The following is a 144,179-nucleotide window of genomic DNA, read 5'->3' as shown; positions in this document are numbered from 1 at the left end:
ACATTCTTGCCACCATTTGGTAGGTCATTTTCATTTTATTGCTTCTAATAGATGTGTAAGTGGTACTTTACTGTGTTTTGTTTTGTTTTGTTTTGTTTTGTTTTGTTTTGCTTATTTTGAGAGAGAGAATGAATGCCCGAGCAGGAGCAGAGAGAGAAAGAGAGGGATGGTAAATCCCAAGCAGGCTCCACACTGTCAGCACAGAGCCTGATGTGGGGCTGGAACCCACCAACCAGGAGATCATGACCGGAACTGAAATCAAGAGTAGGACACTTAACCGACTGAGCCACCCAGGCTCTCCTCTTACTGTGTTCTTAATTTTCATTTCTTTGATTACTACTGATGAACATCTTTTCATGTGTCTATTTGCCATTCATGTGCTTTCTTTGGTGAATTGTCTGTTCAAGTTCTGCCCATGTTCAAATTGGGTTGTTTTCTTAGTATTCAATTTTGAGAGTTCTTTACACATTCTACATTCAAGTCTTTATCATCTATAGTGCAAACATTTTCACCCAGTGACCTGTGTTCATGTTCTTTTAACAGTGTCTCTCAAAGTGCGGAACTTTCCAATTGTGATGAAGTCTATTTTATCAACTTTTTGCTTTTATGGATTGGACTTTTGGTATCATATCTAAGAAATCTTTGCCTAACCCAAGGACACAAAAATTTTCTCTTGTATTTTCTTCTAAGAGTTTTATATGTTTAGATTTTACATTTAGGTCTATGATCCATTTTGAGTCAATTATCACATATGATAAAGAGGCATGAACCCATGTTCATATTTTTTGCATATGGGTATCGAATTGTTCTAGCACAAGTTTGGGAAAAAAAGACTGTCCTTTCTCCACTGAATTGCATTTGGTCAATTGTTGGAAATCAATTGTCCATATATATGTGGACTCATTTCTGAACTCTCTATTCTGTTCCATTGATCTACATGTTTGTAAAAATAAACCAATGTCAAGATCCTAGTACCATGCAGTTTTGATTACTGTAGATTTATAATGAGTCTTGAAAACAGATTCTCTTACTCCTCCAAACTTGTACTGTTTTCCCAAGTGCTTTTAGCTCTTTAGTTCTTTTTCCAAGTTCTTTGAGCTATTCTAGATCCTTCGCATTCCCACATGACTTTGAATATATATGATCTATGTATCAATTTGGAGAAAACTGGCAAAATGACAAGTCTTCCGATCTATGGATACCATATATCTCTCTATGTATTCGCGATTTATTTTTTCTCAGTAGTGTTTTATAGTTTTCGGTGTACTGGTCTTGAACGTCTTTTATCAGATTTACACCTACGTATTCATGGAGTTTTTTCTGCTATTGTCAATGGTATTATGTTTAAATACAATTTTCAATTGTTAGTTGCTAGCAAAGAACATTGATGACTATTTTTTTAATTTTTTTAATGTTTATTTATTTTGAGAGAGAGAGAGAGCAAGGGGGAGGGAGTGAGGGAATTGCAAGCAGACTCCGCACTGTCAAGATCAAGAGTCAGACGCTTCACCGACTGAGCCATCCAGACGTCCCTTTGATGACTCTATTTTTACCTTGTATCCTTCAACCTTGTTAAACTCACTTATTGTATCTAATATATTTTTTTGTAGATTCCATAATATATTTTATATGGATCATCACGTTGCACGTGAAGAAAGACCGTCATGGGGCACCTGAGTGGCTCAGTTGGTTGATCATCTGACTTCGGCTCAGGTCACCATCTCACAGTCTGTGAGTTCGGGCACCGCGTCAGGCTCTGTGCTGACAGCTTGGAGCCTGGAGCCTGTTTCACATTCTGTGTCTCCCTCTCTCTCTGCCACTCCCCCATTCATGCTCGCGCACGCTCTCTCTCTCTCTCAGAAATAAATAAACATTTTAAAAAAGACAATCTTACTTCTTCCTCTGCAATCTGAATGCCTTATTTCTTGCCTGATTACACTTGCTAGAATATCCAGTACGACACTGAAGAGAAGTGGAAGGAGTCGACCTCCGCAAATCATGTAGTTTTTATTTTACCGTTGAGGGTGATATTATCCACAGAGTTTGTAGGTGCCTTTTGTCAAATTGAGAAAGTTTCTTCTTATTTCTAGTATTCTGAGTGTTTTACAAGGAATGAACCTCTTTGTTGTGAAGTGGTAAGCTTTTCTTTTTTTTTTTTTTAATTTCTGATTACTGGACCCTTATCAGAAATGTGATTTGCAAATATGGCTTCCCATTCTGTGGCTCATCTTTTCAAACACTTGATAGTGTCCTTTGATGCACAAAAGATTTTAGTTTTGATGAAATCCAATTTATATGCTTTTTATTTTGTTGCTTGTGCATTTGGCAGGGGGGAGAGCATGAGCAGGGGAGGGGCAGAGGGAGAAGGAGACACAGAATCCCAAGCAGGCTCCAACTGGGCCACCCAGGTGCCCCTGGAGAGAGTCTTTTTTTACATTTATTTATTTTTGAGAAACAGAGACAGAGCACAAGTGGGAGAGGGGCACAGAGAGAGGGAGACACGGAATCCAAAGCAGGCTCCAGGCTGTCAGCACAGAGCCTGACGCAGGGCTCGAACCCACAATTGTGAGATCATGACCTGAGCCGAAGTCGGACACTTAATCGGCTGAGCCACCCAGGCGCCCCTGGATAGAGACAGTCTTAAGCAGGCTCCATGCCCATCGAGGAGCCCAATGTGGGGCTCGATCCCACGGCCATGAGATCACGATCTGAGCCAAAATCAATAGTCGAAGGCTTAACCATACATAGGAGGCTTAACTGACGGAGCCACCCAGTTGCCTCAGTTGCTTGTGCTTTTGGCATCATATTAAAGAAACCATTGCCAAATCCAAAGTCATGAAGATTTCATTTGGTTTCTTCTACAAGTTTTATACTTTTAATTTTTACATGTAGGTCTTTGATCCATTCGGGGGTAATTTTTTAATATAATGTGAGACAAGGATCCAATTTTCTGCCTTTACGTGTGGGTATCCAGTTGCCCCAACACCATTTGTTCCAGACTGTTCTTTCCCCTTTGAGTAGTATTTTTGGCAACCCTTGTGGAAAAGAAATTGACCATGCACGAGAGGGTTTATTTCTGAACTCTTCTCGTTTGAATTTTTTTGTTGTTGTTTTTATTTTATTTTTGAGAGAGAGAGAGACAGAGAGACAGAGCATGAGCAGAGGAAGGACAGAGAGAGAGGGAGACACAGAATCCGAAGCAGGCCCCAGGCTCCAAACTATCAGCACAGAGCCCGACGCGGGGCTAGAACTCAGGAACCATGAGGTCTCGACCTGAGCCCAAGTCGGACGCTTAACCGACTAAGCCACCCAGGCACCCCATTTCTGAACTAGTTATTCTCCTTCTGGATCTATACATCTGTCTTTATGTCAGTACAGCACTGTTTTGATTAATGTAGCTTTGTAGTAAGTTTTAAAATCTGAAGTGTGAGTCTTCCAACATTGTTCCTCTTCAAGATTGTTTTGGCTAGTTGGGACCCCTTGCAAATCCATATGAATTTGAAGATTGGTTTTCACATTTCTGCAAAAAAAAATTTTGACATTTTAATAGAGATTGCATGGCATCTGTAGATTTTTTTGAGGAAAATTGCCCTCTTAACAATATTAAGTTTTTCAAGCCATTAATATAGGTTGTCTTTTCATTTATTTAGGGCTTCTTTAATGTCTTTCAGAAGTGTTTTGTGGTTTTCTGTGTGCAGTCCTTACCTTCTTGGTTAAATGTATTCTTAAGAATTTTGCCTATTTTGGGGCACCTGGATGGCTCAGTACATAGAGCATGTGACTCTTGATCTTGGGGAGCCCCATGTTAGTACAGAGATTGCTTAAAAAATTGTTTTAATCTTAAAAAGAATAAAAAATAAAATAAGTACAAATTTTAGAAAATAATTTTATCCAGTTTGGTGATTTTGCAGGGGGAATTGTTTCTTAACTTCCTGTCTGGATTGTTCATTGCTAGTGTATAGAAATACAATTAATTTTGATACGTTGACCTTGCATCCTGTAAATATGCTGAATTCTCTTACTTTTTTAATGTTTATTCATTTTTTTTTGAAGGACGGAGAGAGACAGAGCATGAGCGGGGAAGGGGCAGAGAGAGAGAGGGAGACACAGAATCCGAAGCAGGCTCCAGACTCTGAGAGGTCAGTGCAGAGCCCGACGCGGGACTCGAACTCGTAAACTGCAAGATCATGACCTGAGCCAAAGTCGGACGCTCAACCGACTGAGCCACACAGGCTCCCCTGAATTCACTTATGAACTTTAACTTTTTTTGGTAGATTCTTCAGGATTTCCCGAATATATGGTCCTGTAATCTGCAAATGCTGATAACTTTACGTCTACTTTTCCAATTTGGATGCATTTTATTTCGTTTTGGTGCCTAATTGTTCTGACTAGAATTTCCAGTTTGTTAAAATATGTGTTTTTTATGTTTGAGGATGTGCATTCAGTTAAACCAAGCTAATGAATTTTTTGTGCAAAGCTGTGTCAAGATTTTTCTATTGAAAAGAATAGTCTATAATCAGCATAGTAATATATAATGTGTGTGTTTAATAGATTTAAAACCTTGATAAGCTGGGGGCACCTGGGTGGCTCAGTCGGTTGAGGGTCTGACTCTTGACTTTGTCTCAGGTCATGATCTCAGGGTCGTGGGGTCCAGCCCCAAATCATGCTCCATGTTGAACGTGGAGCCTGCTTGAGATTCTCTCTCTCTCTCCCTCTGCCCCTTTCCTCTGCTGTCTCTAAAATGAGAAGAAAAAGGAAGAAAACGAAGGAAGATTCTGTCTTTCCCTCTGCCCCTCTCCCTCACTCATGCTTGCTTTCTAAAATAAAAAATCGAAAACCTTGAGAAGCTGTTTCAAGTTTCACAAAAAGGTTTCCTTATGATAGAATCAAGCAACTACTGAAAATGTATAATCTTTCTTACAGTTTCTGTTTCATAGTTTGATATCCCTCCCCAAACTATTATAAATTTAAAGAGCCTGTGTAATTCATATTCATTCAGACTGCTTGTCTGCTTAGAATCTGTCTTCAGGGATAGCCTGAGGTGCAGGGAATCAATCTCCTTTTTTTTTTTTTTTCTTTTTTAAGTAAACTCTACGCCCAACCTGGGACTTGACCTCAGGACCCCAAGATCCAGAGTCATGTGCGCTACCGACCGGGCCAGCCAGGAGCCCTCCGATCCCCCTTTGAGGTAAGGAGTAATGGAATTATCCTAGAAGCTGACGTCAAGGTCTTCACGTGTGAAGAATATGCATTTTTACTTGTAAAACGAGTAAGAAATAAATGCAGAATCACCTATTTTGGGGGCGACTGGGCGGCTCAGTCGGTCAGGCGTCCCACTTCGGCTCGGGTCGTGATCTCGCCGTCCGTGAGTTCGAGCCCCGCGTCGGGCTCTGCGCTGACAGCTCGGAGCCTGGAGCCTGCTTCGGATTCTGGGTCTCCCTCTCTCTTTGCCCCTCCCCCATTCATGCTCTGTCTCTCTCTGTCTCAAAAATAAATAAACATTATAAATAAATAAATAAATAAATAAATAAATAAATAAATAAGAATCATCTATTTTGCATCCTTTTTTTGAGAGAGAGAGAGACAGAGTCAGGGGAGGGGTACAGGGATAGAATCCCAGCATGAAGCCCAACTCGGGGCTCGATCTTATGACCCCGAGATCACGACCTAAAGCAAAATCAAGAGTTGGACGCTTACCAACGGACCCACCCAGGCACTCCAATTTTTCATACCTTTTTGAACCCTCTGGTGGAAACGTGAATTGAATGCTCACTGGAGTAATCAGGCAAGAACAAGCATCTGAGTTATATTTGTGAAGGTGAGATCCTTTAGTTAAAGGAAAATCCCATGTCATCTACATTCTGGCTCACTACGCGTTCATTTTGGATGTTCTCCAAATTGTCCCTCAAACTAGTTCTACTTTGGGGCACCTGCCTGGCTCAGCCAGAGGAGCCAGTGACCCTTGATCTCAGGGTTGTGAGCGCGAGCCCCACTGGGTGTAGTGATTACTTAAAAATAGAATCTTCAATAAAATAAAATAGTTCTACTCCTTTGACTCCGTTCCTAGATCCTCCCCCACCCCTGCCTCAGCCCCACGTCCTTCTGGCTGAGCCTTCATACCAAGAACAGTAGGAAGCTGAGAGACTTATAACTGAGGCACTGCTCTAAATGATGCAATCCAGATCAACAAACGAAGAGCAATCAGGATAGCACAAAAGGGGACGAAAAAGAAGCTTTTTGGTCGCTTTTTTTTTTTTTTCAGAGCAGTGGAAGGCTTTAAAATAATTCCTTTATGAAATGAATGGTTTTCTTCACAGAAGATATTTCCATTCATTCAAAGAAATCTTGCAGGCTGACGAGACCCGAAGGAATGGGGAAAGATGAAAACCGGCGATTAACAGCAAACCTGTCCCCTAAAATTTAACCAGCCCACCGGAATATGATATAATCAAGCAATGCCCCCTAAGGCGAGGGTTGTGAGATACTACCTGGGTCATACTTCTAGTAAAAAATTATTTGCCATGGGGCGCCCGGGTGGCTCAGTTCGGTTAAGCATCCGACTTGGGCTCAGGTCATGATCTGGAGGTTCATGAGTTCGAGCCCCGCGTGAGGCTCCACACTGACAGTACAGAACCTACTCGAGATTCTCTCTCCTTCTCCCCGTCCCTCCCCTGCTTGTTCTGTCTCTCAAAAATAAATAAATAGGCTTTTTAAAAAATTATTTGTTGTGTATCTCAAATGTGAATTTAACTGGATGTCCTGTAATGTATTTATTTTGATTGATTGATTGATTGCCACTCCATCGCGTCTGTGGCATTTAACATTTAAAGTCGGGTTTCGTCATTTAACATTCTCTAAAGAACAAAGGGTTTTTACTCAGCTTCGTGAAGGAAAAAAATAACATTTTCTTTTCTCTTGACTGCGAACACAATTTGAACCCTATTCTATTACTTTTCTAAAGGTTCAGACGGTAAATATAACTTCACTTATAGAACACGGAGTCTCAGTTCCTACACAGTAGCAATAACAGTGTAACCATAAGTCCTAGGTTTCTAAGTTTCCTGGTTATCTGTGGATTCACCGTCTTCTCAGCCGAGGCCTTATACCTTTGGATACCAAATTTTCTTTCTTTTTTTTTTTATTTTATTTTATTTTATTTATTTATTTATTTATTTATTTTTTTGGATACCAAATTTTCTATTTCAGTGAACTTGGGGGACGGGGGATGGGGTGCAGGGAGTGGAACTTCAGGAACGTTCCTTTGCTTTGGGCTGTGTCTGCCTCATGCTTGCTGAGCAACAGAGAGTTAAAATCTTTTTTTCAATATCGCCACTCAAATTGCTGTTTACCATCTAAAGTACAGGGTACAGAGTGAGGAGAAAGGCCACAAGGGTCATTATGCTCTGGTGGCAAAAGACCTATCATTATTTTCATTCTGTTCGATGCCAACAGACCGTTTATTAAAGGACAAAATTGGAAATTCTCCACTTTGCTCTTTTTGGGGACTGTTGTATTTGATGTCCCCAACCTGAGGAAAAGACGAGCGAAATTCCATTTTGTTTCCTCACGTGGACTTGAACTATTTTAAAATCCTGTTCCCGAAGCGAATCTGGCTTCCCGAGACTGAGATCAGTTGGTCAGTCATGGAGGGAAACGGTAGTTTGCCTTCTTCTCTCAACTCAATTCAGGCCTGAATGTAATGAATTTAACTCATTTCATCCTGTCACCCAGAACTTTGCATTGCATAGCCTAAGTTCTTGACAACTGTTTGTTAAATGAATGAACGTAGGAACTGCTTTTATTTGGCACTAACTAAACCGTCATACCCAGACGTGTGGGGCCTCCGAGCACCTATCTCCAAAAGGAATTTCTTCCCTTTTCGTTAACTCAAAATAAGAGACTTTACAGCTCTGTTATCAAGAACTACTTGGACGTAGGGGCACCTGGGTGGCTTGGTCGGTGAATCGTCCGACTTCGGCTCAGGTCATGATCTCACGGTTCGTGGGTTTGAGCCCCGCGTTGGGCTCTGTGCTGACAGCTTGGAGCCTGGAGCCTGCTTCGGATTCTGTGTCTCCCTCTCTCTCTCTCTCTCTCTCTCTGCCCCTCCCCCACTCATGCTCTGTCTCTCAAAAATAAATAAACATTAAAAATTTAAAAAAAAAAAAAGAATTACTTGGATGAAGAGAGAAAGAGGAGAGAGGTTTGGGGATTTTCCCTACTGACAAAGTCAAACAAGTAAGTCTATCAACAGAGAGTTTTAGCTGAAGTGAATATTGACTGTAGTGCAGTATATTCTAGAGTCTTAAAACAGGTCTCTTGTCATCTGCTCAAACTCAAGTGGTGAAAGCTCCAGGCTGGTTGGGATATTGTTCATCATGAGTTGCATTTTAGCTCAGCGTGTTTTTGCGTATCTGTAGGAAGTCTTGAATGTAGCCAGAAGAGAAGGACAAACCCTGGAGAGAGAAAAAAAAAAAAAAAAAGTTAGTCTGTAACAAGGGGAGGGGTGCTTTTCAAAAACCTGAGGTACGAAAGCAGATGGTGCAAAATAAGCAAGTTGGAGAAGGGGCCACGAAAACAATGTGGGAGGCTAGTTTTAAAGAGATTCCTCTGAGCCGAAGACCAGGGGAATATATTCAGTATTCAGGAGGCTAACAGCAGAATTTTCTATCCAGGGAGAAGTGGTGCTAGATTCCAGAACAGAAGAACCTCACTTCCTTAGATGCAAAGGTGGGAAAGAGGGAGAAAACCTGAAAGAGAAAGAGAAGGAAGAGCTGGACGATAGCAAAAAAGCTAAAACCACAAAGGAAGAACTCTGGATCCCATAGCGTGAGGGCTAAAGTAAGGAGTTGAGGCACTATATTAAAAAATCGGGGAGGGGAGCCACCCGGGTGGCTCGGTCAGTTCAGCGTCCAACTCTCGATTGCGGCTCAAGTCATGGTCTTACAGGTTCGTGAGATCGAGCCCTGCGTCGGCAGGGGAGGCTCTCACTCTCTCTCTCTCAAAATAAATAAACACACTTTAAAATTAATTAATTAAGTAAGTAAAAAGCAAAATCAGACAAAAATTACTGAAATTGAGGGGTGCCTGGGTGGCTCCCTCGGATCTCACAGTGGGTGGGATCTCACAGCGGGTGAGTTTGAGCCCCGAGTACTGTTCCGTGCTGAAATCACAGAGCCTGCTTTGGATTGTCTCTCTCTCTCTCTCTCTCTCTCTCTCTCTCTCTCTCTGTCCCTCCCCTCCTTGTGCTCTTGCTCTCTCTGAAAATAAATAAATAAACTTAAAACCAAAAGAATTATTGACATGGAAAGAAAATTCTTGAAATTCGATGAACCAACTAAAAAAGGACACTGTGTACTTACTCTGTACCAGTCAGTACCCCAGGTTCTTTTACTATGATTTTGGTCCTCAAATCACTATTCGAGTAGAAATTTTTATCTTTATTTTGTGGATGTAAAAGATGGTGGCTCCCCTTCATCTTGTTCAAGATCCAACAGTGAGAAATTGAGAGGGAATCCCAGCTCAGGAATAATTCAGGTGCTCCTGACAGACTGAAGCCCACGCTCTTAATGAATGGAGTTTGCATCGGGCTGGTTCAAGTAACTATGTATATCTCTATTTACTGCTGTAGAGTTTATTACCCGCTGAGGTTTAATAACTTCGGAATTTATTAATTTTGCAATAAAGGCAACTGAAGCCCTATAGGGAAAAGAAGTCAGAAGGGAAATTAGACTCGTCAGAGGGCATATTTCCCACTTCCTGAGGTTGTGACAGCAAAAAAAAAAAAAAAAAAAAAAAAAAAGTACAGTGACAGCAAAAACCAAAACGTACTTCTTGTGACCCCCTCCATCTTCCTTCCACACCTATAGCTTCCACTCCTCTAATTCTACAAACCAGTTTAACTTTGTCACCTCACATACGTGTCCCCTCACCTCATGCCCTGACCCGATCCTGGATCTAAATGGGGAGGGGCAAGCGGTGGAGTCCAATAAAGGAACCTGGTGGCTTTTCCATCACTCAGGAGGACTGAGACTCCTGAAAGAGCCTCGCGGCTTTGTTCCTCCCAATGTAACTCGGCCAATAACCCACGCGCCTTCTACCCATAGCCCTTTAGGTGAGGTCCTGCCTTCTCCCTCCCTCACCACCCCCACCCCCACTTCAAGTCCTTCCAGGGACAGGATGCTCTTGACCCTGAACTCTGCTCTTGTCAACACTGAGTTGCTCTTCCTTCGATTCTATTATTAACGATAAAACCTATGAACTTTACAAAGCACTGTTAAATTCATATCTCGCCTGGTCTTGACCGCCTTGTATACTTGGGTACGAGTATTTCTTATCCCCGTGTTAACGATAAGAAGCCTAGGGGCGCCTGGGTGGCTCAGTCGGTTGAACATCAGACTCTTGATTTCAGCTCAGGTCATGATTTCACGGTCTGTGAGTTTGAGCCCCGCATAGGGCTCTGCGCTGTCAGCGTGGAGCCTGCTTGGAATTCTCTCTCTACTTCTCTCTCTTCCCCGCTTGCACACTCGCTCACTCGCTCTCTCAAAAGATGAATAAATAAAATAAAGTGAAGAAGCCTGAAGAGTTGTGACTTGCCTTAGGACACAGGATATTAAGTGATTTTTCTGGTGAACAGACCAGTCCTCGGTCACCAACACCCTGTTACATTCTGACTGCCCCTTCTGCCTATTGGCTCACATACTGGTTTGAGATCTATCTTTGACCCTAAGTTCTCACATGCTTGCACTTTGCTCTTTGCCTCCACGGATCCACTTCTTAAACTAAACGTTCCTTCCTTGCCCAGAGATTCTCAGACTTTAGAATGCACAAGGTCACACGGGATGCTTGTTAAAATGCGGATTCTGAGCCCTCGACCCCAGTGGATCTGATTTATTATGTTTGGAGGGAGGACGCAGGAGTCCCCGTTTTGGAAAGGAATCTAAGTGATTATGATGCAGGGAGTCCAGGGATCACCCTTTGAGAAATGCTGGGGGATTCTTCAGTTTGAGGGTTGTGTTGCCTCGAGTTACAGAGCTCTCACACAATGTGAAGTGAATAATGTGGAACATTCTATCAACACAGTTGTTCACTGCAATAAAATGTCAACATTTCAAGTCTTTTTTTTTTTTTTCAAAAGACTTCTTAAGACTCACTCTCTCTGCACATGGTCCCGTTCAAAAGGAATTACAGCTGTTCCTACTTTTGTAAGTAACACTTCCCGATCTGTGCATAAAATATTGAAAAAGAACAAAGCGCAGCTATAGCTATATTTTCAGTTGTGTAGAATAAATCCATTGCCTTCAAAATTATAAATCTGACTAATGAAAACTAACCAAAAAATCTACTGAATAAGAATGGAATTTTTAAGCATATAAGCAATGGAAGAAACCACAAATGGAAAAATCAATAGATTGAGACTACAGAGAAATGGGAAACACTGAAGCTCAGAAGCCACTACTAAATAAGAAAACCTAAGAGACAAGCCACAAGCTGGGAAAAATATTTGCAACAGACACTAAAAAGGGATGATAGATTTGAAATATTAAAAAGCTCACAAAAATCAAAATAGAAAATGGCTAAAGAACAGGAACAGAGATAAATACACGTGACCCAAGTTCAAGAACCTAATGAATATATTTTTTAAGATGTTCAGTATTTTAAAATGCCAGTGGTAGGGGTGCCTGACTGGCTCCGTCGGTAGAACATGGGACTCTTGATCTCGGGGTCATGAGTTCAAGCCCCATGTTGGGCATAGAGCTTATTTTAAAAAATAAAATAAAATAAAATAAAATAAAATAAAATAAAATAAAATAAAATACCAGTAATATATATCATTTCTATCCATCAAATAAAGAACTTTTAAATGATTATTTGGGGGCGCCTGGGTGGCTCAGTTGGTTAAGCATCTGACTTTGGCTCAGGTCATGATCTCACCGTTCATGAGTTCGAGCCCCAAGTCAGTCTCTGTGCTAACAGCTCAGAGCCCGGAGCCTGCTTCAGATTCTGTGTCTCCTTCTCTCTCTGCCCCTCCCCCGCTTGTGCTCTGTCTCCCTCTCAAAAGTAAATAAACGTTAAAAAAATTTTAAAAATGATTATTTGGAAGAGATTTCAGTGAAATGGACAGGCACACTCAAACACTGCTGATGGGTGGGTAAATTGATACGAACTTTCTTTAAAAAATTTAAAAATTCTTATGGTGAGTGTGTGTGTGTGTGTGTGTGTGTGTGTGTGTGTGTGTGTGTTTTAAGTAAACTCTACCCCCAATGTGGGTCTCAAAGTGATGACCCCAAGATCAAGAGTTTCACACTCTACCAACTGAGGCAGCCAGGCACCCCTCATGAGTGTTTTTTGGAGAAACACACACACGCACGCACATACTTAGACCCAGGAAGTTCCTTTGTAGGATTCTAGTCTAATAAAACAATCAGAAATTCAGACAGAGATTAAGTACAGACTTCTTTTTACGATGGAAAAATTGGAATCATACTGTATGTCCAACAGTAAAAGGATGCTGTTTTTAATAAACAATGCATGGTAGAGTCACGTGACAAAATGTTATATAGCAATTTAAAAGGTTTGCAAATACTTAACGGTTCTTGAAAACGTTTCAAATGTAAGGAGACTTTGAAAGCCCAAGATGTAGCATTTTATGTATAACACAATCCCAATAAAAATATTTTATATGCGCATTAGAAAGCTGTAAATAAATACATCAAAATGCTAACAGCTCTTATCTCTAGGTGGTGAGATTTTTATTTTCCTCTTAGTACTTTTCTGTACTATGAATTCTCTACAATAACCATATGTTAGTCTTATAATCAGAAACTGCAACAAATGGTATTTCAGAAGTCCCTCAGAAAGCATAACATAGAGAAGGAAAAGTTGTCAACTTAATTAATTTATAGTTTGCAAGTGACAGAGAACACTCACCACTTGTTTCTGTAACAGGCACTGGAATCCACTTATGGAATGCCAGTGACCTTATATTCTCAAGACAACTGCTTATCTGTATCCCTAATTGAAAGACGGGGCTATGGAGTAAAGACAACAGTCTCTGGGAACAGATGTCTGAAGGGAGATAAAACAAGTATCAGGATAACGTAGAAGGAAAATTTTACTAACACTCCTTAGTCGAACTGCATTCTTATTGAGGCCTCTTAATAGGGTAAAATGCTTCTCCTGGTACAATCTGATACATCAATGGATCAACATAACGCCATTAATAGTTAGGAGGTTTCTTTTTTTTTTTTTTTTAACAGAAAAGGCTTTCCTTCAAGAATTTAAAATTGCAATCACAAGAGAAATGTCTTATTGTTTCCTTGATGATTGGATGGTGGGGTAGGGGTTAATTTTGGTAATTGATAGACAGAAAAGGAAGATGACACGTGCTAGCGTCACCCAATCAGAGACGAGCTTTGCATGAGCCGGTACTGAAGAATCTTAGGCATCCATATTAATTTTGTATTGGTCACGCTCCACAGACTGCTAAAACAGATAATTCTGGTACACTACGTGCTCCGTGAATACCCATCTAGAACACAAATTTCTTCAAATTAAAGTCACCGTGGAAAACCATCCCTTCTTGGCTGCTGGGCAAACAATAGCAAAGTGGGGGTCACTTTAGATCATCTGGAAGGTGGAACCAAGATTTGTCTCCTTGCTCCATAGGACATCGTTACGTGAACATTCCCAAACTCAAAGCAGGCCATTGGACTTGATGAGGTTAATGCTCTATATTTAAGAGGACAGCTTCAAAAATCGAGGGATTTCCTAGGCCAATGTGCTATCTTCTAACTTATCACACCTCTACCCAGGGCTAGACATGCCAACTAACACCCTGGAGAGCCACCATATACAATTTCGTTTGAAAGATATTTTAAGGATCATGGATCCAAATCTGCCCACCTCCCAAACAGGTTGCCATGAAGTCAGGTATCCCCTCATTTGCCAGGACATTTACATTATAGCTGAATTGAGGCACTGATTAGGGGAGAGAGAAGGAGTTAGCTAAGGAAGCACTAGCAGAGATGAATTTATCTGATTCAAACCTATCCTTTGGTGCTTAGCAAAAGAAAGCAGAGACTGAGAACAAGCACGGAAAGACAGATATTGTAAGGATCCTGTGAAACGGGGGGCAGGAGTATTACTCAAATAAAGAACAGGTCAAAGGGCCTGAAAGACAGATTTTGCCTACATTAATTCAACAGGCATTTATTGAGCTTGGCACTGTGTCAGTGCTGCAAACACAAGGAAAGAGGCCTTCCTTTAGATTTCGTGGTCCAATGGGGAAAATATGTGAATTACAAAGTATATAGTCAAGGGGCACCTGGCTGGCTCAGTCGGTAGAGCATGGGACTCCTGATCTTGGGGTCGTGATTTCGAGCCCCACGTCGGGTGTAGAGATTACTTTAAAAAAAAAAAAAAGTATAATCAAAAGTCCTACATTCTAGGAAAGCTCTGGCAGACAACTCAGTCTCTTCATCTTTCAACAAACATTTAGTCGCTCTATTATGTACCTGGAACTTGGTTAGAAAATAGAGACACAAAGCCCAATAAGGTGGAATCATTGCCCTAAAGGAGCTTCCTAAACCTAGTTGGGGAAATAGACAAATCAACAATGGCAACACAATGGTCTGAGAGGCTATGGAGACGCCGAGATAGAACCATTTAGGTTTGCCTGGAGGGGCTAGAGAAATCATCTCCAAAGATACGCCATTTGATGTGGGACTTGAAGACTGGGTCGGAATTTGCTAGATTACAAAGGAACATGAGAGCAAACCTCACAAGGGGGCAGAGGATAGATGATAAGAGGTAACCATTTACTCATACTATTATATATGCTACATTTGATCCTTCATTCAATAATAATTGTTCCAGCACATGCTCTATACCTAGCACTGTGCTGAAGTACTAATTCCCTGAATTTTCACGAGAGGACACAAAGGCATACAGAGACTAAGTGACTTTTCCGAAGCCACACAGATAGGAAGAGGCAGATTCAAACCAAGTTCTGACTCTCTCCAAAACACACATGTTTTCCATTCCACCCCCAAAACGGGATTGTATAGGTATACAGGCATATTTGGGAAATGATGAAATTTCTGGTTTGGCTAGAATATAAGGGAATGTGGGGAGGGGGTGGGAAGTGGCAGCAGAAAATCTGTGGAACGTTTCACTAATTTGCATGTTAAGGTTTACATATCTGATCATTTGCATTTGATTTTACAAGAGGAGAAATAATTCCTTTTTTATGCCTTTCCAAGAAGGCCCTGGAACAGGTACAATAATAACTTTTTCAAGTTTTTAGAAACTTATGACCCCACCATGTTGAGAGGGGAAGAAAAAACAAGAAGGAATTAAAATCGATTCTCAAGGCAACCATTTTTTACTTGCAATTACTTTAAAATATCATGAATATTTATCACTCGGCTTTCCAGACAATACGCCAGAATCCAACCAACGATGAGGGAACAGCTATATGAGGCCAATGTGGAGAAAAGTACCAAATGAAAATGATGCGAACGGCGACCTTCACAATGCATCCTAACTGTATCGTGTCTATGGAGTTTCATGTTTTCATACCCATTACCCAGGTAATTTCATACCCATTACCCAGGTCTGCATATACTTTGAAAACTCGTTTCTTACCAAATCCAATTTCGTTAAAAGATCTAAAAATATGTTAAGTAGTATAACAAAATAAAAGAAGAACGTTTGGCAGTAAAGACTGAGTTGCTGAGTAGTGCAAACCTATAGTCATTTCATGAGATTTCTGTTTAGCCCTCAGGGCAAAACTTGAAATGACCGATCTTAGTGATCATGGAAAAGAATTTTACCCTGCACTGATGTTTAAGATGTTGGCTTTCAGTTTATAGATATCAATGTTTAAGCAAATATTTCACTTCTGTGGAGCACCAAAGCACTATAATTAATTTAATGGCTTTTAATAGGAATATCTGAAAACATAGAAATCAGCTCCAAGCATTGTACTTTCATTTGAAATAAAGTAATTGAAAAACCTAACACTGGTTATGCATTTCTTGAATTTATGTAATATTTCATGCTTTCATACACATCATACACATTATTATAAATTACGTATCAACTTCCTTTTTAGAAACTGAATGTGTATTTCTAACTATTTATAAAACGCTATGAGATGGCACAAAAACAGACACATAGACCAATGGAATAGAATAGAAACCCCAGAACTAGACCCACAAATGTATGGCCAACTCATCTTTGACAAAGCAGGAAAGAACATCCAATGGAAAAAAGACAGTCTCTTTAACAAATGGTGCTGGGAGAACTGGACAGCAACATGCAGAAGGTTGAAACTAGACCACTTTCTCACACCATTCACAAAAATAAACTCAAAATGGATAAAGGACCTGAATGTGAGACAGGAAACCATCAAAACCTTAGAGGAGAAAGCAGGAAAAGACCTCTCTGACCTCAGCCGTAGCAATCTCTTACTCGGCACATCCCCAAAGGCAAGGGAATTAAAAGCAAAAGTGAATTCCTGGGACCTTATGAAGATAAAAAGCTTCTGCACAGCAAAGGAAACAACCAACAAAACTAAAAGGCAACCAACGGAATGGGAAAAGATATTTGCAAATGACACATCGGACAAAGGGCTAGTATCCAAAATCTATAAAGAGCTCATCAAACTCCACACCCGAAAAACAAATAACCCAGTGAAGAAATGGGCAGAAAACATGAATAGACACTTCTCTAAAGAAGACATCCGGATGGCCAACAGGCACATGAAAAGATGTTCAACGTCGCTCCTTATCAGGGAAATACAAATCAAAACCACACTCAGATACCACCTCACGCCAGTCAGAGTGGCCAAAATGAAGAAATCAGGAGACTATAGATGCTGGAGAGGATGTGGAGAAACAGGAACCCTCTTGCACTGTTGGTGGGAATGCAAATTGGTGCAGCCGCTCTGGAAAGCAGTGTGGAGGTTCCTCAGAAAATTAAAAATAGACCTACCCTATGACCCAGCAATAGCACTGCTAGGAATTTATCCAAGGGATACAGGAGTACTGATGCATAGGGGCACCTGTACCCCAATGTTTATAGCGGCACTCTCAACAATAGCCAAATTATGGAAAGAGCCTAAATGTCCATCAACTGATGAATGGATAAAGAAATTGTGGTTTATATACACAATGGAATACTACGTGGCAATGAGAAAAAATGAAATATGGCCTTTTGTAGCAACGTGGATGGAACTGGAGAGTGTGATGCTAAGTGAGATAAGCCATACAGAGAAAGACAGATACCATATGGTTTCACTCTTATGTGGATCCTGAGAAACATAACAGAAACCCATGGGGGAGGGGAAGGAAAAAAAAAAAAAAAAAAAGAGGTTAGAGTGGGAGAGAGCCAAAGCATAAGAGACTGTTAAAAAATGAGAACAAACTGAGGGTTGATGGGGGGTGGGAGGGAGGGCAGGGTGGGTGATGGGTATTGAGGAGGGCACCTTTTGGGATGAGCACTGGGTGTTGTATGGAAACCAATTTGACAGTAAATTTCATATATTAAAAAAATAAATAAATAAAATAAAATAAAATAAAATAAAATAAAATAAAAAAAAACAAACGCTATGAGACATTTGGAAACAATGATACTCTTCCCAATAAGCATTCAATTAGCCTGATAATCTGACCTGATCTTTGGAGGCTGAGCCGTTCCGTCCTTCAGAGGATTTTTCTTTCCTACACACACACACATGCAAACACACACACACACACACACATGAAACTGGGTTGATATAAATATTAATTGAAGTATTGATCTGTTTTTTAAAAAATTATATTTAATTCAACATGGAAAAAAGGCATAGGAAAGACCTTAACGTTCTGAATCATTTCTGGTAAAGAAGAATGATCTATAGTACTATTTTAAATATTCCGAGACAAATTTTCAAGAAGAAAATCCTGAACAACCGGTTCTAGTCTTGCACATCCGTTCGGTGCATCTGGGGAGCTCTAACACATAATCATGTGTTGCTGGCAGGTAGGAGAGGCTGGTATTCATATTTGGGTTTTAAAGGAAGTCCTTCCAATGTCTTGCAATCTGTTACCTATGCCTCTCTCCTTGGGGTTTTCTGCTCTGCTAAAGTCGTCCCTCACCATGATCCAGAACGGTTATGCCATTTTAATGATCAGTACCTGCTTCAATCGAGGTCAAAAAAGAAACTGGAAAGGATAAAACTAGAATCTATTTCTCAGATTTAATGAAGACAAAGGGCTTCATTGTCCTTTTACAGAAGAGAAAGAATTTTGTAGAGTCGACAGTTGGGAAGAAAAGAAAATTAAGGAAGCAAACTGGATGAAGTCTTTCCATTGTGGGGCAGAATGACCTGACAAGTGACCTCTTTGCAGACACTGAATTGCTCCTAATGATGTAGATAATTTCCTCGAGCCTCCCAAGGAGTAATGTCGGTCCTTCCATGCCTCCTAAAATCAGAGTAATTAGTTAGAAGACTCCAAAAGCTGTCCAAATCATCTCTCTGCTTAGTTACTATTCAGGTTTCCTTTACCTTATGGGGACTTCCTTCCTCTCAAGCGCTCATCTTAGGTCCTTAAAGCTTGCGTTTTGCATTTCTTTTGGTTGACAGAGTTCCTGATCTTGGTCAGTCCTGGCCCTGCTTTTGCTCTGTAGGTGCAAGGCTTCGGAGACCCACTTCTGCCCTACATGCTATTTGACCTCAGCCAGTGCCCTATTGTTGACTTCCTTTTGTCAACCAACAGCTGCAAGGGACTCCACCCTGCTACATGGCAACGTCACTGGAAGGCATCTTTACCCAGCATATTTGCAAATCCACACTTAAAGTTGAATTACACAGAAAGAAAATTATAATCCTCAAAATGCCACCCTAGCTCTTTCGCCTGCGCTGCCGACGTGCCATCCAGACTGAGGAAGGCCCAGAAAGTTCGGGGCCACGTGAGACACACCCACTGCCCCCCAGTTAACGTTTATTTATTTTTGAGAGACAGAGAGAAATGGAGTGCAAGCAAGGGAGGGGCAGAGAGAGAGACACGCACAGAATCCGAAGCAGGCTCCAGGCTCTGAGCTGTCAGCACAGAACCCAACACAGGGTAAAAATACCTACTTCTAAAGCAAATGGCTCATAAAGTACTCTGAGTGACGGAAGCTTCCAGTCTTCATAATTCTAAAACATCTTTGTTATTAATTCTAGACATCGCCTACAAATCTTACTAAAGAAAAAGATAGAATCATAGTCGTCCTGTTGCCATTGGCCTAAATTGCTATTACGTGGATCCATTCCTTACTCTTTAAACCTGACATTGCCCTTTGCTGGAAGGAAAACACCAAGGGTAGATTTATGAAAACAGTATGTAACATTAGATTAGGCATTCATGTAATAAACATGACGGCTCATCTATGATATTTACTCCTAATGGGTAACCAATTTTCCATGGAAGAGAGAAGAAAGGTGCTTTATTTCTTGGGAAAAGTAGTGAACATTTCCTGTAAGGTCCCATGGTTCTTTTTTCTCCCAAGTTTTTATTTATTTATTTTGAGAGGGGGAGGGGCAAAGAGAGAGGGAGTTAGAGAGAATCCCAAGCAGGCTCTGCGCTGTCAGCGTGGAGCCCGACGTGAGTCTCGATCTCACGAACCGTGAGATCATGACCTGAGCTGAAACCAAGAGTCAGAAGCTTAACTGACTGAGCCACCCAGGTGCCCCAGGATCCTATGGTTCTACTCACAGGCTGTCGGGATGGAGTATTTGCCTCCCCACTCCCGCATACACCCAGCTCCTGCATTACCGGCCCAATGACCTTGGGCAAAAAGTTGAATTACACTGTAAGCTTTAGCTTTCTCATCTGAAGATGGGGATAATAATATTTCCATTCACCGACTACCTATTAGCACTAAATGAGGCAATATACACCAAGTTCCTAGTACAAGTCCTACCACATTGAAGAACTCAGTAAGGGGCAATTGTAAATGTTGTCATTTTTTTCCCTCGGTGACATTGTGTCATTGTGATTACATTCAACTTTGGAAGGTGAGAAAGAAATGAGAGTGGAATGTAACCATCTGTCTATTGCTTGGTAGTAAAGATTGTAAAGACCTAAGATGGTAATGAAGGAAGGGAGCCAATTTCTACCTTGCTCTGTTTCGTATCGCCAGTGGTGAACCAACTCCTACTTAAACACTCCTCTAAGAACACAAACGTATCCGGGTGCCAAATCCATATTGGAGCAAACACAGGAGCCTAGACAGGGGTCCACTGGCAAACTGCAGCAGCAAACCCAATCTGCTGCTGCTTGTTCTTATAAATAAAGTTTTATTGGCACACCACCATGCCCATTTGTTTACTTGCTGTCTATGGGTCCTTTTGTACTAGAGCAGCAGAGTTGAGCAGTTACAACAAAGACCGTATGACCTGTGTGCCAAAAATATTGGCTCTCTGGCCCTTCATACACAATGAATGTCTGCTGACTCCTGAGCTAGAATATTCCTGGAGTCTGATCTCACTTCAGATGATGTCCTTTCCAGGGGACTCCCAAATATTTAAAAATTTTTCAAAAGCTTAGTCAACTTGAATTAGTTATAGGCCTAGACCATTCCATCCATTGAATGAAATGTATCTTCCTGTAATGTTACCCGATGGGTGAAAAGAAATCCTTCCCTGATTGGACAGCTTTACGTTCCATTTACACCCTGGTTCTGGTGACCCTATGAAACTGATAAAGAAACAGACACGTGAAAGCGTCTGGTTCTGAATGATCAAAGATGTGTGTTGATTCAAAATGAAACTTCTGTGAGGTGCCTGGGTGGCTCAGGTCATGATCTAGCGGTTTGTGGGATGGAACCCCACATCAGGTTCTGTGCCTGGAGCTCGCTTCCGATTCTGTCTCCCTCTCTCTCTGCCCCTCCCCCGCTCACGTTCTGTCTGTCTCCCTCTCTCAACAATAATTAATAAACATTAAACAAAAATTTTAAACAGGGGCGCCTGGGTGGGTCAGTCGGTTAAAGCATCTACTTCAGCTCAGGTCATGATCTCACAGTTCGTGGGTTCGAGCCCCGCGTCGGGCTCTGTGCTGACAGCTCAGAGCCTGGAGCCGGCTTCAGATTCTGTGTCTCCCTCTCTCTCTGCCCCAACCCACTCGCGTTCTGTCTCTGTCTCTCTCAAAAATAAATGTTAAAAAATTTTCTTAACAAACCAAAAAATGAAACTTCTGTGACACTTTCTAAGATTATTTAGACAAGATCTTCTAACTGCATTGAGTTATTAAAACCTTGGCACGATTTAAATCTTTAAACCAATATAGCCGCATGTTTAATTCTAAAAGTGCCAAAAAAAGGAAATATATCATCTTTTGCTACCTGGATTCTGTTTCTGGCTTAAAATGTTTTTGCAACATTTAAGTCTCTTTTGTATATCAAAGCATTTTGCCCTCTTTTGTATATCAAAGCATTTTGCCCTTCTTTCAAAGACACTGGCAAATAAGGGCTCACACTTGACCAGGACATAGACTCCTTTATCTTCCGAAACCCTCTGGATTTCTTTTTTTTTTTTTTTTTTAATATATGAAATTTACTGTCAAATTGGTTTCCATACAACACCCAGTGCTCATCCCAAAAGGTGCCCTCCTCAATACCCATCACCCACCCTGCCCTCCCTCCCACCCCCCATCAACCCTCAGTTTGTTCTCAGTTTTTAACAGTCTCTAATGCTTTGGCTCTCTCCCACTCTAACCTCTTTTTTTTTTTTTTTTTTTTTTTCCTTCCCCTCCCCCATGGGTTTCTGTTATGTTTCTCAGGATCCACATAAGAGTGAAACCATATGGTATCTGTCTTTCTCTGTATGGCTTATTTCACTTAGCATCACACTCTCCAGTTCCATCCATGTTGCTACAAAAGGCCATATTTCATTTTTTCTCATTGCCACGTAGTATTCCATTGTGTATATAAACCACAATTTCTTTATCCATTCATCAGTTGATGGACATTTAGGCTCTTTCCATAATTTGGCTATTGTTGAGAGTGCCGCTATAAACATTGGGGTACAGGTGCCCCTATGCATCAGTACTCCTGTATCCCTTGGATAAATTCCTAGCAGTGCTATTGCTGGGTCATAGGGTAGGTCTATTTTTAATTTTCTGAGGAACCTCCACACTGCTTTCCAGAGCGGCTGCACCAATTTGCATTCCCACCAACAGTGCAAGAGGGGCAAAACCCTCTGGATTTCTGAGTGTAGTTTGTCTCTTGGAGTGCAGATCCTTAGAATACTTGTTTTCTGCCATCACATGTCATACCCTCATTAGTATGGGTTTCCTGTGTTTAAGCAGACTAATTGTGTCATTCTCCCTTTTTTAATACCACCTTTATTGAGATCTAATTCACGGTACCATTCAATTCACCGGCTTAAATGGTACAGCTCAGTGATTTTTAGTTGTACAAACATTATTGCAATCTATTTATTTTTTAATAAAGCTTATTTATTTATTTTGAGAGAAAGAGAGCATGCACGCGCACACACACACGCACACACACGTGAGCAGGGGAAGGGCAGAGAGAGAAGGAGTGAGAGAGAACCCCAAGCAGACTCCACACTGTCAGAGCAGAGCCTTACACGGGGCTCAATCCTACAAACCGTGAGTTCGTGACTTGGACTGAAATCAAGAGGCAGACGCTGAACTGCCTGAGCCACCCAGGTGCCCCTATCACAATCTATTTCAGAACATTTTCAGGACCCTGAGAAGGAACCTCATTAGCAGTAATTCCCCATTTTCCTCCATAGATGTCTCTATGGATGTTCCCTTTTTGTGTATTTTATATAAATGGAATCACATAATATGTGGTCTTTTGTAACGGAATTATTTCATTTAGCATGTTTTCAAAGTTCATCCATTTGGCAACATGGTCAATCTCTTTTTAGAATCACATTTTGCATATTTAGTGGACATGGACCCCAAAATTTGGGGGCATTTAAAAATCTGATTACATTTTCCCTCTCACACACACAAACACATGCACACATGCACACACGCACACACACATTCACACACACGGAAAGAGAACCTAACAATCATACACAATAGGCTAGACATGACTGTTTCTTTAGAAGCCTGATTAGTGGTGTGGAAAATTATGCATAATCCTTATGAATTTTGGAATATGCTGTACAATTTATTCTGAAAGTTCTCCAGGATATCTTTAACAGACCCTTCTTACAGGAAACCCTCAGGGTTTGAAATTACATTCGGACGTAGGTTTAGGTTGACTATTTCATCGAAAAGGATGCTCTTATAACCCAGATGCACAAAACAGCGAAGTCAAGATATGTGTGCGAGCTAGTGCGCTCACCTACCTTGCCCTGTAATTTACAGGCATGGGCATTTTTCCTCCCAAATCAAAATGTGACATGTGCCAGTTGGTTATGTAAACCTCATGGGGGGGGGCACTCACATGGCTATATCTAAAGCAACTATCAAAATTGCTGTAAACAAAAGGAAGACCTGTAATTTGCAAGCTCCCAGTGACACAAAAGATGCCTTCTCTGACTGCTTCAGCTTAATCATTCCCATTCTTCACAGAATACACACAACACCCCTTATATATTCTATCTGGTTTCCTCAGTATTTCTTGTATGTTGGTTTTGCCATCGAGTTATCATTAGCCTTTTAATTCTATGTGCATTAAGACTATATTTTTTCTATGTTGCTTATAGTATTTAATTCAATGCCAAGAACATAATAGGCACTTAAAAGAATATTGTCAATTGGGGTGCCTGGGTGGTTCATTGGGTTAAGCGTCTGATTCTTGATTCGGCTCAGGTCGTGATCTCATGGTTTGTGGGTTCGAGCCCTGTGCCAGGATCCAAGCAGACAGTGTGGGCCCTACTTGAGATTCTTTCTGTTTCTGTCTGTCTCTCTCTCTCTGACCCTCCCCCACTTGGACTCTCTCTCTCTCTCTCTCTCTCAAAATAAATAAACTTTAAAAAAAGGATATTATCAATTAATATTTGACAGGAAACCTGAGGGTAACATTTTAATTTTGAGCATTTCCAGTGATGATAGCGAACTTCATTGGATCTACATAATAGAAGGTTAATGTTAATCAAATATGTCCTAAACCTAGTAAAGTCATTTTACTTGAGGTTTTTGATCTTTTGTTCTTCTTCTTAGCAAGTGAAAATATGAAAATACTCTTGGACACATCATAATAATTTCTTTATGAGAATGTGCTTAAAATTGGCAGGTTTTTTTTATCAGACATTCAGGTTGATAGTAATCGCTGAGACTTGAAAAATATTTGAAAGTGTTTATACATGGAATTAACATTCATGTGTTATACACGCATACATTTTGAGTTGGAAACATGAAAACAACCTTCACTTAGTAAACAATGGAAATAACTTGCAATTATTATATTGTGGGTCAAAAATTTTTAAGAAATTTCCGGGGTCTACTAAGATCACCTCCATGTCTAATATTTTGAGGATAAGAGAAATCTTTAATATCAAACTTAATTTAAAATTTTTCATGTCAGTATTTGCTATGGATATTATCATAGAGGCTGTATTTGTAACCAGAAATAACACGGTGAATAAAAAGTAGAATCAAGAATCAATCCAAGAACCTAAGATATCATGATATGGAATAGAATTATCATATTAAAACATAAGATGAAAGCAAAATATATTAGTTCCTGGAAATGAACTGATAAATTGAGAAGCAATTAATTAGAACAGATTGGTACAGGGGCACCTGGGTGGCTCAGTCGGTTAAGCGTCCAACTTTGGCTCAGGTCATGATCTCCGTGCTCATGAGTTCAAGCCCCACGTCTGGCTCTGTGCTCACAGCTGGGAGCCTGGAGCCCGCTTCAGATTCTGTGTCTCCCTCTCTCTGTGTCCCTCCCCCGCTAGTGCTCTGTCTCTCTGTCTCTCTCTCTCTCTCTCTCAAAAATAAATAAACATTAAAAAACTTTAAATTAGATTGGTACACAATTACACATTTAGACAGTAAGAAAACAATTAGGTGAATTAGAAGAAATTATTTGCATTGAACTGATCAGGATTGTTTATTTCTTCTATTATATAATGGTTGTGTAGCAAAATCACATTTTTTAAAAAAATTTATTTATTTAAAAAAATTTTTTTAACATTTATTCATTTTTGAGAGACAGAGCATGAGCACAAGAGGGACAGACAGAGCCTGACACGGGGCTCAAACTCACTGACTGAGAGATCATGACCTGAGCTGAAGTCAGATGCTTAACCGACTGAGCCACCCAGGTGCCCCTAAAATTTATTTATTTATTTTGAGAGAGCTTGAGTGCAAGTGGGGGAGGGACAGAGAGAGAGGGAGAGAGAGAATCCCAAGCAGGCTCTGCTCAGTCAGCCCAGGGCCTGACTTGGGGCTCAACCTCACAAGATCATTACCTGAGCCGAAATCAAGAGTCAGACGATTAACCGACTGAGCCATCCAGGCGCCCTGCAAAATCACCTTTTAACAGACTATAGAAAAGAGGTTTTAAAAAAATGGGTAAATGGGAAACATAATTTACCCTAAGAAATTTTCAGGAAAAAAGTCAGAATATGTGCACATAATAAATTGTGCACTGGACTGGGGAGAGCTCTGTAGAAAACACAGCAAAGAAAAGGAGGATATGCTTATGGAGAGGAAGAAAGAAAGGTATGTTGGACAGAGAGAAAACCTAAGGGTGAGACCCAAGCCTTCTATGACATCAAACAAATACAGGAAGAAGAAGTGGTTTTCAAAATTGTGTGATATTGATTTTAAGCTATTTATTACAAAGGTCCGTGGGATTGAAAATTGGAGATGGAAGGAAAGGGTGAAAACTTTCAGGCTGTTGATTCACAGGGTCTGTGAGAAATCTACATACATAATAGACTTTTTGTTTTGTTTTCATTTTTACAAGAATAGAACGATAAAATAACCATTAGTTCAACAATCATTTACTGAACTGCAACATGCAAGGTGCTGTAGGCTGAATTAGAGTCTCCAGTCAGTTAAGTGTCTGACTTTGATTTAAGCTCAGGTCACGGTCTAACGGTTTGTGGGATCAGCCCGTGCAGCTGGCTCTGTGCTGACAGCTAGGAGTCCGTCTCTCACTCTCTCTGCCACTCCCTGCCTCCTGCTCTCTCTCCCTCTCAAAATAGACATTTTTAAAAAGATGAATTATTGCCTCTATCTTGACTATAAGCATCTATGAGGCACACTGGAGGCCTCCTGTGCAAGCCTTTTCTACATAGATAGGAAAATGACCAATTTGGGGTTAGTTTGTGAATGATCCCATAAGAGTTCAACCAAAACGAAGTGCAGTTTGAGTAAAGCTTTGAATCTGAAGCTCCTTTCTTAGGGAGAACGCTTGGCTTTGAAGAGACTTTTAAATTTGGGGCAACACAAAGGTAGCTTAGTTACATCAAAATGCCTATTTTAATAATATTGATTAAAATGCACTTCTACTCGGATTATACTATTGAGTTAGGGATCTTAATTAGCATCCAAATAGGTGCTTCCGTGTTTAAGGCATCTTTTTTCTGGGGGAGACTTCTGAGACCCTGACTAGTGCCACTGCGTGGGCAACCTTGAGGCTTTGAAACTATAGACCACTACACTTCTATTAAAGTGACATTTCTCAGGGGTGCCTGGGTGGCTCAGTCGGTTGGGCTTCCGACTTCCTCCACTCAGGTCATGATCCCACAGCAGTTTGGTTCAAGCCCCAGGCGGGGAGGGGGGGGCTCTGTGCTGACAGCTTAGAGCCTGGAGCCTAGCCTCAGTGTTAATTAGTGAACAAAGACCTTTATTAAAGTTTCCGATGTAAGGTTTTCTGATTAAGAAACAGGAAAGCAAAAATAGCATATGCATAGGGTTCTTAATATTTTCCCTTACTCCAAATTCTAAAACTTGAGAAGTAAACGGAAGTAGAAAATTAAGTGAAGTAATTGAGACAAATATATCCATACTGGAAAACTTAGCTTGCAGAGTCCCCTCAAGCTATGGCTAAGTCTGTACGTTGAAGTCTAAAAGCACGTGGGGGGGGGGGGGAGAACACCTGGGTGGCTCAGTCCGCTAAGCGGCCAACTTGGCTCAGGTCATGATCTCACAGTTCGTGAGTTCAAGCCCCGCGACGGGCTCTGTGCTGACAAGCTCAGAGCCTGGAGCCTGCCTCGGATTCTGTGTCTCCCTCTCTCTCTCTGCCCCTCCCCCACTCACACTCTGTCCTCTCTCTCTCTCTCTCTCTCTCTCTCTCTCTCGAAAATAAATAAACATTAAAAGTAAATAAATAAAAGCAGGTGGAAGCTTTTCCGTGGTGACTGACGCAAGGTGGACAACTGAAGTACCATATTCAGTGTGTCTAGAGATTTTGTGCAAAGAATTATAGAAACCATACCAAACTTTGGGCCAATTATTGGAAGCCAGGATTCTCGTTCTGGAGCCTGTTGTAAATGTGTGTGGCATGGTCAATGTAACAGCAACATGCTGAAATCAGTATTTTCGTGCTGACCCAAACCTGACCCAGTAAGAAATCTCTCATAACAGAAGCTCAATGTTTCTGAAGGCATGATTGCCCTCTCGTTTCTTTTTCACCTTCCCGTGCCTTTCATAAGTCCTTCTAGTTGGTTAATCATTAATCCCCTTCCAGGTTCCCTCCTCCCCCCTCTCCGTGTCAAGTCCTTCTCTGGTTATGTAGCTTTTAGGCAGTCTATGGACCCCCGTACCTCTTCCCATTTAACAAGTCCGGGCACTCACTACGGGTTAATTTCTCTAAGCAAATTCATAACGGCAGATCAAGCGGGGGCTTCTTTACAGGAGCATTCAATTTTTGAGGCCACTCCTAATTTAGCATTTTCCCTAAAATGCGTGTAAAATGGGATGCAATTGAACCCATTTTAAATTCGCAAAAAAAAAAAAAAAAAAAAAATTCCAAGCACACATTTCCGGAACAAAATGGTTACGACTGGAACGGGAAAGGGCTTAGACTTTCTCCTCCGCAGCTGTCCCACAAGCCAATCCCTTGACCTGACCCTGGAGAATCCCTCCAACTCTGGCCCTCGGAGCTGATTTTGGACCTGCAGCGAGCCAAAGGATTGGAATGCAGATCCGGAGGGGAAACCTCCGCGTCTGTTCTTGCAAGAAGCCAGCTGTGGTAACCTGGAGGCAATCTGCTGGGCAAAGAAGAAAGGGTGCTCTGGGTAACAGAGAAGGTAATCCGGGAAGCGCGTCTCCCAAGTTTTCTCTGGTGGAAAGAGACGGATGAGAGTTGACATCCATTTCCAGCCAACCGAGCGGAACGAGGTTACTTGCACCATGCCTTCCCACCTCGACTTCTCACCCCTTGCCGCTTGGACAAAGCGGCCACACAAGGTGACTGGGGTCAACGATGTACTTGGCACGAAACCAAAGACCCGAGAGCCGGTCCCGTCCATATTCTGCCCCTTGGACCTCGGAAGGTTAAAGGGAAGATTGCTGAGGCTTCCCCTCTGCGTTGTTTCGCACCTGGGCTGATCCGAACAGTCGAAACTACTAGAAATGTCCCTTTCCGCGCCCAGGCTCTCTTCGCCATTCAGGGGAAAAAACTGTACCCTCAGACTTAAGTAGGGGCTTAGTGACTTTCAAACTCCCATTCCCAACATTCACATCTTTACATTGTTTCCACTTTTTTTTTTTTTTTTCCTTTTTGCACATTACGCTGAGCCAGGCACTGTGGACTTCTAATCTCTTTTTAGCTGGGGAGGGGGAGAAGCCGGCGCGAGGGACCGGTCTCCGCTCCCCGCCGTAGGGTTAGAGTCCCCATCCCACCGGGGTGTCCACCCTGGCGACTCTTCTCCCAGTTCCCCACCCAGTTGATGTGACAGGCTCGTGGCCCAATCCCCTTCCAGGTTCCCAGGCCGAGGGCTAGCACCACCCGAGCCAATGGCGGCGGCCGAGGGGCGGAGGGAGCGCTGGCTTTAGAACCACTGCCGCAAAGATTCCGAGAGGCAGAAGTTGTCCGGGCGCGTCGGTCGGAGGCTGTCGGGCCAGATCCGGGACTCTGCGACTTTATGTAAGTGCTTTGTGGGCAGGGGAGGGCACGACGGGAGCGAGTACCCGGGGCGTGGGCAGGCGTGGGTCCCGGGGAGAGCATCTCCGGGCACCTCTGCCGGAACGTGCCCCGCGCGCGGGGACGCGGGGCGGAGCGGGGGCTGCAAAAATTCCAGTCCCAGCCCTCGGGCGCCAAAGCGATCGTTGGCAACCGCGATGGGTGGGAGTGACAGCGGGCCCCACGACCACCCGCCGCAAACACGTTTTCTGCTCTGAACCGCAGGGATGGTGCTTTCTCGCTAGTTGCTCTTAACTTGTTGCCTACCTGCGGCTGCAGTCCTGGACGCCAACCCTTGCCCTTCTCCCCTTCCGTGGCGGCCGCCCCGAAGTGGAAACCGAGCGCCTAACTTCCCTCCGTCGTCCTTCCCCGGCTACTGCCATCCCCCGCCCCCCGCCCCCTCCCGCCCCGGACTCAGGAAATCCCGGAGCCGGCCGCCTGCGACGCCTCCAGCCCCGGCTCGCCCGCCTCGGCTGACCTCGCGGGCTCACGCCAGTTCCGGGGCGCTGAGCGGCTGCCTTGGCCCAGGGAAGGAGCGGGGCTCCGACTGCCGGCCTCCCGCTCGTTTCCCTGGCCATTCGCGAGAGCGCCGCGATCGCACCGCATCTCCCTATGAGTAAGCACTTTTTTCCTTTCAGTAGCACAACATCTCCGGGCCAGTAGGGCAGAACCTTTCGGCTCTCGTCTCCCCCGACTCCGCGCCCTCGGGCTGCTCCCTGCTCGGCTCCTCGGGCTCTGTAGCCCCGAGCGCGCGGTCGGGGCAGCGGCAGCCCGGGACCTCCCGGGGCTCCCTGAGAGGCTGAGCGGCGGGGGCAGTGGGAGGGGGTGATGTGCCCTCCCCGTCTCCCCGCCCCCCCCCCCCCCCCCGCCACAGCTGCACTTGCCGCTGTTTACTTTTTTCCACCCGCGGTACTTAAGCGCTCTAATGAGAGGCCGGGGGACGCTGACCACCCCCTCCCTGGCTTCTTGCCAGTCCCAAAGTTGCCGCCGCCGCTGCTACCGCTCTAGCGTGCTGGCGGCTCCGACGGCCCGGCTCCAGCACCGGAGACGATCCCAGGCTGGGAGGTGGAATGAGGTTAATGCTTTCTGACACTTGCCCGACGCGCTGCCTCTTGCTCCTCACCAGTTCTGCACACCATCCCTAGTGGTGCAGGTTGGGCTTAGAACTAACTGCGTTGGAGAGCCTCACCGTATAGGATCATCCCGACGGGATGCTGGGGGTGCCTGGCCTGTTTCGAGGGAGGGGGTGGAGTGGGGGCACAGAGCCTGGCTGGCCGCACTGTAGGTAGAAAAAGTAAAGCGAAATGACAGACTCCTGAGAGGTAAGCACTTAAACTCGACTTTACCGATGTCACACTGTGTTTGGGAGCCTCAACGTGATCCTGGAGATGCAATTTACAGTGAATTCCACCGAAGCGACCGATGTCCCACACTTGCTGATTGGCATCACGTGCCGCAAATCTCTGATGCCCCTAGGGTAATGGTCACATGACTTCTTTTGCCTTTAAAACTGGAATGTAATGGCTGAAGCCCATTTTCCAAAAACAACCGCGACAAAAAAGCAGAGGGGGAGTGTGAGCTAGCCCGTACTCCAGGGAATTCTGCTTGGATTTGGACGAGGGGAACAGAAAGGGAATTTGGTGCTCAGATTTTACCCAAAATAAAGACAGGAGCTGTTTTTGAAATAAGGGCTTGAACTGTGTTTGTGCTGGGACGTATACCTCCCCAGGGGCCTTTCAATCTACTTAAGGCTTTCCTGAATTCAAAGCATATCTTACTGATTATTTTCTAGGAAAATCATCCTTCTAATTTACACCCACCTCATGCCTAAATGATACTTTTGAAGCTGTATTCTGTAAGATGGTGTTAAAAAAAATTAGGATTTACCCATATTCCTGGTTCTGGCCTATATTCTAATTGAACTGTTCTCTTTATTAGGCATCTACTTGAAGGTGATGGATCATTTCTTGACTAAAATTAACCACCAGTTATTTGTGGTTTGGAATTAATTGGATCAGAAATCAGGCACAAAAACTGTGGATTCTAAATTTGATAAGTTGAGCTGGTTGCGACTTTGCCTGTCAGAATCTGTTTTTTAAAAAAGTGTCTCTTTTTTTAAATAATTATTTATTTATTTTGAGAGACAGGGCGCAGGCTCCTACAAGCAGGGAGGGGCAGAGAGAGAGGGAGAAAATCCCAAGCAGGCTCTGCACGGTCAGACCAGAGCCCAAGGCTGAGGCTCAATGTCACCACCAGGAGATCATGACCTGAGCCAAAATCAAGAGTGGGAGGCTTGGGGCGCCCGGGTGGCTCAGTTGGTTGAGCTTCAGACTTTGGCTCAGGTCATGATCTCCGGGTTCGTGAGTGGGAGGGACCTCCTCGTCAGCTCGCTGCTGTCAGCCAAGAGCCCCCTTCGGATCCTCTGTCCCCCTTTTTCTGCCCCTCCCCCGCTTGTGCTCTCTCAAAAATAAAACATTAAAAAAAAAGAGTGGGAGGCTCAACCAGCTGAGCCACTCAGTATCTTTAGCCGTCAGATTCTTGATGCAGTAATGAGAGGACCCTGAAACGACTCCCATAATGACCATTACCTGCCCAGGTGGCCCAAGATAAGGTTGCTGTTGGAAAAACGTGGCAGGGCTGATAGAGAATATACCCCAGAGTACTGAAATGGGCAGAGGAAAAAAAAATAATAAAAGTGGGCAGTGGGCAGAGGAATCTCTGAGGTCAGGAGTTTAAAAGCTTTCCTTATTTACAAAAATGGATCCAGTTGATACATATTCAGCCTTGAAACTAGGGCAGCTATAAATGAAACTGGGAACAGTTAAGACATTTTGGCTTTGTATGCATTAGCCAAAATAACCCTTCGTCCACCGCAGCAACCTCGGAACGACTTGAGCACTCTTTTTTTTTGTGCTGTGCTTGGGTTCCTGAGCCTAAAAACAAGAACTCCTCTAAAGCATGTAGTTCTGACCCCAAGGCTAGCCTTGTGGCACAGATTAGCTCAAAGTGGATTTAAGCTACACCTGGGTTATTGAAGTTAACTATGCTGGTTGATAGAACCCCCTAGTGGAGGTGAGGTGATAATAACATTTTAGATTGAACTCCTAATAAATATTTAACCTCAAAAAGAGAGTACAACTATCCAATGAGGTTGAAGTGGAAGGGAGATGAGCCCTTTTCGAAATATTATTAAACCCAAGGCTCCTGGGGGGCTCAGTCAGTTAAGTGTTCGACCCTTGATTTCAGCTCATGATCTCGCGGTGGGATCCACCTGCTGACAGCTGGGTTGGGGGCGGTGCGCACACAGTCTCTCAAAATAAATAAATGAACGTAAAAAAACTCATAAAAAATATTATTAACTCATGTCAAAACGGGATCATCTCTAGGCTCTCAGCCTACACGGCATTTCATTTGTCTTCAGATGTGCACTCATTTAAAACCACTGACTTTGTTACTGACTTCATTTGGGGGGTATCGTTTAGTGAACTCAGGTTTTACCATCAGGGGGTTGTGAGTCTAATTCTGAATCTCTGTTTGATCTAGCAAGTTATCAACCTCTTTCTTTATTTGGGGTAGGGAGCCAAATTATGCTCTGCCTTGACTTAGTACAGACACTCCACACTGAAGTCCAGGGTCTCTAGTCTGATACCATCATTTAGATACCATTGCTAAAAATGTCTTGGCTTACGGCATTTTGGGTGGAAGGATTAATTATAATTGGTAAGTAATATTTTGGTTGAGATTACATCTCTTCTACAAATGGTTACATGCACATTAGACCCAACTGTTTATACTGGCAGAACGTCAGTATCCAGAGCACTATCTGAACCAAATGAAATTTTGCTCCTTGGCAAACCACATGAGTGTTACTGAAAAGAAGGGGTAGCTTGGCCATGGTGCTGGAGAACGAAAGTGATTTCTTTTTGGTGAAACTGACCGGGAAATAGGAAGAAAGACCACTTTCCATGATTCCATATTCTGTTTTAGGCATTACTTCCACTTGCCTTTCCAAGAAATTTACTGACATGATATTCTTACCACATATGATAAAGTCATGAATTTCTTACTGTATTTCATGTAGCCCAATCTAGGTGAAACATGACTGCTAAACTCTTTCTTGCTGTTTAGGACAGATTCCAAAAGATGCTGGTATAAAATTGAAAATGAACATCTATCAGTACATGACAACTTGGGTATCTGGTTTTAGAATCATTTCATGTTTGCTCATATAATAAGTTTTCTTTTGGTTAAAAGTAATCCAGAGCGGGAAAAATTTGATCTGTGAAACTAATAAAACACAGTTTAGAAGAAAACAGCCAGATCATGTTTTGAGTCTGTGTGATTATTCTAGAGAATGATATACCCTATAATGTACCTTCACTGTGTTGGAGGTTTCAAAAGCTTTTCGGATACATTACACTGTTGGAAGCTATTTTAGATACGAATGGTCAGCCCTAGCTGTTTTTAGTTATGATACAGCTTTGGTTATAGTTATGGCTTAAAAATATAAACTGTCTACTCCTGAAATGTCAGTCTTAGAAGGTCATAAAAATTCAATATGCTTAATAATATGTAATTTACCTTCATCTTAGCACTCAAAAGGCAACTGTCAGTATGAAATGTTTTAGGGAGGAAAAAACAATGCCTTTAAGTGAAAATTAAAATACTAGAGGAAAAGTATGTTGGACTTAGCTTCAGAAGAACTCGATTCTAGACATGGCTCTGCTATTGACTCCTACTTTGACCTTGAGAAAGTCACTTAAGCTTATGTTGCTAACTAACATTGAATACATTTTGCATTTTCTCATTTATACGGCTGAGAGCATGACTCCAGGTTTTTGTTTTGCTTCGATTTTTTTTTTTTCAAATAGTTATAGTCTTATTTCAGTTACATTAGTTGATTTAAAAATTTTTAATGCACCTGTATGGAACCAAGCTAAATACCTTGTTGGCAGACTGGTAGCTTCAGGAAAGCTTCGTTTTTCTTAAAGGTCTGGAAATGTGTTTGATGGTAAGGAGGTAGTGTCGTTTATTGGAAAAGGCACTGAGCATGGAAGGCAGCGGCTTTTCGCTCTCTACGGTTGGGACACACAGGCCATTGTAGGTAAATCACACAAGTTCTCGATGTTCATGTTTGGATCTTACTTTATTAAGCCATCTGTTTCCAATCTATGTATTTCCCAGGCATGCTGAAAGGATAAGTGAGATATGGATAAGTGAGCCTTGGTTCTTCAGCAGACAGGTGCTATATAAAATCAAAGTACTGTAACAGTATATCACTGAAACGCTAAAACGTCAACAAGGTTTTACGGAAATGGTAGAAATCTCATCACTGAAGTCTCGCCCCATTTTAACTTGTCTGTAAATATTCTCCAGCCCTCCAGTTTTACAAGCAAAGGAGAAATAAAGGCAGACATAATAAAATGAAAAATAAGAGAAATGGTTAATGACAAGAGAATAAAAACCTATATGTAATACTTTCTTATATGTTTTTTTTTTCCTCTCAAATATTATGCCAGGCAGCCTGGTAAAGCCATTAATGTGATGGGGTTTTTCCCCCCCTCCTTCTCAAGTAACTACTGAGCAGTATTTTAGTGTTTGTTGGTAATCATTACAGAATCCTTTGGCTTATCCTACTTCATTCTTAGTTTTGTGACTGCCCACAATGGGAGGTCTTGTGTAAAACTGCCCACGGAGAAAGCCAAGTGCTTCTCCTTAAGCAAGTACCCTTTAAAGGAGTGCAGGTTTGGAAAAGCTCCTAATGGAGGAGATAATCTGTATATTTAAGTGCAGTGCCATCATTAACACTGAAAAGATGAGAAGTTAGGTAGATCTGTGTTTGAAAAGCAAGTTGGATAGCTGGCTTCTGAGGTGTCCTTTTTACCTCCCACCCTTAAAACGGTTAACACGGAATTAATTTTCAGTGTTTATTGTCACCTTGCCATTTATATGCTGGTGCATTAACCATTGTCATTCCTTGCATTATCATGCATTTTTATTTTGTTGGTGAAAATTATGTTTTTATCTATTAAATGCCAGTATAAGCAAAATACGGTGTTTATATTAGTTTCGGCTGTACGATAATAGCGATTCAACAGTTCTGTACATTTCTCAGTGCTCAGCACCAGAAATGAACTCTTAATCCCTTTTGCCTATTTCACCCATCCCCCATCTACCACCCCTCTAGCAATCACCAGTCTCTACTTTTAAGAGACTTTTTTCTTTTTTTTTTCTTTGTTCATTTGTTTTGTTTCTTACATTGCACACATGAGTGGAATCATACGGTATTCGATAGCATTTGTCAAAATATCATTTGTAAAGTGATAGTACTTAATTAAAATGAAATAAGCAGTTGTAAAGTGATAGTACTTAATTAAAATGAAATAAGCAAAAGGCCAGGAGTTAAAGGACTTTTGAAATAACCTGGTACCATGTGACTACTTCTGAAGAGTGGGCTCTTTTTGCTAATAGAAGTCAATTTCTTTTATAAAATCTCATCTCTTATTTCTACTGTCTCTGCTTTAAAAGACTGAATAGTGGGGTGCCTGGGTGGCTCAGTCGGTTAAGCGTCGGACTTCAGCTCAGGTCGTGATCTCATTGTTTGTGGGTTCGAGCCCCACGGGGGCCTCTGTGCTGACAGCTCAGAGCCTGGAACCTGTTTCGGATTCTGTGTCTCCCTCTCTATGTACCCCTCCCCTGCTCACACTCTGTCTCTCTCTCAAAAATAAATAAACATTAAAAAGTTTTTTTAAGATTCAATAGCAAATTATTTTTTGTAATCTTGTAACCCATTTATTGAAAATCCAACTCTGATTCTTTTAAGCTGTGTATATATGTGTATATATATATATGTGTGTGTATATATATATATATACACACACACACACACACACGTATTATATATATACGTTATATATACATTATAGATATAATTTACATGTAGCATATATAAAGTTTTTATCTTCTATGAAATAAATTTGTAAAATCAGTGTAATAGCTTTGAATATTTATTATTACATTCTTCATTATATGCTGATTACATAGTATTGCATGCAGATTAACATTCTGTAATTGACACTATCTTTCACAGACTAGTGTAATTTTTCAGCATTTTTTTTCTGTATTTCATAACTAGTTTGTGTATTCCCATTTTTGTCATTTCTTTTTATTCTTTTGGGCATTTGGGGGCTTGTATTTCAGGTGAGAGAGAATTACTATTATAGACTGCAAAGTGTTTTCTAGAACTGCGAATGATAGGAAATGCTATAATAATCCACATGTATGATTTAATTTACTGAAAAAGTATCTTAAGTAGTGCAGACTTAAAATTTTTTTAATCACTTTGGGTTAAAAAATACAGTCACTGTAAAAATGTTAGAAGAAACTATAAAAGGATTTATAAAAAAGAAAATGAAACTTACTCATAATCAAACCACCTGTTCATATTTTTTACCTTTTTCCAGTGTAGAAAGAAAGTTAGGTATTTTTTTTTCTTTTTAAATTTTTTATTTAAATTCTAGTTAGTTAACATACAGTGCAACGTTGGTTTCGGGAGTAGGATTCGGTGATTCATCACGTACATGCAACACCCGGTGCTCATCACAAGTGCCCTCAGTACCCATCAGCCAGCTAGCCCATCCCTCACCGAGAAAGTTAGATATTTTAAAAATTGGGATCATACTGTGTATACAGTTTGTACTCCATTCTTTCCACTCACTACGTTATGAACATGTTTTCACGTAATCAAATATTTTTGAAAAATTTTTAAATCACTGTGATCTTCCGCATAATGAGCGTCTCCTCATTTCTTTTCACTAATTCCAGGTTGCTGCAAGTTTATGTTGCTTCCATTTCTTATAGATAGCGCTTCAGTGGACATCCTTGGGCCAAAACCATTTTTGCAACTCAGATTGGTTCTTTGAGATAAGTGTTTAGAAGAGAAATTGCAAAGATTTTTGTTTTTAAAGATGAAGTCCTTTGACAATCTCTGAAATTTAAACATTGGCTTAAGCAGAAAAGAGCTTTGATTGCAAACAGTGTATTCCAAAAACAAAAACATAAAAAAGGCTGTTCTTTATATAGTATATGGTATTTGACTCTAAACTGAAGCTGGTTTAGGTAAAGTATATGTCTCGGAAATATTTTGGTTTCCTCTGATCTACTTCGCAGGTGCGAAGCAGGATGAAGGAGAATCGTGTGGGGTATATACAATCATAGGAAGTTCTATTTTTTAAAACGGAACTGTTAATGGGGGAGGGGAGACAGGTTTATTTTTAAGTTGCCTTTAGATTTCAGGTTGTTCTAAAACTCAGTTCAAGTATACAGAGCTTATTTGTGACCGTGTACCTTCCATATCCTAAAGGAACTTTTAATCTTGGAGTTGGTAACATGACTGTTTGTCGATAGGCTTTTTTTTTTTTTTTTTTGTCTCAGGCTGTTGGTCCCTTAAATTACCATGATGTCACTCAACAAATTCAAAGTTTTATATTTCATTCATAAGCAGAGCTCCAACCGTGGTAGGAATTCTGATGCTGCCACTTAATTTGTGCCTAGTTTCAGTGTGCGGTGACTCCCCAGATTACAAACACTAGATCTGACAAATATTTTGTATATTTGCTCTCTCAAAAATAAACAAACATTGGGGCGCCTGGGTGGCTCAGTTGGTTAAGCGTCCGACTTCAGCTCAGGTCATGATCTCACAGTTCGTGAGTTTGAGCCCCGCGTCCGGCTCTGTGCTGACAGCTCGGAGCCTGGAGCCTGCTTCGGATTCTGTGTCTCCCTCTCTCTCTGCCCCTCCCCCACTCACTGTTTGTCTCTCTCTGTCTCTCTCTCAAAAATAAATAAAACATGAAAAAAATTTTGTAAGTAAAATAAAATTAAAAAATAAATACTAAAAAAAAAAAAGTTTTGAAGGCTGTCGGGGGGCGGGGGGGGGGGGGGCGCCTGGGTGGCTCAGTTGGTTAAGTATCTGACTTCAGCTCAGGTCATGATCTCATGGCTCCTGAGTTTGAGCCCCGCATTGGGTTCTCTGCGCTTGGGATCCTCTGTTTCTCTCTCTGCCCCTACCCCACGTGTTCTCTTTCTCTCAAAAACAAATAAACATTAAAAAATGGAAAAAACCCCAAATATTTCGTATATTTGAATGGCTCATAGTACATACACTGCATGTCCCTCTCTAAATGTATCCCGTGCTGTTACACAGCCTCTCCCCTGCTGTTTCTCTCCGTCTCCCAGTTCAGCAGTCTCACTAAGTGCCATGCCGGCCTGGACATAGCACGATGACCCAGAAGTAACGTGGAAGATGGGTCTGACCTGACACCTCAGTCCTACCACCTCCTTGTGTTTTCTTTCCAGAGGGATCATCTCCAACTGTGTTTTATAGTCAGGATGTGTTTTAGCTTGAAATGTGAGTTCCAAGGGCTCTGCTAACTTATATCTCTGTGACACTGGGGAAGTTCTAGATTCACCACTTACAAAATGGGGCTAATACGACTTGTTTTCAGTGTTGTCCATAAAATCGAATGAGAACATTTATAAAGAAACTAGCAGATAGTAGGTGCTCCATAAATATTTCCCTTTTACAGGCCAATGAATGTTGCCTTAGATGATCTTGTCAGGTGTCTAGATATCTACCTGGTCAATTTTCCTCAAATTCAAACTGTTTTTCCTTACGTATCACCGTTCAGGATAAATCAGGGAGTTTATTTTTTCTGCTTTACTTAATGGCATTGTGAAAATATCGCTTTCCATTGCTTTTTATTGTACATAGGGAAGATTTTTAACAATGATGTAGGTTGAAGAAGCTTCTTGACTTAAGCTAGGAAAACTGTTTACCATTTAGTGTATCCTTTTGTGAAGTTATGCCATCCAACGGTTTAAAGAGCTTGCCCTCAAAGGACCATTGGAAACATGACTCTATTCATACATTAGAGAGACCATTATGAACTTATTACTACTAACAAATATAATTAGATCAGGAGAAAAGGTAATAATAGGTAATGTTGATGCTTGACTGGGGGAAGAGGGGAAAAAAAGCTTCAAAATCTTCAGTGTTACTACCGTAGGATAAATAGACACGCGAATGTTAAAAAGTTTACCTTGGTAAAAATACGAGAAAAGAGAAAATAAACTAGTAAAAAAATTCAAGTGCTGGGGAAGGCAGAGGGTTATAAACGAAATCAACTTCTTTCCAAGACGACAGACGTGTGGCCTTTAGAAATGGTTGAATCCAAAAGGTATTAATCTTAGATTTATGATGCCCGTTATTTCCTGTAATGGAAGTTTTCAAAAGCAAAAACCAGGAAATGATGAAGGACACTGACACATTCAACAAATATTTTGAGCAGTTTGTGGGTCTCCGGTTTAAAGCTACAGTTGAATCATTTTTACAAGTGGCTACGTAGAATGAAAAGTGTGTTATTTCGTCTTAGGATAATTAAAAAACAAATACAGCCAAATGGTCATGACCGTAGATAAGCAAAAAGTAATACTGACAGGTTTACATGTTTAAAAATATAGGCTGACCCATACGTTGGGTGTCTGACCCTGAATCAAAGTGTTCCGGGATTTGTTGGCCCGCTGACAAAAAAAAAAAAAAAAAAAAAAAAAAAAAAGCAAACTAGAGTATATTTATAGGTGCAAGCCAAAGATGGGAAACTTCCCTAACCAGAGATTTGTGTTAAGAGGAAGGGAAGGATGGGGCGCCTGGGTGGCTCAGTTGGTTAAGCATCTGACTCTTGGTTCAAGTCGTGATCTCATAGTTCATGGGCTGGAGCCCTGCGTCTCCCTCTCTCTCTCTCTCTCTCTCTCTCTCTCTCTCTCTCTCTCTCTCTTTCTGCCCCTCCCCCACTCGCTCTCTCTGTCTCTCAGATAAATAAATCTTTAGGAAAAAAAAAGGGGACACAGACAATTCCTCAATTAGTCTGTGGGGTGGTTTCATCATTCAACTAAAATGTTTAATGAAGACTGTTAGGTGCCACGGCCACCAAGGTGGATAAGATACACCTGCAGTCTCGTAGACGAGAAAAACACAAAATACTGCATTTCATGAAGCCTAAAAATATTCTGACATGTAGAAAATGGGGGCACCGGGGTGGCTCAGTCAGTGGAGTGTCCAACTCTCGGTTTCGGCTCAGGTCAGGATCTCACCGTTCACGGCATCGAGCCCCGCGGCTGGCTCTGTGCTGACCGTTCGGAGCCTGCTTGGGATTCCCTCTCTCCCCCTCTTTCCCTGCCCCTCCCTCGCACTCACTCTGCCTCCAAATAAATAAATAAACATTAAAAAAAAAAAAAGGGAAAATGAACTTAAATATGGCCCTTATTCTCAACGTAAAATATTCCTAAATTTAAACCTTGTGTGAACAAAGACATGCGTTTATAACCCAATGTAATCAAATCTAAACTAAGAACAAATCAAATTTAAACATTGTTATTTCTTTGCAATAATTACTGCATCCTAAAAAAAGTGCCCACTATGAGTTAATTTGACTTAAATAGAACATTGCTCAGCCTATAAATGAAGGTCAGCAGACAGCAGTGTCTTGGAATAAAATAGCCCTTTGGCAAGAAAATGAGCCACACCCCATTTCGTTTTTGCAAAAATAAAATTCTTTCCAGCTTCACTAAATTGTAGATGTGTGCATGTAGTTCTGCAGTAGATGATCCGGCAGCTGTGGAAACAGCCATGTGTGCAGAAGCCCTAAGAAACATCGATAAGCCATTATTCATACGTGCAGTTCTCATACTTTCTGGGGCATAGCGTTCTGGTCAGTCTTCTCTGACTCCAGGAAGGTAGCAGGTAACTACTCCTTCATTTCCTGCCTTAAACTTCTTGATTGCCACAGGCTTTAAATTGAGCAGGAGAAGCCAGGATTCAAAGTCTCATCGTTGTTTCATTTTGGTGGGAGAGCATCGAATGCTCTCTGTACTGTGGACGCACCATGAAAAGAACCGTACTTCTAGGGAGAAAGGAAAAGAAACCCCGAGGGGCAAGCCCCATTCTCCTGGTTCTTTCACCGTGCCTGGTACAAGGCAGGTCTCCATATATACATTTGAAAGAGTGAAAAAAATAAACGGCTGTGAGTGGCCTTTGCTGATAACGATAAAATTATGAAAACCTAATCAGCAAATTAGTAACTTATGAAGCACACTTAATAAACTACATAATGATGTAAATCTATAAGAAGACTAAGCAAATGGGTTCCTTGGTTTTCTTTCTCTTTCAGTTGTTTTAAACAAATGGTCAGGAGTGAATGTTATGGATGGCACCTGCATTGTGATAACTGATTAATTTTAGAACCAAAGAGGAAATACATATATATATGTATATACACATATATATGTATATACACTTTTTTATTAAATGTTTTTATTTATTTTTGAGACAGAGAGAGACAGAGCATGAGCGGGAGAGGAGCAGAGAGAGAGGGAGACCTAGAATTTGTAGCAGGCTCCAGGCTCTAAGCTGTCAGCACAGAGCCCGATGCGGGGCTCGAACTCACAAACTGTGAGATCATGACCTGAGCCAAAGACGGACGCTTAACCGACTGAGCCATCCAGGTGCCCCTATATATATATGTATATATATATACTTTTTGAAGCAGTTTTATTGAGTAAAGTATACAGTTTCAGTGGATTTTAATGTATTGAGATACATATAACCATCACCACAGTTAATTTTCAAACATTTTCATTACCTCAGAAAGAAACCTCATACTCTTTTTTTTTTTTAAGAGAGAGAGAGAGAGAGAACAGAGAGAGAATCTTAAGCAGGCTCCATGCTCAACGCAGGGCCTGACTCTGGGTCTCAATCTCACGAACCATGAGATCATGACTTGGGCCAAAATCAAGAGTCAGACCTTTAACCAACACACCCAGATGCCCCTAAAGATTTCATTTTTGTTTTTTTTGTTTTTTAATGTTTATTTATTTATTTTGAGAGAGAGAGAATCCCAAGCAGGTTCTGCGCTGTCAGCCCTATTTGGGGCTCGAACCGACAAACCATGAGATCGCGACCTGAGCCAAAATCGAGAATCGGACTTGTGACCAACTGAGCCACCCAGGTGCCCCATTTTTCTTTTTCTTTTTTTAAAATCAGTTATTTCTTCTTCTTTTTTTTTTTTTATTTTAGAGAGAAAGAGGGAGAGCGGGGGAGAGGGACAGAGGGAGAGAGGATCTTAAACAGGCTCCATGCTGAGCGTGGGGCTCGATCCTACAACCCTGGGATCATGACCTGAGCCAAAATCAAGCTCAACTGACTAAGCCACCCAGGCATCCCAGAAACCTCATACACTTAAGCTCTCATTCTCCCCAACTGCCTACCTCCTCAACCTCCCACCTCTCCAACCTTAAGTAACTGTCTTTATAAGTTTCCTCATTCTGGACTTTCATATAAATGGAACATATAGCCATGTGGTCTTCTGTGACTGGCTTCTTTCACTTAGGATAGTATTTTCAAGGTTCAAGATACATGATAGCATGTACTTCATTCCTTTTTATGGCTGAATAATATTCCATTGTACCACGTTTTATTTGTCCATTTATCTGTTGAGAGACATGTGGATTGTTCCCGCTTTTTGGCTATTAGGAATAATGGGCAATGTTAATATTAAATGTCAGGGCACCTGGGTGGCTCAGTCGGTTAAGCGTCCGACTTCAGCTCAGGTCATGATCTCGCGGTCTGTGGGTTCGAGCCCCACGTCGGACTCTGTGCTGACAGCTCAGAGCCTGGAGCCTGCTTCAGATTCTGTCTCCCTCCCTCTCAGCCCCTCACCTGTTCCTGTTCTGTCTCTCTCTCACTCAAAATTAAATAAACATTACAAAATATTTTTTTAATTTTTTTTAACGTTTATTTATTTTTGAGACAGAGAGAGACAGAGCGTGAACAGGGGAGGGTCAGAGAGAGAGGGAGACACAGAATCGGAAGCAGGCCCCAGGCTCTGAGCCATCAGCCCAGAGCCCGATGCAGGGCTCGAACTCACGGACCGCGAGATCGTGACCTGAGTTGAAGTCGAACGCTTAACCGACTGAGCCACCCAGGCGCCCCACAAAATTTTTTTTTAATATTAAATGTCTAACCACAGGTCAGCTAATGAGGTTGAGGTGGTATTGACAAGATGACATTTCATTTATTCCAATTCTGCTGTTATTGTAAATCTTTGCTTTGATTGACTCTGAGCAATACTGATTTCTGTGTCTAAATGTAGCTCATTTTTAGTTTCCTAATGTTTAGTAGCTTATTATCAACTTGTTCCTAATTCTTTTTTCCTTAGTAATATGTTTTAAGTTTATTTTGAGAAAGAGAGAGAGAGAGTGCGTGCATGAGTCGGGGGGGGGGGGTGCAGAGAAAGAGGGAGAGAAAGAGAATCCCAAGCAGGCTCCATGTTGTCAACCATGGAGACCAGCCCGGGACTGAACTCCACGAACCATGAGATCATGACCTGAGCCAAAACCAAGAGTGGGACACTTAATTGACTGAGCCACCCAGGTCCCCCTCCTTAGTAATATTTGTACTTGAATAATTGAAAGCCTACAAAAATTGTGTAATCACCTTTGCTAAAAGTTACTATAGTAATATAGCTGTATAAAATTTCTTATTCACATTTATTGAACACCTACTATTAAGTTTTAAATATTAAGTAGTGCACAACTAAATGTTAAATGCTTTGAAACATAATGGTTTCAGTTGACCTAGAGCATTATTGAGCACATCTAATATTTCTACTTTTTATTTATTTTGGAAGTTTATTTATTTTGAGAGAGAGAGAGAGAGAGAGAGAGAGAGCGCACAGCACAAGCAGAGGAAGGGCAGAGAGGGAAGAGAGAATCGCAAGCAGGCTCCCCGCTGTCAGTGCCCAACTTGGAGCTCGATCTCACAAACCGTGAGATCATGACCTGAGCCGAAATTAAGAGTACGATGCTTAACCGACTAAACCGCCTAGGTGCCCCTAATGTATTTGTTTTTTAATTTACTTCTCAAACATGAAACGTATTCACAGAATCAAATTCAAAAGCTGTAAAGGGACGTAAAGAAAAGAAAATGAGTCTCCTGCCCCTGACCCCAGTCTCCGATTTCCTTTTCCAGGAGGTGACCATTAGAACTAGTTTCTTGTGTATCCATCCAGAAATAATATGGAGTACATTTTATTTATTTACTTATGTATGTATTTATTTATATATTTATTTATTTTGAGAGAGAGAGAGAAAGAGGCAGAAGAGAGGAGAGAATCCCAAGCAGGCTTTGCATGGTCAGTGAAGAGCCCATCACAGGACTCAAACTCACGAACCGTGAGATCATGAGCTGAGCAGAAACCAAGGGTTGGAACACTTAACCTACCGAGCCACCCAGGCACCCCAATATCGAGTACATTTAACGCTTGACATGTTCAGAAGAGCTTGGTGTTTTACATTTAGGAAGTGTGATGTTACAGTTGAGGGATTCTTTACCTTTTGACTTAACTGTGAGAATGAGAGATTATCAAAGGAGAATGAAAAGAATCACCTTCAGTTTCAGATCAGAGATTTTCTTTCTAGCACCCTTGACCACCCCAGATTCACCTGCATGGCACCGGGTCAAAATAGCTAATGATACCTAGAAACCACCTCTGCCATTATGTCCTCAAGTCAACCCACAGAGAAGTTCTTGGACCCAGGCTCCTTACTCTTATGGGCACTGAGTAAGACTAGGCAGCCCTGAAGAGAAGGGTTGTAGTTCAGTCAAGAAAAGATATCATTTCCAGGCGAGCCATTTGGAACTTCCTGTATAATTACTTAATTCATTTAACAGGCCTTTATGAATCGTCAACAGTGTGCCAGGCAGTGGTATCACCAAGATAAATAAAGCAGGGGCGCCTGGGTGGCTCAGTCGGTTAAGCGTCCGACTTCAGCTCAGGTCACGATCTCGCGGTCCGTGGGTTCGAGCCCCGCGTCGGGCTCTGGGCTGATGGCCCGGAGCCTGGAGCCTGCTTCCGATTCTGTGTCTCCCTCTCTCCCTGCCCCTCCCCCGTTCATGCTCTGTCTCTCTCTGTCTCAAAAATAAATAAACGTTAAAAAAAAAAAAAGATAAATAAAGCAATGCGCCATCATTTGAAGAGCTCAGCGTCTAATCGGGCCACGGAGTTTTACAGATGAGGTGACCGAGGTCTAGTTGCTCTTCTCGCTTTAAATGTAAACACCACAGCCAGAAGCCAACTTTGTTTACTAGGAAAACCAATTCCTCTCTGAATTAGCTTATTTTAAATGGTGTTTTCTTTCAGATGTTAACAAAATGGCAGGTGTCAAGTCATTAGTGTTGACATGAACTCTCCGAGACGCGCTTCACCTGTAACTTCAGCAGCTTGGTTTAACTGGACCAGCTCTGCCGTCGCTAATGGGAATTCATTAGCAATAGCTTTCGAGTGGTAAATTATTTTTCTAGGCCATATATTCAGTCCGGGTGACTCTTACGCTACCAAAGCTGCAGGTTTAATTACCAGTCTTAAAGAGTTTCTTACACTGTGATGCATCCAGAAGACTTTGAAAACTCTAATGCCGATACATATTGGATATACGTTATAGGATTTATCACTCTTGATTTCTCTGAAACTGGATTTTATCAATCTTGGGGAGCCAGTATTTCCTCTTTGTTTTACTCCTCACACACACACACACACACACACACACACACACACACAAATCCATTTCATTTATTTACTCAAAGATTCACCAAGTGCCTTCTACAGATCAGGTACTACACTGAAACAGACAAAAATTACCACCCTTATGAGGTTTACATCCTACTCGGGAGAGATAAAAAGTAAGCAATGGTGTAGTGTATTCGATGGTAATGTGTTGTGAAGAAAATTACAGCAAGATTAAGGTTACAGGGACGGGGAAGAGGGCCCCACATTAGGCTCTGCACTTACAGCGCTATAAAATAAACGAACTTTCAAAAAAGACACGAAGGAGACCAACGAGTGAGCCACATGAATATCTGGGGAGAAGTGGCACTTAAGTAAAAAATTCCAATAACAGATACCTAACTTATCATGCATGGATGCGTTTTAGCCCTGAAATTCTCCTTTATTTCCGCTTTTTATTTTGGTATCGAAGAGGGAAAAAAAAGTATCTTTTACCCAGATCAGATACTCTAATGGAGTCATGGATTGACCATCTATGCTAAGACTACTATGTTAATGGTTATATCAATAATGTTTTGGAAAGATTAGTGGGAATAATGCTGAAAACAGAATATGGGGGGCGCCTGGGTGGCTCAGTCATTTAGCATCAGACTCTTTTTAAGAATTTTTTTTAGTGTTTCTTTATTTTTTTTTTTAACATTTATTTATTTTTGAGACAGAGGGAGACAGGGCATGAACGGGGGAGGGTCAGAGAGAGGGAGACACAGAATCGGAAACAGGCTCCAGGCTCCCAGCGGTCAGCACAGAGCCCGACGCGGGGCTCGAACTCACGGGCCGCGAGATCATGACCTGAGCCGAAGTCGGACGCTTAACCGACTGAGCCATCCAGGCTCCCCATTGGACTCTTGATTGCAGCTCAGGTCATGACCTCAGGGTCTTGAGATCGATGCCCAAGTCGGGTTACATGCTGACAGCACGGAGCCTGCTTGGGATTCTCGCTCTCCCTCTTTTTTCTGCCCCTCCCCCGCTCTCTCTCTTTCAAAACAAATAAATTTTTTTTTAATTAGAAAAACAGAATATGGAATTATTGAGAGTAGATTTTCTTCTCTTTTCCTTATCAGTTTAGTTGTACTATAGTCTGTGTTTAAGTCTTAATTAGATTTTTTAAATTTTACTTTGCCATGACCATAGTGCAGTTATCAAAGCCAAGGTGTTGATACTGATTCAGGCCAAGATGCAGAACAGTCCCATCACTGCTAGACTCCCTTTTGTTACCCTTCTATAACAACACATACCTCCTTCCCCCTCTGCCGTCTCTACCCCTGAGAACCATTAATCTGTTCTGCCTTTCTATGATTCTGTCATTTCAAAAATATGATATAAATGAAATCACAGAGTATATAACATCTTGGGTTTTTTTTTTTTTTTTTAATTTTTTTTTCAACGTTTTTGTTTTTTTTTTTGGGGGGGGGGACAGAGAGAGACATAGCGTGAACGGGGGAGGGGCAGAGAGAGAGGGAGACACAGAATCGGAAACAGGCTCCAGGCTCCGAGCCATCAGCCCAGAGCCTGACGCGGGGCTCGAACTCACGGACCGCGAGATCGTGACCTGGCTGAAGTCGGACGCTTAACCGACTGCGCCACCCAGGCGCCCCTTGGGTTTTTTTTTTTTTCAGTCTGCATAAATTCTCCAGAGACTCATCCAAGCTGTGTATATCAACACTCGCTTCCTTTTCCTTGCTGAGTCGTGTTCCATGGTGTAGATGTTTGGGCCATTTCCGTTTGGAGCTATTACAAATGAAGCCACTGTAAACATTGGTGTATAGGTTTTTGTGTGGATGTAAGTTTTTGTTTCTCTAGGATTAATGCCCAAAGAATGCAGTTTCTGGGTTGTAGGAGAGTTGCATGTTTAGTTTTGTAAGAAACTGCCAAGCTGTTTTTCCAGAATGACTGTGCCATGTATTCTCCCACCAGCAGTTTTTACGCATCCTTGCCAGCATTTGGTATGGTCCCTGTTTTTTTTTATTTTAGCTCTTCTGATAGGTGTGTAGGGATATCTCATTGTGTTTTCATTTTGCACTTCCCGGTGGTTAACGATGTTGAGCATCTTTTTATGTGTTTATTTCCTATCTGTATATCCCCTTTGGCATAATATTGGTTCGTGTCTTTAGCTTATTTTTCTGACTGTATATTTTAAATGTTGAGTTTTCAAAAGTCTTTATATATTCTGGATAATAGCCCTTTGTCTAATATGTGGTATACAACTATTTTCTCTTAATCCATCACTTCTCTTTCCATCCTCTGAACCAAGGTCTTTCACGGAACAAAGGTATTTATTTTGACGAGGCCAAATTCATCGCTATTTCTTTTTAGGGATTGTCTTTTTGATGTCCCATCTAACACCTCCTCACCAAACATGGTTCCTGAGGAGTTTTTCAAATTTGTGTTCTAAGGTTCTGTGATGTTATGTTTCACATTTAAGCATGTGTCCCATTTTGAGTTATTTTTTTTTTATTTGAGGGAGAGCGAGAGTGCCTGTGTGCTTGTGCTCCAGCCGTGGCGGGGGTGGGGGGAGCAGTGGAGGGGCAGAGAGAGAGAGAGGGAGGGAGGGAGAGAGAATCTTAAGCAGGCTCCATGCTCAGTATGGATGCCCGATGCAGGGCTAGATCCCACGACCCTGGGATTGTGACCTGAGCTGAAATCAAAAGTCGGACGCTTAATCAACCGAGCCACCCAGGCGCCCCTTGAGTTAATTTTTGTATAAAGGTGTGAGGCTCAGGGTAGAGTTCTGTTTTTTTGTGGTTGTCCACTTGCCCCAGCACCACTCGTTCACTGAAGTACTTCCTCACCCTTGTCACAGATGGGTTGAGCATATTCGCGTAAGTCTGGTTCTGGGTTCTGTTGACTGTTCCATTGTTCTGCATCTTCTGTCTTGGTTCCTGCAGCCACGAGGCAGGACTTAACACCAGGCAGAATGATCCCACCCACTTTACTTTTCAAGGTATTTTCCCTATGCTAAGACCTGTTTCTTTCCACACAAATTTTTAGAACAAGCCGGTCTGTGACTCCACAAAACCGTGCTAGGGTGTTGCTAGAAATTCTAATGCCTTAGAATTTTGTGATGGCGTATGTGATGTTAAAGAGGTTAAAAAAGGGTAATTCCAATAAGGAAGACAATTTATTTTCCTCTGTGGTCTCATGCTGGGTCTCATTTTCTACAGGGATCCCAATTTTTGTGGTTTTCATTTCTTATTTGTTCTGTTAAAGATTGATTGATTGATTGATTGATTTTTTTACTCAATCTCTACACCCAGAGTGGGACTCGAACTCATGGCCGGGAGGTCAAGAGCCACATGCTCCACCGACTGAGCCAGCCAGGCCCCCCAACTGCTATGATTTTTAAAACGCTGAATGACTATTAATTGGTCATTTCGCTTCAGATATAACTTGGGTGTCTTTTTTAATTGCGAAAATTACCTTTTTTTTCCCCCCAAGGATTGCCACATTCTTGATTTACATATATAACTTGTAGGTTCGAAATTACTGATCTATTTTTAAATTTAAAACTTTCTTGAAGGCTTACTTCCAGAATTTTTAAGACCCCCTCCCCCCGCATCAGATTTTTATGTACAAGATTCCTAAACCTATTGTTCTGCCTTAAGGAAGTTATGGTTTACCTCTCCTGTTGTTTTAAACAAATACATTTCCTCAGTGCAAAAGAGGATATGCCACTAAAGCATTGGGATTTAGGGTATTGCAGTTTGGGATGTGCTTATTATTCTCATGCTTTGATCTTTGATTCTGCAAAAGAAAAACTTAAACATTACAAAAAGAATCTGGTAAACCTCTTAGTTTAAGTAGGACACTTGGAAACTTACCCGTAGGTGTTAAAAAAAGGGGGAGGGGACTGTTAAATTGATTAGGGCTTAAGAAGAATGGAAGAGAAAATGTCACCTTGTTGCTTTTGGGTGAGGGAAAGTGAATGAGGTCATGCTTTCATTTCTGTCTTGCTTTCTCAAGATAAAACTTTTCCATGCTTCTTTCTGCTAAATGATTTAGGGTGGAGGCACCCCCCCAACAAAAAAAAAAAACCCAAACCTCTGGATACCTTTCCTGTCCTGTTTATATTCTAGATTGGCTTTTATTGCTTTAACAAAATATATCGCTGGTGGCCTATAACATTGTGAATGTGGTATTAAGTGGTTAGGCTTAGAAAGCAGGAATTTGAAAAACACAGTCCAATTCTACTACCTTAAATACGGTTAGCAGAATTACTTCTCAATAATGAAAACTTCCCTGGGTTGGAGCCAATGGCTCATAGTTTCAGTGCGATCATTACAGTGAGGGTTACTACCGCTAATATCAACCGTAGTTTCTTCCCGCAACAACACCTAACTTTGCCTTAGGTGATGGTCGCAGCTGCACCATAACCTTCCCCATAATTGGAAAAAAAAAAAGTGTGATTTAAGGAAGAATGCAGTGAAATGGTACTCATCGTAAACAGATATTCCAATTTCTTTTTTCACACATAGGTTATCTGCACTTTTTGGTATTTACTTGGTCTAATGAGGGACTTAATAGTTCATTCTTTAAGACAGTGAGTTCTCAGAATCAGTAAGCCTATGACAGTCTACCCCATCAAAAGAACACTGCTGATGGCTTTAGCCAGTTTTCAAGGTAGCATAGTACCAGGCATGGGGATAAACAGAGAGGAAAGAAGTTATCCTTGCGTGGATGACTTTTTGCTAACAATATGATTTTTAGCAAGTGAAGGCCACACAAGCCATTTGATTTGTGGCAGAATTATAATGAGACTTTTTAGCTGTACCAGGTTAACAGATTGCCAAATAAAATATTGAGCGAGCAACACTGGTCAGTTACAATTCAGTCTCTAAAAATGTGAGCCAGCTAAGTATAATGTTTATGGATCCAACTTCATTCTCAAGGAAATAAAACCGGGGCATCTCAGCAAAAATATAATTAATAACATTTATGGGGCATCTCCCATATGCTTGAAGAGTAAGGCCCTGTAACACTTTATGATGCCCCAGTATTTTTGTGGCCAATCAGAGGGATAACCCTACATTGTGCTCAGGATTCTGTGTTGGGCTAAATTTAACAAATGACCATTATGCGTGGAAAATAGCAGCCATTGTTGTTGAATTAAACTCTCTCTGGAGATCAAAAAAATCTTTTCATGAAGCTAATAAAAATTAATGGCAACATAACCAAAGAAATTAACATAATATAAGAGAATGGATAGGAGCTGAAAACCTAGTGCAATTGTGGAATTATACCCAGTAAAGGAACCCTAAGCTGTCTAAAGCTGGGGACTGTTTGTCTAAAGAATTCCAAACGTATACATGCACAAAAAATTAGATTTTTCAGCTAGACCTTTAAGTCAGCTGTTCATGACAAACTCCCAGTGAAATGGAATTAATTTGTGTTATGTTCTGAAAACGTATATATGTGCTTGCAAGAATTACAGGGAAGAATTAGGCTCCTATGGAGTACTTGGTGATTCTTAAAGTGAATATTGGCAATCTTAGAGACGTTTTATTAGACAACGAGGCAACAGTTTTTCTCTGGGAACATGTCTCCACAATAATAGGGGAAGTCAGAAACTATTTCATATGCAAATATATCTGAACCTCTTCATGAATGCATTTAACACTTTGAGGTGATGGCGACATCTGGTAACAAGTAGAAACCAGCATCTTATAAACTATGGTTTCATGTTACCACTTCATCTGAATTAGTCATTTAAAGGGGTTTTCTATGTCTTCCTAAGAACCGACAAGGTTAATCTTGGACTAGGGCAGGCAGGCAGGCAGGCAAGAAATGCAAAAGCCGCTCTTTCTTTTGAAGGTTTCAGTATTCCTTGTGAGGTCCAAAAGTGCTCGTTTTAAAGTTTAGAAAACTAAAGCAGTGGTGTCTTGACAGCTAAGTGAGATTTCTCTTTCTTTGTGTGGTAAGTTTGAGGGAAAACTTGATAGAATTCAGAGTTCTTTATACTTTCCACTCTCCTTCTTTTCTCTGAAGTGCCTTCATTTTCTCAAAGTGGAGAATTTTAAAAATCCTTTCCTACATATTTCATTCAGATACCATCATGGATTCGGGGCCACTGGAAAGACGTAACCTATCATTTGTTTTGCCACATTAGCTCTCAGGAATCATCTTGTTTTGTAGAGTTACCCAATGTGACAAGAGTAGATGCCTTTTACATTTGTATTTGTTTGGTTTGCATTAAAAGAGCTATGTTTGCTCTTCGTTATGTAATAAACCACGATAGCAGGTGACTTTCATTCCTTTGATACAATGTCATTAGCATATATTCATTTAACAGATACCGACTGAGTCCCTACTGTGTGCCAGGCAGTGTTCTAGATGCTTGAGATACATTGGCAAACAAAGCAGACAAATCATTGCCTTCATGGAGCTTAATAAATATTAAATATTAAGGCAGTAGAGCGATCTTAAATTATTTAATGCTCTCAACTTTTAAAGACTTCCAGGGCATGAGTTTCGAGAACAGTGTTCTACATTTTATCTGAAGTTTGAATAGGGAAAAATTGACAATTTGTTTGGAATATATGGCAATAAACTGGAAACTGATAAGTAAATAGTTGACTTTTGGGCTGTCACTTTCATTTTTCATTAACGAGTGTTCTCATTAGACCCCTTGGGTGACCGAGGAAGGGTACTAGTTTAACATGGGGATTTATTCTTTAGGATGGGCTTCGTTTGTGTGCAGGGAGGTGCTGAAAAGACTCACTAGCCCTAGAAATTAATGCTAACATATGGCATTTGTAAATGTTGCCTTCGGTCCTCTGAAGAATTCTAGCATACTTCGTGTTCCCCATGGAAAATGAATGTATTGCTCAGTTATTTTTGCAAGAGCTGACTCAAAGGAGATGACATGATGGTTCCTGTCCTGCAGTGAAATAAGATGATGGCTTGGGGTGGAAAACTGACGAGGTCATGCCCATATTTGCTCACATCCCTTGTTCGTTTCCTTTTATAGAGGAACACCAAAGAGACTTTCGTTTCCTAGTTTTTACGTTTCCTCTTCGCATTTTCTTTTCATGCCGGTTTTCCTCTCCCTTTTCTGAAAATTGCATTGATGATTTGGAATTCCATTGGCTCCCATTGTGCTTTGCAGTAGTGTGGGTGCCACTTATGGTGGCCACGGCAGAGGCATGATACCCATTTTAGGGAGTCCTTTACATATATGGGCACAGACGCTCTGACTGAGGGGTGTGGAAGGCATGTTTCATAACTTTTATATTTCCTGATGCCATCTAATACACTGCCTTTTACACTGTTTGTCTAAGTGAGTGAATACGAGCCAGGAATTTTGTTTTTGCTTGCCAGTATACTGAATACTTTCTTATAAGCACACGGAATTTTTTAAAACTTATTTTCATGGAAATTTTCAAACACACAAAGTAAAAATAACATCATGAACCCCCCCCCCCCCCCGCTTCAACAATGATCAATATTTACCGTTCTTATTTCATCTTTTCTCTCCCCTTCCTTTATATTTGTTGTTGGGGCTTGCTCTAAAATACCCCATATGTTACCCATGAATACTACAGCGCACCTGATTTTTAATGTTTCTTTTTCTTTTTCTTTTGTTAAGTAACCTCCAGGCCTAATGTGGGGCTTGAACTCATGACCCCAAGGTCAAGAGTCACATGGTCCACCGACCTAGCCAGCCAGGCACCCCTAGTTTTTAATATTTTAAAATAGTAATAATTTCTGCATTTCACACAGACTTTAGCTTTCAAACCCTTTCTGTTTTAGTTGATGTCAGAGCAACGCTTCCTGTTTATCAGAAGGAAAATGATTTGCCACCTAGGAGCCGGGTATTTTGAAACAACTTTGTAAGAAATACATCGCCATTCTTCATCTTTTAAAAAAATTTATTGGAAGTTTCTAAACTATACCGTCATGATAAATTCACGTCTTACGGGCATTAACCTGATTCTGCAAAATGTGCTATGTCATGGTCCCCTCAGAATTGATACTAATGCATTAATTTTTCTTTTCATAATTCAACAGCCACAGAACTCCCATTAAACCCTAGAAGAGCACTTTTGGCCATTATATTTTCAGTTTTGAAATTGCTTGTCAAGCCCTACACACCGTACGTGTTTTGTCTCTCTAAAATTTGATGACTCCGTGATACATGTTGCTAAATAAAGCACCAGTTCTCAAAAAAAGTGTTGGCATACAGGCCCTTGGGGATCAAAATTACTTGCATACCGACACTAAGATGTTACCTGCTTCTTCATCCATGTTAACATTTGCAAGGACGGTAAAACTACCGACGCTTTAGCGTTTCATTTATGAATGTCCTCAAGGAAGCAAGAAAAATTAATTTTATTAAATCTGAACTCTTGGGCATACATCTTTTTTTTCTTTTTTTCTTTTTTTTAAGTAAGCTGCATGCCCAGCATGGAGCCCGACATGGGGCTTGAACTCACGACCCTGAGATCAAGGCCTGAGCTGAGATCGGGAGTCAGTCGCTTAACCAACTGAGCCACCCAGGCACCCCTGGGCATACATCTTTCACTATTCTGTGTGATGAGACGGGAAGCACGCATAAAGCTTTCTCACCGGGGAGTGGACGTACACCGGCTGCCTTGAGGAAAAGTACCTGTGCGGTTGTTAGAGTTGCGAGCTAAATTAGCCGCATTTTTTTTTTAAAAATAGCAAACTTTTTACTTGAAAGATTGAATGGCACATTAACTGGTTATTCAGACCTGAGTATCTGGCAGATACTTTATCAAAAAGGAACCAAGTGAAGGGCGCCCGGCTGGCTCAATCGGAAGAGACTGTCACTCTTGATCTCGGGATCGTGATTTTGAGCCCCACGTTGGGTACAGCAATTACTTAAAAACTTTCAAAAATGAACCAGGTGTGCCTGTTACTGCAAGGAAAACAACTGAGCGTATCTGTTGCCGATGGTAAAATTAGAGCTTTCAAGCAAAAATTCAAATTTTTGAAAACTTGCATCAAGTATCAATACTTAGATTTTTCTGAGCTCGGTGGTATTTTTATTTTTTTTATTTATTTTTTTATTTTTTTTAATTTAACTTTCTTTTGTATTTTTTAAAATTTACATCCAAATTAGTTCGTATATAGTGAAGCGATGATTTCAGTAGATTCCTTAATGCCCCTGACCCATTTAGCCCATCCCCCCTCCCACAACCCCTCCAGCAACCCTCAGTATGTTCTCCATATTTATGAGTCTCTTCTGTTTTGTCCCCCTCCCTGTTTTTATATGATTTTTGTTTCCCTTCCCGTATGTTCGTCTGTTTTGTCTCTTCAAGTCCTCATGTGAGTGAAGTCATAGTGGTGGTATTTTTAATGAAAGTGGTTGATTGGGTATCGTAAAATGAAGTGAGACAACATTTGGAAGAGGTGCATCAGTCACACAATATTGTTCCAAATGACCGGTGCATGATGTTACAAAATCAAGCATGGGTAAAAGGTCCATTTAATGTGCAAGGTAGACCAATGGATTTTAATGTAACAGAGTATGAAAAATTCATAGGTTTGGTATCAGATTCCACACTGCAAGGAACATTCACAAAACTCCCACTTCTCAAGTTTTGCTGTAGCATTACAAGGAAGAATATCCATAATTATCTGAAAGGGCTCTTAAAACACTTCTTTCAACAATGTATCTTATATGAGGCTGTATTTTCTTCATTACACTTGAACCTAAAACAACATTGAAGGCAGAAGCATACATGGAAATCCAGCTGTTTTTGTATTTAGTTAAATGATAAAGCAGTTTGCAAAAATGTAAACAATACACTCTTCACTCATTTTGGGGGGGATATAGTGATTTGCGTTAAAAATGTTATTCGTGTTAACACATAATAGTTTATTGTTATTTTAAAATAAATATCTTAAGATTTCCCAGTTGTAGTTTCTTTTTTTTTTGTAATGTTTATTTATTTTTGAGAGAGAGAGAGAGAGACACAGAGAGAGAGAGAGAGACAGAGTGCGAGTGGGGGAAGGACAGAGAGAGGGGGAGACACAGAATCCGAAGCAGGCTCCAGACTGAGCTGTCAGCACAGAGCCCAATGCAGGGGCTCGAACTCACAGACTGCGAGATCGTGATCTGAGCCGAAGTCAGATGCTTAACCGACTGAGCCACTCAAGCACCCCCCAGTTGTAGTTTCTAATATGATAAATGCATTGATAGATCAAACCTACATATGAAAGACCTCTTTGGGGTCCTCAGGTCCTGAGGCCAAAAATTCAGGAAACTCTTGAGTTGAGTTTTTGTTGTTTCCAGTCTTTTCCTTTCTCCTCTCCCATTTCCTTCTTTTTTTTTGAATGAGAGACCCTCAGGATAGAAAAGTGTGGGACGTCTGAGTTGTTCCTTTATATGGTTTTATTAGCTATGAACAGAACACAGATGGCTTCTTTTCCAGTGTTACTGAGATGTAATTGACATTAACATAGCATTAGTTTCAGGCGTACCGCATAATGATTGCATATTTATATACATTGTGAAATGACGACCACAAAAAGGCTGGTTAACCTCCAGCTCCTCACATAGGTAGGCATTTTCTTAGGATGAGACGTTCCGGGTTTACTGTCTTAGCAAACTTCAAATATACAATTCGGTATTGTTAACTGTAGCCCCAACAGACGTCTTTTCAGTCGGCTCCTCGCCCCGTCTGTAGTTCCGCTGACTAGTTTTGGAGGACTCCTACTTACATCTACCTTCTATTTATTTCCATTTTTTGTTTCAGTGCATTAGGGCAAAGCGTATAATTTAACGTGTACCAAGACACCGCACTTGAAAACCTTGATTACTTTCTTACACAAATGCAGAGCTAATAAATACTACTGAGGAGACATCCCTTGGATTACTGGAATAATTAAGATATATTTGTGGCTTATTTCCCCCTCAGGTATGAAAAGAATGATAACACAAACCAGACACACTTGGTTGTTAAAACGGACACATCCGTGCCGCGGGAGGGTTGTGTGCCTAATACTCCTCCCGGTGTAAATTGCCTATACTTTGCCGTATAGTCCAAAATACGGTAGCAGTTCCCAGCATGGTAATTGACGTAAGATCCCTTGGCTTCAATGCTTCACTCACTGTGGGTGTTCTTATTTGTTTGTTTGCTTTGTAAGTCACGAAGATGGGTAAAATCCAATTTCATTAGAGGACAATAGGTCAGTGTTCCTGAGGTGCGTCACCGAGCACAGTGGGAGAGGCCTCCAGCGTGTATGTCACACATGGAAAGAATATACCTGGTACTGGGCGGGGTGGAAAGCATGACGTTTGAATGAAAGTTACCCTGATACGTCTGTGAAAGGCTCAGGCAACTTTGGGTGTGCCTCCTTCCTTCCTTTCCGCCCTTCGGGGTGTGTGTGTGCTCAGAGGTGCATGTGTGTGTGAACTTTTAACTTTATGGATTTGTTTGTACCATCTGAGAGAAAGAGAGAGAGAGAGAGAGAGAGAGAGAGAGAGAGAGAGAGAGCTTTACGCGTGCAGATAAAACAGGTTGGTTTCCATTGGCTTTCCTCAGCACTCATCGTGGTGAATTTGGAATGCAGTGTAAAAGTGGTTTTCATTCCGTGGCCTGCTTAGAAACACGTGAAGCGTCTTACACAACCCTTGCCACCGTCTTCTGTTCCCAAACCAGCTTTTGTTGCCCACCGTATAATCAGAGATTCTGTTCGCAGACGGAGTCTCAGACGTGCACACGCACAGACGCACTCCGCCTCCCCACCCCGACCCTGCACACCCACACATACCCCATGATGAGACATTTAGGTTACCAAATGGGCCACAGACTAAAACTGGCTGAACTACTGATGTGATAGAACAGTCTTTAAGAAAATGTCCTTGTACTGAGGCGCCTGGGTGGTTCAGGCAGTTAAGCGTCCGACTTTGGCTCAGGCCATGGTCTTGTGGTTTGTGAGCTCAAAGCCCCGCGTCAAGCCTGCCTGGGATTCTCTCTCTCTCTCTCTCTCTCTGCCCCTTCTCTACTTGTGTTCTCTCTCTCTCTCTCTCTCAAGATAAATAAATAAGCTTAAAAAAAAAAAAAGCCATAGCGTTCAGAAAGCTAGAAAGCATTTGCATTCAATCCAGATGGCCACGGAAGGGAAAGTCCAGGAAGCTGATTCCAGGTAGCGTTATTATTGAAGAGGTTAACAGTGCTTGAGACAGACCCATCTGAGTGGTCTGAAGGGACAAGTATGACAAAGCAAAGGTAACACTGGGAAAACCCAACATTTCTGATCCAGCACTGATACAGTCCTCTTACCTTAGGCAGTTGTCTGCGCCCCCGTTTTCTGTCGGTAAAACGCGTGATAATGCATGCGTGTGCCTCCTTCCTTCCAGTCAGCTCAAAGTGTTGGCGAGTTGCTTTTACACATGGAGGAATTGAGACTTCAGAAAGTGGAACAGGCTTCACCTAGTGAGTCAGCAACGGAGACAGATGGAAACACACAGCCTCTGGTTCCTTCTGTTCTGCATTTGTTGCCTTTTGATACTTCACGCAGTTTTTGTGACTGATGGAAGAAAGCGCTTCTGTGAAGGAGGCAAATTGTAATCGACTGGTGGCTCGTGGCGGTTCCTGATGAGGACAGGAGAGCACTCTGCCTCATAGCGTGGACCATCCTGAACCTTGTCACGAATGAGCGCAGGTTCGAGCTGCCTCCTTGTTTTCGAGAATTCAGGATGTCAGAAAATGCTTCGGGTTGCTTTACGTTATTTCAAAAAGACTGGAGTATCTGTTACGTCCCTTTGATTCATATTAGGTAGATAGGGCAGATGGTATTCTCTGGCTGTTGCATCTCATCGCATCTTTAGAGTAACCCTCTGAAGTATGTGGAATTAGCTCCATTGATACAGGTATGACCCTAGGGCTCAGAGAAGCTAAGGAATTGTTCAAGGTCACACGGAATTCAAGGCTGGCTCGCTCCTGAGACCCTGATGCTTGCACCGTGCTCCATTTCCTTCCAAACGATCCACTTGCCCCGTGTCAGTATTAGAAGTGGTCTCTTGAGCACAGTACCCCTATTGATTTTCTGTTCTCTCCCCTAATGGGCATCCTCAGATACCTGGTGGCTTAATTCAGCAGTTTACTGATCAGATACCGCTTGATTGGCTCTAAAGCAAATTTCAATCACAAGAATAGCAGGTGTCGCATAACCTAACGCCTACCATGCGCCAGGACGTGATCTAAATTTTGAACGTGTCTTAAGTGATTCTTAGGGGAAGTTGTTACTATGACCATCCCTGGAGGAGAAAATAGAGGCACAGTAGCTTAAGCAACTTGCCCAAGGACTCACATAGCCCTTAACTGCTGGGTGACACTGCCTCTGAATACAAAATTATTCCGTTCAGCCGAGTATTGGCTTTAGTTCCTTTGTGCTATGCTGGTAGAAGATATAATCCCTATACTTAACAGCTTACATTTTCGAAAGAAAACAAGACACAGATACTTGCAATCAATGCCTACAACGCCTATCATAAGGAGCATAAATGTTGTATGAAGGCATGATTAGGTATAGATTGAAACGAACAATGGAGAACATAAGTGGTCTGAGACGGTTCATTTGCCTTTCTGAGTATTGTACTTTCCTATGGACGAGTGACTGGGGCACTGGGGAGAAGCTGGTTCCATGTGTTCTAAAATAAGCAGGTTACTTGGCTAACGTTCAAGCTCTAAATAGGTATGTGGGTTGTAGCTATTTGACCTAAACCAACTTTTAAATTCCCCTATGCTCTTGCAAGATTTGAGTGAAGCTGGAATTTTAAAAATTAACCTTTCACTGGGGCGCCTGGCTGGCTCAATCGGTTAAGCATCCGACTTTGGCTCAGGTCGTGATCTCACGGTTCGTGAGTTCGAGCCCCACGTCGGGCTCTGTGCTGCCAGCTCAGAGCCCACTTTGGATCCTCTGCCCCTCCCCTACTTACACTGTCTCAAAACTCAATAAAACATTTTTTTAAAAATTAACTTTTTGCCTAATGTCGTAAAGTTAGAGTTTACTAATACTTGGCAAAATACCAGGAGGCTGTCAGGAAGGGGATTCGTAAGTATTGTATCACTCTTTTGTCAGGGTGTTCTCCTTTTCTAGCAGGAAGTGTTATGACTTGCTCTCTAAAGTTGCAATTGTAAGAAGAATGTTGGGTTTCCAGATTGGCGTTTCTGGGCGTGGGAGGTTCCTTCTATTAGTGCCGCCAGAGAGAAAGAAACAGGTTTGCTCTCGTCGTCGTGGAAGGGTAACTATTTTCATATTATTTTGTTAGGCTCTAACTTTTAGATGACTGGATATTTAAGCAGAAATTTCCTTTTAAAAAGTTCGAAATTCTTCCTCTGTGTTTGGGTAGTTCAACATTTGGAGATGCATTTGAAACCTTACTTATTCAAGTAGAATCAACTCGAAGAGAAACATGTTTGAAGTTTGAGAGTCTCCAAATGTCTCTTTATATTCTGCCTTTTCTTCATTTGGGGCAGAGTCTAGGGACGTTGTGCTTTTTTAAAAATTGGTCTTGAAATCTTCATTATATACCCGTATCTGTCAAGTTAGAGGCCCAAAGGCTTAAATGACAGAAACTATTACTTTGTATCTTGTGTGTGTGTGAAGGGGATGGAATTTCAAATGTCTTTGATGCCTTTGAGCCATAAATGGTGTTTCAGAATTCTGTGAAGGAGATGAGGTAGCTGTCATGATTAGACCAGTATTCTACTCTTATAAAATGACTCACGACAAACATTGTGAGAGTATTTGCTTATACTTTACAAGGTACCTGAAAATCGGTGGTGGTGGAATTTTGGTGCTGTTACTGTATCGTGGTAGTAATAGTGATTTCGGTGCCCACGTATTCGTCCCGGGTTTCCATCAGGTGGGGATCGTGTAAGTTTTATTTCTCCTTATTTCAACAAAGCTAAACCTCTGACTCCGATACCCAGCTGAAGTGAAAAGTGTTTTCTCGGTTAACAAGTGCTATATCTGAGAACGTATACGCAGGGTATGTAACAATGCAGGAGACACGTCCAGTGACGAATAGATAGGCTTTCAGTTTAGCTCAAAGTCAAAGCTAAAATTGTATCGCTAGTGATTTTTGAGTTGTAACATCATAATATTTTGCCTTGAATTGAAGCATGTTAGTTAACTAGTCTGATCTTGTGATGTGTGTGTACGTGTGTATATGTGTGTGTATACATATATATATATTGCCTCCATACACACACACACACATACACACACACACACACACACACACCTGAAGGTTGCCCTTGGCTTCAGTGTTAATTTTCACAGGAAAGGACAATGGGAATACCCCTCAGAGGTCAATAATTTCATCAGCAGCAGAGACATTTTGTCATGAATTATTCAGATATTTTGGGAGTGTTGATGTTTACTTAGGAAATATGGACGGGCTTAGACCTTTGAAAAGGAGAGAAGGCAGTTTCAATCCAAGGAGTTAATACAACCTTAGCTTTGTAAAGATGGGAGAAGGAGAGGTGTCACTGTGATGTTTTATCTTTGGCTTTGATAGTATTCTCCATCACAGGGAAAAGGGCTTTTCGACTATGATAAGGACATATATTAAATATCTGTGGGACCCTTGCCTGGTAAGAATTTAAAGAATGTCTTCAATCTGACTAAATTGAAGTGAATGTTTCCATTATTGGAAAGGTTACTAACCTATTTTTAAATAGCCATTACTTCAAGATCTTATCCTTTTTTTTTTTTTTATTATTAAGTACAAAAAGAAGACAGGCAACGTTTACTTTAAATGGAAGTATTTGATATGCCTCCAGGAAATGACACAGGATTAGCCACCCTTTGGGGTTTAAGTGACTCCTAGATATTGGTACTTGAAAAAAAAAGATCAATTCGAATCTAGCCAATGCTAGATTCTAGAATAGAATAGAGGTGTTTCCAGAAAATGAACTTGTTTCTTAAGAGAGCTATGTAGGGCAAAATCATGAGATGTCTGGAGTGATGGGTTCATGGGTGTTTATTGTACTGTTTCCTCTTTTGTGTATATTGAAACGTTTTCATAATAAAACATTTGAGCATAGCTTTAGTTTGGGGGCAATTGACATTTATTTCCAAACATTAGTTTTACCTAGAAATTGCAGATCTGTCGAAACATGATTTGCCACGTGATGTGTGTCATTGTAAAGGTGAACTGTGCTGCCTGATTGTCAAAATTGTAGCAAGTACAAACGTGTGTGTTGGGGGGGAGCAAAACTTTCTGTTTGACTTTCAGCTCAATTCAAAGGACAGGCTGCAAACATCTTGAGTAGTTTTGTAGTATCTTGAAGCATTAAACAAGAGGAGATAGTTAAAGCATGCTAATAAGGCAATTGCATGTGAAGAATGTGGGAACATTATTATGTCTTGACTACTTTGTTCACAGCTTTCTCTAACAGACTGCATTTTTTAAAACCACAGGAGGCAACTATGTAGGCTATTTAAGTATGTTCACTTTCCCTACTTGCCTCCATCAAAGTTTCTTCAACACACATTTAGTAGGTGCTTAATGTGGGCCAAGATACAAAGTCAAATAAGATACTAACCCTGCTTTCAAGGAGCTCACAGACTAGTGGAAGAAATAGAGAAGGAGATGTTCATACTGAAAGGGGAGAGGCTACGGGAATTGGGGAAGGGGAGTTAGTGGCTAGCAGCTAGAACTCCATGGTGTGCCTCCTTTAAAAATTTTTTTAACGTTTATTTATTATTGAGAGACAGACACAGAGTGTGAGTAGGGGAGGGGCAGAGAGAGAGGGAGACACAGAATCCGAAGCAGGCTCCAGGCCCCGAGCTGTCAGCACAGAGCCCAACGTGGGGCTCGAACTCACGAACCATGAGATCACGACCTGAGCCAAAGTCAGTCGCCTAACCAACTGAGCCACCCAGGCGCCCCAGTGCTGTGCCTCCTTTAAAACAATGCAAACAGGGGCACCTGGGTGGCTGAGTCCTTTGAGCGTCCGACTTTGGCTCAGGTCATGACCTCGCGGTTCGTGGGTTCGAGCCCCGCGTCGGGCTCTGTGCTGACCGCTCAGAGCCTGAAGCCTAGAGGCTGCTTGGGATTCTGTGTCTCCCTCTCTCTCGTCCCTTGCCCCACTCACGCTCTGTCTCTCTCTCTCAAAAATAAATAAACATTCATTTAAAAAGATCAGAGTTAGCCTTGAGTCACTGGTGAGCTTTCTACAGGCCATTTCTCAATTGACTTGGAATTTGAAACCTATTTTAGCATGGAGGCAGTAGTTAAGGTTTTTCAGGTCACTTCACAAATGTCCTTGAAACGATATACTGTGTTACCTGAAGTAATATAATTATTTTTTAGGTTTATTTATTTATTTTGAGAGGGAGAGAGAGAGAGAGAGAGCACAAGCGGGGGAGGAGTCAAGAGAGAGAGGGAGAGAGAGAGAATCCCAAGCAGGCTCCGCACTGGCTGCACAGAGCCCAGCGCGGGGCTTGAACCCACAAACCGGGAGATCGTGACCTGAGCGGAAACCGGACGCTCAGCCAACTGAACCACCCAGGCGCCACAGAAGCAATGTATTTTTGTGTTCATACTGTTTTAATCCAAGTGCGTTATAGTTCCGTCAGCCAGTTCCTTTATTCTCTGTAGTCCTCAGTACTGGATAACCTAACAGAATACACAACAGTGCCTCATGGGAAAATGCTGTCAGTTTCATTTGGGGTCACCTAGTCATGTCCTCTGTTAAGTTTTCCCAATTTGTGGCTGCAGTGTCAAGTAGAATTAGCAGAAGATCTAGGCTTGAAAAACAGCTTCACTGAATAAAGTACGCGGTACAAATGCATCGGCATCAGAAGCCGTTTGTAATAATGCTCAAGTGCTGGAGTAGTCGACAGTAAAATCCGTCACCACTTCTTCGTGCTTGAACCTTTCCTGAACTTTCAGATCTAGGAACCTGTGACGTCTGGGGGGCATTTAGAGTTTGGCTCAGTTGTTTTGACTTTCAGAGCAACAAATCCTTAAAGTTTTCTAAAAATAACGGCAGACAACTTGCTTGCTCCTTGAGAAAAATCAGCTGTTACGTTTAAGAACTAATCGCTAAAACAAAACAAAACAAAACAAGAACACCGGGGCTCCTGGGTGGCTCAGTCGGTTGAGCTTTTGACTCTTGGTTTTGGCTCAGGTCATGATCTCCCGGTTCGCAGTTCGAGCCCTGAATCGGGGAGCCCAGCTTGGGATTCTCTCTCTCCTCCTCTCCCTGCCCCTCCCTTGCTCTCTCAAAAATAAATAAACACTAAAAAAAAAACCCACAAAAAACTATGGGTGCCATAGTGATGGCTTACGTATGAAAAGAATCCTTAAAAAGTAAATCACACAGATACTTGAGTGTTTGGTTATGTTTGTACTAAGTTATTAGCACCCATCCAGTGGGAGTGGTTCTTCACTGTACTTAGCATTTAAGAGGCTGAAATTAATATTAAATACGGTGAGGCACAAGCCTGTCACATAGGGGAAATGAATGTGCCACAAGGCGTGGTAAGCAGTTGTGTCCTGATTTTTCAAAAGTACAGCCTGTTTGGGGTGCCTGGGTGGCTCAGTCGGTCGAGCGTCCGACTGTTGATCTCAGCTCGGGCCCTGATCTCAGGGTCGTGAGTTCGAGCCTTGCGTTGGAGCGTGGAGCCTACTTAAAAGAATTTACAGCCTGTTTTAACATTAATGTTTTGAAGAAAGAACTTTTAGAATTCTATAATATACAGTCTTTACTGAACCTGTTACCTGTGTTCTGTATATTTTACACAATCCTTTTTAGTGGTTTCAATACAAGAATTAGTGAATCCCTTATCCTTTAAGTAATGAGAACAAGTTAGTATTGGCTACAGGGGACACTATCTACATTTTCTGATAACTGTGCATACTTCTCAATGCCACAGTCACTTTTGTTAGGAGCTTTTCAATGATCTTCCATACTCTCTAATAGGCGTGGGCCTTCTTTCCACAAAGCAGTGTTTTTGCTTTTACAGTAAGAATACTTAATTACCTCCACTCACACACATGCTTTTTTTTTTTCTCCAGTTTATTTCTTTTTGAGAGAGAGAGAGAGAGAGCATGAGTGGGGGAGAGGCAGACAGAGAGAGGGAGAGAGAGAATCCCAGGTAGGCCCCACACTGTCAGTGCAGAACCCAGTGCAGGGCTCGAACCCACAAACTGAGATCATGACCCGAGCCGAAGTCGGAGGCTTCGCCGACTGAGCCACCCAGGTGCCCCCCACACGCTTTTAATTTTACATTTGCTGCACAGCTTTGTGTCTTGGGCGAAATCCTGTAACTACCCTAGGCTCTTGTTTCTTCCCTAATACAGCTTCCATAGTCATTGGATATTGGGCTTGCTGGGAATTAGCACTACCCTCAAAACATTGAGTCGTGCCTCCGCCCGGGACCCGACGACGTGAGAGGTGGATACAGAGAGGAGTCCTTAGTGGGAGAGAGGGAAGGAGGAACGGGGTCGGATAGAACAAACAGTAGTGATGTAAAGTTAACAGGACATGTTCAGAAGGATGGTTGTGATCCAAAAGCTAATTTTGGGGGTGCCTCAATGGCTCAGTCGGTTAAGTGTCCCACTCTTGATTTCAGCTCAGGTCACGATCTCCGGTTTGTGAGGTCGAGCCCCGCATCGGGCTCTGCGCTGACAGTCTAGAACCTGCCTGGGATTCTGTCTCTTCCCCCTCCCTTGCTCTCTCACTCTCTCTCTCAAAATAAAAATAAACTTTAAAAAAAGCCAAGTTTGAGTGTTTGGAAGTGGAAAACTGGTTAGTGTGCCTGGTAGGACCGCTCTAGAGGACATAAATATCAGGCAGAGATTTAGACAAGCCGTTTTAGGCATAAGCAATGATAGCTTCCTTAAAGGGCGACCAACGTGATCGAAATGGTCGTGGGCACTAGCTGTGGGCCACTTTTGACTCAGAAAATATGTATTGAAAATGCACTGTGTGCATTATTCTATGTGCTGTGGTGAATACAGAGATAAGTGAGCTGTACTTCCAGTCTGATAAAGGTTATGGTCTTGCTGGGGGGCAAGAAATTCACTCAATAAGCTGTCGTGGAGGAGTCTACAATAGCAAAATGGTTGAGAATCCTGACTGTAGTGGCAGGCAGACCTGGGTTTGAGACCTGGCTCTACCTCTCAATAGCTGTGTGACTTTGGGAAAGTTACACAACTTCTCTGAGCTTACTTGCTCTTCTGTAAAGTGGGAATAACAGTATCACCCAGTTTAGAGACTTTTTTTTCTAAAAACGTCTCTAGAGAGATGTAACTTCCATAATATATATATATATATATATATATATATATATACAGCATTTAGCAGAATGCACGTAAATAATAAGCCTTCTGTAAATGTCAGCTGTAATGTAAGCTTACAATGATATGTTATTATACTATCTTAATGATTATTATTACCTACTCTGTAGGCACTGCGATCGGGGCTGGGAATATGAAGATGAAAATGGGATATGGCCCTTTCCATCAAAGAGCTCTCTTATAAATGCTGTCCTTGTGGTGACAGTATTTTCCCATCCAGACATTGGTACATAGGCTGTGACAGTAAAACAAAAGATTTAAAATTGGAGCTGTCCGGGGGTGCCTGGGCAGGCTCAATGAGTTTAAGCATCCGACTTTGGCTCAGGTCACCATCTCGCGGTTCGCGAGTTCGAGCCCCGCGTCGGGCTCTGTGCTGACAGCTCGGAGCCTGGAGCCGGCTTCGGCTTCTGGGTCTCCCTTGCGCTCTGCCCCTCCCCCACTCGTGCGCTGTCTCTCAAAACTAAATAAACATTTAAAAAAATAATAATAAAATAAAATTGGAGCTGTCTGAAAGAAGAAAACACAGCCAGTACCGGGCAGAGGGGCTTGTTACTCTCAGGTGGGTTCAATCTGAAGAGACTCCCTTAAAGGTGCTTTTTGAAGGGCAGATGGGAGATGGGTGGAGAACATTCCACCGGAGAGAAGCACAGAGGAGAAGGAATGGGAACGGGAAGCTCCGTGGCCTGCTTGGGAAACGGTATCTTTCTCGAGTGAGTCGAGGGTGCCGGGCACGTGATGGGAAGTGACATCGCAAAGACACGCAGGGATCAGTACAGAAACGTGTGGGGCCTTGAGTGTCGTGCATAAACGGTGGGACTTTGTTTCGTGTAGAACAGGTCGTAGATCATCTCCCCAGGGCGCCGGCAGTGTTAAGATGGCATTGGAGGGACACGAGGGGCGATAGACCAGCTAAAAGGCTTTTGGAATGGGCCGGACCTGAGGTAATAAAGGGGGTATGCTGGGAGAACCCGGACCGCTTAATTATTTACTTCACCCTCCCTCTGTTTCTTGTGGCCCAACTTCGGCCTCAGATCTGGAACCCTGGAGACGGAGGAAAGTGGGCAACTTGAAAGGGAAAGCTGAGGCGGCAGGAGAGGCAGTTGAAAAGGCACTAAGGGGGCAGCGAATTCAACGTAGGCGCTTTGGCTTTCCTGACTGGGATCCTTCTCACTGACCTTCTGGTTTCCGCTCAGGTCATGATCCCGTGGTTCGTGGGTTCGAGCCCCACATCGGGCTCCTCGCTGACGGTGCGGAGCCTGCTTCGGATTCTCTCTCTCTCTCTGCCCCTCCCCTGTTCATGCTCGCTCGCTTGCTCTCAAAAATAAATAAAGAAACCTAGAAAACCAAAGGTCTTCTTTGGAAAACCTTTCCTGACCCTCCCCACTCAGGAAACACTAATAGCCAGGTAGCACCAATATCATGTGTCTGTTTTTCTATTTCTGCCACTAGATAGTAAGCCCTTCAAGAGAAGGGGACTTGGGGTCCTAATTCTCTCCATATGCAGCACCCAACCCAAGCCTGGTGCCTGCCAAGCCTTCCATGAAGGCTGGGATGTGAACGGAGGAGTGAGTGACTGCGGTGGACGGACAGTCAAGTTGAAATCTAGAAAGCCATTGGGAAATACAGGTTTGGAGCTTGAGTAATCCTAGTAAGAGCAGCGGGGCTTTTAGCTCAGGGTCGAGCACCCGCGTGACCTGGAGACCAGTGCTGTTGACTTGCCCAACTAGGGAGGAGGCAGGGCGGCGGTTTCTGTGGGCACAGGTATGTGAAGTGTGGGTGACCCAAAGCGCTGCCTGGTGTGGACAAAGGAAGGTGACCGCTCTCGAATTATTCATACATCGCAGAGGCTCTGGAGGTTTCTTCCCTTCACTTATTGTGAAATAGTGTCTTCTTCCATGTTTTCTGGCCACCCTTTGTTGCCTCGCCTTCCCAGTTGTGTTTCCCTGGCACGCTAGTGTGGCGGGGTCTAGGGTTGAATCGCCTCCCCCCACCCCCAGCCCCCACTTTTATCCCGTAGTTCCCTTTCGGCTTCGAGAAGAAGAAATCCAGAGTTCATCAGCAACTCCTGATTATCCACGGGTGAGTTTCCCAGTGCGGGGCGCCGGGCCTCCTGCCCCACGTGGTCCCGGATGACCAAGATTAGTAAATAGATTATTCCGTCAGCTGCATTCCTCAAGTGAATCGCTTTAGGGAATGAAAACAGGCACCCCTCCTCATCTCCGCCACATACCTTTCAGAATTTGAGTAATAGTTTCAGGTAGCTCCTGGTCGGTACGCCTTTCTCAGCAAAGATTTGTGTTCAGGGTTGAAGTGTAGTTAAACGAGCCAGTGGAGTGGTTTCATAATTGCCGCATTGTTAGTCAAACTCTGTAATTAGGGATGACTTCATAGGCCTAAGATTCCTCTATGGGTGACGCCCTGAATTCAGGCCCGGTTGTACACCATATCCTTTTATGAAAAACACAAACAAACAAGGTTTTGTTTGCTTTTTCTTTTATTCCCCTTTTTGAAAATCTGTTTTCCTTTGTCTCAGATGTTTAGGGAGAGAGAGGATTTGTTTTTGCTGTTGTTGTTTTGGGTTTGGTTTTTTTTTGTTTTTGTTTTGTTTTGTGTGGTTTTTTGGTCCTAGGGGAGGCAGGCATAGGAGCAAGGGAGGAGACAGAATTTGGGACAGTGAGAGAACTCAGAAAAATGCAGAGACCCTGGGAGCTTTTACTTTTGATTGGGATTTCATTTGGCTACATTTAAATGGAAGGAAAATATAGATCTTTTTTTTTCTTTTAAACGGCACACTTTCTCTCGCTCGCTCGCTCTCTCCCTCCCTTGTAAAATAAAGTTCAGTTCGTTGGTAAGATAGACTCGGGAGGAAGACCTTTTTCAAAAGTCACCCTTTTCTTTTGGCCTGGCAACCGCATACCGAGAACCTAAGGTTAAACTTCAGCAAGTAAATTTACTTTTTACCTCTTGACCTTTTATTTTTCAGTGCTGATGGGGGGGGGGGGGAATGGGCAGATTGGGAGGAAAATGACAATATTGACAAGCTGTTAGGTGTCTTTTAAAGTGGTCCTGAAATACTTAAAGTAAAATTTGCATTTTTTAAAAATGTCTTCTGGCCACTCTTCAAGTTGTATTTGGAAACTGGCCTTAATGAAGGAGTTAAATTGAGTCATGGGTGAAAAGTGGCTGACAGGTTTTCTTTAGGCCCCTCCTTCTGAAATGATATTGACTAAAGGCTTAGAATTTTTAGGTATGAAGGACATCTTTAGACGCTGTAGTCAATACTTATAGGGAAAATGGAATAACTTTTCATAGATCCCATTTAAAAGGTTCTTACTAGAACTTGGGCCTATTTTTATATAGCCTCTCACAATGATCTAGATATTTATTCCCTGTTTTCTTTCATCAAGGATCTGAAGTTACTGTAGAATAATTTATATATTACAGTGTGCCTTCACATATGCCCTCCTTTTTCATTTTTTTTTTTTTTGTATTTTTTAAGTTTATTTTGAGAGAGAGAACCCCAAGCAGGCTCTGCACTAACTGATGTAGGGCTTGAACTCACGAACCATGAGATTAACTGCCTGACCCACCCAGGCGCCCTACATATCCCATCCTTAATCTTCATGAGGACCTGAGGGAAGTAGGTATTATTATTGCTGTCTTCAAATGAGGAGACTGAGGGTCCGATTAAATAATCTTGCTCATGGACACACTGCTAGGAAACAGCAGAACTGGGACACTGACCTTTTCGGATCCCACATCCAAGTCTTCCCATATTTCAAGGAATGCCCCGTGAAGAGAAATAGAGCTGCTGTCATTTTAATTTGTAAGATTTTAATTTTTAAAACCTTAATGTTAAATACCTACCTGGCAGCACCCCCCCCCCCTCAGAATAAATAAATAAACTGGAAAGAAAGATACCATCAGGGGCACCTGGGTGGCTCAGTCGGTTAGGCAGCCGACTTCAGCTCAGGTCATGATCTCAGGGTTCATGAGTTTGAGCCTCGCGTCGGGCTCTGGGCTGACCGCTCGGAGCCTGGAACCTGCTTCAGATTGAGTGTCTCCCTTTCTCTCTGTCCCTCCCCTGCTCGCTCGCGCAGGCTCTCTCTCTCTCTCTCTCAAAAATAAATAAACATTTAAAAAAATAAAATAAAAATTGTGACTTTTATCGGGTGCCTGGGTGGCTCAGTTGGTTAAGCATCAGACTCTCGGTTTCATCTCAGGTCATGATCTCACGGTTTCGTGGGTTCGAGCCCTGCATCTGGCTCTGTGCTGGCAGTTCAGAGCCTGCTTGAGATTACCTTTCTCTCCCACTCCTTCTGCCCCTCCCCTGCTCACACTGTCTCTGTCTCTCACAAAAGTAAATAAATAAAAATTATTTTAAAAATTGTGACTTTTATCAACTAAAGCATATATGGCAAGGCTTTTAAATTTGACTTTGTATTTAGTAGTGGCTCAGGTGCCTCAGGGTAGCATTTATTTTATGTAATTACAAATAAACGAGATTGAGTTTATTTAAGCGAGAAACTCCTAAACTATTCTGTTTTCCTGGACCATCTTGCCTGGAAATGTTGTTTTGGGGACATATGCATGTTCCAATTCTTTTCATTCTTATTCAGATGTGCCTCCCGAAGTCTCCTGTGAGTTGTAGGTGTTGTTGGGGAGAAAAAAAAATGTCTTCTTCCGCCCTTCTAGGTTCTTTGGCTGGTCTGATTAAATTGACATGATAAAGATTAACAGGAGACATACAGAAGTTTAATAACATAGGGGCGCTGGGTGGCTCGGTCGCTTGAGCATCCAGCTTCAGCTCAGGTCATGATGTCACCGTTTGTGGGTTCGAGCCCCTTGTCGGGCTCTGCACTGACAGCTCAGAGCCTGGAGCCTGCTTTGGATTCTGTGTCTGCCTCTCGCCCTCTCATGCTCTGTCTCTCTCTCTCTCTCAAAAATAAATAAACATTAAAAAAATTTTTTTAAATAAAAAAAAGTTTAATAACATATATACCTCCTGCATCCATGGGAGAGACCCTGGAAAACTGAGCACCTCTCTGAAATGGCTGAAGCTACCACTTTAAATACCACTTCTAGGCTAAAAACAAAAGAAGCTGCTGGGGGTGGGGAGTCAGTCATGGGAGGTAACCAGGAAAAGCGCAGTAAACAACAATAAGCTTGTCATGCAGATTTAAGACTGTGCCTTCCTCCATTAATAAGAGTTTCTAGAGATTTCAATATTCTCTTCCTGTTATAGCCGGGAGATGCTAGGACAAATGGAGAGTTCCCTTAGGAATGTAAATATTTTGTACAAAAGGTTAACTTCTCAGTTTCCAGAGCCCCGCCAGTGTTCGCTATTAAAAATAACCAGCTGAAAATAATATGCCAAAGAGGCATATTTTGGGGTGGTATATTTGCTCCCTTATAGTGTAAAAGAAATCACTTTAGGCTTTCATTGAGATAATTAGACAAGAATAAGAAATTAGAAAACCTGAAAGGAGGGGTGCCTGGGTAGCTTAGTTGGTTAAGCACCTGACTTCAGCTCAGGTCATGATCTCACAGTTCGTGAGTTCAAGCCCCGAGTCGGGATCTGTGCTGAAAGCTCAGAGCCTGGAACCTGCTTCGGATTCTGTGTCTCCCTCTCTCTCTGTCCCTCCCCTGCTCACGCTCTGTCACTCTCTCTCAAAAATAATATTAAAAAAAATTAAAACCTGAAAGTATATTCTGGTGTCTTTTTTAATGCTGAGTCATATTGATTTTTTAAAATTTTTATTATTGAAGTGTAGTTGACATAATGATTCGTTTCAGGTAGATTGCTTAGTGATTCAACAATTCTATACATTGCTCAATGCTCACCACCGTAAGTGTAGTTTCCAACTGTATTAATATTTTAATAAAATTTACCCATTTTATTTCTGAGAGAGAGCAAGCACATGCAAGGGAGAAGCAGAGAAAGAGAGAGGAATCCCAAGCAGGCTTCATGCTATCACTGCAGAGCCTGCTGTGGGGCTCGAACCCAAGAACTGAGAGATCATGACCTGAACCAAAATCAAGAGTCAGGCGCTGAACTGAACTGAGCCACCCAGGCACCCCTCTGTTAATATTCTTTTGTAAGTAAATGGTTGCCTTGAAGTCATTTCTGTGAGATCTAAGTATTTCCTAATTTTGCAGGAAGAACAAAACTACCTCTTTCCTGGCCTATCTGAACAGAAATGAATATTCTTCCAAGTCTCCAGAGCCTTTTCCCTTCTATCTCTTTATTGCAGCCACTAATTCCCTTTGTGTCCAATTATAATTATTTATACGTTGCCTTCCCCAGACTGTAAATTCCTTGAGGGCAGGAACTAGACCTACAACTGATGCCTAAAATATTGGCAAAAGTGTGTGAGGATAGGTGTGTTGGCGTTGGGGAGGAGCGTGAAGAAGAGGGAAAGAGATTTCTGCCCTGTTCAGCCTTGCGGACCCGCAAAGGGGAGAAACCATGGGGGTGGGGGAGAAGGGTTTAGTCAACAGGGATGAAGCATGGGGCAGGAGGGGGAGCTATGTCTAGAACCCTCTTTATCTAATATTCCCTTTCGTAAGGGAGTGATAGGGTAGTATGAGAATAAATCACTTGTCTTTGTTTCTTTAACTCAAATACTTTAGATCATTACTGATGCCTAAACTGCCCAAACTGGAAAGGACCTTCAGAGATAAGGAGAAGCCGCATGTTTTGGATTTTCTGAGACAGTCTCACTTTCAAACTTTCTGTGCCCTTGTTGTACATGGTGAAGTTCATGGAGATGGTTAATGATTTCGTATTGAAAACTTGACTATGTAAAACTTGTGTAAAGAAACTTGGAGGGCGCCTGGGTCGTTCAGTTGGGTGAGCGCCATACTCTTGGTTTCAGCTCAGGTCACGATCTCACGGTTTGTGGGTTCCAGCCCCACATCGGGCTCTGTGCCGACAGCGCGGAACCTGCTTGGGATTCTCTCTCTCTCTCTCTCTCTCTCTCTCTCTCTCTCTCTCTCTCTCCCCCTTGTGCTCTCTCTCTCAAAATAAATAACCTTATTTTTAAACAGAAAAGAAAATTGGAGTAATTCCTATATAGTATTTTTGTAATCAGAAGTGTTAAACATCATAATAGTAAAATAAAGGATACTTTTTAAAAGTACCGTCCTCATTACGTTATAGCTTAACATGAAAAATCGCTTTTTACTCTTAACTTTTTAAAATGCCTACCTCATATCTAACTGAAGATCTTTCTTTACCTTCTAGAGCCTCAGACTACTCTGAAAGGTGTTTTTACCCAACTTATCTACTGAGACATTTGTCCCTCTTTCGTGACATTTTAACATCCTAGGTAAGAAAAGTTTATGAAGAAGCAAGTTCTGTTTTCTGTTTTTTAAAAGTCTGTTTTTCTAACCAAGGAGCCACCTCTGGTGGGGGATGTTGATAATGGTGTTGGCTGTGCATGTGACTGCTGAAGGATTGCACGAGGCCTGAAATCTCTGTGCTCCCTGTTCAGTTTTACTACGAACCTAAAAGTCTGCTATAAAAATAAAGTCCTTAAAAAAAAAAAGACTGAGAAAAAATAAATCCCCCTCCCCCCTCAAATAAACAAACCCAGAGCAAGACATAATTATTTTTATTCCTCTCTGTCCAAAAATTGTGGACAGGTTTGTATTTGGGGATTACCCATTGTGATACAGACCTCCTTCCTTTGTTGCAGAGCTCAGGAAGATTTTTCTATAAAGGTCCAGATCATAAGTGTTATGGGCCAAGAGGCAAAATCAAAAATATTATATTATTAATATCAAGGATGTAATAATATTATTTCCACGAATTTTTGCTGACAAAATTCAAACTATACTACTACTACTAATAATAGAGTACTTTTTTGTAATACACATCTACTGATGAGAAAAATAGAATTCGCTCTTGGAGGGGGATAACCTTTCCCTTAATTAGGGCTCAAAGTTAACGTGCCTTATCAAAACTGACTGCAAATGTTTTTCTTTCTTTACAAACCATATTTAGCTTGGGGGCCGTGCAGAAATAGGCAGTAGTTCAGATGTGGCCCACAGGCCACAGTTTGTCAACCCCAGCTCTGTTGGTTAAGTGGGTAAAATAGGGCCCGGTCAGAACGCAAATTATGTATTTGGAACCCAATTATGTGTTAAACCCAAATAATGTAAGTTATATGAACGCCCCTTTAATGGGAGTGATTGATAGGTGTTAGTATCCTATTTGAAAATCAATGTTTTCACAAGGACTGGTTTTATTTATTTATTTTAAATGCTTATTTATTTTTGAGAGCAAGAGAGAGACAGAGTGCAAGCGGGGTGGGGGGGGGGGCAGAGAGAGAGGGAGACACAGAATCCGAAGCAGGCCCCAGGTTCCCAGCTGTCAGCACAGAGCCCGATGCGGGGCTCGAACTCACAAACGGCGAGATCATGACCCGAGCAGAAGCTGGACTCTCAACGAACTGAGCCACCCAGGGCACCCTTAGTGATTTATTTATTTATTTTTAATGTTTATCTATTTTGAGAGAAAGAGCACGAGTGGGGGAGGGGCAGAGAGAGAGGGAGAGAGGGAGAATCCCAAGCAGGCTCCGTGCTGTCAGCTCAGAGCCCGACGCAGGGCTTCGTCCCGCAAACTGTGAGATTATGATCTTAGCTGAAACCAAGAGCCGGACGCTTAACCAGCTGAGCCACCCAGATGCCCCCGCAATGAATGATTTTAAAGTGACTTGATGGAAAAAATGGTAACTGTGTGAGGTGCTGGATGTGCTAACTAACCTTGTTGTGGTAATCATTTCACAGTATGTTAGTATATCCAGTCATCGTGGTATACACCTTAAACGTACACGATATTACATGTCAATTATATCTCAGTAAAGCCGGAAAAAAATGTAAAGAGCCAGTAAGAAAGAAAGAGAGATAAAGGCTTAATCGAACCGTTCCATTGTACGTGAGTCTTTGGTCAGGCGATTTTGACTTTTAGTTTTGGCATGAATAACCAAGAATTTCTAGGATGTATCTCTTTCCTGTCATTGCTGGGTACCTTGGCCCTTCCTTACACTTAGGAGCGTAAGATTTTGTTCTTGAAAGGAAGATTCAGAGACTTTTTTGGTCTGAATAACTTTTGGTAAATCATGACTTCTCATGTGTTTGTTTTCTTCATGATGGCTTTAGCTATAAATATGGGAACGTATTCAGATGCTTTTAGCAGTTTGCAATTCTGTTTAAATTCTAAGATGAGAATTTCACAGGAATGCTTATCGTATATTCATCACAAACATCGCTCAGTCGTAAACCTTTTTGGTTTTGTCTTTAGACCTTTAAATGGACGAGATGGCTACCACTCAGATTTCCAAAGATGAGCTTGATGAACTGAAAGAGGCCTTTGCAAAAGTTGGTGAGTATTTTTTACAGCGTTACCTATAGTAAAGCAATAATTATGTGGCCCTGATAAAAGTGATTTCTCTAAAAAATTATATGAATGGTTAATCGTGAACCGTAGGGCAAGGTAGTTAAAATCAACGGGATAAAGTTTTAGGAGCAACACGTTAAACTATTATTTCTAATTACGTCTATTATCTAATATGGTCAAGGGCTGGCTGAATGGCTCCATTAATAGAGCGTGTGACTCTTGATCTTGGGGTCATGAGTTCAAGCACCATGTTGTGCCCAGAGATTACTTAACAATAAATAAATAAATAACAAACAGGGTGATGTACTTCTTTGTAAAAAAAAAAAAAAAAAAAGTGGTCCTATGAAATAAATTCCACAGCATACCAATAAGAAAAATAAAAAAGGTAGATTATCTAATACGGTCAAAGGTTTTTAGTCCTGGGTACCAGTCCTTCACTGGGGGCCACTGTGGCTCCTGAAATTCTTAGACAAATCTTTGGTTGTTAACTGTATTATATAGCATATATTTCTTAGGAGAGTATTGGAGCCTTCACCATATTCTCAGAGGGACGTGTGACCCCTGAAAACATTAGGTGATTCCTTCAATTAGCTGATGCTTTGCCTTTCCCTGATTAGCTTGGCTTTGTGGCCTTTTTCATGGAGCTTCTGTGCCTTTGGATAACACAGTCTGTTCAACCTTCTCACGTTAAGCTGTAGTATCAGCATAAGATGGGAAGACGTAGCATGCCATTCGGTTTTTCCTTAAACATCACAGAACATGTCTTAGAATTTAGCAGCTATGGAAGCAGTTGATAGTATTTACATTCCAAATTTCAGTGCTCATGTCCTATCAATAGAAGATAGTGAGAAAACAGGGTAAGAACTGATGATTGATGTATGTACTCACGTGAGTCAACATGGGCCTAAAGAGGTAAGCTTCGGGGCACCTGGGTGGCTCAGTCGGTTAAGCGGCCGACTTCGGCTCAGGTCATGATCTCGCGGTCCGTGAGTTCGAGCCCCGCGTCGGGCTCTGTGCTGACCGCTCGGAGCCTGGAGCCTGTTTCAGATTCTGTGTCTCCCTCTCTCTGACCCTCCCCTGTTCATGCTCTGTCTCTCTCTGTCTCAAAAATAAATAAACATTAAAAAAAAATTAAAAAAAAAAGAGGTAAGCTTCTAGTATGTGGTATCTCCTTGATCAAAGGGTGTCAAGTTAGATCATAATGATCTGTTATTTAAATCAGAACTGACTCTCTGACCTATGTTACAAACCTCATTAATGAAAAGCCAGGACATGTACATCTCTATTTCCGTACATTTCGGAACAGCATTTTCTGCGAAGGCGTTTAAGGCTAACAGCAGGCCTTGGGAAGAATAATGATGCCTCACCAGGGTGACTATTCATAATCTCCTCAGAATTCTAAGCAGAGGTGCCCCTGGGTGGCTCAGTCTGTTAAGCTTCTGACTCTTGTTTTCTGCTCAGGTGATTTCAGCTCTCAAGCTCGTGGTTCGTGGGATCGAGCCCCACTTCGGGCTCTGCTCTGACAGTGTGGAGCCTGCTTGGGATTCTCTCTCTCCCTCTCTCTCTGTCCCTCCCCAACTCACGTGTGTGCACACTCTTTCTCTGTCTCAAAATAAACATTAAAAAAAATAACCCTAAGTGGAAAAAATTGGGTAGGCCTGAATCGAACATAATTTTCTGGGTGTCTATGAGAAAAAAAAAAAAAAAGGAGTCTGTTAACTGGCCATAGTTACTACTTACCATAAGGAGAGTATTATCTGGTACTCTCCTGATGTTCGATTGATTGCAAGAAAATGACAGGTGAATTCCTGGCTGCAAGATTTTTTAAATCTCATTATTCTATAGAAATATGCTTGTGATAATTGTTTTAGCATCGCATATCCTTTGAACCTTCTTTTTTTTCTTATGTTCGTCTTTCAGTATGAGGGACGGCCTAATTTCTGTCTTTATGAATAGAATCTTGGGGTAAGGACCGTGACTTATTATTGCCATTATTGAATCTTAAAGGCCTCGTTTCCTCAAATACATGTTTATTGTTTAATACAGGCCTTGTTCTCGTGTGCAGCACCTTGAAAACAATTGTGTGCAATTTCGTTTTAAAATTAAAGCTCTTCAGATATGTTTTACTTGAGGGCACTGAAATACTCTTATCCGTAAAAGAGCTTAACTGCTCCTCAAAAGCTTTAAAGACACAAAGAGGGTTGACCAGTTATCTCCACATAGGAACCAGGGTTAAGTACAAAACATGAGGGATCAGTTAGAGCTTGGACTGAAGGCAAGAGTCACTGTAGAACTACTGTCTATTTTAAATCCTGCACCTTGGGGCGCCTGGGTGGCTCAGTCGGTTGAGCGTCTGACTTCGGCTCAGGTCATGATCTCACAGCTTGTGAGTTCGAGCCCCGCGTCGGGCTCTGTGCTGACACGTCAGAACCTGGAGCCTGCTTTGGATTCTGTGTCTCACTCTCTCTCTGTCCCTAACCCACTCGCATTGTCTCTGTCTCTCTCAAAAATAAGTAAACATTTAAAATCAATCAATCAATCAATCAATCCTGCAGGGGTTAGGGTGGACGGGGAGTTTCCCAAAGACAGCAGATTGGATCATACGTCCTACTGATGTCCCTAATAGACATATATTTATTTCAAATAGGGGTGCCTGGGTGGCTCAGTCGGTTAAGCATCTGACTTTGGTTCGGGTCATGATCTCACGGTTCATAGGTTCGAGCCCCTTGTCGGGCTCTGCGCTGACAGCTCGGAGCCTGGAGCCTGCTTCGGATTCTGTATCTCCCTCTCTCTCTGCCCCTCCCCCACTCATGCTCTGTCTCTCAAAAACTTGTTTCTGCCCCTTAGTAGTTTGCTAGTAACACTTGACAGATGTCCCCCCGACCCCAGTATTCTAACTCTTTTTCTGGCACACTGTATAAAATGATGTTTGTGGGGGCGCCTGGGTGGCTCAATTGGTTAAGCATCCGACTTCCACTCAGGTCATGATCTCACAGATTGTAGGTTCGAGCCCTTCATCGGGCTCCGTGCTGACAGCTCGGAGCCTGGAGCCTGCTTTGATTCCTGTGTCTCCCTCTCTCCCTGCCCCTCCCCCACTCACACTCTGTCTCTCTCTGTCTCTTTCTCTCCCTCAAAAATAAACATCAAGGGGCACCTGGGTGGCTCAGTCGGTTGAGCGGCTGACTTCGGCTCACGTCATGATCTCACAGTCCGTGAGTTCGAGCCCCGCGTCGGGCTCTGTGCTGACAGCTCGGAGCCTGGAGCCTGTTTCAGATTCCGTGTCTCCCTCTTTCTGACCTTCCCCCGTTCATGCTCTGTCTCTCTCTGTCTCAAAAATAAATAAACGTTAAAAAAAAATTAAAAAAAAATAAATAAACATCAAAAAAAATTTTTTTTAATTCCTAAGATACGCAGACCCTTATTACTCTATATGCTGTAAATGGAAATTCCGGAGTCCACAATTCCTGCCTCTTCTGCATATTATTCTTTTGCATTCCCCACTCTGTATCTAGCTCAGTGTTGCATACACATCAGGTTCTCAATAAATATTTAATGACTGAATCCCAAGGAATTATACATAATCTTTTCTTGCTCTGAGATTTTGTCACTATCAACTGTAAACTAAAAGGGCCTTTGTTGCGAAGATTTTCATCATGGTGGAATTTATTACTAAAGGTTTTGGCCATCACATTGTAGCACATAAAATTTATATATATTTTTCAGCATAATAAAGGCTTGTAAGTAGTGTGTCTTTTAGAATAGTGTTTAAAGACCCAGCTGAATCTTTTGATTTTCCTTTAAAACATCTGTAGTTTTTAGTTATTAGTTACGGAGCCCTCAGGCAACTGTCAAAGGTGTTATGGAAATCTTTTTTTTTGTTTTTCATTCAGAGAAACGTGATTTGAAATTTTTTTTAATATTTATTTTTATTTTTGAGAGAGAGAGAGAGAGCGCGCGAGCAGAGCAGGGGCAGAGAGAGAGAGGGAGACACAGAATCCAAAGCAGGCTCCAGACTCTTGCCTGTCGGCACAGAGCCCGATGCGGGGCTTGAACTCACAAACCTCAAGATGACCTGGGCTGGAGTGGGACACTTAACCGACTGAGCCAACCAGGTGCCCCAGGGAAACATGATTTTAAAAACAAGCTCTAGAACTGATTTTCCTGTCAAGCACAATTTTTCTTATTGGTGGGGGGACGGCAGGGAGGGCTACTTTGTTCGGTTGTGACAAAATATGGAAATCATTATGTGATTTTTTTCCCCCATCTATTAACAATAATAGCCTTGATTATCTCTTTAGAAATTCAGCCAAATCATAGTGTGTGAAGAAACGCTCTGTAATTACTGCTAATCGTAGGTTTTGTCCAATCAATTAATAGTGCTTTGAAATTCTCTTTACTAGCAATACATTGCGTATTAAGATTTAAAGTCCCTCTTTCATTTTCTGCACCTGCTTAGTGTTACACTCCAAGCAGTACATTTTCATTTAATTATTTCAATTTTCTCAACGTTTGTTTCCAGGATTTCCCACTGGGATAGCAGAAGCCGTGGTGCTGGTTGTTTTTGTTTTGTTTTTTTCCTACTTCATAATGTTTCCGTTTTAATTTAAACGCCTAGAAGTTCTTTCTAAAAAAAAAAAAAAAAAACAAGAATAAATAAAACTTTCAGAGCTAGAAGTCCTTTGGGTGATTAGTTGTCATAAAGATAAATGTGCATAATGTGAATCTTTTCAGATTGGCTTTAGCCCTGCAAACACTGACATCTGACTTCTTTCCTAAGCACGCTACTGAGCTTTAAAAAAAACAAAAACACAAATTCAGCATTTTTGAAATAAAAGAATAACGGGGTTTTGTAAATGACTAGGAATACTGTGGGTATATTCCCTTGTGGCTGCCCACCACACTAAGTCAAAAAATTTTGGTTATGGTGATTTTCTCCTCCCAGGAAGCTGAGTTGTTTCAAGTTACTCGATATTCTGTAGTACATAAAAACCACATCAGGATGATGCCACAAAGAGGAGAGTGGTTTAGTTTAATTTACTTCCAGTATTCAATAAAACTACACCAGTGCATATTTGTTTAATTATGACTTAAAAAATAAAAACTATAGCCCAACCCCTCCCCCCCCCCCAGAAAAGAAACTTAACCTGGGCTGTTTCCCTGAGCCATCTGGTTAATTACCGGGGGAATATTAGAGATGGAGGTCTTGGGAGAGGCTGCAAACCCTGTTTCGATGGTGTGGAAGATAGACGCACAAATATGTGAACGTGCAAGGTGAGGAGCAAGAGCACATGTGCGTGAGAACGTGCTCTGGGAGCATGGGTGGAGGCGCATCTATGTTTTTAAAGTGGGAGAGTGGCGGCAGGTGGCAAATGATGGCCAAACCGCTGGAAATTTTGAGGTGGAAAAGGATCAATAGACAACATTTTTGATCGCTTGGTCTCAGCCTTCTAATCTTGCCCAGCCTTCAGCTATACTTGACCTCCACCTTTGAGGATCCACTATTAGGATGAACTCTTAGGTAGCGACCTCTCTTCTGCCCTTAGCTGGGACTCATTAAACTGCCTCTTCCATTGGCTGGACTGAGCTACCTCAATAGGTATAAGCTGTGAGAGGCAAAACTCACGTTTAGTTAAGCATCTGGAGATGTTTAGCAGCTGCCTTTTCTAAAGTTTTAATGCCTAATGAAAGCTCGACTTTACTGCTTAGATCTGAGGATGGAATATAATCTAAATTCTTCGGCACAAGCCTTTTGGCCAAGTCTTTTAAATCAACATTCCATGTGCTTCCATGGGCATTCAGGATCGCGCATGTGTGCGCGCACACGTGTGCAAATGCGTTACCGTTAGACTCACAGGTTCCTTTTATCGTTGTGTTAGTGCGAAAAATTTTGTGGAATATATTGGCTCAACTAAATGGAACTTTTAAACCCAGCTCTTCTGAAAGGATGTGCATCTGTACTTGATTGGTTTTTCTTCAAGTCCTAATGAGCACTGTCCGGGAAGGGTTAGTTAGTAAAGATGTTGAATACGTGTTGCACATGAGGACACACATATGCAACCTCTTTATAGAGAAAGACACTAGATTTAGACGGATTCAAGGATGGTTAAAGCAACACACACACACACACACACACACAACCTGGGGGTCAAAGGAAATCCCACTCTTTCTTACTGTCAGATTTATAAGACGACGTAGCACCGCAAAAGATGCGTTTGAAGTGATAAATTGCACCGCATAGCACCTGGACATGGGCAGTGTAAAACAGCAGCTAAAATCAAAACCACTTGAATTCTGGCTCAGCTTTCTCCAGACAAGTACTTAAAATAGCTTAAATAACAGGATGCAAGGGGAGGGAAAACATTTCCTTTTAAGGATATGCATTCTTGGTGTGATTCAAACTTCTGCAGGAACATGGCCGTATAATAAGTTTATTTACTTTAAGGTTGCTTGGGGGAGGGAGTTGAGTTAACGGGCCTTTAAAATAATACATGGTACGAGAGCATAAGGGGGTTTCTTTTAAAGCAGACTGCAGACGTGAACCTACATGTGTCATCAGAGAGAGAGAGAGAGACAGAGAGAGAGCGACAGACAGAATCTGTTGTTACAAACAGTTGGTTCCTGTCTGATGAACGCAGCAGCATTGGGAACCTGTTAGTGATTTCCTTTAAGTGTAGTGATTTTGCTTTAAAAATAGGAACACTTTGTCAATTTATTGAGATTTAGCTGCTCACTTTCTGCAAGAACTTTGTTCAGTGGGTAGATGCGTAGGTTTTTTTTCCCTGCCATTCATTAATGTCAGCTTGCACCGATCATATTTTCTGAACCCAAAAGTTGAGACTTGCTTGCAGAAACATTAAGAATGTTCTGGATAGGGGCGCCTTGGGCGGCTCAGTCGGTTAAGCGTCCAACTTCGGCTCAGGTCACGATCTCACGGTCCATGGGTTCAAGCCCCGTGTCAGACTCTATGCTGACAAGCTCAGAGCCTGGAGCCTGCTTCAGATTCTGTGTCTCCTTTTCCCTCTGCCCCGCCCCAACTCCCTCTCTGTCTCTGGCTCTCTCTCTCTTTCTCAAAAATAAATCAAAATAAATCTCTCTCAAAAATTAAATTTTAATTTAAAGAATTTAAAATTTAATTTAAAGAATTAAAGAGTTCAAGCCCCGTGTCAGGCTCTGTGCTGACAGCTCAGAGCCTGGAGCCTGCTTCGGATTCTGTGTGTCCCTCTCTCTCTGCCCGTCCCCTGCTCATGCTCTGTCTCTCTCTGTCTCAAAAACAAATAAAAACATTAACAAAAATTTAAAAAAAAAAAGAAAACAGGGTGCTAGAACAGAAGAGTCTTCTAAGTGCAGAACCTGGCCAACTCCATGCCAATGTGTAGGTAATTAAGTGACAAATGAGCCAGAAAGGGGTTCCAGAATATCGGCAGCTTTAATGAGAAAATAAAGGGCCACCATTATGCCAGCAGGTTGTGATGTTAGTTTCCAGTTGTTAAAACTGTTTTTGATCTAGATCCCTGTTTTTGGGGGTCAGCTTATTATTAAATTTTCATGTTTGTATCAAAATGCAGAATAGAAAAAGTTCGCTGTCAAACATAGTTTTGAGATCCTGGTTAATAATGTCACTAATGAGATAGAAGCTTTCTAAAATGCCATTGTGTGATCTCATTTTCTGGCTTTCTAAAGCACAGCATATTAGATCTCTGATAATCGTTCAAGGGTGTGTGTGTGTGTGTGTGTGTGTGTGCGCGCATGCATGTGCGTGGTGTGTGTGTGTGTGTGTGTGTGTGTGTTGGCAAGGGATTGGAAATAAAATTAGCATAAAACTCTTTAAAAATAATTGCACCCTATTTTGTCTTTCAAGTACTTTTCCAGCTGGGAGATTTTGTAAAATTAATTGCAAGCTGCCTTTTTAGGCTCCCTCTGCCTTTTTATTGAAATTGAAATTGTTGTCTTCAAAAGATATGATTTAGGACTTCTAAGAAAGGCTTGCGATAATTTACTAGTACTAACACTAAAATGTCTTTGATTACGGGAGGTAGTAAAAGCTAGATCTGCTGATAAAATATGGAAAGATAGCAGAGTAGGTTAAACTTTTAAAATATGTCAAACTAGATGCATATGTTCAATGATTCTTTTCCCCTCTCCAGAAAGATAAAGGATAGCTAGATATTCCAAGTACTTCGTATTTTCACGAGGATTTTATTTTTTTTTTAACTTTTTTAATGTTTATTTAGAGAGAGAGAGAGAGAGAGAGAGAGAGAGAGAGAATCCCAAGCAGGCACCACACTGTCAGTGCAGAGCCCGATGGGGGGGCTCAAACTCACGAACTGTGAGATCATGACCTGAGCGGAAATCAAGAGTCGGAGGCTTAACCGACTGAGCCACCCAGGCGCCCCTTCACAAGGATTTGAAAGGCACAGTTTCAAGTAAGAGCCAAAGAGATTCTGTCAGATTAATTTCTGTATCTTTGGTATCTAGCTCAGTGCCTGCCACAGAGTAGGTACTCAGCTTTCTCTGGAGGTCGACTTCTGCCCAAACAAGTTTACATGGTATTTCTTAATACAGCCAAAGCAGGTTTCTACATTTAGAACAGGAGAAGTCCCAACCTGACAACCATCACTGGTTGTCTACTTGGGTACTCGTTGGTGGGTGTGTTCACTTAGAAAACCAAATTACAGATCTGAAGGCTGCCGGGTGGGGACAGGATTAGAACAAAGGGAATGAGATTGAATGTTATTTAAGAGATATTTCTGTCGTTATGGTTTCCTGGTGAATTGCCATTCAGTCTTCTAGTGCTATTTCTGTATTTTTTGTTATTGTTTAATTCTGTTGTTAAAATGCTCATTAGATTAGAGCATTATTCTCCTAGTTAATACTTGAGAATCAGCAGTTCTACAAAAACTAGTTTTCACATCGCTTGTTATGTGCAAGGTACTGTGCTACATATTGGGGTGGAGATAAAAAGATTCAAAAGAATCTTTACCCAAGAGGTTTGCAACCTAATAAGGAAGATGGCTCTGTAATGACCAAGTCGTATTCCTCCAACCCCCTTTTCAAATGCTCCTGTCAGTTACTAACAGCATCTGTTATTACTACTGTTACTTCAAAATGGAGTTTCTGCATGTGGTTATTGTATGTTAGTTATATTTTAGGGTGAGTACGCTTCCTCGCATCTTTTAATCACATCAGCGAGCTGTCTTCTAATTAATGCCCAACAGAGGTTATTTCACAGAGGGCTCTCACGCAAATGCTCATTCTCCGCATTGCCTACACCTCTAGTCTACCTAAGGCCAATAAACTGCCAAGTAGATCAGACTCTCCGGGCTTTGGTCAGTTTCCTGTAGTTTTGCATTTACAGTTCTCTGATATTTATTTTAAAACCTCTCTACCTTCTGCTTCTATTGTACCACTGAGAACACAAAGGGAACAATGAAGCCCCTGTTGTATGCTAGGTCGAAACTGGAATCAATCACAGGTTAAATTATGCTCAGATATGTCCTTTCAGAAGTCAAGGTAAAGGAGAATACATTTAAAAATATTTTTCTCTCAGAAATTGCCAAGTGGACTTTTTGATAGTTGCAAGGAATAAGCTATCTCTTTCTAAAAGATCGAAAAACGAAGGAGTGTTGTATTTAGATAATGTGATATAGTAGTGGTCAGAATGTTGTTACTGTAGGGGCACTTGGGTGGCTCAGTGGGTTAAGCGTCTGGCTCTGGATTTCTGCTCAAGTCATGATCTTGCAGTTGATGAGATAGAGCCCCATGTCAGGCGCGCTGACACCACAGAGCCTGCTTGGGATTCCCCCCCCACCCCGCCCCTCCCCTGCCTCTCTCAAAATAATAAACATTTTAAATAAGAATGTTATTACTGTATATTTGTTTTTAAGATGCATTATGATTTTACCTCCAATATCTTTTTAAAGTGTGTGTGTGTGTGTGTGTGTGTGTGTGTGTGTGTGTGTGTGGTTTCTGAAGTCTTAGCTGCTCAAATTTAGAATCAGAGTGTTAGAGTCAGCAAGGGACCTTGGAGGTCATTTGATCCAAAGGACTCCTTTACACATGGGTAAACAAAGACCTACAGAGGTGACTTATGCAAATCCTATGTCACAATACTCCCACTTGTCCTTCAACTATGCTGTATATCTTTCACTATGCCACACTTACACCCTAGAACTGAGCTCTATTTGTTTTTAATTTTTCTATTTTAACATTTTTTAAAGTTTGTTTATTATGAGAGAGAGGGAGAGAGAGAGAGAGAGAGAGAGCAGGGGAGGGGCAGAGAAAGAGGGAGAAGGAGAGAGAATCCCAAGCAGGCTCTGCACTGTCAGCGCGGAGCCCGATGCGGGGCTCGAACCCACGAACCGTGAGATCATGACCTGAGCCGAAGCCAAGAGTCAGACATTTAACTGACTGAGCTACCCAAGTCTCCCTCTATTTTAACTTTTTAAAGAAAATGGGAGAAAGAGATTGATATATGCATGGGAGGAGGTCTATTTAAACTCAAGAATTTCATTCATCAAAAATTGCTAAAACCCTGCCACAGTACCATGTGGATTACTTTGTTCTTTTTAGCAACTGCAGATGTTGCTGCTGGACTGACTTCTGCATATAAACACTTTACTAATAAAGTGTTGGATCTATGGCCTTTCATTAATTCAAAGCAAAGAACGTAAAGATGTGCCCTAGGGACATTGAGTGCCCTTTGTGGAAGGAAATATTCACGATTTTCAGAAGTTTTGGGTAGTTTGAGGATGACGTTTCGGAAGTATACATACTCTCGGTGATGGATTTAAACGTACTAGTTATTAAAATGCTCAACTCACACTGGATCGTCACTGTTCTCAAAACATACCACTCTTCCGCATCACCGATGTCGCATGTGCTCTTTCCTCTGCCTGAGATCTCTTCCCCCAGATACCCACGTGATGCGCTCCCTTACCTCACAGAGGTCTTCATCCAGATATAACCTCAGCAAAGTGGCTGTCCTTGACCACTGGCCTTTTGAGCTGCATAATTCTGGATCGTGAGTGGGGGTCATGGGCCTTGTAGGATATTTGGCGGCTGTATACACTGCATGCCGGGAGCACCCTCATACTACCCCTCCCCCTGCCCCCCCCCCCCCCGTAGCAACCAAAAATGTCTCCAGACATTTCTGAAGTTTCCCCGAGGGGCAAAATAGCCCCCAGTCTGCGACCCCTTACCCTGCTTTATTTTCCATCATAGCACTTATTTATATTGTGTGATTTTACAGTTCTACCTCACGATATATGTTATTTGCTGTTTAGTTGCCATTAGAATGTGAGCCCTTGGACAGCAGGACTTTCTTTCGTTGGTGGTGACGGCCCCAATTCCCAGAACTGTACCTGGTACAGTTTTAAAGTGACGTGTCAGATAGAGGGGCGCCTGGGTGGCTCAGATGGTTAAGCGTCCGACTTTGGCTCAGGTCATGATCTCATGGTTTGAGAGTTCGAGCCCCACTAACGGCACAGAGCCTGCTTCTGATCCTCTGCCTCCCTCTCTCTGCCCCTCCCCTGCTCTCCCTCTCTTGCTCTCTCAAACATCAATAAGCATTAACAAAATTTTTTTAATAAAGTCACATATCAAGTAAATTAACTGCCCAGTATATTTTCTTGAACAGTGCTGTGGTCATCTTGAGTCATTTCTCTATTGAGATCGTATCCTTTTATTAGAATAATTAAATTTACATATGAAATTCAGTGGTGACCTAAGGAATAAGAAGGATTGTTGAACAGGAGGTGTTTGAAATTGCTGGTGAAAGTCCAATTTTTTTTTAGTTAAAAAAAAAAATATGCCCGAGTGATTACAACACCCAGGACATTAGCCCTCTTTCCCAGCAAATTAACTTTTGGTCATTCATCAGTCCTCCCCCCACTCCCTTTTTTTTTTTTTTTTTTTTTTTGAGAGAGAGAGCATGAGCTGGGGAGAGGGGCAGAGGGAGAGAGAGAGAGAAAGAAGGAGAATCTCAAGCAAGCTCCTTGCTCAGCACAGAGCCCCATGTGGGACTCAATCCCACAACCCTGGGATCATGATGTGAGCAGAAATCAAGTGTTGGACACTCAACCGACTGAGCCGCCCAGGCACCTCAGTTTTTTTTTTTTTTTTTTCACATTTTTAACAGTTTCAGACTAAAGATACATATTTTCGGCACTTAAGATATATACTGTTAGAATTGTCCTAGCACAAAGATAAAAAGATTATTTCTAGAATCGTGGTAAATATTTGCATTACATTAGGACTGCATTTATTTTTATGAAGTCTATGTTTGTCTTGGATTGATGTTTATTTACATTAACTCTTGAAAAAAATTGGCACTGGAGAGGGTAGCTGAATTTCAGGTGTGCTGTGTAATGTAATCAGCATCAATTCATAAAATATTCTATTGGACCGATGTTAGAATGAGGGGCATAAAACTTTTAAGTAGGTACCATAGAAATCGTTTTTTGCCATGGCAGCATTTTCTTGGTGTATAGTCTATTAATTTTTTTTTTAATTTTTTTTAACGTTTATTTATTTTTGAGACAGAGAGAGACAGAGCATGAACGGGGGAGGGGCAGAGGGAGAGGGAGACACAGAATCGGAAACAGGCTCCAGGCTCTGAGCTGTCAGCCCAGAGCCCGACGCGGGGCTCGAACTCACGGACCGCGAGATCATGACCTGAGCCGAAGTCGGACGCCCAACCGACCAAGCTACCCAGGCGCCCCTATTAATTTTTTTTTAAAGTCCTGTCAGCTTCATGATTTAAAAATAAGTTTATGAGACAACTATGCTTTGTTAATATTAGGGCTACCAATTGTAAGTGGAGCTACTTATACACTGTTTAAAATACAGGAAACATGATGTAAACCCATGCCCTTTGAGTTAAAAGTTGCATTTCCCTTTTAAACAACCGTAGATACCAAACAGTAACAAGAACAAACACTATATTTAGGCAAGCTTATGAACCAAGTCTCAAATGAAGAAAAACACTCTGATCGTAAAAATACTCACAGATTAATTTATTTCTCCTAAATTTTCTCCTTCCTCGCCTGCCCTCCCTTCGTCCAAAGATCTCAACAGCAATGGATTCATCTGTGACTATGAACTTCATGAACTTTTCAAGGAAGCCAATATGCCATTACCGGGATATAAAGTGAGAGAAATAATTCAAAAACTCATGCTGGATGGTGACAGGAATAAAGATGGGAAGATAAGTTTCGATGAATTTGTTTATGTAAGTATGTGAAAATCCCCCATTATTCAGAGTAATGATTGTTCCTTTGTCTAGAGGGATCTTCTGGTAATAAGTCCTCCCGAGTCCCTAAATATACCGTATTCGTCTTGTTACAACTAATGCAATTTCTCTCACCCCACCAAATTGAGTTAGTCCTTTTAGCCATCGGAGTATCTTAAACCGATCGAGAAGAAGAACACGAGAAGAAGAACCGATCGAGAAGAAGACAGAATCAAAGGCAGAACTCACGACTCGCTGTAAAATGCGAACCGTTTCCTTCGGGGGCATCATTAAAGGGCATTTTTCAAGGTGCTACGTGCCACCCTTGAGATGCTCCGTCTCCCGTGGGGAACGGTGTGCTCCCAAATCTTAACACTACACCCTGACTCACAGTCTTGGAAGCTTCCTGAGTTGAACTTTCTGATTAAAAAGATGGTTCCTTCTCTTGCGGTGGTAGTATTTAAGTGTGCCATTTTCTCGAGGATGATAATTTGGCTAATTAAAAGTTAGAAGCGTATCTTTTGAGTCCCAAGCACGTAGTTTCTAGTTCTGTACTCCGTGCTTGGAGAGTGTATGCGTAGCTCTTCTGATTGAAGCTTGATGCTTTAGCTGCCAGTGGGCGAGGTTACCTAGGCCATTTTCCATCCATATTCATTGGCAGAGTATTTGAGATGTATATTAAAGAATACCGGTTGCCTCTTCCCTCAATTAAGAACGCCATTAAGATTTTATTGGTTTTAGGGGTGCCTGGGTGGCTCAGTCGGTTGAACCTCCGACTGGCTCAGGTCATGATCTCATGATTCATGGGTTCGAGCCCCGCATCGGGCTCTGTGCTGACAGCTCAGAGCCTGGAGTCTGCTTCAGACTCTCTCTCTTCGTCTCTCTCTCTGCTCCTCCCCCACTCACACTCTGCGTCTCTCTCTCAAAAATAAATAAGCATAAAAAAAAATTTTTTTTAAGATTTTATTGGTTTTATTTATTATTACTTGAAGGCTGAGTTTGACTAGATCTAATTAGGCATTCTTTTCACTGTATCACAAACAGGGAATTCGTGCCTCCTGTTTATCACAAACTTCCTAGCACTCTTATCCTCTTACCATGCTAACTGAGGCTCAGTGTAGCCAGTGAAATTCTGGTATATTTTCTCCCATTAGAACGAACCCCTTTAAAACACTGTCAGTGTTCCAGAAGGAAATTGACTAAGTAATGATGTCTACTGAGCTGATAGCATTTTGTGGGGGTGCTACTGTTTTAAAAATGTAGGCATGCGTCGTAATTATAATGGTATCGTTCATGCCGACTTCTTTTGAAATGCTGATTTCCTCCCCACTGTTTTTGTCCTCAGTTATTGCCAAAGCCTTTTGTTTTGAATTCTGTGTTCAATAGTAAGTTGCATGTCCTCTGATGTGTAACGTGCTCCCCTTATAACTGCATGTTGAATTGTGAATTTAAAGCAGCATAGAGCAGTAGTAGTTAACTATGATTGGTTATTTTCTGATATAATTTACTGCTTAGAATTTTGATCTACTAGAAAGAGCAGACCTAAATCATTAAGATTTGCAGCGTGCTGGTATTATTAAGGACAGAATTATGAAAGTGTCTCTGAGAAAAATGACCTCGGGGAAATATTTAATTTTGTATATTTTGAAATGTGGCAGATTCTGCACAGCTGTTTGAGGCTTTTTAAAGTGAGGAGGTTTGATTACCTTACTATATCCTTAAAAAGTAAATGATATGCATCATAATTCTGGCATCACTAGGAATTTTTTAAAAATATTAATGAGCGCATTTTTTGTTCGTATGTACATTTTAAAATTGGAAGGAATCAATATGCTTATACGCCTTCATTTTTCAAATTAAAAACAAAAGCCTGGATTCCTGAAAAAAGGAAGTAGCTTCCCGGACTTTACACAGGGGACCAATGCTTTTTCCAGTTAGCTCCCTTCTATTGAAGAAATTTGAAATATAAAGGACAGTAAAATAACTTGCCTGAAGTTTCAGAATGATACCAGCATGACCGTACTGAAAGATCGATGTCCAATCCAATATCTATCCATTTACATCTGCTTTGTCACCAGTGAGACATCTTAAAAATTGTCAAAATATGGGTAGATCTTAGTTATCCATGAAAAAGGAGGCGAGTTATTCCTGGCAGGTATTAACATAAAGCAGTAGAAATAAACATGTTCGTGCATCTTAGGGTGTTTTTAAATTACTGCATAAGAGGTATTAATTGCAAACCAGCCTACAGATAAAATCAGTTTATGTTAATTTCAGAGAAGAACATATATATATATATATATATATATATGTATATATATATATATATATATATAGGCAGAAAAGAGTCCCTAGATTATATGTAAACTTCACACGTTCAAGTTAAATTTAATACTCTGATTTTGTTTCTTCTAAGTATTTCAAAACTAAATTACTGGATTTTTATACCTACAAGGTTATAGTGGGGTTTTTCCCTGCATCTTTAAAAAGACTGGCATGGCCGTTTCTTTCAGCAGAGATGTCTGCATTAGACTCTTATTTTCACAGTGAGAAACTTGGTCTTGCATAATGGTAATAAGTTGTTGACCTGTTTTAGGACTTTTGCTAATAGCGCTGACCTCGCCAGATTAAATAACTTTACCTAAGTGCTTAGAACAGTGCCAGGCATATAGCAAATGTTATGTAGGTATTACTTGCTGGGGGTTGCTATTTCTATTTAAAAAAAAAAAAAAAAAAAACAACCAGTGTTCTTTTCCTATTATTACTAAGTTTAGGCTTACAACAGATCCCCCCCCCCCCCCACACACACACACACAAAGGGAAAAATTCAAACGTATTACTTTGGAAACACTTTGGAAGCAAGCCTCAAACCCTGGAAGCCAGTCAATATTTTGCAATTCTTTCTGAAATCTTTCCTTCCGCTTCAGTCATTATGCCTCTGGATTGCTTTCGTCTGGCCACTCACTAGTCCTGCACTGAGCTAGAAAGGTGACGAAACTTTAAAAAGGAATCAGACACATTTATACAGTCCATAAGAGACCCGCAAAGATGGATAGAAACAGAGCAAGCAGCTTATACCCAGAGCTTCTGCGTGCCTGACAAAGCCCATCCCTCCTCGGCAAGGGAAAACAGCTCGAAACAGTGAGCTCATTAGTATCACAACAGGCAGCTTTGAAAAGATTCATTGAGAAGACAGTAGCTGGCCTTGTGTTATCTCTGATTTCTGAGATTCTTGTTAAGCCAGGGCTTCTACTCAAATAGCGTTATCACCTCCTGCAGTGAAGCAGTGTAAGATACGTAAATCTTCAATTATCCCTTTAAAGTTGTTTTTTTTTTTTTTTTTTTCTCGAAGGCACAGAAGAAAATACCGTGAACCTGAAAATTTGAGCTTGGCTAGGATAATTTATTTAAAAATATTTAGAAGATGAAGGTCATATAACCTTTGTAAGGCAATTAGAAAGTTTAATTTTTAATCGCAACTTTGCTTTCATTCCCAAGCGTGAGCTTAACTAGAGCAACGTAAGTAATTGCATGAGGATACGAGAAAGCAGGCATTCTTTTTGTTAACTCATTATTTATATTATTCCTCTTTTCCTTGATGTATATAAATTCGGATTTATTTATTTTTCAGCTGCAAGTGCGATCATGGAAATCAACCTAATTTTTATTTTTATTTTTTATTGTTTTATTTTAGAGAGAGTGCAAGTGGGAGAGTGGGGCAGAGAGAGAATCTTAAGCAGGCTCCGTGCACGGGGCTCGATCCCACAACCCTGAGATCCCACAGCCTGAGCTGAAATCAAGAGTCAGACACTCAAACGACTGAGCCACCCAGGCGCCCCTCAACCGAATTTTTAGAAGCAGATGATCCTTGAGGCAAAAATAGTTACAATAAAAAAAAAAAAATAACTCTTCGAAGGTCATTTCTGAGGCAGTAACATTTTGGATTTGGATGTTTTCTTGTCATGCCAGTGATTTATGTCATGAGGAAAAGCACACATTTCAGATTTTAATTTACTAGATAGTGTTTTACTAAATGAAGTAGAGTTCAGAATGAGGTAGAATAGTGAACATTGGTTTTTTTTTTATTTTCTTAATATTTGTTTATTTTTGAGAGAGAGAGAAAGAGAGTGAGTAGGGGAGGGAGAGAGGGAGAGGGAGTCACAGAATCCGAAGCAGGCTCCAGGCTCTGAGCTCTCAGCACAGAGCTCGATGCGGGGCTCAAACTCACCGACGGTGAGATCATGACCGGAGCCGAAGTCAGATGCTTAAGCGACTGAGCCACTCAGGTGCCCCAAATATTATGTTTTTGCTGAGTAGATATATTGTTATCAAAGGGGGTCGGTCGCCCTTTGATAATGGCTGGTCGCCATTTTGTTGTATGATCTTGGCTGTGAAATTGAGGTAAATGAAATTAAAGTTGGACTTAAAAAATTAGATTGTACATAAAAATCACTTCAATAATTCAGAAATTATCCAGATTGCATGAGTAATCAGCTCTATGCTACTGGTACTTAATAGGAGTCAGTATAATGGCCAGAAAGGAGGAAAAGTGATTGTTGGTTGTGTGCATACTCGTTCTAAAATTCTATGTCGAGAGGGGTGCCTGTTTGGCTCACTCGGCAGAACATGCGACTCTTGATCTTAGGATTGTGAGTTGGAGCCCCATGTTGGGTGTAGAGATTTCTTAAAAAATAAAATCTTTAAAAACGTAAAAATAGGGGCGCCTGGGTGGCTCAGTCGGTTAAGCATCCGACTCTTGATTTCAGCTCAGGTCGTGATCTCAGGGTTCACGAGATTGAGCCCCTTGTGGGACTCCAGGCATGGAGCCTGCTAAAATTCTCTTCCCCCTCTCCCTCCCTCTCTGTCCCTCCCCTGCTCACATGTGCGCTCTCTGTCTCTCAAAAAAAAAAAAAATTAATTGATTACAAATTTTTAAATTAAAGAAATAACAAAACTCTACCTCAAGAAATTACAGTTATAGCAAAAAAAAAAAAAAACCTCACAGCTGTGGAAACTGAGTAAGCTTGATTTTGTGGAACTTAACTGCTTCCTAACTATTTTCCTAAATAAAATTGGGTTTGTAAGTCCAAGGAGAGTCAGGATCTTAGAAAGGTTAAGAGGAAAGCATGACGTTGTGACAGGGCCACCAGCAATACCTACAACTTTTACACCAGTTACAAAAAAGTCACTCTGATTTGGATTAATAGATTAGTGAATTAAGGACAGAAAGGTGCCCTTCTGGAAAATCTAAATATCAAAAGGCCCTCCCTGCTTTTGGCCCGGACACTGTCTTGTGCAAAACCAGGACTTGGTTAATGGCACAGGGAGCTAGATCTAAAGCTTCTCCTCTTGCCTGCTTTCACAGATACAACCTGAACTGCTAGATATCGTGATCCTGGTCTATGAACTTCAAACACAGGCTGTACCTCCTGAGATGTGCTGTGTGTATGTATGTGTGTGTGTGTGTATGTGTGTGTATGTATGTACTTGTCAATAATGCCAAAGGCCTTTGACTTCTCTTCTGTTTGTTGAGCAACTTTTCCATTAGGGTCATACGTTTCTTTCTGTAAGTCCACTTACGTGTTGTAAACACCTTGTAAAGAAATTTTTATGAAGATACTGCGTCTTGCTCTCTTTTTACTGGAGGTGGCTACTTGAGCCATGTGCATTGGTAGATCAGGAACAAATTTGGGCCTAGGGGAGTTCCAGTCTTGAAAAATATACAGATAGTCCTGGGCACCTGGATGGCTCAATGCACTGAGTGTCCGACTCTTGATTTCCGCTCAGGTCCTGATCTCGCGGTTTGTGGGATCGAGCCCCATGTCGGGCTCTGTGCTGGCAGCGTGGAGCCTGCTTGGGATTCTCTCTCTCCCTCTTCGCCTCTCCCCCACTAGTTCACTATCTCTTTCTCAAAATAAATAAACAACTTAAAAATAAATAAATAGACAGACATATACAGGTAGTCCTTTAGAATGTCCATTCATTCAATCAGGCAGTTAGGGTAGGGTGTGAAATTAAGCTTTGTATAATTAGAATGTACATGTTAATTTTGTTAGCCATGCTCCTTATTTTGAAGAGAAGCTGGATTTTATAAATGCTCAAACAAGACAATCACTGAAAAGCTCCTTTTTTGTGTTCATTCTCCATAGTTGTCTCTTTGCTGCCAACTGAATGCATTCTTTCACCTTATTACTCTGTAAACTTTGATTGAACAAGCCCTTACCATTGTATCCAAAAAGGTGTGTGTGTGTGTGTGTGTTTTTTGGGGGGGGTTGAGTCCTAAAAACTTCACCTTTCTTTGCACTAAGAATTGTGGTTAAAGAAGGGAGATAGATCCCTCAGCCTTTTCTCTCCAGGGAACGAACAAAGGCTCACTTGTTGGTAGAAAATTAACAGATTTATGTATGCTTTTGAACCACGCCAGTTTTCGGCTTAAAGCAGATTCAATGCATGTGGCACTTAACGTTTTCCACGAGTGTGTGCAATTGCCTCTGGCTTCATTTTCAGTATCGTGGTACTCATTTACCAGCTTCAAACCTCGAGCGCAGTGTTCCGTGGCCTTTAACGCTCGGCACCTGTGTGGGACCATGCAGCTGATCGCAGTGTGAAAGAAGAGGGCTGGGCTTCTCCTCGTGCCTAATTTAAAATGAATCGCGAATTAACGATGCATTTTCATCAATAGATTTTCCAAGAGGTAAAAAGCAGTGATATTGCCAAAACCTTCCGCAAAGCGATCAACAGGAAAGAAGGGATTTGTGCTCTGGGAGGCACTTCAGAGCTTTCCAGTGAAGGAACACAGCATTCTTACTCAGGTAATAGTAATAGTTTCGCCCGTGTTAGGCTAACACAATGAACTAAGTAGAATGCATGTCAAGGAGGGGACCGAGAAAAACATTGCCTCCTAATTAAGAATACAGTAGAAGCACTTTGTGGCCTGTATTCAACTCGGGATCACTTCTTGCCATAAAGGCATTATGACTATTTACTGTAGCTTGCGAGAGATGCTATAGAATGTGTGCAAGGATAGGGTTTGTTATAGCAGAGCTCTACAGCAATAAAAGTAATAATTTCTTGTTATTCAACATAATTCTAGAGGAAGAAAAATACGCTTTTGTTAACTGGATAAACAAAGCTTTGGAAAATGATCCCGATTGCAGACACGTTATACCAATGAACCCGAACACCGACGACCTGTTCAAAGCTGTTGGTGACGGAATTGTGCTTTGGTAAGATGTTGGTTGATTTGAGATCCAGGTTTCCCCGACAGTCTTCCACATGATTGATATATCTGTTTCTGGATGCTTGACATTGGGAAATAACTAGAATTGACAGTTGTCCCGGCTCAGGGGCGCCTGGGTGGCTCAGTCGGTTAAGGGTCCGACTCTTGATTTCGACTCAGGTCACAGTCTCCTGGTTTTTGGGTTCGAGCCTCATTTCGGGCTCTGGGCCATTAGCGCAGAGCCTGCTTGGGATTCTCTCTCTCCCTGTCTTTCTGCCTCTTCCCCACGCATGCTCTCTCTCTCTTTCTTTCTCTCTCTCTCTCTCTCGAGAAAGAAAGAAAGAAACTTAAAAAAATTATTAAAAACATTGTCAGGGCTCTCCCCACTTCATCTCTGAGCGTGTCTGAGAAAGGACCACCAAAATATGAATCTAAAACTCAGTCATTTAGAGTGGGGACCACTTTATAAAGAAGCCATCAGCTTCCAGCTTCTTCTCATCACTTGAGCAAGCAGACCAGGACCACCTTTGCTGGACTTGAGTATGTCGGTGTCCACTTATCTCTAAAGTACCGTGGCTTCGAAAAAAAGAAGCGACACTCCTCTTCAGTTCTCACTCTCCAATTACTTATTTCTGAAAAATGTGGGTGTTCTTCCTGCTGCCCCAGAGGCAGCAGTATCTTGGCAGAAAGGATGTAAGATTACCAACACTTTGTCGGTTGATGGACTCTGTTGAAGCAGTGCGGCATGATGGCTAAGAGCGGGCTCCAGGGGGCGCCCGGGTGGCTCAGTCAGTTAACCCTCTGACTTTGGCTCAGGTCATGATCTCATGGTTCATGGGTGTGAGCCCTGCTTCAGATTCTGCTTCCCTCTCTCTCTGCCCCTCCCTGGCTGACACTCTGTCTCTCTCTCTCATAAATAAAAAATTTTTAACATTTCTTCTAAAAAAAAAAAAAAAAGTAAGAAGGGACGCCTGGGTGGCTCAGTCGGTTAAGCGTCCGACTTCGGCTCAGGTCGTGATCTCACGGTCTGTGAGTTCAAGCCCCGCGTCGGGCTCTGTGCTGACAGCTCAGAGCCTGGTGCCCATTTCAGATTCTGTGTCTCCCTCTCTCTCTGCCCCTCCCCTGTTCATGCTCTGTCTCTCTCTGTCTCAAAAATAAATAAACGTTAAAAAATAAATAAATAAATAAATAAATAAATAAATAAATAAATTTAAAAAAAAAGTAAGAAGGGGCGCCTGGGTGGCTCAGTCGGTGGAGCATGGGACTCTTGCTTTCGGCTCAGGTCATGATCTCAGGGTTGGGAGATCAAGCCCCACCTCGGGCTCTGTGCTGGGCATGGAACCTGCTTAAGATTCTCTCTCTCTCGGCCCCTTCCCTGCTTGCACTCTCTCTCTCTCAAATATAAATAAGTAAATAAAGAAATGTTTTTAAAACCCGTAAGAGATCTCCTCTTCTGTCTATATATAGGCACTAAAGAAATAATGCCCCCCTGTGTTTTAATACAGAGAAATAATCACATGATGCTATTTATTTCATATTGAAATTTTACATGGAAAGAAGCATGGTTTTCCCTGTGCAGAATAACATGTTTTAAGGCAGTGTTTATAAACATCTAAAATGTTAGCATCTCAGTCCAAATTTTACCAGATGAGATTCTTCCAAAGAAGTCCTAGATTCTTGTCTAATTAGCAGAACCTTCCTTTCTCTCACCACTGAATTAGCACCAAATGTAGTGCCTAACTCATCATTTAGGCGCTCAGTAAATATGGTGAATGAAAGAATCTCATGCTCAACGAATTTACCTCCTTGTGAATAAATGGTCATTTTTTTAAATTATTTTTTTTTAAGTTTTTTAAACGTTTATTTATCATTGAGAGACAGAGAGACACAGAGCCTGAACAGGGAAGGGGTAGAGAGAGGGGGAGACACAGAATCTGAATCAGGCTTCAGGCTCTGAGCTGTCAGCACAGAGCCGGACTCGGGGCTCGAACTCACAAACTGTGAGATTGTGAAGTCAGTCGCTTAACTGACTGAGCCACCCAGGTGCCCCAATAAATGGTCATTTTTAATTGTGAATTACACAATCTAGAAGAGACAGAATTTCAGTGTGGGGTTTTATCTGTTTTTAAAATTTATTCAGGGGGTGCCTGGGTAGCTCAGTCCGTTAAGAGTACGGCTTCGGCTCAGGTCATGATGTCACAGCTCGTGGGTTCAAGCCCCGCATCGGGCTCTGTGCTGACAGATCAGAGCCTGGATCCTGCTTTGGATCCTGTGTCTCCCTCTCTTTCTGACCCCCTCCCACTTGTGCTCTGTCTCTTTTTCTCTCAAAAATAAATGAACATTAAAAAATGTTTTAAAGTTATTTAGTAAGGTTTTTTTCACTATCCAAATTATTTATTCTTATAAAATAATGTGGAAAATACAAAAAATTTAAATGAGAGAGTATGCCCCCATGCCCAACTCAGAAATACCCAGCTACTGGACCAAACACGTTGGTCTTTTTTTTCAACTTGAGTTTTTCACATGTATAGTTTTTCTTGTGTGATCAACATGATGAAAGTCACATATTGCATGTATCGTTTTCAGATTACATGAGTGGCGTTTTGGGATAAGCCTTAAAATATTGTGATGTTTACAGGCTCTCTAAAAGTAAACCAACTCCTTGTTTAATTTTTGTTTCAGTAAAATGATCAACCTTTCAGTTCCTGATACAATTGATGAAAGAGCCATCAACAAGAAGAAACTTACGCCCTTCATCATTCAGGTGCGCATCGGTCTTCCTGTCCTCTTCAGGGAAACTGCCATGTGAGGACCTATTCTGTAGACCATAGGTTCTGCCCTGTGTATCTTCCCGTGTAATTCTTATAACAACTCTTGAGTTGAGGACCATTATCCAGATTTGACAGAGGAGAGCTGGGACTCTGAAAGGCTTCTGAGCTTGTCCAAGCTTAATGTTGGAACTGAAGTTCAAATCCAGGTCCAACTCCAAAGCCCTATGTTCTTTTCATTACATACTGTGTTCAAGCATGCAGAAATAAAGAAAAAATATTTAAGCTCTTAGTTAATTAGCATGCTTAAGGAATGGAGCATTTTCCCTTTCCATCAAGTGAGTATTACCCTGTTAGATAACAAAATTCCCTCAGGCAAGAGCACCTCTTGGGATGTGGAGCTTGAAACCTCTAGAACTTCTTCAGGTGCGTGGAATAGACCTCGTTTAGGTAATTTGAGAAACCCAACAGTTGGGACACCTGGCTGGCTCAGTCAGTAGAGCATGCGACTATTGATCCCGGGGTTGTAAGTTTCAGCCCCGTGTTGAGTGTTGAGATTCCTTAAAAATACAATCTTAAAAGCCCAAATGTCCATCGGTGCATGAATGGATAAAGAAGATGTGGTGTATATATATACAGTGGAGTATTACTCAGCAATCAAAAAGAATGAAATCTTGCCATTTGCAACTACGTGGATGGATCTAGAGGGGATTATGCTAAGCGGAATTAGAGAAAGACAAATATCATATGACTCCACTCATATGAGGACTTTAAGATACAAAACAGACGAACATAAGGGAAGGGAAGCAAAACTAATATAAAAACGGGGGGGGGGGAACAAAACAGAAGAGACTCTCAAATATGGAGAACAGACAGAGGGTTACTGGAAGGGTGATGGGAGGGGGGATGGGCTAAATGGGTAAAGGGCATTAAGGAGTCTACCCCTCAAATCATTGTTGCACTATATGCTAACTAACTTGGATGTAAATTTAAAAAATAAATTAAATAAAAACTTTAAAAAATACAGTCTTAAAAAAAATGCAACACTTAACCCACATGGATATACTGACTCTACGTCTCTTGTCCATTTCCTTTTGTGAGAAAGGACCAAATAAGAGACCAAATTAAAATACCACGGTAACTTCCCATAGAATTCTGGAAAGGACAATAACTATAAGGATGAGATTTGTTGCAGCTAGGCTTTTAACGCCAAAGTCTGGAATTTGTTGTCTGGAGTTTGTTTTCTATGGATCCTGTATGGCTGAAACTCATTTCCTCGTTGAGCATGATTTTCAGTGAAGGGTGTAGGCTCCTAAAAAAATGGAAAGGTCAAGAAGCAAATGTGTAAACTGGCTGTCTTGCAGGAAAACTTGAACTTGGCACTGAACTCTGCTTCTGCCATTGGGTGTCACGTTGTGAACATCGGTGCAGAGGATTTGCGGGCTGGGAAACCCCATCTGGTTTTGGGACTGCTCTGGCAGATCATTAAGATCGGTTTGTTCGCCGACATTGAATTAAGCAGGAATGAAGGTAATGGAACATCGTCACTATTTTGAAAGTTGTTTATTGGTTATTTTGTTCCTAGTCATGCAGACTGTTGTGCTTTCACTTAATTGAGGTGATTAGATGATAACTAGAATTAACAGAAGGTAATGCTATAGTGTTATTCAGGAAAACAGCCTGATTACAACTTTTCTTCTTTAGTATTATTTTTAGTGCTTTTTCTATTCTCTCGCTGATTTAGATCTCTTCAGAACCATGCCAACCTGCCCTTGATGGTCGCATATGTCCTGAACCAGCAGAAGCATCATCCTTCTTACACATTACCCTCTTCCTGTAAAGCTAAATTAAAATATGAAGCACCACTCCAAATATTCCGATTTTATTCCAGAAATCAGTCTCTCAATCCTAGTGACTTCTGGGGAATATATATTTGGGGTTCTCAGCAGTTTCAAAGTCCCAGACTGTCTGTCGACCGTCTCATTTTGCACATTCATCCATCGTAAGACTTTTGGGCCACTTTGGACACCATTACACTTTCTCTTTTGGTCCACTCCAAGGTACCTATATTTGAACAAGTATAATTCCTCTCGTTGCTAGCCACCTTCACGGTGGTGTTTGTCTTATTAAAGGAGTTGAAGTCTGTTCAAAAAGGAAAAGAGGACAACAAAATAAAATTACATTGGCTTGTGTAATAGATCAAATGACTCTTCTTTGCCAAGGTCTCAGGTGCACAGATGTCATGGTGTTTAATCCTTTCTAGCCTTTGACTTGGTGGAGATGGGGAGCCAACGGAGGGTCCTGGACAAGTGACCATGCTGCCTCTGCCCTTGCTTCAATCCCTCAGGGTCAAAATGACATGGCGTGAAGCAGAGTCCGTGAAAGATGAAACTGGCCTGATAAAAGCATTACTTAGACCTCTTCGGAAATCAGGCAATTTCAGTCTTCTTGTTCAATATAAACCTCCTTTTATCTTATGGGAGGTAATAATTGCATTAGGACTGCATGACTTACTCCTAAAACAATGCTAAAATTTAGATGGTTCTCTATGCAGACACCCGTGCTTCTCTCTATTACCTGAGGGAATATTTACCAAAAACCTTTGGCTTCTTCTACACATTCCATTCAACAACAAAAAATAATTGAGCGGTGGGGTGCCTGGGTGGCTCAGTCGGTTGGGCATCCGACTTCGGCTCAGGTCATGATCTCGCAGTTCGTGGGTTCAAGCCCCACATCGGGCTGTGTGCTGACAGCTCAGGGCCTGGAGCCTGCTTTGGATTCTGTGTCTCCCTCTCCCTGCCCCTCCGTACTCACACTCTATGTCTCTGTCTCTCTCTCTCTCTAAAATAAGCATAAAAAAACACCCATTCATCTCTAAAAAAATAATAATTGAGGGGCTTTTACATGTTACGTGCTATAGAAAATGTAAAGTTGAATTATATCCCATTAAAAATAGATTTAACCCAGGCACCTGGCTGGCTCAGTCTGTAGAGCATACAAGTCTTGATTTGGGGGTTGTGAGTTTGAGCCCCATGTTGGGTGTAGAGATTACTTTTTTTAAAAAGTAAAAATATTTTTTAAAAACCATATTTAACCCTTCAGGAGTAAGTTAACTATACTTAAATATGAATACCAGGACGCCTGGGTGGCTCAAGTCAGTTAAGTGTCCGACTTCAGCTCAGGTCATGATCTCACAGTTCATGAGTTCGAGCCCCACGTCGGGCTCTGAGCTGACAGCTCAGAGCCTGGAGCCTGCTTTGGGTTCTGTGTCTCCCCCTCTCTCCACCCCTGCCCTACTCGCACTCTATCTCTCTCTCTCAAAAATAAACACTAAAAAAATAAAAAATAAATATGAATACTGTAGTGTTCCTGTACTGTATTGTACTGTTCTGTAGTCAAAAGGTTAAGTATAAAGGCTCCAATATTTTTAACATCCTTCCCCCAATCTCTGATGTTAATATTATTAAACAAGGACAATTTAGGTAAGTATATGACATAATGTAAAAATGTTTCAAAAACTGTAACTTGGGGTGCCTGGGTGGCTGAGTGCACAGCCTGCTTGGGATTCTCTCTCTCCCTCTCTCTGCTCTTTGCCTGCTTGCACACACATTTTCTCTCTCTCTCTCTCTCTCTCTAAATTAAATAAAGAAGCATTTACAAAAACCTGTAACTTATTTGCCATTTGGAATGTGAAGAATAATAAAAACAATACATTATAGTATTGTATATTTGCTGTGTATCTTCATAACACAGTATCTTTATATCATTGCATAATTATCTACTTCTGTATTTAGCTTTTATTAGACTCTCCGTACCTAAAACTGAGGACCTAGGTCATGCTAGTTTTTGCACGTCCATTACTTCACGGAGCGTCAGAAGACCAAATGAACTTACAATGACCATTGTCAGATAACACATTGGTTGTGGGGTTTTTTTTCCTTATAGCCTTGGCCGCCTTACTTCGAGACGGGGAGACTTTGGAGGAGCTCATGAAACTGTCTCCCGAAGAGCTTCTGCTTAGATGGGCCAACTTTCATTTGGAAAACTCGGGCTGGCAAAAAATCAACAACTTTAGTGCTGACATCAAGGTAACGGTGCAGAGAACGATCACACTCTTGGGCGACGTGATGAGCAGCGAGGGAATTCTGCCAGTGTATCACCAGGCCTTGTTGGCCCTTGGCCCCGATGGTAGTTTTCAGTAAGAGACAAAACCTAGTAACGAGCACTAGCCCCAAGTCTAGCTCTGCTTCTGTGAAAAAGGGTACAAGTATTCTAGTCCTAACTTCTACGTTCTTCCTCCTGTTAAACATGGAGTATAGAAGGGGGGGCCATGACTAGCCTCTTCCTAACTGCCTTTCCCAGACCTCAGTGTATCTGTTAGTATAGCTCTAGAAGAGAGAGAAAGGGCCCCGAGATTCCCCTTCGTCTTTCATGTTTGGCTTCTTTTCTGTCATGTGCTCCCACCATTAGACACTGAGTTCCGGAGGGTAGTGATGAGCTCTTAACATATGTCTGTGTCTCCTACCTCAGCCCCTGCACTAGGGCCCTCCTGCTAAATCCCACCTCTAACACGATACCTGGCACATAACAGACCTGCAAAATGGCGTCTGGGTGGCTCAGTCGGTTAAGGGTCCGACTGCAGCTCAGGTCGTGATCTCGCGGTTTGTGAGATCGAGCCCCGCGTCGGGCTCTGTGCTGACAGGACAGAGCCTGCTTCTGGTCCTCTGTCCCCCTCTCTTTCTGTCCCTCCCCGGCTTGTGTGCTCTCTGTCTCTCTCTCTCTCTCTCTCTCTCTCTCTCTCTCTCTCTCTCTCTCTCCCAAAAATAAATAAACTTAAAAAAAAGAAAAAGAAAATCAAGTCCTTTACCACATGTTGCTTTGGCTTCCCAGAGAGAGGGGGCCACAATTACCATAGCGAATATCACAGAGTCCTCATTAATTGCCTCGACTCTCTGCAAAATCCAGACGTTGGGCCACAGGGAACAAACTCAAGGATCTTCACCAGATGTCACTGACCCACAGGGCTATGAAAACAATAGTCTGTGGTCACATCAATGCGTTCAGCGGTGAGAGGAAGTGATGGGATATTGGCAATACTGATTTCATCAGTGAAACTTCAGGATAGCTCCAAAATTGTAAGACCAGCTGGTTCCCCATCCCTTCTTTTAACTTACACAACATGTTTGGCCAGGTATATTTTTGCCATATGCATTAGATGTGTTCTCAAAAACCACTTGGAAATGGGTTTTCCGTTCTGGGATGTATTTTAAATGTACAAAAGGAAATCCTGTTTAAAAGTAAATAAATAAAGCCTGCCTTGAATCTTTTTAAAAAGCAAAGCATTGTTCGGTAATGTGAAAAAGGGCTTCCAACTTATCTGTATTCAAGTTCAATTTCCACGTGCAAAGCCCTTTTCAGGATAGTACATACAATGCTGGGCCTGCTCTTTACCTGTTCTCAAGTGCATAGGATTTGATCATGAATTGTTTATGCACCTTTAGAAAGAAATTGTGAGCAAACACATTTTTGCAACAGTAAATATCCTATTACAGGGAGGCAAATCCTATGCCCACTAATGGTAGCATCTGGGTTTGCATTTCATGAATTGGTCTGAAATGGATTTCACTCACCTGATTCTCCCCGTTCTTGGCATCATTTATGGCATTATGCGTCAAACTCACTTGCCTTAGCTCATCTAAGACGCAGCTCTGGGTAACTCCCAGGGGTTCATATTTGGTAGGTCTGGGTTTTGATCCAGTAATCTGCATATTGGACAGCTTCTCCCCGGGGATTAAGGTGCACATAATCTACAGAGCTTACTAGGAGGAACATTCCTTTAGAGCCTGTCTGGACTGTCAAGGGTCAGTAATCCTCTATTTTACTATCATGATGTTTAACACTTCGGATTACAAAAATATTACATAGGAATTCCGAGTCCTGCTATATTGGAGGATCACCTTCCCAGCGGTGATCCGTTTCAGTCCCCTGAAGGCAGTTTACTTGACAGGTGTGTTGGGGACCCTTATTAAATGTTTGGTTTTCAAGTTGTATTCTGTGGCGTGTCCACACAGCCCGAAGTCACGCAGCCCACCCCCATACGAGCAACACCGCTTTAATTATTGGAATTCCAAGCAAAAACATTCACAGAATAAATGAGTCCAGGAGCTTAAAAAGAAAAATCTTGTTTGGCTAAGTATATTCAGGTCACAAAGTGTTAAATGTGTTATTTCACCCACTCAAGTGTTACTCATTTAAGAACGGTCATTTAAGTCTACAACTAAATACATCTTTAACACAGCTAATCTCTTCTCCGTAGGTTATGGTATATATCGTGTTTGTAATGATGTAACCTGTTTATTTTCTCTTTCCCTATGCTTCCTGGATTTCTGCTCCTACTTTCTTTTCTTGCTTGTTTTGTCTACCAAGCTTATTGACTTCAGTAATTCAGTGAAGGTACAGAACTAGTTATGTGTTTACTAGTATTATGGGTAATGTTAATCAATTGTGAAGTCCTGATAAAATCTAGTTATCCATATTCAAGGCAGACGTTAGGCCAGATAGATGGACTTTTCTGGGGGAAAGATCCGTTAGATTTGAAGGCAGAGATTTCTGCCATCTGTTCTCCCAAAATCCAATGCAAATATCCTTACAAACATGGGACAAGAGGATACATTCATTCTTTGTAAATGTGATCTCACTGAAATTTTCAATTCACTTGTAGGATTCCAAAGCCTATTTCCATCTTCTCAATCAAATTGCACCAAAAGGACAAAAAGAAGGGGAACCACGGATAGATATTAACATGTCGGGTTTCAATGTAAGTATTGAAATTCTACAGTCTTACAAAATCATTGTCCATTTCTTCTAAATAGCAAGAATTGTTATAATTGCGTGTGGTGGTGTTGACAGTTTTAAGCGTTACTTTAAAATGTATTGCTGTGGGTGTAATTCAAAGGCAGAAAGATTAGCTTTGGTTTATTTTGACAGTTTATTAGTGAGCCCCACAGTGATGGCGCTGTTGGTTTATATGGATTGCATAAAATATTCAAAGGGAGGGTGAGGAAATAAGTGTTAGAAACTAACCTTTTCCAGGCGTTTGGATTGTAATCACAGTAAGACATTTAGTGACTCTATGTTCAGATATGCATCTGTAATATTCCTGTGTTGAGGGTAATGTGACTATGTTTACAAACTGCTGATCCCTGAAATCCAATATGGGGAATCATTCACGGAACATGTTCCCTGCTTACGTCATTGATTTGTCCAGTGACCTTGGACACATTTCTTCCCCATACTGGATCTCACTTAGCTCATCCATAAAGTAAGGAGTTGGACTAGACTAGTCTCAAGTTTCTACGTTCGCCTGGTTTATTCTTTGCACCTATTAGATATAGGATGCACTGTACCAATTTGGGGGCACCTGGGTGGCTCGGTCAGTTAAGCGCCCGACTCTTGGTTTCAGCTCAGGTCATGATCTCACGGTTTGTGAGTTCAAGCCCCGCGTTGGGCTCCATGCTGGGCATGAAGCCTACTTAAAAAAAAAAAAGAAAAAAAAAAAGGAGAAGAAGAAGGAAAGAAAATCCACATTTCTACCCTATTATGCAGTGGGATTGAGTGGATTATACTGTCTAAACCATTTACACTGCCCTTATCAGGACTGAACTTGTAACTGACTTGTGTACGTGTATTTCTGTCTGTATGTTAGATGTGAGACTCTTTGGTTCAGTCACTCGGTACGGATGAGGGGCTGTCCTGTGCACTAGGGAGCTGTCTGGGAAGGCTAACCACATGACCTTATGCCTGTGTAAATGGCACCAGGATACTAACTGATTCTGATTCTGATACAGCTCTTCTCCATTCAGTCTTCCCTGATTGATCTGAAAACACTCCTTTGTCTCTTCCCTCCTCAGAGTCCTTCAAGGATTCCCATTGACTGTAGTCTTTAGTCCGAAATGTTCTGCTTAGCATTTAAGGCCCTACACAGTCTTGTTCCAGGTCTCCTATCCAGCGATGCTTCCCTGAGCCCGTGCTCACGCTTTTCCCTTGTTGTTCAGTGTCCTTCTTCATCTTTTTCAGCCTTATACCTTCTTTAGGGCCTCACTGATGACTGATTTTTTTAAATCCATTGTCACATCAGGTTTGCTCGTGATCCTTTGTAATTCCTTCCTGCCACTTTCCCCTACTCCCCCTTCCCAGGCAACCGCCCATTTGCTTTCTTTCACTTTACATTAGTTTGAATATTTGCAAATTTTATATAAATGGACCCCTGTAGTATGTATTCTTTTTTTGTGTAGCTCCTTTCGCTTGGCATAATTATTTTGAGACTCATTCGTGTTGTCACATGTATCATAAATTCATTCCTTCTTAAAGGCTGAATTATATTCCGATGAATGGACATACCACAATTTGTTAACCCACGCACTTGTTGAACATTTGGATTGTTTCCAGTTTGGGGCTATTACAACTACAGCTGCTATGAACATTCATATAGAAGTCTTTGTGTAAATATGTGCATTCATTTCTCTTCGGGAAGTACCTAGGAGTGAAATGGCTGAGTGATGGGGTATGGTTATTGGTGACGGTTAACTTTTTGAAGAAGCTGCCAATTCATTTGCCAAAGGGGTTGTACCATTTTACATTGCCACCAGCAGTGTATGAAAGTTCCAGTTCATCCACGTCCTCACTAACACTTCAGTGTGGTTAGCCCTTTTAACTTGGCTCATTCTAACAGGTGTTAAAAGATCTGTCATTGTGGTTTTAATTTGTATTTCCCTAGTGACCTGTGATGTTGAACATTTTTTTGTGATTATTTACCATCCATGTATCGTCATTGTTCAAACACTTTGTCCATTTTTAATTGCATTGTTTGTTTTCTTATTAGCAAGTTTTGAGTGTTTTTTATGTATTTTGGATACAAATCCTTTATCGGATATGTGATTTGCAAATGTTTTCTCCCAACATTTTTCAAAGAACAGACGTTCTTAATTTTAGCCAAGTCAAATTTAGTCATTTTTCTTTTACGGATCATGCTTTTGATGTTGTATCTGAGAAATTTTAGCATAATACAAGGTCACAAGTATTTCCTCCTATGTTTTCTCCTAGAGGTTTTTAGAGTTTGGCTTTTTGCATTTAGAAATATATGTTTGGAGTTAATTTTGAATATAGTGCAAGATAGGAGCTGAAGTTATTTTTGCACATATATTTTTTTGGATTTGATTATTTTTATTTCACTATTGTATATTTGACTATTTAAGTTTTTGGTTTTCATCTATTTTAAAGCTTCCTTCTGTTCCAATATTATGTCAATGCTTCATTAAGAATGCCAGGATGATCACTGAAGAAGGGATTTTAAGATAAAGCTGGTAAATAGCATAAATCAAACAATATTAAAGTAATAACTGACAGGTTACAAGAAATAGAAAAGGCTCTGAGAGGAACTCACTATATGCTCACAGAGAATCCTGAAGAAACGTTGAATCCCACTCAATTGCCAATCTTCTGGTGGTTACTGGCAGCAGAAGGCTACAAGGGTAACACAATAAATACACATTGTTCTGGAGTCCTACACAGTCAAGGTATCGCACTGGAGGTTAAAAAACTAAGAGCATCACCCATTAAAGACAAAGTTAAGGGGCGCCTGGGTGGCTCAGTCGGTTAAGTGGCCGACTTCGGCTCAGGTCATGATCTCGCGGTCCATGAGTTCGAGCCCCGCGTCGGGCTCTGTGCTGACAGCTCAGAGCCTGGAGCCCGTTTCGGATTCTGTGTCTCCCTCTCTCTGACCCTCCCCCGTTCATGCTCTGTCTCTCTCTGTCTCAAAAATAAATCAACGTTAAAAAAAAAATTTGAAGACAAAGTTAAAACCCTCAACTTATACATTCTGGGCAGCGTTAGTTTAAAAGTAACATTCCTCAAGCTTCCTTTAGCTTTATCTCTTCTTTTCCCACCAATTGTAAAACCTTTTTATAGGGGACACTGTTGTCCAGAAGTGCTGCATTTGCCCTGGGACAAACTATAGTGTACAGATATAGGAACTTCTCAGAGTGTTGCTGTGTTCTTTTCCAAACATAGGTCACTAGACACAGAAAATCCCAAAGCAACTGTGCCTCCTGTAGCTCCCGGTTTTTTTGCTTGTAGCATTGGGAGGCAGGAATACTGGGCGTCTGAGAAACTAATTTTGACACTGGTCTGAAATGATTGGGTAACTCACATTCTTCACCAGACCCTATGCTGATCAAGAGCTCAGCATGCATCTTTCCAGGGGGGAAAAGAAAAGGGGAAAAAAATAGAATGGGGTGGGCACCTGGGTGGCTCAGTTGGTTGAGCTTCTGACTCTTGGTTTCGGCTCAGTCATCTCAGATTTTCTGGGTTCGAGCCCCGCGTTGGGCTCTGTGCTGACAGTGCAGAGCCTGCTTGAGATTCTGTCTCCCTCTCTCTCTACCCCTCCCCGACTCACCCTAGTGCTCTCTCTCTCTCTCTCAAAATAAAAATGAACATTAAAAAAAATAGAATGGGGAAGAAGGTAACAAGTTGGGAGTCCTAGGAATTAGTCGAAAGTAAGTATTCTTTGCAGAAATGCACAACATTGCTTCTTCCTGGGTGGAAAAGTTAAGTAAAGCAAACCGTAAACAAATAAAATAGACTAAAATAAAAATCCCTGAAGAGAAAAACTACAATTTGAAATGCACAATTTAAACCTGAAATCAAATCATTGGAGACTGCGATTCTTGATTATTATTTTTAAATTATTTTCTCATAATTATTTTCTCTTTTTCAGTCTTACACCTCCCTTAGGGCCCAACTGAAAAATCTGAGCAGTTTTCGCTTTTTTCTTGATGAGTTTTAGCAGATGTAATCCCAATGGAATTAAATGTATTATCCTTAGATAAATCATCTGGTGCCACCTAGGGTATTTTTAAGGTACTGCAATCAAATACAGCCAACTTTCTGTTGCATTCCACAAACAATTTTATAATAAATACCATGTGTTGGCTAAGAGAAAGTAGAATTGTATATCCAGCCTATCATTGTAGGGAAACGTTTCTATATTTTTAGTATTTTTAGCCTTTTACAATATGTCTTCTTACTTTACTTCAACAGGAAACAGATGATTTGAAGAGAGCAGAGAGTATGCTTCAACAAGCAGACAAGTTAGGTTGCAGACAGTTTGTTACCCCTGCTGATGTTGTCAGTGGAAACCCCAAACTGAACTTGGCCTTTGTGGCTAACCTGTTCAATAAATACCCAGCACTAACGAAGCCAGAGAACCAGGATATTGACTGGACTCTATTGGAAGGTAACTGAAGGTTTCTCACATTCTAATGTGCAGGACTGCAGAGTGGAAATATCTTACGTAGGCCACGATGATTTCAGGATCTTGACTTAATACGTTTCCTTATCCACTTTCCCTTAGCAAATATCTGCTGGAAGTAGACCCAAAGGCTGAGTAAAAAGTGGCAGCTGATAGAAAAGGATGACACAAGGAAACTTGTAAAGGAGTCACGGATCACTTAGCTTAAGGCCACTTAGTAAACCAGTGCTTTATTTTAATATTTTAGAATTGGATCACTTTTTAAACCTCTCCCCCCGCAAATGTACATATGCATTAAATTTGACCTATAAATTTACAGTATTATTTCATTCATCCATGGTTGGACTAACCAGAACTAGCCCCGATTCCTTTTCTACTCCCCTACTCAAAAAATACTAGGGGCGCCCGGCGGGCTCAGTCAGTTGAGCGTGCTAGTCTCAGTCTCGGGATTTTGAATTTGATCCCCACGTAGGGTATAGAGATTACTTAAAAATAAAATCTTTAAGGGGCGCCTGGGTGGTTCAGGCAGTTGAGCCCGACTCTTGATTTCAGCTCAGGTCGTGATCCCAGGGTCGTGGGGTCAAGCCCTGCGTCACGCTCCGTGCTGAGCGTGGAACCTGCTTGAGATTCTCTTTCTCCTCTGCCCTTCTTCCCTGCTCACATGCTGTCTCTCTAAAAAAAATAATAATGGGGTGCCTGGGTGGCTCAGTCGGTTGAGCATCTGACTTCGGGTCAGGTCATGATCTCGCGGTCTGTGAGTTCAAGCCCTGTGTTGGGCTCTGTGCTGACAGCTCAGAGCCCGGACCCTGCTTCGGATTCCGTGTCTCCCTCTCTTTATGCTTTTCCAGTTTCAAGTAACTTATTGGTGTAGTATTATAGGCATGTAAAATGAGTACTCGTGTGTAGCTTAGAATGTATAAATGTGTAGAAAGAAGAAGTAAATTCATGAGTATAGAGGGTTCATTTAACCACAAAAATTTTTTTAATGTAAAACTGATCACATCAGTTACTTCTGGGAGATATTGGGGAAGGATTACAAGGGACAGAAGATTATTAAAACTTCATAAACCTCTAAATTGCTTAACTGATTATAAATTTGCATTCTTTAATTTTAAAATAAAATGAATAGATTTTTAAAAACAGGCATGTATCTGGGGGCACCTGGGTAGCTCAGTTGGTTAAGTGTCTGACTCTTGATCTTGGCTCAGGTCATGATCTCATGGTTTGTGAGACTGAGCCCCACATTGAAGCTTTGCACTGGCAGCATGGAGCCTGCTTAGGATTCTTTCTCTCTCTCTCTCTCAATATAAAGAAATGAACTTTAAAAAAATAAAAACAATAAAAAGCATGTATCTAGAGAGAACGTGTAGAGAATGTTTGGAGATTCATATTGGAGAAAACCTCTAGATCTGTACAGAGGAAATGAAATAATCTTACATATGCTTTCATATTATATGCACATATACAAGGTGTTGCATTAATATATAAACTTTGTGAATATTCTTAATAGGAGAAACTCGTGAAGAAAGAACCTTCCGTAACTGGATGAACTCTCTTGGTGTTAATCCCCATGTAAACCATCTCTATGCGTAAGCTTTTCTACTTTTCTTATAAACAATTAGGAACGTCATGAGTGGATGCCACAGAAATAATTACAGCTCTAAACATTTTCTAAATGTTAGTTTACAGGGTGCCTGGTGGAGTGTCTGACTCCTAATTCAGCTCAAGATTGAACCCCGTGTTGGGCTCCACACTGAGCGTAGAGGCTGCTTAAGATTCCGTCTCTCCCCTGCCTCCCTCTGCCCCTTTCCCCATTTGCCCGCACTCTCTCCCTCTCTCTCAAAAAAAGTTAGTTTACAGTGGTCATTTATAGTGGAAAATGCTTAGTGGTGACATCCATCATTATTTTCCAGATATGCAGAAGCCCAGATTATTTCTCTATATGATCATTAAGTGAAAGAATGTAAGGATGTCTTTCTAACACCCTAGGGAACAGATAGTTAATATTTTGAAACAGAGACCAAGAAATGCCTTAGGTAGACCATCCATGATGTCTTGAGGCCCTTCGTGTTCACTGTTCTCTCAGCATGGAATGTTCTTTTCTGCCTCTAATGCCTTACTCCCTTACTATATTCAAACCACGAATTCAGACCCGGCCCAGCACCTAACGCTCCTTAACCCTAACCCTAGTTCTTTTTTATCTCCATAGCAGTTATATACACCCCCAAATCAAATGATCTGTTTATCCATATACTTGTTTATTGTCTCTCTCTGTAACTCTAAAGTAAGGCCAGGGAATTTTTGTCCTATTGCCCAGCTTCTAGAATAGTCCCTTGCAAAAAGTAAGCTCTCAATAAATATTTCAAGTGAGCAAGATGATGTTACCTTTGTTTTGGGGACAGACTGATAGAAAATAGGAGCCTGGGGTATTATCTGTGGTTTTCTAGGTTTTATTTACTTTTTTAATTCAAATCCCATTTAGTTAATATAGTTGTGATAACGATTTCAGGAGTAGAATTTAGTGGTTCATCACTTACATACAACACCCAGCGCTCATCCCAACAAGTGCCCTCCTTAATGCCTATCACCCATTTTCCCCTCTCTCCCACTCCCCCATCAACCCTCAGTTTGTTCTCTGTATTTCAGAGTCTCTTATGGTTTGCATCCCTCTCTGTTTTTATCTTATTTTTCCTTCCCTTCCCCTATGTTCATCTGTTTTGTTTCTTAAATTCCACATATGAGTGAAATCATACGATATTTGTCTTTCTCTGCCTGACTTATTTCGCTTAGCATCATACACTCTAGTTCCATCCCTGTTGATGCAAATGGCAAGATTTCATTCTTTTTGATGGCTGAGTAATATTCCATTGTGTATATATACCACAGCTTCTTCAGCTATTCTTCCATCGTTGCTCAGGTTTTCTATGTTTTAGTCACCACTGTACTGTTACTGCTTTTCATGAAACCAAGTCTGGCTGTCTGAAAACACTGATTGAATTCTTTTTAAATCTTTAGTGACCTACAAGACGCCTTGGTAATCTTACAGTTGTACGAACGAATTAAAGTTCCTGTTGACTGGAGTAAGGTCAATAAACCTCCATACCCAAAACTCGGAGCCAACATGAAAAAGGTAGATCATTCAGTCGCCACACAGATTTGTTACGGGCTGTTTTTATTCTCCGTGTGTTTCTTTCGTTTAGAACACTCTTGAGTCTGAGCTTCTTGAGAACAGGAACTGTGTCTTGACTTCTTTTGACGTGTGGAGCACCCCACGTCGCAAACACGTACTCACGTATGTGCGCGGAGTAAACAGATGAGAAATCTTTAACCGTTTACCTTCTGTGCGTTTACAGCTGGAAAACTGCAACTATGCTGTTGAACTGGGGAAGCATCCTGCCAAATTCTCCCTGGTCGGTATTGGAGGGCAGGACCTGAATGATGGAAACCAAACTCTGACTTTAGCTTTGGTCTGGCAGCTGATGAGAAGGTACGGTACGCAGTTTGAGCTGTTCACGCTTCGCTGCAATCAATGGTCTGTGATCTACTTCTTGTTACTTTCAGGCAGACGTGTCAGTGACTATGTCTTTGAAATGTTTGTATTTAGACTCTTAAGTGGGCTTAAGTAACGAATACGTGCTGGGTGTTCAGTGGGAGATGCCTCCTTGAAAGCCAGGCAGCAGAACTGAATATTTCCTGGTTTTATTTTTTTTAAGTTTTTTACATTTATTTTGAGAGAGAGGAGCATGAGTCGGGGAGGGGCAGAGAGAGAGAATCCCACACAGGCTGTCAGCACATAGATCTGATGTGGGGCTCGATCTATGAGATCATGAGATCATGACCTGAGCTGAAATCAAGATGCTTAACCAACTGAGCCACCCAGGCACCCCTGTTCACCTGTTTTACTAGGAAGCCTGGCATGCAGACTTGAGCTTCATTTAGTGTCAGTGAATTTAAAAAAAAAAAAACACAAAAATTATGAACAGTCCCTGGATCCATTTGAATTTTTTTTTCATATAATGTGAATTTCCTTCCATGAAATCTTTAGTCTTTCAAACCTAAGGGATAAAAGAAATAGAAGACAAAGCACCTTTCTATTGTTTGCATATTTTTCCCTAAAATAGATTGGGACCTAGGGCGCCTGGGTGGCTCGGTCAGTTAAGCATCGGACTCTTTTCTTTTTTAAGTGTTATTTATTTTGAGAGAGAGAGAGAGAGAGAGTGCAAGTGGGGAAAGCACAGAGAAATAAGGAGAGAGGGAATCCCAAGTAGGCTCCACACCATCGGCACAGAGCCTGATACAGGGCTCAAACCTACGAACCATGAGATCATGACCTGAGTCAAACAGCTGAGCCACCCAGGCGCCCCAAGCATCTGACTCTTGATTTCGGCTCGGGTCATGATCTCAAGGTTTGTGAGTTCAAGCCCCACGTCCGGCTCTGTGCTGACGGTGTGGCGCCTGCTTGGGATTCTCGCGCTCTCTCTCTCTCTCTCTCTCAAAATAATTTTTTTAAGTAGATTAGGACCTTTTCTTCCACCTCCTCTATTTTTGTTTTCCTTATTATTAGTTTATGTTACAGTTCTAAGTTACATAGGCTCCCCCCCCCCCAATTTCATGTTTTTCTTTTCAAATTTTTATTTAAATTCTAGTGCGTTAACATACAGTGCAATATTGGCGTCAGCAGTAGAATTCGGTGATTCATCACTTACAACAACACTGCTTCTTCTTTTAGATATACCCTCAATGTTCTGGAAGACCTTGGAGACGGGCAGAAAGCTAATGACGACATCATCGTAAGCTGGGTGAACAGAACATTGAGTGAGGCTGGAAAATCAACTTCCATTCAGAGTTTTAAGGTAAGAGTTCCACATTTGACTCTTAGACGTTATGTTTGCCGGAAAGTGCCAGTAATTTGGAAGGGCAGCCGTTGGGTTTCTTCGTCAGTGCAAGACTCTCTTAATTCACTGGGCTTTGTAATCTATAAGTAATCACGTGTTAATTTGTGCATACTGAAACTCTCAGGTTCATTGTCCTTTTTACACTAGGACAAGACGATCAGCTCCAGCTTGGCGGTTGTGGATTTAATTGATGCCATCCAGCCGGGCTGCATAAACTACGACCTTGTTAAGAGTGGCAATCTGACAGAAGATGACAAGCATAATAATGCCAAGTAAGAGATACCAATGATAGTAGTGATTAATATCCTGGCAAGAGCACAGGCTTTGGAGCCGGGCACGTCCGCATTCTTGCTCAGATTCTGCCGCTGAACAATGGCGTTATCTGAGGGGCGCCCAGGTGGGTGGCTCAGTCAGTGAAGCGTCCGACCCTTGGTTTCATTCAGCTCAGGTCATGATCTCATGTTTCGTGAGTTCGAGCCCTGCATTGGGCTCTGCGGTGGCCGCATGGAGCCTGCTTGGGATTCTCTCTTTCCTCTCTCCTGCCCTTCCCCTGCTTGTTCTCTCTCTGTCTCTCTCAAAGTAAATGAAAATAAACTTTAAAGGGGCGCCTGGGTGGCGCATTCAGTTCAGGGTCCCTCCGACTCTTGATATCGGCTCAGGCCATGATGTCACAGTTTGTGAGTTCAAGCCCCGCATCGGGCTCTGCACTGATGGCGTGGAGCCTACTTGGGATTCTGTCTCTCCTTCTCTCTGCCCCTCCCCTGCTTGTGATCTCTCTCTCTCTCTCTCTTTCTCTCTCTGTCTCTCAAAATAAATAAACTTAAAAAAAATAGAGGTGCCTGAGTGGCTCAGTTGGTTGAGTACCCAAATTTGGCTCAGGTCATGATCTCACAGCTCTGAGTTCGAGCCCTGTGTCGGCCTCTGTGCTGACAGCACAGAGTCTGGAGCCTACTTCGAGTTCTGTGTCTCCCTCTCTCTCTGCCTCTCCCCTGCTCATGCTCACTCACTCTCTCTCTCTCTCAAAAACAAACATTAAAAAAGAATTTTTTTTTAATAATAAGCTTAAAAAAAAGAAGAATGGTGTCACCTGAGGATACCTCTTTGAGCCTCAGACTCATCAGTAGATTGGGAACAAATAATACTTAGAGATTTTGAAATGAATAAAATATATATGAGCCTAGCATTGTGCCTGACATAGTAGGTGCTCAATCAGTTGTTGCTTTGGGGAATTACCGAAATAATATACTTTGGGTTTTAATGTGACTCAGCTACAGACTTACAAGAGGAAAATGAGCTAAGAACATTCATGCCGGGGCGCCTGGGTGGCTCAGTCGGTTAAGCGTCCGACTTCGGCTCAGGTCATGATCTCGCAGTCCGTGAGTTCAAGCCCCGCGTCGGGCTCTGTGCTGACAGGTCGGAGCCTGGGGCCTGCTTCGGATTCTGTGTCTCCCTCTCTCTCCCCCATTCGTGCTCTGTCTCTCTCTGTCTCTCTCTGTCTCAAAAATAAATAAACGTTAAAAAAAAAAAAAAGAACATTCATGCCATAGATAAGAGTAGATAGAAATATTCTTTTTTGAAGCACATTATTTACTGATGTCTTTTTTACTGGGCATAAAGCACCTTTTCTACATATGTTGAGTTTATTATCTTGGCCCCTTAAATGAGCAGGATGCTTAACCCTCCACTGAAACTACCTATGCCTTGAAAATTTTCTGCAAGCCAACGATACTGACAAGGGCTTTTCCACCTGTCCCTTCCCTTCTCCACCAAAGACCTAGACTTGACTTGCTTTTACAGGTGACCCATGAAAGCTTGACTAGCATACACTGAAAATGAGCCCACCAAAAAACTTTCCTTTTTCAGTGACTTGGTCCTCTTCAAAGATTTGTGTCACAAAACACCTAGAAATGTCTCATGGATTAATTGAAGTGTGCTCTTGCAAATTTCCTCCACTGGACACATCAGTTCTTTCTTCCCGTACTTTGTGTACCTTTTCCGTTCCTTATTCTGACCACTCCGTTCATGTACCGTGTAGACTCCCCGCCCTTGACTTTTTGGAAGTATTCATTGTATCCACCAAAGCAGCTTGGATTTGACATGTGACACAGATTTCCAACCCCTTTCTCTAAGATCACATGAGATCTTAGAGTGTCTGTTATCCTATTACGTGTCCAATGAAACTGTCAACATTGATTATATAGCCAGTCTGGATAATTATATATATTTTTTATATATAATATATATTTTATATATACATATTTTTTCATTGTCATGTCATGTCAGTGCTCCAAAATTAATTCTCATTGCATATTGGAGAAATGGAGTGGATAAAATCTGTCCCAAATAGTAGAGCTTAAAAATCTGGTGTCACTTAAGAGTGACATCAAAAAAAACAAAACAAAACAAAACCAGGGGCGCCTGGGTGGTTCAGTTGATTAAGCGTCTGAAAAAAAAAAAACTGTGACGCACACCGTAAACTAAATACTAAGTTTTGAAAATTTTTTGCATGAAAAAGAAGAGACAAGGGCTGAACTTATAATAATAGATTCTGAAAAATAAGTATTTAAAGACAAACATCCTAATGAAAAATAGGACATGTGGATAGATCAGACTCCTTATAGAAAAGGAAACAAGCTATAAATACATAAATCAATGTTTCACCTGGCTGGTGTTTATAGGTATGCCTTTAAAAAGTGGCACTGAGGGGCACCTGGGTGGCTCAGTCGGTTAAGCGTCCGTCTCTCGATTTGGGCTCAGGTCATGATCTTGCAGTTCGTGAGATCGAGCCCCACATCAGGCTCTAGCTGACGGTGCAGAGCCTGCTTAGAATTCTGTCTCCCTCTCTCTCTGCCCCTCTCCCACACATGCATGCACTCTCTCTTTCTCTCTCTCAAAATAAATAGACATAAACTTTAAAACAAAACAGAGAACAAAAAAAGCAAAATGTTCCCATCCGAACTCCCACACTATGAAAGTTTTGCATCCCAGCCAAATGATAAGAGGAAACCGACGTCTCCTCTCCTGTCCTTCGCTAACAAGAAGTTCATCTGAATTTCTGTTTCCTCCAAAAACAGGTACGCGGTGTCCATGGCTAGAAGAATTGGAGCCCGGGTGTATGCTCTCCCCGAAGACCTTGTGGAAGTAAAGCCCAAGATGGTCATGACCGTGTTTGCATGCTTGATGGGCAGGGGAATGAAGAGAGTGTAAAATAACCAATTTGAATACAAACAGCCTTGCTCCCAGGTGCATGGTTACCAGGTCAGCTATTTCCAGGTGATGTGCTCATGGCTTAAGGAACTGTTGGTCATCCTGAGAGCCCACAGGGGAAAGAGGTTGAATGAAAACGACTCCCCTTTCCCATCGCCGAGGTTGGATTTGTCAGGCACCCCTGAAATGTGCTCACGGCCAACTCATTTACTCTCTCCTCCTAGATTGCTGCCCTGGATACTTCCCATTGCTGTATGTTATGTCTGTGTATCTTTTTCCCTCCTAGAACATCCACATCTTGAGACGTGCTTAGATGATTGGATATGAATATTCTTAGACCATAATTTTGCTTTCCATCCAGTATGCTCGTTCTCATTCGAGAACTGTGGTCGGAGGGTATTTGGATAGGAGTACCTTTTGCTTTCTCTTCGTAGTACTGAAAATTGGCAGAAGTAACTGGCTGTGCAGAATGTAATAGAAGCTTTTCGTATTCTTTTATTCTGAAAATCAGTATCTTTTTACAGTATTCTTTCTACATGATCTTTTTTGTACATTTAAGAATATTTTGATTACATTAAATAAGACTGCTGATTTTGCTACTTTTTTTAAGGGGTCTTCAAGTAAGTAAAAACCATACATTATAGGTAGAGGAACAAAACGGACCTTCCAATTTGCATACCCTGGCCTCTCACACCCAAGCTGTAAACAATTGACGCATCTTATCTTAAAACACTTGGTTCAGTATATGCTTCTTTGTGTTACAACCTGTATCCTCAGACTCTCTCTTTGGATTTAAAAATGTTGAATGACACGTTTGAGGAGAGAGTGTGCTCGGACCGTAGACAGGATATGCTAAGTGTACCATCAATTTTCCAGTTTTACACCTAAGACAAGGAGATGTGGTCACTAAAGGATAAAAATATGTATGTAGGACTTAATGTACTCTTGCTTTGTCCAGCTATTTGCTATAGTTTTCAAGATCATAATGTTACTCTAACTCTGAAAAGTGATGTAATCTGGTAGCAGTGTATTAGTTCAAATAAAGGCATTTACATAATAATTAGTCTCTTCATGTTTCTGCCCCTTAGTTTGCCAGTAGCGCTTGCCAGATTCCCCCCCCCCCCACCCCAACGTTCTCTTTTTCTGGCACACTATATAAAATGATGTTTGTGGGGGCGCCTGCGTGGCTCACTTGGTTAAGCGTCCGACTTCGGCTCAGGTCATGATCTTGCGGTTCGTGGGTTCGAGCCCCGCGTCGGGCTCTGTGCTGACAGCTCAGAGCCTGGAGCCTGCTTCGGATTCCGTGTCTCCCTCTCTTTCCACCCCTCCCCCACTCACACTGTGTCTCTCTTGCTCTCTCAAAAATAAACATTAAAATTTTTTGTTTTTTAAAAACGGCTTTAAGGAATAACTACAAGACAAGTTTACTGCAAACATACCGGAGTAACTGATAAGGACAATCACATCTTACGACCTGTCTCCTAAAGAAAAAGCTCCATTAGAAAAATGGGCAGGGGCAGCTGGCTGGCTCAGTTGGTGGAACATGCAAGTCTTGATCTCAGGGGGCTGTGAGTTTGAGCCCCATGTTGGGTGTCGAGATTATTTAAAAATAAAATCTTTAGGGGCTCCTGGGTGGCTCAGTTAAGCATCTGACTTCAGCTCAGGTCATGATCGCACAGTTCATGAGTTCGAGCCCCGAGTCGGGATCTGTGCTGACAGCTCAGAGCCCGGAGCCTGCTTCAAGTTCTGTGTCTCCCTCTCTCTGCTCCCCCGCCCACACCCAACTCACACTCAGTCTCTCTCTCAAAAATAAATATTAAAAAATAATCTTTTTAAAAAAAGAAAAAAATGGGCAAAGGAGTCCGATATTCAAAAAATTATAACCAATGAACATATAAAGGGAATGCTGGTTCTCACAAGTAATGAGGATTATGCAATTGAAACAAACCAAGAATTACTTTTTTTTTTTTTTTTAGACGGCTTTTCAGAGCAGTTTTAGGTTGGAAGCAAAATGGAAAGGTACAGAGAGTTCTGTACCACCTCCCCCCACACATGCATAGCCTCTCCAACTATCGACACCCCTCCCTGGAGCAGTATATTTGTTACAATTGATGGACCTACATTGACACATCACAATCACCCAAAGATCATAGTTGACCTTAGGGTTCACCCTTGCTGTTGTACATTCTGTGGGTTTTGACGAATGTATAATGACGTGCCCACCATTACAGCATCATACAGAATAGTTTCAACGCCCTAAAATTCCTCTGCGCTCTGCCCATTCATCCCTCCCCATCCGCTAAGCCCTGGAAACCACTGATCTTAGTGTGTCCCTAGTTTTGCCATTTGCAGATATCCTATAGTTAGAATCATACGGTACTCAGCCTTTTCAGATTGGCTTTTTCACTTAGTGAAACATTTGAGAGAACTGCCTTTTTAACAAACTGCCTTTCATTGATTAAAAAAAAAAAGTGATTGGGGCGCCTGGGTGGCTCAGCCGGTTGAGCATCCGACTTCGGCTCAGGTCATGATCTCACAGCTTGTGGGTTCGAGCCCCGCGTCGGGCTCTGTGCTGACAGCTTGGAGCCTGGAGCCTGTTTCAGATTCTGTGTCTCCCTCTCTCTGCCCCTAACCCACTCGCATTCCGTCTCTGTCTCTCTCAAAAACAAACATTAAAAAAACAATGATAAATGATCTGTTGGTGGAGGTATGCAAATACAGGCTTTCTCTAATGCCCAGATGGAAGAATGATCAGTTTACGGCTGGTTGAAGGCAATTTGGTAACTACAGCCAAACTGAAAACGGTCGTATTTTTCCACTCGGCAGCCAGCAAATATAGCAATGTGCTACGATACATCTTGTAATGAAACAAGTCCAGCTATGTAATGCAATACTTTTGTAGTCATTAAAAACACTGCTGTGGGGGGTGCCTGGGTGGCTCAGTCGGTTGAGCATCTGACTCGATTTCGGTTCAGGTCATGCCTGATCTCACAGTTTGTGAGATCAAACCCTGCATCAGGCTCTGGCTGACAGTGTAGAGCCTGCTTGGGATTCTCTGTCTCCCTCTCTCTGCCCCTCCCCTGCTCGCACACATGCACACACACACTCTCAAATAAACTTTAAAAAATAAAAATAAAAAGTAAATTTAAAAACTGCTATGACTATGTAAGGAAAGATGTCTCATTCTACCCCACTTTTAAAAATTAATGGTAGTATGTACAAATATACTTCTACTTGGGGAGGTGGAGTGGAACATCAAGGATTTTTTACTTGTTTTGGAAACCGTTCATTGCATCGTTTTGAAGTTTTTATTTCAATTCCAGTTAGTTAACATACAGTGTAAAATTAGTAAAATTAGTTGAATCACGATAGAGTGATTCAAGACTTCCATGCAACACCCCGTGCTCATCACAAGTGCCCTCCTTCATCCCCATCACCCATGTAAAAAAATTCTTTAAGGTTTTATTTAGGTAACCTCCACACCCAACAGGAAATTAAACAACATAGAGAGCTGCATGAAGCCCATTCTTTTTCTTGAGTGCTATAGTTGCTTATCTGGGACACAAACACTCATCATAACGTCAAATGGAACAAGGGAAGTTTGTATCAGGCAGGGGCACAAAGTCAGAAAGTATAGATTTTTACAGTGGTAGGGACGCCTGGGTGCCTCGGTCGGTTAAGGATTTCCAACAGCATGGAACCAGCTTGGGTTTCTCTCCCTCCCTCTCTCTCTGTCCCTCTCCTGCTTGTACGCTCTCTCTCAAAATATAATGTTTACAGTGGCAGACAGAATGCGTAGGGGTTAGAGGTGGTGGCGATCAGTAAAATCCCCAATGCGACGTGATGCTTTGGCTGGTCCTTCATTTCTTACAAGTTTGACGGGCGATAAAAAGGGCCAGGTAGGTAGGTTTTTAATCCTGCAGGTTCCTTTTTGAGGTCCAGATTTGACCCATCCTTGTTTCCTGGTTTCAAAATCCTATTTCAAAACTGCTGCATTCAGATTTCACAGAAGGGGCTCCTCCTAAGGCTGGACAGCTTAGACACATACGTAAGACAGCCTTCTCACAGTCCAAAATCACCAATGCAAAATGGAAATAGCCCCTGACGTATGGGAACTGGCCTGGCACTCACAGCTATGCCTTGTTCTCCTGTGAGCATAAACGCATTCGTAGAACACCAGCATCCTCTGTGTTGGTGATGAAGGCAGACAAAATAGGAACGCTATCCAACTCTCAGAAATGAACAAACATCTCCCTCTCCTGGCTGATATGAGATATTGCTGCTGCTTTTTCTTCATTCCCAGTACAGCTTGAGCCTGGGTATAATCTAGTATGGTTTTGCAATGTTGATTGTAAATATTTCTTGTCTTTAGTCACTTACGACTTAAACTGTGTCTCTAGCAACTTTTCTTAATAATTTTTAAAAAGTTTATTTATTATTGAGAGAGACAGAGAGAGAGAGAGAGCACAAATTGGGAAAAGGCAGAGAGAATCCAAAGCAGGCTCCAGGCTCTGAGCTCTCAGCACAGAGCCCGACGCGGGGCTCGAACCCACAGACTGTAAGATCATGACCTGAGCCGAAGTCAGACACTTAACCGACTGAGCCACCCAGGCACCCCTCTAACAACTATTCTTGATTTCACCTTTCCCAAATGTAGGCTTCAAATTCAGACTACATAATAAAATTATTAAGAGGTCTTTTATGCTTCAAATATCTTTGGGTTTCCTGAAATGGCCATTAGAGAATACAAAGATTGCTCCTGTAAAAGAAAGGACAATTCTGGAGCACCTGGGTGGCCAGTCAGTTGAGCAGCTGACTCTTGATTTTGGCTGAGGTCCAGATCCTAGGGTCATGAGATCGAGCCCTGCAGCAGGCTCCACACTGACCGTGCAGCCTGCTTAAGATTGCCTCTCCCTCTGCCCCCTCCCTTGCTTGCGTGCTTGCTTTCTCTCAAATTAAGAAAGAAAAATTTTTTTAATGTTTATTTATTCTTGAGAGAGAGAGAGAGAGAGAGAGAGAGAGAGAGTGCAAGCAAGGGAGGGGCAGAGGGAGAGGGAGACACAGAATCCGAAGCAGGCTTCAGGCTCCAAGCTGTCAGCACAGAGCCCGACGCGGGGCTCGAACTCACAAACCGTGAGATCATGACCTGAGCTGAAATCAAGAGTAGGATGCTTAATGGACTGAGCCACCCAGGTGCCCCTTAGGAGATTATCTATGCCCTAGACAGACCTTCTAAAGACTCTCCGATGACGATGCTTTAGTCGTAGTTGTTAACGGTTCGAACACAAAAAAAGGAAAGCTAAAAATCGCTGAACAGGATATGCTATCGCAGTCTTAAATTTCTCCTTAAAATATAAGCTTCTCATGGAAATTAAATTGGTTCAGATGGCTCAATGAATTGCCCTTGCTCAGACTTACCATCTGACAAAATATAAAAAGAGGATACTTTACATGGATAGTAAGTATGTGATTTTAGGTTAGTCCACAATGTCAACATGGCTTAGAAACAAAGATTTCCTGACCTCTCCAGGAACCCCTATAAAATAAATGCTGAGTTAAAAGACCTTGAGATGTTGGGGTGCCTGCCTCAGTCGGTTGGGCAGCCAACTTCGGCTCAGGTCATGATCTCACGATTCATGAGTTTGAGCCCCACATCAGGCTCTGCACTGTCAGCACGGAGCCTCCTTGGGATCCTCTCTCTCTCTCTCTCTCTCTCTCCTAAAAATAAACTTTTTTTTTAAGTATCTTGTTACTTGGTATTGGTCAACAACTGGCATTATCCGTAAAACCCCAAGACATTGGTACTTGAGTTTTTGTAAATATATAAAACTTTTAATACATACGCCTCACTTCCTCCCACTCCTCTGGAATCCATTCGATCAGAACACCTCCAACAGAAGGTTCTTAGGAATCCTCCAGAAGCTGCTGACAGCAGAAGTGGATGACTTACGCCAGACAACAAAACAAGCCGTTGACATCAGAAGTGGAGAGGTTCCAGCCAAGGTGACAGAATGAGATTAATTTTCTGACTTTTCTTTATGCCCTCTAGCACGTTAATGTGACCTCCTTTATTTTCATCGTATTGTTTTGAACCCCCCAGTGGTCTTCCTCTGGCACTTGAGGGAAAACGAAATTCTCCTATACGTTTTCTTCCCAGGTCGTAGCAACTGCTCTGAATTTAACTAATGGCTGGATCTAACATCCTCCAGCAGACCCCGCTGACCGTGATTTAATACCAATTCCTTTCAACATCGCAGAAGGTAGATTCCCTTTTATAGGCCCCTTCTGGTATGTAATAAACTTCCCTCCTATCATTAGTCCTGACCTTCAGCCTTATGAAAATAGACCTTGACCTCACATTATCAGAATGCTTCTGCTAAGGCTATATGATAATACTATCAGCAAAACCAAGCCACTCGGGAGTAGACCGTACTATTGACACTCTCCTGACCACGAAAGTCAGTAAATTACTTCCAGGAAAACACATCCTTCCCTGCTTTGCTGAATTTTTTCTAGCTTCACTCAAGAAATCTACCACCAGGGGGTGCCTGGGTCCGTCGGTTGAGCATCTGACTTCGGCTCAGGTCAAGATCTCAAGGCTCAGGAGTTCGAGCCCCCCATGGGGCTCTCTGCTGTCAGCACAGAGCACGCTTTGGGTCCTCTGTTTCCTTCTCTGTCTGCTCCCCACCCCCCTGATCATGCTCTCTGTCTCTTAAAAATAAAATAAACATCGGGGCGCCTGGGTGGCTTCGTCAGTTATGAGTCCGACTTTGGCTCAGGTCATGATCTCACGGTTGGTGAGTTCAAGCCCCGCGGCGGGCTCTGTCCTGACAGCTCGGAGCCCGGAGCCCGCTTCAGATTCTGTGTCTCCCTCTCCCTCTGCCCCTCCCTTGCTCACACTCTCTCTCTCTCTGTCAAAAATAATAAACATTACAAAAATTTTTTTAAATAAAATAACCATTAAAAAAAATTACCACTAAGGACAGGAAACTGGCTTACTTGTTGTGATAAATGATACTTATATTCCCAATACAGTTTACCCCCAACTGGGGTACTACATTTTATATGGATAGGCTTATACTGCTCAGCCATACACTAATTTATCCTGTGTATTCAGGATAATTGTGATATTAGATACTTTGCAGACTTTGATATAATTGTGGATTTTTAGATATTAAAATGTACCATCCCTCCAGGAGAACATGGTCCTCTGGAAAAAATACTACCAGAAACTTCCAAGCACACAAGCTTATTTAAAAAAAAAACAAGAACAAAAACAAGACAAAACAGGGGCACCTGGGTGGCTCAGCCAGTTGAGCATCTGACTTCGGCCCAGGTCGTGATCTCACAGTGCGTGGGTCCCGGCCCTGTGTCAGGCTCTGTGCTGACAGCTCGGAGCCTGGAGCCTGTTTTGGATTCTGTGTCTCCCACTCTCTCTCTCTGCCCCTCCCCCGCTCACGCTCTGTCTCTGTCTCAAATATAGATAAGCATTAAAAATCAATAAATAAAATAAAATAACAACAACAACAACAAACTCCCAGAAGGCATACCTGACTCTGGTTTTAGGCATACCATATAAGTTGCAATCCCCCTGTTGGGGCAAACGTGGCCCCAAACTTGCCTCGGCCCTGACAAAAATCGTAGGCAACACAACTTCAACTCTGAAAGACAAATTAGCCTAATCTCATTAGCTAGGATTGTTATGGGCAATCACGTGGTCCTCAATGACCTCTTACCTTGTCAAGGGGAAATTGATGCTGTAGCAAACACTGCTTGCTGATAAACCGATAAAGTTCATTTGTACATCAGGACCCACAAAAAGGAAGTTGTCCCAGTGGTCTGGCCACATCACAAATCTAAACCTAAATCGGCCCGCACTTATGGGAAACACCTGTCCAGGAAGCCAAACATACCCCAGCCACCATCCTCCAACTAAGCTTTAACTACTTGCCCTTCACCCCAGAAAATAACACCTGCTAGCTTTTATAGGGAAATCCCCCACCTCCTACCCAATCCTGGCCTGTTTCCGAGCTGCCTCTTGTAACGCTCTCTGTAAAATTGCTCTTGCCCCAAATCCTCAGGGAGAGCTCCCAACTGTTTGTGAGGAGCGTATGCCCCCAAGCCATGGATTGTTTTCCTTTGAATAAGGGATATCAGACTCATTGCCAAATTGCTTTAGTTTTGTCATTTGACAGTTTTGGCAATGAGATGGAACCTGAGGAGAGCCGCTGAAGATTCCAGGGATGGCTCCAAGATGGCGGTGAAGATACCCACAGAGCCCTTTTGGTTTGCTTCAGCTGCTCTGCGGGATCTCTGGTAAGCTTCTCTCAGATCAAGTTCTGCTCATTCTGCATCCTGAGCTCTTCCAGTTTGTTTGTCCTAATCATTCTGGGTGGGAGATTGGGGTGTCAGAAGCGCCAGATTTTTCCAGGTGGGACTTAGTGAGCCACAACATTTGGGTTTGTGGCTGGCCTCACCTACATGGTAAAAAGCTTTGGAAGGTCCTTACAACTGTCAGGAATTGTGCACAGGCAGCCAGAAACAGTAAGTCTGGTTGAATAAGGAAGGATTATTTCAATAAGGGAAAATAATGGGTATCCCTCAATCTAAGAAAGCAAGATGGCAGCCATCAGGGGATTCACAACACCTTGAGCTAAATGCACAGCATAAACTGTTGGGGGACTTGGGGAAACAAATTAAGACAAGAAATTCAGACCGTTTTGACCAAAGGCACATCAAAATCTAAGTAGGCACAACTTAACTAGTAAAAACCATAGGACATCTGCCACTATAAAGAAATCTTTCCGGGGGTGCCTGGGTGGCTCAGTCGGTTAAGTGTCTGACTTCTGCTCAAGTCACGATCTCACGGTTTGTGAGTTCAAGCTCTGCATAGGGCTCTCTGCTCTCAGCACAGAGCTTGCTTCGGATCCTCTGTCCCCCTCTCTCTCTGCCCTTCCCCTGCTCTCTCACTCTCTCTCAAAAATAAATAAGCATTAAAAAAAGAACAACAGTGCCTGGAAGCCGTAGATATTTACAAAAATGGCAAAGTTCTACTAATACAACCAAGAACCACAACAGCCATCATGGGGAAACGTTCCAATTAGACAAGATTGTACATTTAAGAAGTGCATTTGAAAGTAAATCAGGGGCACCTGGGTGGCTCAGTTGGTTGAGCGGCCGACTTCGGCTCAGGTCACGATCTCGCGGTCCGTGAGTTCGAGCCCCGCGTCGGGCTCTGTGCTGACAGCTTGGAGCCTGGAGCCTGTTTCGGACTCTGTGTCTCCCTCTCTCTGACCCTCCCCCGTTCATGCTCTGTCTCTCTCTGTCTCAAAAATAAATAAATGTTAAAAAAAAAAAGTAAATCAAACAGAATGGGTTACCTATTTTAATTGGCATTAAAAAGCCTCTAAAAGGCTTCAAAATGCCAAAAGAGCGTCTTTGGAAGATTCGTTGCAAAAGGCTAATGAAAAATCAAAGATACAAGAGGCCCCTAAAACAAGACTGCGAGACTTTTACCGCTCCCTTCCGTCCTCCCTTACCTGAGTACTCACGGTCTACTGATCCTCTAACTGAATCGCCTTTCCACTCTGCGGAGACTACAATATCGTTACCTCCTAGAGTTGGAAGGCCCAAAAACCAGAAGCTTTGATATCTGAAGACATGATTAGATGGATATCCTACCTCAAGAAGAAAGAGCGAGAATTCGCATTCCTCTGCCTTTTGGTTCTATTCAGGTTCTCCACGGATGGGATGATGCCAGGTCACTCCTCAGAGTGACTGAATGCACCTTCCAGTAGGTTTCCCCTCCCTGGAAGTCAGAGGATGGGGCTGCAAGGTTCAACTCTCTACTTCAGGCTTTGGTCTTTCTGGGACCAGCCCCTGTCAGGAAGTTCATTGGAGGCCCCCACATCCTGTCCTCTCAGTAGCATATAAAAGACACTCATCACCCAGGAGATTCCAACGGTTATAGGAACAGTGTGCCAGCAACCAAAAACCAAATATTTATTTCTTAATAGATCACAGCATCCAAGCAAGGGCAAAGCACTAATTCTTTAAGCTCTCTATGAAGCCATTTCATACAAATTCTAATCCTAAATTAAGTCCCTTCTTTATCTAAAAAAGTTTGTAATGCTTATTTATTTTTTAGAGAGGGAGAGACCGAGGGTGAGCGGGGAGGGGCAGAGAGAGAGACACAGAGTCTTAAGCAGGTTCCAAGCTTCGAGCTGTCAGCACAGAACCTGATGTGGGGCTTGAACCCACGAACTGCGAGATCCTGACCTGAGCCAAAAATCAGACGCTTAACCGACTGAGCCACCCAGGTGCCCCCTAAATGAAGTCCTTTCAAACACCCTTTTATGGAGGCAGTTCATGGTTCCTTCAATAAGCAATAATTCCCATATGTTTCACTACAGACCCTGGAAACCCCTGCCTGCATCTCCAGGTGGTTTGTAAGGAAAGCAATGAGAAAATGCACTCACATTTTACCCCCTTCCCAAGAGCCCAGCACTGGTCTCCTTGTCTCCAGTTTTCCTTCAGCCCACTCCTGTCTCCTCTGGCTTTATTTTCTAAAAAGAGGTAACCAATTTTGCAACCCATTCACTTCACCTTGGAAAGAGTTTGAAGAACTTACCGTGAAATTTTTTTTAAGTAGGCGCCAGGCCCAGTTCGGGCCCCAGTGTGGGGCTTGAACTCACAACCCTAAGATCAAGACCTGAGCTGACCGAGGTCTTAACTGGACGCTTAACTGACTGAGCCACCCAGGTGCTCTGAAACTAATGATTTTAAAGATCTAACTGGGGGGCACCTGGCTGGCTCCCATGTGTGACTCTTGTGACTCTTGATCACATGTGTGACTCTTGATCTTGTGAGTTCGAGGCCCATGTGGGATGTAGAGATTACTTGAATGAATGAATGAGAATGGGTTCTCTGTAAAACAAACCAACCAACCAACCAACCTGTGAGTAATTGCTCTGAATGAAATTTGAATCAGTTCCTCATGATTGAATTCACATGTGCTCAGGGAATTTGCTTAATTCGTGAAGACTTCCTTGGAAACACATTTTTGCACAAAAGGGGAGCCTCTGGGTTTGCCCTATGTTTCCATAAAAAGTCTCAGATTTTTTTTTTTCTGATAAAAGTGGTTTTTCTTAGAAGGGTTCTTAAATATGGAGACGTGTGGAAACAATCTAGATCAGAATTATTCTTGCTAACATCATTATCAAGATAAGGATAAACTTGGGAAGACCCACATATGAAGAATGCCTTTCATCAAAACTTGGTTAATTCCTCTTGCTTTGTCTGGGACTCGCGCTGGTGACCACTTGGGGGTGTTGTGAGCCATTTTCACGTTATGTTTGATGACTCCTGCCATCTAGTGGCCAAATTACAGGGTGCTACTTTTATACCTAAAATGGAGCCAAAGATTTAACAGAGCCCCGCAAGTTCACCACGCTCCTCGTGCTTGGATGAAACAATAACAAAGCCTCGTCTATTTCAAGGTGCAAGGAACATTTTAAACCTTTGGATATAGTCTTCCTTTAGCGGGAAAACAAAAGGCTTCATCTGGGAAAATTTTTGATTTGGCCTTGAAGTTGAGGTCCCTTTGACCACAACCATGGGTGTGTATTTGTCCTGAAATACCCATCTGCCTGCCTACAACAGGTGAGCATGCAGACTTCAGGAACATTCTGCCAGACTAGCCTCTCCTACTCTCCCCCCAACCCCACAAGGGTGCAGCCAAGCCTGTGGGGGTCAGGATTTGTGTCCCAGAAGGCCAGACAGAACTGTGGAGTTAAGGGGGATGCAGAGTCCAGGGGAGTGAACTTGATGCACTGAGTATTGAACTTGAAAATCAGAATGTGTCCACATGATGCAGGGTCACCAAGGGTAATGGTCAAGAAAAATTCTTGAGACGTTTTATGGTAGAAAAAGGTGCTTTTATTATGGCAGAGGCATAGGACCTGTGGGCAGAAAGAGCTTCACTGGGATTGGAGATCCCAGTGAAGGATATACTGATTATATACCCTTTTAAGTTTGTGGAGGATGAGGGGTTAGAGATAACGTAAGTTTCTAAGGAATTTCTCTGTGCTGAAAGTGAGGTTTACAGGACCTTGGAGGTCTGGCTATTGTCAAGATAAGGTTGCTTTTAGTCTCTACTGAAAGAAACCACAACATTAAGGCAGCCATGAGTTCCTTGAGGAAGGTCACGCTCAGGTGTCTGTCAGTGGGCTGCAAGTTGAAAGGAGATTTAATTTCAGCTACCATTTCCCTTGCTTTAGTTCTCGTCATTTTCCCCCCTAAACAATTTTGACCCTTCAGTCTTTGAGGTTGCTGAGTGTGGAAGGTCTTCTCTTCTGTAACTTCTTCCTACCAAAGAGGGACTTAGAGATGTCCCTACCGGTGGATCAACATTGGTCAGCTGGGGATGCAGGAGTTTTGAAAGGCAGAGGCAGCTGAATCCAAGGTAGGCAACAAACAGGAATCTCCTTATGTAGAAAGGATCATCTGTCAGCTTGAGGTTACGGCAGTGAGGGAGTCTCGGCAACAGGCAGAGAGACATTGGAGAAGACAACATAACAAGATAAATATTATTATGAGACAAAGAGGCCCAATGAAAAGATCCTGGAGAGTTGACCAAAATCCTCCTCCAGTCCCACCAATCATTAAAGGAGAGGGAGGGATGGTTTAAAGCACCAATTTGAGGGGGGCCTGGGTGGCTCGGTCGGCCAAGCGTCTGAGGCTTGAACTCAGATGGGGTCTTGATCTCAGAGTTGCAAGTTTAAGCTCCACGCCGGGCTCCGTGACAAAAATGTAACAGGATTGCTAAAAGATATGGCTACTCAGACTGGTGCTTTATTTACTCTATTTTATGTTATGCAATCCTGTTACATTTTTGTCATATGGTGGTGACACATGTTCCTCCTCGTGCAGCTGTCCAGACCTCGAATGCCATTCCGTTTTGCAGAGCTGCTTTACGCATTTGAGTTATTTCCACATACAACAACGTAATGCTATTTTGAGAGTCGTGTAAGGCCTTAATTGTGTAGCAGGTGATGTTAGCCATCATACAGACTCTATTTTGTTTAGCAAGTAATCGGGTAATAATAGGCACTTTTATGGAAACAAAAGAAAAATATAGGTTAACGTTTGGAGCCACAAACAAACCCAGTGTCTGAGCCTCAAGTGCTGCCAGTGGGAAAAATTTGGCGGGGGGTGGGGGGGATGGTGGGATGGGGGGGAGGGCAGAGGGAGAGGGAGAGGGAGAGAGAGAGTCTCAATCAGGCTCCATGCCAGCCAGGAGCCTGACACACAGGGCTGGATCCTGAGGTCATGACCTGAGCCAAAATCAGGAGTCGGAAGATTGACTGAGCCACCCAGGCGCCCCTATAAGGAATCTCTAGATTGAAATTTTAAAATCCTCTCAAGGCCAGAAACCAAGCCAAATACTAGTCACCAGACTTGCCTGCAATCTGTAGATTTGGGCAAATTCCTCTTCGCGAGGTCCCCAAAATATCCTGAGGTTCCTGCACCTGCCAGGAAGTGACATTCTTTATGCACCTGGTAAGCCTGCTGGGAACCCTGTGAGCAGGGTATCAGGCCAACATTTCCAAGGGGCTTTATGGCTCCGGGTTTCATAAAGTCAACCTTAGTTCCTTAGAGCCGTAGGGTCATGTCTGAGTCTATGCATGTATCTCAAATATGATATTCCAGTCAAAGTCTTGATAAATGTAACCGATGTTTCCAATGGTGTCCTATTACAAGGAGAACAGATTCTCACTGAACTTACGCAGACACAATTGCCATGAGAGAAAGAATGCACTGAGAGTGTCTGAATTTCAGAGACTTCAGGAAGGGAGAAAAGTTAAATGCTTCAATTTGTTTGCAAAGGGATATTTTATCATATTTCTGCATATCATAGATAACAGAAAGATTCTGTAATCTAGAAGAGCAAACATTAGGGAACCAATAATGTTTCAAACACGAGTCATGAAAACTATAATCATCTTCTCAGTTCTTTCAGTTCCACGTTCTTAAATTCTTACTCTGTTTGAATGCAGCTTTTCCATCAGTTCAGGAAATTCTTACCCAGTTTAATGATCTTAAAGACCATAAACGTGTATTTGTCAGAAGTCCTTTCCATGACTCTCCTTGAGGACAAAACACCTGTTGCAAGGGCAGCAGAGCAATAACTATAAATGACAAAAGACTTTTAAAAATGGCCACAGTTAGAAACCTGGGATGAGAGTTCATTATAATATAGCTGACAAGGAGATCCGGTTATTTCTGTGACGCATAACACTTCCATAATTAAAATGTCCAGTGACGACCTCACACCAAAATTTATTAAAACTGTAGGAATTTCGGGGCACCTGGCTGGCTCAGTGCAGCATGTGACTCTTGATTTCGGCTCAGGTCATGATCTCACTGGTTCGTGGGTTCGAGCCCTGTGCTGACAGTGTGAAGCCTGCTTGGGATTCCCTCTCTCACCTTCTCTCTCCGCCCTTTCATGCTCTCTCTCTCCCTCAAAATAAATAAACTAAAAAAAAAAAAAAAAACCTTAGGAATATCGTATCATGTCTTGAACAGTTACAGCATTTATCCAAAAAATACAACCTAAGGCTTATTATTTGACAGTGCTTCCAAAGTAACTTAACACACCAAATAAACCAGCCTAATGAGTCAAAAAGACTTTACAATTCAAATATCAGGAAAATTTGTTAAAACCTTCAGACAGTTTTAAAGCACATGCCTAAATAGCATTATGGATCATTATAACTTTAATATTTACATTAAACCAAAGTGGCAATAAGGGAGTCTACAGGATTATATAGTTGTTAGCAAAACTTGGCCCCTTTAACAATGAGAAGTTTTAGCTTTCTCCTGTAATCAAAGACCTGATAAAGACAAAATATAGAAGCTTTGGTTTTCTGGGCAAATAAAGGAAAGAGAAAAAAGACTTACATTTTCTTATCAAGAGCAGACCAACAATCCGAGAAAATTTTGTCTTTTTATCAGAGAGAAATGCAGAATTTGAATTTTGTATCAGTGTACTTTATTTTTAAAAAATTCTTTAACTAGGCTCCACACCCAAAGTGGGGTTTGAGCTCATGACCTTGACATCAAGAGTTGTGCCCTTTACTGACTGAGCCAGCCAGGAGGCCCTGTATCTTTATAGTTTAAAAATCCATTCATTTCTTTTTAAAAAAAATTTTTTTTAACGTTTATTTATTTTTGAGACAGAGAGAGACAGAGCATGAACGGGGGAGGGTCAGAGAGAGGGAGACACAGAATCCAAAACAGGCTCCAGGCTCTGAGCTGTCAGCACAGAGCCCAACGCGGGGCTCGAACTCACGGACCGCGAGATCATGACCTGAGCCGAAGTCGGCCGCTCAACCGACTGAGCCACCCAGGCGCCTCTAAAAATCCATTCATTTCAACCTTTTTTATTTACTCAATGTACTTGGTTCTTAAAATTTTTTTAATGTTTATTTATTATTTTTGAGAGGGGGGGAGGGACAGGCAGACAGAGAGGGAGACACAGAATCCGAAGCAGGGTCCAGGCTCTGAGCTGTCAGCACAGAGCTCGATGCAGGGCTTGAACTCACCATAAGATCATGAACTGAGCCAAAGTCAGATGTTCAACCAACTGAGCCATCCAGGTGCTCTGCCTCCCTTTGTTTTTATTTTCCTTTCCTTCCCCTATGTTCATCTGTTGTGTTTCTCAAACTCCACATATGAGTGAAATCATGTGATATCTGTCTTTCTCTGATTGACTTATTTCACTTAGCATAATACCCTCCAGTTCCATCCACGTTGTTGCAAATGGCAAGATTTCATTCCTTTTCATCGCCGAGTAGTATTCCATTGTCAATTTTTAACTGGGGCACCAAAGGGAGAATCTGAAGTGGGCAGTGTAAGTCCAGGGAGGGGTGCTCTTTGCTCTTTGATAGCAAGGATAGGAGGAGCCAGAGCCAATGGCAGAGGCACAGAGGATCGTTTAGGAGCCGCTTATTCAAGCTGTACCCATGACGGTGCAGAAACAGGGGGAGGGCAAGGCAGAAGAGGTGAGGTGCCACCAGCAAGGCTGGAGGCAGATAGAAGCCCAGACAGAAGAAAGGGGACTCCCATTCTTAAAGCTTATCAGCTCGGACAGATGAACAGATGCACGTTTTTTTCCCACCAAGAAAAAAGTGAAAATAGGCAGTCCCTGTTGGGCTGGAGAAGATGGGGAAGTTCCCCCAAACAAAAGGGTTTTCAGCAGCTGCTTGGGAATATTCCTTAAAGTCCCCATCCCGACGTGGACTAACCAGACAATTAGCTCCAAGGCTCAAAGCCGTTAACCTGGGAAATGAATGAGGGAGAAGACCCCTCCATACAACAAGAGTCCGGCCACGCTGATTCAGTCCTTTCAAGATATATTCCAGATCTGACACACAAAAGAAGCAAACAAAGAAGAGATGAGTAATTCCAGAGAAAGAGGGAGGCAAGTATAGGATCTTGGCAGAAATAGTATTGAAATTTAAGGCCCCATTAATGGGCCATTTTTCCTCGTCTCCTAAGGAGTACTCAGTCCATGCATTATTGTAGAAGATTAATCTTTTCTTCTTTAAATCTTGGAATCCAAGTTGGCTCCAATGGGTTAAGAGACACCCTAAGGGGGAATTCTTGGGGACCAAAGAAGAAAAGCCCATTACCATAATCCCACCCCCTTACCCCTGCACCTGTGTGGTATCCCACTCAGGTTAATGTCAAAGTTTCCTAGTGTTCAAAGTGACCAGAAGTGTCCCTCAAAAAGTAGTTATGAACACTGAGCTGTCCTACTGAAGGGATGTGGATGTCCCTTAACTTCCCTATTTTTTCCTGGACACAATAGGTACCAGTAGGGGCACCTGGGTGGCTCAGTCGGTTAAGCATCCAACTTCGGCTCAGGCCATGATCTCGCGTTCTGTGAGTTTGAGCCCCGCGTCCGGCTCTGTGCTTGGAGCCTGCTTGGATTCTGTGTCTCCGTCTCTCTCTGCCCCTCCCCTGCTCATGCTCTCTCTCGCTCTTAAATATAAATAAACATTAAAAAATTAGGTACCAGTAGATGGACCAAGAGAGCCCGCTGTTTTAACTCATGGAGACACTAAGAATTTGCAGGGTGATATACCTAATGTTACAATTAAGTAGTCAGTAGGGGACATTGACAAATCCAACACATGTAGTTTTTATAGTGGACTTCCCCAGGAAATGGTTTTAATTCAATCAGCTACTGGTTTCATTGGGCTCCCAGGGGAGGTCTTACGCCGGAAGTGGCTGGAGCAGGGACGTGGAGGGGCTCGCCTTGGACCAATGAGAAGGAAACCTAACACCGGAGTCTTAAGGTTGGTAACCGTCCTAGTAACTTAAGTGGCTGTCTTGTGCCCAAGAAAGCCAAAGTCCTAGCCTCCAGTCAAAAGGTAGGCTTTTGTTCCTCCCTGCAGAACAGCCGTGGGGACAAGAGGATTGCAGCCTGTGCAATAGACACGAAAGTGATGCAATAAGACCAGTACTCCTTGAAAAGCTTTTTAAAATGAAAGTAAAGGGAGTGGAGGGAGTAGCTTACCAAGTTTGCACAAGGCTTGAAGTCCGGAAGCAGGAAGATGCAGATACCCCACCTGAACTGGCCACCAAAAATGATGCAGGATTGCTGAACACAGCAGTCAGGAAAGAATTCGCGAGACGTTTTATGGTGCAAAAAGGTGATTTTGTTATAGCATGGGACGGGACCCGTGGGCAGAAAGAGCTGCACTGGGGTTGTGAGAAGTGACTGATTACATACTTTGAAGTTTGTGGATGAGAGATGGGGCACAGATAACGTAAGTTTCTAAGGGAGTTCTCCATGCCAAAAGTGAGGTTTACAGGACCCCAGAGGTCTGGCTGTTGTCAAGATAAGATTGCTTTTAGTCTAATAAAACATCCATAGTAAGGCACGCGGGGCAGCCCTCATGGGTGGAGGCCAGAGGTTCAGGGAGTGAAAGAATTCACCCAAGGCAGAACAAAGGAGATAGAAGTTTGGGCACCGACCGCAAAGGAGAGACTGTCTATCAGAAGGCAGCGGTGGGGGGCTGTAGTTAAGGGGAGGAAGGTGTGGAGGTATGGGAATGTACAGAATCTTCCTTTTTTGTTTTTTTTTAATTTTTTTTAACGTTTATTTTTGAGACAGAGACAGAGCATGAACAGGGGAGGGTCAGAGAGAGGGAGACACAGAATCTGAAGCAGGCTCCAGGCTCTGAGCTGTCAGCACAGAGCCCGACGCGGGGCTCGAACCCACGGACCGTGAGATCATGACCTGAGCCGAAGACAGACGCTTAACCTACTGAGCCACCCAGGCGCCCCCAGAATCTTCCTTTTTTGGTGCCTGTATCCAAGTGTAAGGAGTCCATTGGCCAGCTAGGACTTAGGGATATTTGGAGCTGGGCGAATTGATCGCTCAGGACCTGAGCACAGGCAAAACTGGAGCAAAACTCAGCCTGACCTGTGGCTGAGAAAGAAATTGGAGGATACTGACCTTGCCTTTATTAGTATTGAAATAGGACAGTGTTCGGAGGCTTGCAGGTCAAAGTGGTCTCCACCCTAAGGTGAAATCAAATGTCCACTTATTGCAAGGAGAGAGCAATGGATTTTGCAGCTTGAGAGCCCCGTGTGTATGGCTCACAACGGCAGAGCCATTTAGACCTCGGTTTCCTGGTACAGTGAGTACTTAGTAGTTAGTGAACTGGTCTCTGCCCGGAGAATGGGAATAGAAAAAGGCTTTGGCTTGGATCTCTGCATGAGGAAATGACCCCCACTCCCTAACGTGAAGGGAGGAATCCAGAGGCGCAGCCGAGACCCAGAGCCCAGGCGCTGGTCAGGTAATCCCACCAGGGGAGGAGGTGGAAACGCTTTCATTTACCACTCTGCCAGGTGGGGAGAGGGAGGCAGGGAATGAACCCCTCCCTTCACCCCTGGGAGTGGAAGGCAGCTGGGTTTTGTGAGATTTCCGGTGTTGACCTGAAATGCAAAAAGGCTGCTGCCTGGAGCACCTGGGTGGCTCAGTCGGGCTAAACATCCGACTTCGGCTCAGGTCATGATCTCACGGCTCATGAATTCGAGTTCCACATTCACAGAGCCCGCTTCAGATTCTCTGTCTCCCTCTCTCTCTGCCCCTCCCCCACTCGCGCTCTCTCCCTCTCTCTCAAAAACAAACAAACAAAAAAACCAAAAAACAAAAAACAGCTGCCTGGCCGGGACACAGCCCTTCAGCGTAGTTATTGTCCTCCTTCCTTCTGGCCCTAGAAATTCCCACCCACCTCGACCCAAACAGCAAGGGAAAGGGTGAGAAAAAGGGTCTGTGAGTCAGAGCTTGAGTCAGGCTGGGAGCAGCCTGGACAGCACTGGTCTTAAAGGTGTGATGACTTCAAAGTCTCCCTTGAAACACATCTGTATTCATGAAAATGTTTTCTTTTGAAAAGCAATCAAGCAAAGATTGCATTTGTCAATGAATATAAAAAGAGTCGGGGCGCCTGGGTGGCTCAGTCGTTTGAGCAGCCAACTTCGGCTCAGGTCATGATCTTGCGGTCCGTGAGTTCAAGCCCCGCGTCGGGCTCTGTGCTGACAGCTCGGAGCCTGCAGCCTGCTTCAGATTCTGTGTCTCCCTCTCTCTGGCCCTCCCCCGTTCATGCTCTGTCTCTCTCTGTCTCAAAAATAAATAAACATTAAAAAAATTTTTTTTAATAGAATAAAATAAAAAGAGTCAACAAAGATATCAGCACAGTCCATTGTTTAGTAACCAAATAGCCGAGGTTACCCAAAGGCCTATGGAGCTCTTTAGAAGAATGTTTTAAAAGATACTGGGGCACCTGGGTGGCTTAGTCAGTTGAGCATCCCACTTTGGCTCAAGGCTTGATCTCGTAGTTTGTGAGTTCGAGCCCCTCATCAGGACATCAGCCTGTCAGTGCAGAGCCCATTTCAGATCTTCTGCCTCCCTCACTCTCTGCCTCTCCCCCATTCATGCACGCGTGCTCTCTCTCTCTCAAAAATAAATTAAAAAAGATCTTTAGGGGCCCCTGGGTGGCTCAGCTGGTTAAGCATCCAGCTTCATGGCTCAGGTCATGATATCGCTGTTCATGAATTCAAGCCCCAAGTCGGGCTCTGTGCTGATGGCTCAGAGCTTGGAGCCTGCTTCCGGGTTCTGTTTCCCTCTCTCTCTGCCCCTCCCCCACTCACACTCTGTCTTTCTCTCAAAAATAAACCTTACAAAAATAAATTCAAAAATTAAAATAAAAAAAGATCTGTATGTGCATCTCTCTCTCAAAAACAAACATTAAGACAAGAAATCAGGTCATGATGTCATGGTTTGTGGGCCCAAGTCCCGCATCAGGCTCTGTGCTGTCAGCTCAGTCTGGAGCTGCTTCGGATTCTGTGTCTCCCTCTCTTTCTGCCCCTCCCTTGCTTGCTCTCTCTTTCTCTCTCTCCCTCTCTCAAAAATAAATAAACATTAAAAAAAAATAAATGTCAATGGACTAAACGCTCCTATCAAAAGATATAGGGTATCAGAATGGATAAGAAAATAGGACCCATCTATATGCTGCTTACAAGAGATTCATTTTACACCTAAAGACACCCGAAGATTGAAAGTGAGGCAATGGAGAACCGTCTATCATGCTAATGGACGTCCAAAGAAAGCTGGAGTAGCCATACTTATATCAGACAAACTAAGTTTTAAGATAAATATTGTAACAAGATGAAGAAGGGCATTATATCATAATTCAGGGGTCTCTCCACCAAGAAGTTCTAATAATTATAAATATTCATGCCCCCAACATGAAATAACCCAAATATATAAACCAATTACAAACATAAAGAAATTCATTGGCAACAATACCATAATAGTAGGGGACTTCAACACTCCACTTATAGCAATGAACATATCACCTAAGTATAAAATCAACAAGGAAACAATGGCTTTGAATGACGCACCGGACTGGATGGACTTAACAGATACATACAGAACATTTCATCCTAAATCAGCAGAATACACATTCTTCTCGAGTGCACGTGGAACATTCTTTAGAATAGAACACATAGTGGGACACAAAGCAGCCCTCAACAAGTACAAGATCGAGATCATACCTTGCATACTTTCAGACCACAACGCTATGAAACTCAAAATCAACCACAAGAAAAAATTTGGAAAGACGATATATATACTTGGACATTAAAGAACATCCTACTACAGAATGAATGGGTTAACCAAGAAATTAAAGAGGAAATTAAAAAGTACATGAAAGCCAATGAAAATGGAAACACGACAGCCCAAAACCTCTGGGATGCACTAAAGGCAGTCATAAGAGGGAAGTATATAGCAATCCAGGCCTTCCTAAAGAAGGAGGAAAGTTCTCAAATACACAACCTAACCTTATGCCTTAAAGAGCTGGAAAAAGAACAGCAAATAAAGCCCAAAACAGGCAGGAGGGAAATAATAAAGATTAGAGCAGAAATCAATGATATCAAAATCAAGAAAACAGTATTAAAGATCAATGAAACCAGGAGCTGATTCTTCGAAAGAATTACAAAATTGATAATCGCCTGGACAGACGGATCAAAAAGAAAAAGGAAAGGACCCAAATAAATAAAATCACAAATGAAAGAGGAGAGATCACAACCAACACAGCAGAAATAAAAACAAGGGGATATTATGAGCAATTCTATGCCAATAAAATGGCAATCTGGAAGAAATGGACAAATTCCTAGAAACATAAGAACTACCAAAACTGAAACAGGAAGAGATAGAAAATTTGAATATACCCATAACCAGTAAAGAAATTGAATCAGTAATCAGAATCTCCCAACACACAAGAGTCCAGGGCTGGATGGCTTTCCAGGGAAATTCTACCAAACATTTAAAGAAGAGTTAACACCTATTCTTTTGAAGCTGTTCCAAAAAATAAAAATGGAAGGAAAACTCCCAAACTCATTCTATGAGGCCAGCATTACCTTGATTCCAAAACCAGACAAAGACCCCAGTAAAAAGAACTACAGACCAATCTCCCTGATGAACTTGGATGCAAAAATTCTCAACAAGATACTAGCAAACCGGATCCAACAATACATTAGAAGAATTATTCACCACAATCAAGTGGGATTTATCCCTGGGATGCAGGGCTAGTTCAATATCCATAAATCAGTCAATATGATACATCACATTAATAAAAGAAAAGATAAGAACCACATGATCCTCTCAATAGATGCTGAAAAAGAATTTGACAAATTACAGGATCCTTCCTTGATCAAAAAAAAAAAAAAAAACCCTCAGGAAAGGTGGGATAGAAGGATCAAACCTCAAGATGATAAATGCCATATACAAAAGACCCACCACTAATATCATCTTCAATGGGGAAAAACTGAGAGCTTTCCTCATAAGGTCAGGAACACGAGAAGGATGTCCACTCTCACCACTGTTATTCAACATAGTGTTGGAAGTCCTAGCCTCAGCAATCAGACAACACAAAGAAAGAAAAGGCATCCAAATCAGCAAGGAGGAAGTCAAATTTTCACTCTTCACAGATGGCATGATACTCTATGTGGGAAACCCAAAGACTCCACCAAAAAACTGTTAGAATTGATGCGTGAATTCAGCAAAGTCGCAAGATACAAAATCAATGTACAGAAATCAGTTGCATATGTATACACCAATAATGAAGCAGCAGAAAGAGAAATCAAGGAATCAATCCCATTTCCAATTGCACCAAAACCTATAAAGTACCTAGGAAAAAACCTAACCAAAGAGGTGAAAAAAATCTATATACTGAAAACTATAGAAACCTAACGAAAGGAATTGAAGAAGACACAAAGAAATGGAAAAAGATCCCATGCTCCTGGATAGGAAGAACAAATATCGTTGAAATGTCAATACTACTCAAAGTAATCTACATATTCAATGCAATCCCTATCAAAATAACACCGGTGTTCATCACAGAGCTAGAACAAACAATCCTAAAATCTGTATGGAACCAGAAAAGACCCCAAATAGCCAAAGCAATCTTGAATAAGAAAACCAAAGCAGAAGGCATCACAATCCCAGACTTCAAGCTGTATTATAAAGCTGTAATCATCAAATCAGTATGGTACTGGCACAAGAACAGACACTCAGATCAGTGGAACAGAATAGAGAACCAGAAATGGACCCACAAATGTATGGCCAACTAATCTTTGACAAAGCAGGAAAGAATATCCAGTGGAATAAAGACAGTCTCTTTAGAAAGTGGCGTTGGGAAAACTGGACAGCGACATGGAGAAGAATGAACCTGGACCACTTTCTTACACCATACACAAAAATAAACTCAAAATGGATGAAACACCTAAATGTAAGACAGAAAGCCATCAAAATCCTACAGTATAAAACAGGCAACAACCTCTTTGACCTCAGCTGCAGCAACTTCTTACTTGACCTGTGACTGAGACAAGGGAAACAAAAGCAAAACTATACAATTGGGACCTCATCAAGATAAAAAGCTTCTGCACAACAAAGGAAACAACCAGCAAAACTAAAATGCAACCAATGGAATGGGAGATATTTGCAAATGACATATCAGATAAAGGGCTAGTATCCAAATCGATAAAGGATTTCTCAAACTCAACACCCCCAAAACAAATAATCCAGTGAAGAAATGGGCAAAACACACAAATAGGCCCTTTTCCAAAGATGACATCCAGATGGCTAACAGACACATGAAAAAATGTTCAACATCACTCATCATCAGGGAAATACAAATCAAAACCAGAATGAGATATCACCTTACGCCTGTCAGAATAGCTAAAATTAACAACTCGGGCAACAACAGATGTTGGTGAGGATGCAGAGAAAGAGGATCTCTTTTGCATTGTTGGTGGGAATGCAAACTGGTGCAGCCGCTCTGGAAAACAGTATGGAGGTTCCTCAAACAATTAAAAATAGAACTACTCTATGACCCAGCAATTGCACTATTAGGTATTTATCCAAGGGATACAGGAGTGCTGATTCAAAGGGGCACATGCACCCCAATGTTTATAGCAGCACTAGCAGCAATAGCCAAAGTATGGAAAGAGCCCAAATGTCCATTGATTGATGAATGGACAAAGATGTGGTATATATATGCAATGGAATATTAGTGATCAAAAAGAATGAAATCTTGCCATTTGCAACAATGTGGATGGAACTGGAAGGTATTATGCTAAGTGAAATAAGTCAGTCAGAGAAAGACAAATATATAATTTCACTCTTATGTGGAATTTAATATACAAAACAGATGAACATAAAGGAAGGGAAGTAAATATAATATAAAAACAGAGAGGGAGACAAACCATAAGAGACTCTTTTTTTTAACGTTTATTTTTGAGAGAGAGAGTGGATGAGCAGGGGAGGGGCAAAGAGAGAGGGAGACACAGAATCCGAAACAGGCTCCAGGCTCCCAGCTGTCAGCACAGAGTCCGATGCGGGGCTTGAACCCACGGACCGCGCGACCATGACCTGAGCCGAAGTCGGATGCCCAACTGACGAAGCCACCCAGGTGCCCCAACTATAAGAGACTCTTAAATATAGAGAACAAACTGAATATTGCTGGTGAGGTATTGGGTGGGGGCATGGGGCTAAAAGGGGATTAAGGAGGACACTTGTTGGGATGAGCACTGGGTGTCATATGTAAGTGATGAATCACTAAATACTATTTCTGAAATTATTATTACACTACATGTTAACTAACCTGGATTTAAATTAAAAAAATAATAAATATTTTAAAAAGTAGGCAGACTATATATTCATATTTTCTTGTATATGCATTCTAGAAGAGTACGTGAAAATAAAAGTAGTTGGAAGGTACTGAGTGAAAACGGAGCAGATGGGGGATAGATGTTTCCAGAAACTTTTTACTGTATATCTTTTTACTCTTTGAGAATCCTACGAATATATTACCTCTTGAAAATTAAATAAAAATTCATATACTTATAGGACAAAGTTAAAGAGTGAAATGACAAAATGTCTGAGAAGGGTCTAGATGAAATAACAATGGCAGATGTTACTGGTAATGTTGAAGCTGGTTGATGGGTCTGTGGGAGTTCAACACATGTTTGGAATTTTTCATAACAAATTGTTAAAAATTTTAAAGTTTTTATAATAATCAAAAGGTAGAAACAATCTAAATGTCCATCAAGTGATGAATGAATGAACAAAATGTCATGTCTCCATACAATGGAGTACACTCATTAATAAAAAGGAACAATCTACTGGTACAAACTACAACATGGATTAACCTCAAAAGCATCATGGGAAATGAAAGGAGCCAGATACATGAGCACATATTGTATGATGCCATTTATATGAAATGTCCAAAAACGGCAAATCCATAGAGGCAGAGAGTAGATTAGTGATTCCCTAGGTCTGGGGCTGGGACAGGGAAGTGACAGCAAACAGGCAGGAGGGATCTTTTAGGGATCATAGAAATGTTCTAAACTGTTTTTTTTAATTTTATTTATTTATTTTAAGAGAGAGAGCCCTCCAGAGAGTGCACAAGTGAGGGAGGGGCAGAGAGAGAGAGAGGGAGAATCCCAAGCAGGCTCCACACTGTCAAGTGCAGAGTCTAACATGGGACTTGAACTCACAAACTGTGAGATCATGACCTGAGCCGAAATCAAGAGTTAGATGCTGAACCGACTGAACCACCCAGGTGCCCCGATCATAGAAATGTTATCAACTTGATTATGATGATGGCTGTACAACTCTGTAAATTTAGTAAACCATTGAAATATACACTTAAGAGTGAATTTTATGGTGTGCAAGTTATGTCACAATACACTGAGGGAGCTGTCAGCACAGTGACGGACACGGGGCCTGAACCCACGAACGATGAGATAATCACCTGGGCCAAAGTCGGAGGCTTAACCAACCGAGCCACCCAGATGCCCCTATGATTCCATTTTAATAACATGTTTAGAATAGGCAAACCTATAGAGACAGAGAGTTAATTAGTGGTTGCTTAGGGTCAACAGAAGCATGAGGTTTGGGGAGTAGTAACTAAAGGGTACAGGGTTGCTTTTTGATTTCACGACAATGTTCTACAA

At 42.0% G+C, this 144,179-nt stretch overlaps 1 protein-coding gene across 5 annotated transcripts; it reads left to right on the top strand.

Annotated features, from left to right (window-relative positions):
• Positions 1 to 28,927: 28,927 nt before the first annotated feature.
• PLS3 (plastin 3) lies at positions 28,928 to 119,145 on the top strand. Of its 5 annotated transcripts, none has more exons than XM_019426905.2 (18): positions 28,928 to 29,058; positions 73,304 to 73,388; positions 75,365 to 75,445; positions 88,525 to 88,688; positions 95,371 to 95,500; positions 95,782 to 95,914; positions 98,590 to 98,671; positions 100,040 to 100,205; positions 102,621 to 102,763; positions 105,102 to 105,128; positions 105,397 to 105,492; positions 109,773 to 109,968; positions 111,494 to 111,572; positions 112,999 to 113,113; positions 113,337 to 113,470; positions 114,713 to 114,836; positions 115,026 to 115,150; positions 117,953 to 119,145. In XM_019426905.2, the coding sequence occupies exons 3-18, from the start codon at positions 75,373 to 75,375 to the stop codon at positions 118,083 to 118,085; spliced, it is 1,920 nt and encodes a 639-aa protein (XP_019282450.1). In that variant the 5' UTR covers positions 28,928 to 29,058; positions 73,304 to 73,388; positions 75,365 to 75,372; the 3' UTR covers positions 118,086 to 119,145. The 5 variants fall into 5 exon arrangements, with proteins under 5 accessions (XP_019282450.1, XP_019282454.1, XP_019282453.1 ...); XM_019426907.2 differs by lacking the exon at positions 28,928 to 29,058 and adding an exon at positions 29,588 to 29,710; XM_019426906.2 differs by lacking the exon at positions 28,928 to 29,058 and adding an exon at positions 59,881 to 59,982.
• Positions 119,146 to 144,179: the final 25,034 nt, after the last annotated feature.

Source organism: Panthera pardus, unplaced genomic scaffold, assembly GCF_024362965.1.
Source record: "Panthera pardus isolate Hobbes unplaced genomic scaffold, ASM2436296v1 HiC_scaffold_27, whole genome shotgun sequence".
In the NCBI taxonomy this organism is placed as follows: domain Eukaryota; kingdom Metazoa; phylum Chordata; class Mammalia; order Carnivora; family Felidae; genus Panthera; species Panthera pardus.
The sequence above is the reverse complement of the archived record's forward strand: the minus strand, read 5'-3'. Positions and strand labels throughout refer to the sequence as shown.

Coding starts and splice junctions, on each gene's coding strand:
- PLS3 (XM_019426905.2), top strand. CDS start 75,373: ATGGACGAGATGGCTACCACTCAGATTTCCAAAGATGAGCTTGATGAA. Junction 75,446..88,524: donor AGAGGCCTTTGCAAAAGTTG/GTGAGTATTTTT, acceptor CTTCGTCCAAAG/ATCTCAACAGCAATGGATTC. Junction 100,206..102,620: donor TGAATTAAGCAGGAATGAAG/GTAATGGAACAT, acceptor TTTTCCTTATAG/CCTTGGCCGCCTTACTTCGA.